This window comes from Lampetra planeri, chromosome 10 (genome assembly GCF_965212315.1).
Source record: "Lampetra planeri chromosome 10, kcLamPlan1.2.h2, whole genome shotgun sequence".
In the NCBI taxonomy this organism is placed as follows: Eukaryota; Metazoa; Chordata; class Hyperoartia; order Petromyzontiformes; family Petromyzontidae; genus Lampetra; species Lampetra planeri.
In genome coordinates this window covers 7919015-8062829 of record NC_136116.1, presented here as the reverse complement: position 1 = coordinate 8062829, position 143815 = coordinate 7919015, and the positions used below count along the sequence as shown (strand labels likewise).

Here is a 143815-nt window from a genome sequence, read left to right as displayed (position 1 = left end):
CACACGTTCAGATGTCGCTTGCCACTGATGGTAGCCGTGGCCAGGAATCGAACTCGGGTGACCAGATTCGTAGCATGTTGCGGAAAGCCACTAACACCGACGCTTGACTCGTTTATTTCTGTTGCCCTGTAATTGATGCTTGTTTAATCTTTCTGCTCTAACCTCCTCTCGTCTCTTGCAATCCTCTCTGCCTGCTCTGTTCACCCGCCCTGTCAAGGTCTCCTCTAAAGGCTCACCTGCTTCGCCTGGCCTACACTTCCTACGTATGACCAGTGGGCTCCGGACTTGGTAGTAAATCTATATTTACTAAATTCGTGCATGACGCACTGAGATCTCTGGATGAATTGCTGTCTTCCTCTTTGTTTTATTTTGTTTTATCAAAGACGCCTGTCATTCACGATGTGATTGATCCAGGGCTTGATGTCTCACCAGATGTCACCGCTTAGACTGGAGGAGGTAAGCGACTCGTAGCCACGGCCATAATTAGAGCTATACTGGATGTGGTGTGCTGGGTGTGAACATCGTTTTCCGATCAAGGGCGCAGACTGACCCGACTGAAGTTAAGCCCGGATCTGACTCTCACCCAATATCCACGCGACCGCTGCTGATAACAATGGTATTAGGGCGTGCATAGCAGAGCTAGCTGATGTGTTCCATCCCCTGAAATTAATAAAGTCATTCTCTGTTTCATCATCATCAGACATGATCAATCCACTGCTGGATGAATGCTTCTCCAAGCAGGTGCCATCCTCGCGCCTCCGATTAGCACGGTTGGCTACTTACTTTGCGAAAATACTGCAACGTACATACATCTCACACGGTCCTGCAATGTAACATTCCACCTCGCACCACCACAAGAGATGATTTCATCGCCCCATCTCCGCAGCGGCCGTGGAGTCAGCGCACGTTCCCTCTCTGGCCAACTCTCCGTCAAAATGCAGATATTTTCCTTTCCACCACGCGAGCTTTCTCCAGCGCATCCCTGCACACCGCCAGTGCACCCCTGCACACCGCGTTCGTGCCCCCCCCCCCCCTTATGCCCCAACACTAATCCTCTCGTGTCCCCCCTCGTGCCCCACCACAATTCCTCTCGTTCAGCCCCTGCCTATTGCTGTTGCCTGCGCCAGTAATTTCCGTTTCGTCCTCCTCTTCCCAAATAAAGAGGTGCCCTCGCCATTAAAAAGAGAAACGAGGAGACACGGCGCGTGGCGTAAGTGGTACCTGTGGATTACCTGACCTGAGAGCACCTATGGCAGTAATTGCTGGAGCGGCTCGTTAATTGTGACACTGATGGAGTGGGGGGGGAGGGGGGTGCTGGTGGCTACCTGCAGAAACGATAGCTGTGACCTCACTAACGGCGTAACCGCTGTGATTTAGGAGCCGGCAGTTTAGTGGATGCAATGAACGCGACGCTTATTTGCATAAACGGATGATTACAGTTCAGAGTTCAAAAACGACACCGCTTTATGTTCGGTGGAGGTGGTGGTGATGATGATGTGCCTTTCTCGCTCGTGACTTGCTTTGGAAGGTTTAGGTTTTTTTTTTGGGGGGGGTGGGTGGGGGGGGTGTCTTCGTGCTTTGACAACCTCTGGATAGAAAATAATTATCAGCAGCTTCAAAAGCAGCAGATGCAAGTGCGTATGAAAATCATGTCACGTGATATCCTTCGCGTCGTCGTGTCAGTTGAGATGCATTCAGTCATCGAGTTGGGCAGGAACATAATTTTAATTTGTTTAAATTGTTATTTTCAGCCTCAAATCGATTTTAAAACTAAAAAGCATATTCGCGGCGTTTACGGTTAAATGTTCCCACGTGTGTCACCGTTATTGGCCGATGTTCCCATTTTATTGCCACACGTTGCTTAAGTGATATCCATTAGCCACGTCGTAATTACAACGTTTGAGCACTGCCTTCCATTTGATGTTGGGTTATGAACGTTCCCAATCATCGCCAAATTAATGCATTTTTACGTCAAACGTGGAAGTGCAAAAGAGCATATGACGGGTTTACGGTGGGCGGCGGGGGGGGAGACTTAAAAGGAACGCAATCGATCTGCCACAAACTCATAAAGCGCGCAAGCACCCTATCGCGACACATTTTTTTTGTGTTTCGCAAACATCAAGAGCGGCGATGCGCATCCGCCGGGATTCTTCGGCGCGTGCTCCCACCACGGTGGAATTGATTAGAGCGAAAGCATTTCGAACGAGGTATAATAAACGTTGCGCGTTTGAAGCCACGCGCTAACGCGCCTTCTGCCGGAGAGCGTCCGTTGCTCGCACGGTTTTTTTTCTTCGCGCGAGATGCCTTGTGGGATAATTTGACAATGGGACATTAATTTGAGTGCTATTTTTTTTTTTGTACGAAATTACATGGAATAACAAAAATGTTTTGAAAACCAAAGGGGGACTCGTGCTGCAGAGTACACGCACGTCAAATTGTCACGCCGCGTGCTCCAAACTCGGGCAACCTTCGTTACATGTCGACCAACCAACCAACGGACTGATTCAAACGCTCGTTCTCTATTGTAGAGGCATGTGGACATCTGACGGTCCTGAAGCTCTCCGATATATTTTCTCTGACGCTTTCTGACACGTGGAGTGGAACATCGGACATCGTGCCAAGCAACGCGGAACAACCCGAAAACACATCAGAGAGCTGCAAATAAATCAGGTCAGAGCCCATTGAGACCGGAAGTCTGTTTTTCGAAGATACTGGAGTCGAACCGGGTCAAAATAAATTGATTAAAAAAAATTAGAAGCCAGACCAAAAATGCAAAGCGAAGCAGCTCAGCCACAGAAGGTGAAGCCAAGGACGGGACTTGGGTGGTCCAGGAGGCTTCTGGGCAGCAGCAGCGGCACCAAATAAACAACTGACGGGGGTCTACGACCGTTTCCCACGGAACTCGCGCGACAACAACGCACCACAGACCATGCGCACGCAGCGAAGGCCCACAAACAAGAAGCGTTTCTGTTGTTTTTTTATTATTTCAAATAAATGCAATGCTGCAAAAATCTCGGCTTGCCACATGGTCAAATACACCCCCTGAATGGCAATTTTATATATATATGCATGAATATAAATTGCAAAAATGTCTTCATTACTGGGATTTTTGCCCACAGCGTTGGTGTACGGTGTTTTTTCTGCAATATTTTGCTGTCTCTTCTTGGATTTTCTGTTCACTTTAAGATGTTTTTTGTTCATGTTTTTGTTTTTTGTTTGTTGCGGTTGCACCCGATTCAAGAGCCGAATGGCTCACAGGGCTATACCTAATAAATGAACTTGAACTTGAAAAGCCATGATCTATCCACTGTCGAATCAAGGCCTCCCCCAAGTGATCCCTCACGGTCACGCAGTGCAACGATCTCTCTCAGCTGCGGCACAGGAGGTTCTCGCCACTCCATCTCCGTTTGTAAATATTACACGCATTTAAAAATGTACAAGACCATCAGTCATAACCAATTAGCATTGCACGGCAGAGTGATATGCCTCATTATAAACCGTAGCTAGCACGATCAAATAAATAAAACATCAAAGCGTGGAAGAAAGGGGAGGGGGTGGATGAAGTGGCGTAAAATCTCATTAAAAGTTACTACATTGTTTCAAAATTGTTACAACCGAAAGACGTTACGCGGCACAACGGATACATTTCGAATCTTGTAATAACCGGATTGTTAAACCGCTCCTTGAAGGCTCGAGCGTGGGTCCCCCGGTGCCAGCTGCTGGCTCGCTCGCTCGCTCGCTCTCCCGTTCACGCAACATTCACGCGTGCGCGTGTGTGTGGTGCACGCGCGCGCGTGTGTCTGGTGCACGCGTGTGTGTGGTGCACGCGCGCCCGTGTGTGTGGTGCACGCGCGCGCGTGTGTCTGGTGCACGCGTGTGTGTGGTGCACGCGCGCGCGTGTGTGGTGCACGCGTGTGTGTGGTGCACGCGTGTGTGTGGTGCACGCGCGCGCGTGTGTGTGGTGCACGCGCGCCCGTGTGTGTGGTGCACGCGCGCGCGTGTGTCTGGTGCACGCGTGTGTGTGGTGCACGCGCGCGCGTGTGTGTGGTGCACGCGTGTGTGTGGTGCACGCGTGTGTGTGGTGCACGCGCGCGCGTGTGTGTGGTGCACGCGCGCCGTGCGGCAGAGGAGGAGGAATGTGGAGGCTCCCCCGTCCCTCCTCTTTATTTCCCCGCATCCGTAAATCTAACGCTGGCTTATTGTGCTCGTGGTTAAGAGAGCAGCGAGGCCTCGAGTGTACGTGAATAAATCAGGGGCTTGGGCTTCGTGGAAGAGAGGATTTTTTGTTGTTGTTGAAAGTTATTACCATTATCGCTACTGCTGTGTCTAGGGCCTTCCCCCACATCACAGCAGGGACAGATGCAGCGATTCGCAAACAGAGAGGGAGGCAGGAAGAAGGGAATAACAGAGAGTCAAGGTGCAGTGCATGCCACTGCCTCGATTCATCCCAAGTCGGCGTCTTGTCCGAAAAACTCTGGCGGGGGTGGGGGGGGGGTGGAGCAGTGAATAGCCCAATGACCTATGAACCTCGTGACCTGAGTTGAATTTCTGGCCTGGCCAGAGGCAATATAGTTGGCGAGCTATATCAGAAGTGGTCTCTGTGACCACCCTTACCTTCGCGAACCCACACAGTGGCCAGTGCAGCGTGGCAAAGTGTGATCGAAGCAACACCCGTGACTGACACGGCATGGAGAGGCTTTCATCCGATCGTGCATTGACAGAGGGTTGAAATTACTACGGTGTGAATGCTAATTTGAGATGACCTAACGAGGGGCTACTGACGTCTTACAATCAGGCGGCCATTATCAACGTTACTGTTTTGTGTCGTTTTATTGTGAGCGGTTTTTCACGCCGCGTTCAATCGGTCGCGCGGAACGGACGCACGCAGAGCTCACCTTTGTGAGCGATGTTGCAGGAAAGTGAACTCGGTTGTGAGTGACCCTCCCCACCCCGACCCCCTCCAGGTTAACTGGGCTCTTAAAACAGGCAATGGGGGTTTAGAGGGAAATTAATTCCAGAAAAGTGTCAAAGGTGTCTTGCAATTTTACTGTGCCCTCAGCAAATGCCTTTACAATTACATTTTATGTCACGTTACCGTTGCACTCCTAATGTTCTACAGCGTGTTTTATTTTCAATACGTTTAAGCGCCTTTGTTCACGCAATAAATTTATCATGCCATAATAATGTTTTTTGGGGGGGTTAGCTCGTGTAAAATATAAATTATAAATGTGTCGTTAAACCGGCCACCACCCGGCACAGCCAATTAGTAAGTTTTGCCACGTAAACAGAACATGACAATTCGTTTCTAGTACAGCACACCAGTGTTGTTGGAGAGTAAACCTACAACATTTACAATTCAAGTACGACGTTTCGCCGGTGATTACAACCAGCTTCATCAGGCGATTGTCCAGAATTGTGACGACGTCTTCCTGTTTCGGTCTTTAACAGAGTGAAGGTGATGTCATCACCGTGAGCCTTTGAGACGCGAATACCAGCGCGGGCGGGGGGTGGTTAATCTCGTCACGTAAATTACAATGGATCATGTTAATATGAGAATATGCAGGACCTATTATTGGTTGGGTTATTCACAGTTTATTACGTTGCCTTCTTCTGACCGATGACCGATTTAACACGACGTGGAGATAACCGGATTTCACCCACTGCGCGTGATCTCAAAGAGAAAGAGCGCTCGCTGATGTAACTCCGCGCGCCCGTCGTGCACACCGCTTCCCTTGCGCGGGCAGTCCCTTGGAGGTGGCCGTAATTCCTGCTCTCGTCTCTTTATGTTGCAGAGTAACATTCATGGGGGATCGGGGGGGTGGGGGGGGGGTCACTCCTTTGCCTTCTTACCGCCAGGGTCTTTCAAATCGGCATCGATCTCTGCCCCTAGCATTTCACTTAATTCTGAAGGTAAAAAAATTAAATGAATCAGAATAAAGGAAAATAGTTTCAGCGGAAAAATTAAAGATTTGTTTCAATACTACTGCCCCCGAATGCCAAGCGGCAACAAAAGGCGCCCTTTATATACTTTTTTTTAATCCAGCGCCACTGCTGAACCCGTCCGGCCTGGCGCGTGAATTATGTTATAATTTGGCCGGCATTAGCATTTTATCTCCAGTCGCACACCACAAATTGGCAGCCACCCAACGTGAGCAGTGAGAGCCGGTTTTGTAGCCCTCCCCATGTCCCCCCCCCCACCCTCTTCGCCCCCCCCCTCACAGCCCCCCACCAACCCCCGAGCTCCCCCCCCCACCACCAGCCTCCACCTCTCCCCGTCTCTGTTTGGAGGAGAGTAGAGCGCACACACAGCCGAGCTGGGGCGAGCAGCATAATGAATGGAGTTGTGGTTCAGCAGCATTCATTTAGCTGTAAATTCTGGGGGTCGGGCATTAATAACTAATGCACTGAGTGTGGCGGGCGAGGAGGTGAGGTGGGGGGGGGAGATGTGGGAAAGAGGGAGGGGGTGGAGAGATGAAAACGAACATGAAGGAATCCACAGAGGGGATGTGGAGGGTGGACCATGCCATTATGCCCCGTTAAACTGTATGGCAGATGTGGAACACTCGGTGATAAATTGAATAAATGCCAGTTTTTTTTTACTTTAATTTGTTCAAGTAAAAAGATATAAAATGTTTCATTTTGTTTTGGAAAGCTTCTGAACTGACAATACTGGCCTTGTTAAAGTGTATAATTTACTCACACGGCCAGGAGAAGAAAAGGAAAACATCCTTGAGCAAACCTCTTCAAAAGTCCCATAAGGTTACGAGGGAGGTTTATTTGGTGGATTTACAAGACCTCTACGGGGCCACGGTTTGGCGAAATTCAGTAGCTTTTAAAGCCTTTAAAGTGAGCGGTGAAAAATGATTTTACGTTCGAATATTGACAGGAAGCCTCGCAGACTTTCCGAGCTGCACAATTACACGCACCCACAGGTGCAACCCCCCCATAGGACTGATTGCTGGCTGTTGCGAATCTCTCTCGAGCGGGAGGAGACTCATTGCCGTCTTTTTGCCCAATTTCAGCCCGAGCTGTTACACGTCTCGGGCTCATTCTTGCGCGCTCACCATTGGCTTTCCACAACAAAACAAGAGAAAGAAAAAACACTTTAACGATTTCAGTTTGCCCGAACCTCCCGGCGATCCCAACTCATTGGGCTCGTGTTTCCGCCGACAGAAGATCGGTGTGTTTACTCGGCCTTCGCAGCTCGCTCCTAACGACGCTGACGCACCGGCGGCCGTTTCCGTCCGCTGCTTGTAGACGGAAGGCTGCACCCCCCCCGCCAGCCCCGGGCCCCCCACAACTCCACCCCGACGACGCCGCCGCCGCGTTTGCTCGGAGCGCGTGCGCGGGGCGACACCGCGGCTGTTGTGACAGCGGTGACCCCGTCCCTGACCCCTCCCCTCCACCGCATCCTGCGCTGCCGCCGCTGACGCGAGAGAGGTTGTGCCGGGCGCGTGCGTACGCGTGCGCGAGATAAAGGAGGGCCGATTGTTGTGCTGGGGCCCCTTTGCACGTTACACGCGTGACGGTGATCGTCGCCCTCATATTCACCGGCTTGGGTGGGTGCCTCTGGCGCTCTCTCGCCAGCGTGGCCGTGCCCACACTATCATCATCATCCGAATATGTATTTATACTGGAGCAAACCGATGAGATATAATGCTCGGTTCTATTTTTTTTTTACAGATGTCCGGTAGTATGGTGTTGGTCTGCTCGCCCCGAATGGATGGATGATGAACGGCGTGCCATCCCCCCCATTCACTCTCCTCTCGTCGCCTCGGCAAAACACGCCCTTGGACGCACGCGCTCTCTGGTAGCCGCGCAATATCTGTCGCTTTGAGAGTTTGCAGAAGGTGGTGAGGCGGTGGTGTGACAGGCTGCCAAACTGAGTTCTCGATTGACCAGCAGCTTACACGGTTTGAAATGTCACGTGCTCCCCTTACAGCGCGCATTGCACATTTCCGTCGAGCCGCTACACAAATGTAAATTGTGTCGGAGCTACACATGCCTGGAGACGTTCGTTTTCTCCGTTAAATGATTTTGTCCGCTATCCGGATCAGGTCGTGCCTTTTAAAAAGAACAGACTTCTTCCGGGACCTTCCACGATGCCTTTCTGTTTACGGTGAGGTGTTCTCGCCATTTAGCGTATAGAATGTAAATGGTTCTATTTTGTCCCATGGTACAGCTACTTGTATATCGCTCGCCTTCTGGTCCACCGAGTTGCAAAGGCAGCAGTCGACGGACACGCGAGCGAAAGGCCGCGTTGTTGATAAATCATCGAGCAGCGGGGATTTCCTCCACGCGTGCGCCTTCATTTACTTTTGAACGTTGCCGGCGAGGCGGCGACGCGGGGCAGCACGCGGCGAGCGCAGTGCATCACCGAAATTAAGGGCGCACGCTCGCGCGGCTTTGGAATAGCAACACATAACACGCAAATAAATAAATAGAATAGCTGCACAGGTACAATAAAGTGTAACACTGTGGGGCCGAGTGCACGATGGGGGGGAGGTAGATGCGTGCTGGGGAAAAAACCACACACACACAAGTGAGTCCTACTGGCAATAAATAAGGAGGAGAAATATTAGCGTGGCTGCCTGGATAGATAAAGCGTGGTTTTAACAGAAGGCAGGCACGGCCTTGAGAGGAGCGCTCGCTCTGTCTGGCCACGCCTGCTCGTTAAACCTGCAGGTATATGTGTGTCTGTGTGTGTCTGTGTGTGTGTTAACACAGAATTAGAAGGACAAAAAATGAACTCAACTTAGTCATCGCTAGAACAAATAATACAAGGCTGACGTTTTGGACGATTGGGCAATTGCTCACGACGCTAGCTAGCGGTTTTGGTCAAAGGCCTTTTGTATATACTGATAATGATCTGGTAATTTCCACTCACTGTGATATGGCGTTCGAGACTCGGATGCTAAATCTGGAGCGTGCCTCTTAAGGGATGGGGCCCTACCACCAGCCCCACTAAAGCTAAGCGCCTGCCTGGGTGTCATCAAATAGTCCGCCTGCTCAACTCCACACGAGTGATGGGGCAGTTGTGGAGAGAGTGGGAATGTTTCTACACCTGGGCACTGCACTTTTGACCAGCTCCCGTTTGGCAGCAGAGGTCTCACTTCGAATCAATCGGGCGGCTTTAGCTTTTAATCAGCTACGAAACGCTGTGTGGAACCATGGCCTAGCGCTCCACACGAAGCTTCGGGTCTTCTCAGTCACCGCTATGTCCTTTCTTCTCTATGCTTGCGAAACGTGGACCCCTTGAATGTAACACCTACGCCGGTTTGAAACATTTACGCTTGCCTGTCGATCCATCCTGGGTTTAACTCGGCTGCATTGTGTGAGGAGCTCACAGATCCTTGAAAGATGTGGATACAGTCCCATTGGTGAGCTCCTCTGTCAGTCAAGGCTGCGTTGGCTGGGTCATGTAGCCCGCATTCCCAGCCACCGCTTGCCCAAGCAGCGAATGTTTGGCCAGATAGACTGAGCTAAATGGGCGCGGAACGGGTTAGATAAGGGATGGGCTGACGTGGTACGGGAGGATGTGGAGCTGAGTGGACTTGCCGATGACCGTTACTAGCGGTGTCAAGATCGACCTCTACAGAGGAGGTTCGTAAAGGACGCTCCTGGGCAGTTGGAGGCAGTCGCCCTCCAGCGACAACGAGACGAGTGCCGGTCAGCTAAAACGCAACAAATTGGCATTGCCGAGAGCACAGGTCGTGCATCTGCCAGTCATCCCTGTCAGTCAACCCATGGCACCTGGGATTGTGCCGTGCCCTCCTCTGCCAGCGAGCATTCGACAAGAACAAGCGCCGTGGTGACGTTACTTCCACTTAGGAACGAGCGCACGTGCACGAGCGTGCACGTGTATGCAGCGTGTGTGTGTGTGGGGGGGGGGCGGCAGTGTCGTGGTTATCGCGCTGGACCACGAACCCAGTGACCCGAGCTCGATTCCCGCTCACAGTCAATGTCAGTGACAATTTTTCTAACCGGTCCTGGGCTTCCCCTATACGTCGACTCAGTCTCACATGAGCACCTCGTGCCGTATAGCAGTTGGCTACGTACGGTGCGAAAGCAGTTCAGCGCACATACTAGTGCGATGTGTAAGCATCGCCACCAAGGAGACAAAGACGGCCGGGCGTGGTGCTAGATACTCACTTTAAGATGTTTTCTTGTTCATGTTTTTGTCTTTTGTTTGTTGCGGTTGCACCCAATTCAAGAGCCGAATGGCTCACAGGGCTATACCTAATAAATTAAACTGAAAAAAAACTGAAAAACACCCCTCGTGTGCTATACTGGATTGTCATAGGTGCTCGCTAACAGCACTTGCCCCAACAGTCTATTAAGGCTATACGGGGAGGGGGGTCTTTGTATTTGGCATATGTTCGTAAAATACGCCTGCATGTCTTGTCTGTCTGTCCGTGTGCCTTCACGTGTGTACACACACACACGTGTGTATGTACACGACCTACTGCGAATGTGCCCTACACATGAATCCTCCGCCAAGGTCTCTCGGCACACACACACAGTTTGACCTCTGCCTTGGCCCATCTCAAAAAGCAAACACCGCCAGAAAGTTCTGCAAACTACGAATTGACGACATAAATTCACACAGGGGAGGATGCAGGGGCCTCCTGCCACCCCCCTCTTCCCCATTCCCCCCCACCTCCTCATTGATCAAAACACTCTTTACCATTCAAGAGTCTTTCGTCAAATGAATGTACCGCGTGCCGCAGCATGCTCTAAGATTTAACATTTTCGTGTGGACGTGACGCGTAAAGTTCGCACGTCATCTAACCGCCTCTTAGGCAGACACTGCTAATAATTATTTACGGTTTGCCTGTGGACGTTTTTGGTAGAAAGCATGCATTAGCAAAAAAAACTCTCTTCCACTTTCGTTACGTGTAACAAAAAGGAAAATATCTATGCCAGTACATGAGCCTCTTGGCTTCCCAAACCAATAGTATCGAGCGGCATTTGTTTAAGCGATCATTCTGGGTATCATCAGCAGAGCCACACTTGTTCAACAACCACCGCCGTGTTCCGAGTTGTTTTTGGAGAGAGCACTCCATGTAAAAAAGAACAATGAGTTTGTGCTGACAATATTGGCTCGTTATCATCATCATCAGTCGCCTATTCCTAGTATCAACAATTGATGTTATCGCCACTTTGTTAAAATTATCTTTGCTATTACTCGACCCACTATTACCATATCATTTTATTTTATCACAGTCTGCTGTTATGTCAGACACTGCGATTGGCAATTTGTACTCTGACCCTGGGGCGTAATGGCTTTACCCTTGCAAATGATGGCGTAGGAGGGCTTTAAAGTCCGCTCTGTAATGCGGAGGACGGCGCACTTTCAGCAATGCCCCGCAGAAATGACTTTCGGCGGCTGCGGAAATTTCAACGGCGAGCGCACTTCGAAACCGGTTCTGTGGTGAGCGCCGGGCTATTTCAGCCACTCCGCTCTTCAAAGCTCACACCAAATCGTTCTCCAGCCGCCCATTTGAATTTGCAGTAAATTATTATTTTTTGACTTTTGTTCCCCGTTACGGCGTTCGTCGTTAGAAGCGACGATGTGCTTCGGTGCGTCTCCTTCAACCGCGGAATTATTCCGGCGCACGCAGCCTATCGCGACCCCGGGCTTGCGTTCCTCTTCAAAGCGAAGTGTGCGCACGCAACGTTTCGTAGTTTAGAATGAAAATAGCAAAATAAACACGGCGCGAGTTGGGGAATGGCCCTAATGGGCAAGGGGCAGTCATGTGCAGAGGCGTTCCTGGCGCTTTCTACATTATGGCTAACTTGCAGTTACTCAATTTATTTGCGAAAGTAATTTTTAAAAAGCACCTTGGAAACTCTGCATTACGTTAAATAAGCGTTTTGTTGCGTGATTTTTTGTTTGCATTGCCTTATTTGCACCGTATTTAAATTTGTTTGATTCAATCAAGTTAGAACTTTCATTTTGGGGTAAAATACATATATGTGTCGGCGTATCGGTATCAATTTACGCCTGAAAAAATCCCCGACGTATTAGCGTGCAGGAGAGACGGCGCGCAGCGCAGAGCGAGTTGCATTTTACCGTTCCATTGTGATGCATACGCGCGCGCCGCTATTCCCAACGACTCGGTGCTTGCCGCCAGATCGTTAGCACACGTAGCGCGAGATCGAGTCGTCGTAACGAGACGAGAGAAGAGGACAGAGAGGCATCTCCGCCGACAGACAGGAGGCAGAACCGGCTCCGCTCCAAGCACGTGCTGTGAAAGGATCGCTCGATCACGTTCTTGCCGTGACACCGAGCCAAGGCCTGGCCATTGCAGGTGACCTACACGAACCGTCTCCCCCTCCTACGGAGTTTGTGAGTGAGCCAGTTGGTGAGTGAGCCAGCCTTTAGCAGTCGGCCTCGTGGTGGCGAGTATCTGAATTGCTGCCTAAGCGGGCGGGGGGGGTCTATCTGGTCCCATGCTTTGAGATATAGACTCACATGGAGATTCATAGACTTTGCATAGAGATCCATAGCCTTAAATAGGCGCCTATAATTTTGCATGGTGGGGAGTTGATCAGCAATGATTGTACGTGCGTGTTGAGGATGGTGAGCGAGTGAGCCAGTGGACGGCCTCAAAAGGAGCCTGGCGAATATCTGAAATTCTACTGACAAATGATTGAAGGGGTCGAGTGACGCGACTGTGAAGTCCACGGGTTGAGAATGGTGACCCCAGCCACACGTTGGGCTCAATGAGAGGTTGCACATTCTCCGCTACTGCCAACTCGCTGACCCTGTTCCTGTCAACTCTCAAGACTTATCTCCTTCTGACTAACCCCGATGACTGATGTATCGTCCGTGTGATTGCCCGTGATGCGCTTGTCCTGCTTTCTCGACGAGCGTCTTGAATTGTAGTTTCATTTGTATGTATGCATGTACGTTGAGCTTCTTTGGCGCCGTACGTATCCAACCGCGCTAATCGAAGGCGCGGGGAGAGGACAACAAACTAAACACAAAAATCAGTACTCAACCAATGAGGTTTCAATCTAGATGATTTAAACGTGCATAGCTCCAGTGGCTTCCTAATATCGGAAGGAAGAGCGTTCCAGTCGGCCACAGAAGCGCATCTGACATTCATGCGATGCAGTGACCACCGTGATTGTTCGAATCCAAATTGTATTCTAATCGTATTAGCGGGGGGCAGCTGTCGTGAAGCAGCCGCACTAGACCCCTCTTGTGGGAATTGTTCAGAATTACAGGCCCTTCTTATTGCTAAAATATATATAACTACTCGGCTACGCAAACTCACTTCCATGAACACTGAAGAACGAGCGGCATTGCCCCTGAAATAAGCGCAAGTCTGGACTTGCCAGCTGTCCTAGTTTTTCCAGTATCATCCTCGTTCTTGAGCGAGCAGCTGTCTGGGGCATTCTATAAGTCTTCCCGTGGCCTTAAAAAGTACGGGTTCTCGTCAGTTGCGTAGAAATGCACCACTCCAGACAATGCATTTACAAGTTGTTCTCCCCTCTTACGATAGTGTGATATATCGTCTCTCCAAGACGTATATCAAAATGCGTTTAGAGTATTTGGCTGCTATGAATTTCCACGTGATAATCCACTTCGTTGAGCTATCATTTGTGATCGCCAGCTCGCTCCTAAAATAAAAGCTATATCGCTCAGTGGGCCTTAACTGGTAAAATAAAAAAATATTTTTTGATCGTTTTTAGTTGTTTTTCCCCTCCACATTTAGAAACATGCGTTTTAAATATTTGGCTGCTTTAAATTTCCACGTAACAATAAGCCACTTCGTTGAGCTATCATTTGTCATAGCCACACCACTTCTAGAAGAAGACAAAAACCCGACATAGCTCAGCGGGCCTTTACCCGTGTAAAATAAAAAATAAATGTGTAGTCAGTTAGTGAGTATACAGCGGCGTTTTTGATGTTGTTGCATCTCGGCGGTGGCAACTCGAAGTGACTGACGCCTTACGAACGAACAATTTTTGTTGCGCGTAGCGCTGCGTGCTCCTGTGGCTTGGCGTGCTTGCAAAGTCCCCGTGTCGCAACAGAGCCACGGCTCGCCGGACGCTTTTGGTGACACCCTCTTAATATCAGTACGCCGTGCCGTGCGTGCCACCGACACGCTGTGTCTTACACGCAATTAAATTCCACGCCGTAACCTTCAACGGTGAGCGAAGCCACAGCGCGCGTGAGCGTGAAACTGTTCCCTGGTCACTGAACGTCATCAACGATGCACAAACTAAAACTAAACGTTTTTATTTTAGCAGATAACGCTCACTGAGCTCCATTGGAACCTCATTTGCCAGTAGCAAAATATGATAATTGGTGTTTTACCCTTTTATCTGGCAACAAAACTGACACCTTCTTACAAGGAGTCTTGTTTGCATTGACCACAATATCTGCAGTCGGAATGCAAACAAAAAACATAACTCTGATAATGTATGCATTGTCCTTGAAATTGATTGGTCCACACCCGAGACAGCTTTCATTAGACCCTAGTCTCACATGGTGTTGGACCAGATGACGCCAAAAGGCTCACTGAGCTATCTAGATTTTTTTTTAGAAGCGACTTGGCTATCACAAATGATAGCTCAACGAAGTGGCTTATCGTGTGGACATTTGTAGCAGCCAAATATACTCTAAACGCATGTTGATTCTAAATGTGGAGGCACTGGCAAGTGTGGTGAAGTATGGTCAAACATTCTGCGATGGCCAACATGGTGTGGCGATGTCTTCGTTCAGCAGTGGCTTGACACAGTACTCTCGACTGATTACAGTACGAACATTAATTTTAAGCAGCGAATGGCAATAACCTTAAACACGCGCATACGCCTCCAATGTACGTTCAAAGTATTAACATATACCGTGTACTCGTGCAACATAACGCCAGCGGCTTATGCAAACGACATAGATGAGGAATGCATACCATGTAGTACAATAGAATCGTTTTAAAATACCAACGTCTGAATTCCAGGTCGGTCTTGATTGTAATTGTCGGCGTTGCATCATCCCCAAGCGATCGCAAGAGCTCAGCGAAATTCCTCCTCGCATGCTTTTTGTTTTTTACCCATACACACATACACACCAGAAAGAAAGAATTAATTTCATTTCAGCCGGCATCACGGTGATAAATTCCGTGTATACCACCAAAAAAAAGTGCCGAAAAGGAGGCGATATTAAGGTTTTATTGCTGCAATCAATCACTCTTTCTCCCGTTGATAAATCATCACCCACATTGCTCTTTATTAATATTTATGCAGCCGCAGCAGCATTCCGTGGCTGTGAAGGAGCGGGAGGCTAGAAATGAGCGGCGGGGGGCGGGCGATGGGAAGGAATATAGCGCCCGGCCTTAATCGACGTTTAACGAAAGCGATGCACGCCGCGTGGCACGGGGCCCGGCTGAGTGCGTGTACCGTCCTGGCCTCCTCGCTGTGGTCCAACAAGCAAGGGGCTTCGCTTCAGTCGAGGATGTCGCTACCCGGCACACCACATTCAGTTCGCCCTGGCTGCGGCTGCGAGTCACCTACCCACGTGACTTTACCGGTTTTTTCCGGTAAAGTCACGTGGGTAAAAAAAATTGTAATTAATAAAAGTAAAATAAAAAATAAAATAAAAATCACGACGTTTCGGAGGCAACACCAGCTTCCGTCTTCAGGTGGAACCGTCACAGCACGATAGCTTACTCCCGTCTCGCAAGTGAGAAGCGAGGGCCAGGATTTTACGCGGAACGCACAGACTCGCGTAGAACCACGCAAGACTCAAAGTAGAGATCCCAAATGATCACATAGCATCTCGTAGGCCGGCGTAGGGCCCGAATGAGTTACATGGAAGAACACAGACTCACATAGATCCTCGTAGACTTACATAAGAGACTGATAGAGATACGTCGAGACACGCAGACTCACGAAGAATTTTACGAAACTTATATAATGACCGGTAGAGTTATATAATTACATAGAGGTCTTGAGAATTATCATAGATTATCATATACTTATATAGAGAACCATAGATTTGCAAAGGTCTTCAATCCACCGAGTCTGTGCAGGTCGGTGACCTGGATCATATTTCCGCACCCCGGCACACTACATCGAGTATACCCGTGGCTACTATTCACGTGTCAAGTATTCCAGTCTACCAGTGACTGAGGAAAATATATCGGGAGGAACACTTGAGCATGTGTTCAGCTTTCATGTCAGTCGTTCAATACACTCTAGAATCCATGAGTACGTCCGGCGATATTAAGCATAATCCGAATAGATTAAACATTTTTTAGCACTTATAAGTGGGCATACAACGATGCGACCCCCTAGTTATGATGAGGTTTCGCGATTAAGGGGGGCACAGTTCGCTTGGAGATTTGTTTCTGTTTTGCTCTTTGCAATTGTGGTGAATGTAGCACCTCTAGTGGCTACAGGATTTAGATTAATTAATTATAAAATATACTTCCAAACCTGCACTGACCAGCGTGGTGAAGTATATCTAATTTACCCCCCCCACCCCTCTCTCGACTAATACGGTATGGAGGAGGCCTTCGCACAATAAAGCCTTACTGATTGACAAAGAGCTGTATATTGTTATTATTCAAATGTAAAATATGACATTCTCAAGCATGGATGCATGCATTGTGAGCGATAGAATTAATTTAATTGATTCATTCATTGGTTTTCTGTTGCTTCGTCTGCATGTCTCATCGAAAACAAGAGCATCAGACCCACTAGGCTGGTTTAACAACTGGTGATTGCATGCATTTGAACCTAAGACTTCAGTGGTGCTGGCTCATTGCTCTGACATGGCCATTATGAGTCAATCCCATTTGCCTTCCTCCCAGCAAAGCAACCTCAAGGCAAATTTTAATTTAGAACTAGGAAAGAGCCCAATGATGCATCCTCGCTCCACTCCCCTCCCCCCCCCCCCCAAGGAACACATGGGTGATGTTAGACCCGAGGGATTTTTTTTTGTATTTAATTAAGCATTTTAATGAGCAAAGTGTCAAACTCATTAATAACGCTTCCACTCTATACACAACCTAGCCTGTGTTCTTCACGCAATGCAACTTTTCGTGAACATTATCTGAAGTATCGCGTCTCGGAGAGCAATACGCCGGTCGGGAGGTCTCGTGTTCAGTGTGGCTGGGGCAACTCGCGTTGCTGAAAGGGGCGATGATGACCGATGGTCGAGACTAACGATGGATTGGCAGCCAAAGTAGCCTTGTTTCTCGCTTATTTTGCTTTATTCGGCGTTTCAATTTTGAAACACGTTTCAATTTTGAAACACCGATTAACAAAGAATAAAAACACAAAACAAATAAAATCGAGCAAACCACAACCCCTTGAATCATCAATAGCAGCACGTAGCAAAGGTGGAATAAATAAATTATGGCGATGAACTAAAACTAATAACGATAATACAAAAGAGTCGCGTAAAAGGCACGCGACAATAAAATTAATTTAGGGGCCGTTACGCTCTGCCACCGGAGGGCACTCTCAACACACGGCCCCTCTCTCTCTCTTTTTTTCTTCTCATCGCCCAATGGGGGGGGGGGGGGAAGGCCACGCTGCATCGGTCTTTCCCTGCGAAATTCTCACCCCGGCGTTCATCAGATGCCCCGTTAAGTCCATTGCCTCCTCTGCCCAAAGGGCCAGAAACCTGCGAGATCCACCTCGGCCTCGGTGTCTGCACGTGATTGTTTTGTGTCTTTGGGGAAACGACGTCATCATCATCATCACCATTATAATAATTTGTCTTCGTATCTTCTCTTATTGCATTTGATAAAGATCTTCGCAGTGATGACTGTCACGTGATTCGATGTTCCTCAGCGTGGTCACCAATGATTGCACACAAAACAGCCCCATTGCAATAAAATGTTCTGATGCACTTAATGTTTCGATTTAAAGCTTTCGTGACTGCAGGGATTCATCTTCTTGGTTCTTTCGGTAAAGTTTACCGAAAGAACCAAGAATATGCACTTAATGTTGCTAAATTCCCACTATGAGTATTACAAATATGGGTTTGACTGTCATTTCCCGGTATCAGGGCGAGTTATTTTTACTGTGTGAATTCCAGAGAGCACTTGAAGAGATCCCCGAAGCAGTTCTGTGATATCTGCTTCCACGGGCCGTTTTCTTGCATGGAAGGATCCTAATGGGTATTTCGTCTCCTAACATGACACCGACAGCTCGGTTGGGATGAAAATGAGTAAAAGGACGTCACAAACATACGTATCCCCGATCTAGATGTTTTAAACACAGGTGATTGAAAGTGTTAGTACTCTGAGAAAAAGAAAATAGCATTGGCTATGAGTATAAGCTAGGAAGTAGCCAAACAGCATGATACCAACGAAACACTTATTGAACACGATAACACTATTTTTATTTTACCAGGTAAGGCCCACTGAGCTATATAGCTCTTCTTTCAGGAGCGACGTGGCCACAAATGATAGGTCAACGAAGTGGCTTATCCTGTAGAAATGTATAGCAGCCGAATTATTTAAAAACATTTTCTAATGTGGAGGAAAAAACCGGAGGACGCGGAGAAAAATCCACGCAACCACGGGGAGCACATGCAAGCTCCAAATATACAATCGTCAGGGTCGAGATCAAACCCACGACCTCCTGTATACCAGGCGAGGTAGTTAACATCTCGCCACCCTGCCCACCTCGCAACTCATTGAATTTGGTAAATTTACACATTTCTACGCAATATACCAAATCTTGAGTGGATCACAAGGTGTGCGCCAATGTTCCCGCCTGCTGAATAAAAAACAATCTCTTTAATTGCTATTTATTACTATTTTTAAATCCATGCCTCTAACGCGAGTGTGCTCTAATGTAGGTTGCTTTAAAAAAAAATCCCTGTCTGTTTTTTAAATATATTTAACTCTTTCATATTTTGTCCAGCTGTACATAACTCTTTTGAAGGTAGCGCGAAGTAAAGTCATTACCATGCTAATGGAGACTAGTGGGAGAATGGTGTGCGACATTCGCTGCCAAGCAGTACGACGGTTGTCTGAGTTTCAAGGAAACTAATTTGCAAGTGGAATCCGTTCCACACTTCTTCTGATTACGAAATTACTTTTGTGTGTGTGGCTCCCACGCTTCAACGGCGCAATGCACTCTGCAAAAAAAGTCTTTATATTTTTTTGCGTCTCTCTCCCCAACTTTCGTGACATTTAAAACGCGGTGGCCCACGTCTCTATCCCATTTTCATCCATCAGCCTCGCCTGTGCCCCGCATTTATTTGTGATTTTTTTTCTCTCTCTCTCCCCTTCTTTCCCTCCCAACCCCCTTCTTTTTCGCATGGCAAAGCGGGCAGCTATGCTCCGCACGCATTTCATTACGAGCGGCGTGATGGCCAATGCTTTTCATTGCCTGACACCTCATAAAACATTCAGTGGTGGTGGTGGGGGGGACAGGGAAATGAATGCAAATTCCGTATTAATAGTTAATTTCCATAAAAACCGGGATGGGACGAGAACTAAATTTTTTTTGTTATTTCCATTTCTTTTTCACACGAGACGCTTTAACGTGCGCCGAGTAGCTCCAGGTAATCTGGAGCATTGCAGGAGCCAATTCTCACTGTGTTATTTTACGACTGGTTCCCCCCGTATGAGATTCAATGTATGTATGTATATTAGACTGGGAGATATTGGGGTGGGGGTCGACAGAGGGGCGGCGAGGGTAGAAATTGTATTCGAGATAAGTATTGTAATGGCCTTTTTCGCCACTGAATATGTACAATAGGGAGGCAATTGGAAATGTGTTCTTGTACCTGGATATGTGATTGTAATAAAAATGTAAGTGATGAAACCAGGCCTTACTAAATGCAAAGGTGAGCTTGTAAAATGTGGCCTTCTGGTTAGCGATATTCTGAATATTTATTCCTTCATTTTATTTGCTGGGAAGTTGTAGAAATGTTTGTTACGGGGACATATAGCTGGGTCCACACAAAACGAACCTCTGTTTAGCCTCATAGACTGTTGGGGCAAGTGCTGCTAGCGAGCTCCTATGAAGGCCAGCACAGCACACGATAAGCACGGTTGGCTCCGTACGGTGCGAAATCAGTTCAACATACACTCACATATACGAGGAGTGGGTGGCCAGCACCACGCCTAGTGTCTTTGTCTCCCTAGTTGCGATGCTTACACACCGCAACATATACTCATTTGAGGCTGAGTCGACCTAGGGGAGGCCCAGGACCGCTTCAGATAATCGTCACTGGTGCCGATCGTGAGTGAAAATCGAACTCGGGTCGCCGGGTTGGTAGCGCAGCGTGCTGACCGCTGCACTACCGCTCCCCACACACACACACGCATGCATGGAAGCATAGAAACACATGTGCAAATCCATGCAAGGTTGTGATGGGTCCAGCCATCCCTTTCCTGGGGAGCCCGTGAGCGTGTGTGTCTCCCTCTCTGCTTGCTGAGTGTCTGGCTTGCATGGGACGTGCGTGGGAGCCTCGGGGTGTTTATGGCCCCCAAGTGTTTGTGCGCGTCTGTGGGTGAGTTATGGTGTTTGGCAGCAGGATCCAGCCACTCAGTTCCTCCCACATCCCAGCAACTCTCCCCCCCCCTCTTCAACACACACAGCATCTGACCTTCCCCCCCTCCACTCCCCTGCCGGCAAATCTGTGAGCTCCTATTTTCATGCTTCCCTGTGTTGCGTGTCTTCACGCAAAGGTACAGCAAAACGAAATGGGATGCAAGTAAGAGTCAATTCTTTGGCCCAGCGCGTGGTCCGCGTATAAGTTTCCTTGCGGCCGTTTTGTTACGAGAATCACTTTTGTGTTGGTTTCAAGAGGATGCGAATTAACAGTGTGCCTCATCCATTGCCATTACAGCGGAGAGGTCGGGCAGGGGTGGGGAGTGGCGGTCGAAATCGCACGGTATGTTGATTTGTATTAATACACCAAAAAGCGCCACTAAAAAAAAAACCAAGTATCATCTCAAGACGTCTTGGAAAGTGCTCTTCCCCGGGCCATTTCTTGTTTTCAAAGCATGCTGTGGTACAGCTTAAATAAAGCGCAAAAATAAATCTCTCGGGGTGCCTTAACACACTCGCCGCCGCCACCCCGCTCATGTAAATATTGCCTCCTTCTTCCCGCAGCTGTAGTTTAATTCTTATTTCTCTTGAAGGGGGGGGAGGGGTGCACAAAGAGGACAGCCAAGATCACCAGAGGCCTGTCAAAGCCACAGGCCGAAGCCAAACATGCGTCAGGAGTGGTCAGGAGGGCCCCCTGGGGGAGGGAGTGGAGGCGGTGATTTGTGCGCAGAACACAGGCGCGTGTTCGCTCTGCCGAGGTGACATCCCAGCTACTACCATAATGGACATTTCCATGACGACGACTTTACGACGTTGGTTGCCCGGGAGATGACTCTGGTGTCATCCTAACCGCCGTGGTCGTAAAAAATAAAAAGAAGAAGGGGAGGAGGAGGGTGCACAGGGGCTGATGTAACCCCGAGTTGCAGGCACGCCGACTTGAGAGTGCGAGCGGCGGTGTGCGGGAAGAGAGAAAAAAACGCACTCGTCAAGTTTCATTATTTTACTTTATTCTGATTGAGCCCCGTTCTGTGGAGAACGGGCTCTGACACTTGTTAATCTGGCGTTCGGCCTGTGACGCTTCGTCCTATGGCTGAGTGGAAGGGATTGCACGTTGAACTGTAATGTATCTATGTTGAACCTCTTTCGCACCGTACGTAGCCAACCGTGATAATCAGAGGTGCGGGGTTGGGGGGTTGTAAGGACAACAAACTAAGCACACACGCACACAAAACGACAGTAATTCTCAGAACGCCAAACATGCATGTCTACAGCCACTCTTTAGAACAATTCCGATTCCTACACCACGGTGTTTGCGCACTGACCATGGGGCTTCTGCATGCAGGATAGGTTGCATACCGGGGAAACGTCGACATTTCCCATTCAAGACCGCTGGCTATGGCTCGCAGGCGACTAAAACCAGTTTCTCGTCCGAGGAGAGTGCATTACGCCCAGCTTGGTCGCAGCGGCAATGGACGCAATCTGTATGGCCAAGGTTACGAGGGTCAGAGGTCACAGTGGACACAGCCCACCCTGTCTCACCCCTCTAACGACGCTGGCAATCACGCCCCCCCCCCACCCCTTCCCTCCACCACCCCTGAGATGGAGCTCACTGTCATCGCACGAGTCGCCCCAGGGCCCAGGTCATTCAGGGGCCCAAGGGGGTCGATTGAGAAGCCAGGGAGGGGGTTCAATATGATGGGTGGGGGGGCTGATAGTGGCCACATTTAGAATCCTATTTTCTCTCAGGACAGCGATGAGTTTAGGGTCATCAGCAGCCACGATCTATCGACTGCTGGAAGCAGGCCTCCTGTGTCGAGGATACACTAGGTAGGTAGATATGCCCCGACTGGACATGTGTGAAAAAGAGCTTTATAGCTCATCGGATTTCTCCAGTGCGAAAAAAAGATTATGATTATGAAAACGAAATGAGAGCGATTTGAGGCTCAAAGTCTCTATTATAATCGAGATCTGGGTCATAAAAGACACTGCAGCTCACTGCCGATTAAACAAAACAAAAACAGTATCAATTTCGCACATCATTGGAAATATTAAATACAGTATAGAGCAACATATCACATTTATATAACAGGAAATATTTACTGGCATTTACTCGTCACTAAAAATAGTTTACATGTTGACATCAAATTTCAGGTTATATAGGTTAGATACGGATGAGGTATAAAGTATGAATCAGAAAGCGCTTACATTCACATTTCCCAAACAATACGAGTGCGATCGCCCATGAAAAGCAGCCTCAGCCATGCCCGTCCCTCCGACGCAAAAAATTTAGAGCCCGCATTGGCAGCAGTGGCACGAGGCATTTTTCTACCCACGGCACCGGCGTTTTACAGCGGCGTGACGTGGGACGCGAGAAATATACAGCTCGGTGCGTGGCCTCATTCTCTGCCGAGCAAGAAGGCCTGTTGTGACCTCTAAGGCTCAACGTCAAGACCGCCTACATGAGGTCACGCATCTCCGGGCAGGATGCATGCGGTGATGAAGCGGCGGCGATGGCTAGAGAGCCATAATCTGACACGCTTGATATTAGAACATGACTTATGGGTTTGACGGAGCGGGCAATAAAGCTGCGCGGGCCATCTGTTTGCCGTCCCCTTGCATCTACGGGGCAGATATCCCGATGCTCCGTCTGCATCTTGCAGTTTTACCCATTTCTTTTTTTTTGCAGCGCAGCGTTTTAGGAACGCCTCCGCCCAACGACCGCGAGCGAAACAATTACGGTGCCGGGCAGATGCTCTCCCATTATTTTTTAGGGGATTTATTTGTTCAGGAAGCTACGTCGGGAAGAGGTAATCGCACGTGTTACTTGCGACGAGTGAATAAAATGAGTGACGTGCGAGTCAATTAATGCGGATTTTTTCCTTCATTCCCGTTACCCCTTGTGTCACACACAAGTAAGCCGATTCGTGAGGGTATCTGCAACTCAAGGCAGCGAGTGAATAATTGGGCCTTTCGTCGAAGAGCTATCGTCCATACGGTATTGCAGCTGGGTGGGCCATCGCTTCAGAACCAGCAGGTCCCCATGTCATCTTATTTTGCACAGCAGCGTAAAGCACAAGGCCGGCACTCAGAGCCTCAAGGCAGGCCCCGAGGTCGCCCACTGATTGGAGCTCCTCGGTGGTGCCAATCTGTCCAGGCCCTCACAAACATGATCCATCATCCCCCGCCCGCTCCACCACGGCGCTCTTAAAATATAACGACCAGCGCAGCACTGGCGGCAATCTCAGCAACAAGGTAAATTATGGACGGTCTGAGCCATTAACTTCTAATTCGGCGCGTGCCTGGAATAAGTCTGGGCTTACCGATGCTTTTTGCCGCAAGACCCGGCTCCGTGCGGCTCCGTGGGTGATTGTCGGAGCCAGTTTAGATTGCACTTCAAGCTGGAGCCGTCACAGTTGTCATCTCAACGCCCATTATGCTCACGGTTAACATTTGGCAATGACGGAAATGTTTTGCTATTAAATGACAGAATTGTATTTTTTACTGCTGGGTTATTGAATGCCTAAATATAGCTCTGCGGGCAAGTTTGTGTTAAGAGGGGAAAAAAAATCCCTCGACAGGCCTGATTATAAACAGAGGTAGTGATGATAGATGGGCACAGGGCAACTGAAATAGTGCTGCATACCAGAAATATTTATTAAACATTTCAAGCACCAACTTTGTCCCAGAATTTACAATGATCATACAAGCCGTACCAAAAAATGTTCACTTTTCACCAGCTGAAAATATTACTTTCAACACTGTATAAAGTAATACTGCACAGTATACGTATTGCACAGTTTGATCTAATTGCTGTCTTCGTAAACATGTCTGCATGTGGTTTAGGAAATGTTAATAAAATAAAAATCGTAATGACAGGATACAAACCAGTGCAACATTGAAATAATTTATACTCTTTATATTAGCTTTCTATTCTATGTAAAAAGATTTTTTTTCTAAAACATTGGAACATTTATAATTGCAAAGCTTATTATACCACAGTATCTTGAAATACGGGCAATGTTCCATCCATAATTATGAAGCTGATATTTTATATCGTGAACTGATTTTTTTTGTATGCTGAATTGTGATCTGTTTACACAATGCATGTTTTCAAACTCCAAAATGTACAAATGCGCACATTAAAGGAGGTAAAGGTGAAACATTAATGCATTTATATTCTTTATATTCTTGGTTCTTTCGGTAAAGAACCAATAATATGAATCCCTGCAGTCACGAAAGCTTTAAATAAAAAATGAATGCATTTATTCATAAAGTAATAAGCGACACCTTAAAATATATTACCAAGATGTTAAAGAAGCAATATTGCTCACAGTATAGCTTTGGTGGGGTTAAAGACCCATTTGTGAATGCAAGCACAACTGCCACCACTTCCAACATTTAAGACGCGCGCACACATACACACCCCTTTACAAGCTGTGTCGGACCCAAAACTTAGCCCCACACACGCACACGTGTATACATTAAATATCAAAATCATTACGGACTCCACGGTGATTTTCAAGAGGCTATAATGGTGCGGGGATTTAACAGGTCCCAATTTCACTGTGCATAAAACAGGTGTTGCAGCCTGTTCCTGGGCTACTTTGTGGGCAGCAGAGGGCAGTGCAGCACAATCCATTGCACTGCCATGCTCCTGTCGATGGCTCTGCGTCTTCACCAACCCAGACCGCACCAGCATACTGCGGTATAGCCATACAACCCACCACGACCTGCACTGCATGGGTGAGACCCTAATCCAGCAGTGGATTGGTTGTCGGGAATTTGCCAGATCCCAGTTGCCCAGCGTTTTGGTACATGCTGGTAGCTGGTCCATTTCAAAGCCAGGAGATGTCAGCTGCTGGGTTGGTTAAGCTGAATGCTTTCTGCGTTGGCTCCCTCTGCTGGCTCCTTGCAGTAACACTGCTCTGTGATGTTGCTCGAGGTTACTCCAAGCAATTGTTGTGTGAGCCCGACCCAGAGTCCTGTTCACTGCGAGTACAAACACAAAATGTGATATTAATGTAACGAACAACAAATTCGCCAAGCAAACAAGACAGGACTCTCCTTAAAAAATGTATATACTTTCCTGAATAAAGGGCATCATTCCTATTAAAAGTGTGTGCGCAATTACAACTGACCAGTGTGTGGTTCATGACACTTAGAACAAGCAGCATTAATTATATTCGCATATTCATGATCAAATCCACTTTTGATTTCAAAAAAGGTCAAGGGTTTTGAGACTGTCTCAGGCACGAGCATGTTGGTGGATAGCATAGAACTGCTCACAGTCCTTGCATCATTATCTGCTTCAGAGATCATCATCAGGTCTAGGCATGTAACGACACATCACGTACATGCAGGGCCCTTTTGTAAATCCACTGCTGAATGAGGGTCTCACCATGCCTTGAGGGTCTTGCGAGTTATTTATACAACCACGTTTTGCCATGCCGGTCATTGCAGTACACCTCGCAGAAATGTAACTTCCATTATCTGGAGTTGCAACGTGATAATCAATTCTAGTTTTTTACTGCTACATTTTGTATAAGTACTTTTGTACAGTTTAACTCGTTTAAAATAACCAGCAACTCTAGATCTTGCCAAATACATACAAATCCAAATTGTAAATAAACATTCTCACAAGTTTGATTCGACGCATGTATACCTTGAGCATAACAATTAATGTTACCGAACCAATACATCAGTCCAGGCAAGGAAACACTTCCGAGGAGATGCGGTGATGAAATCAGTTCGTGTGTGTGGTGGATTGTGAGATCGCAGAACCGTCAAGAGATGGTGATGGAAGCAAGTGAATTGACCATGGATTGATCACGGCCAATGTTGATGATGCACGGTAACATGTACACGTATGTCGAACTTCTTTCGCACCGTACGTAGCCAACCGTACTAATTGGATGTGCAGGAGACGGCCAACAAACTAAACACAAAAAGTAGTTCTAAAGAAATGAGATTTCAATCTAGATTTAAAAGTGCATAGCTCCAGTGGCGGCTCCCTAATATCGGCCTCATCGCGTCATGCGCTGAGCTGCACTTGCCTCTTTGTGTCATATTCCCCGCAGCAGGGTTTCTCTCCTTCGCCATCGTACGTGGACATGGCGAGTACATCTGGGTGGCTCTTGCGAGGGGGCGACGCTTCCCTAGCAGAAGCCACCTCATTCTCCTCCTCCTCCTCCTGCTGCTGCTGTCGCGGCTGCTGCGGTTGCGGCTCTTCCATCGGGAAGCGGCAACCGGCACGCTGCTGGCACATTATGGCGTCGTGAACGGAGAAGCTGGTGAGGCCAGAAACGCACGCGTCCATCTCGCTTACGCTCAGGCGGCTCTGCAGGAACAGGTGCAGGCGGCTGTCCGATAGCACGATGACCATCTTCACTATCCTGACGCATGCCGACATAAGACAACGGGGAAAATGCGCCAAGTTTAACTTTCATTGCTTCATTCCAGTGCCGAAAAATTACATATTAACTGCATCTTGTGTAATTTGTGTAATATTGTAAAAGTAGGAAGGTTTTTGTCGACCAACTGCTGAATGGAGGCTGTTGGCCATGACAATTGTTTAACCAGACTTCACTATGCTGGTTAATATGTGTAGGAGAAGCAGGAACACCCAGGTCGGGTTCAAATATTACTTGCCACTGTTGGTCTTGGCCGGGAGTCAGAGATGGTGACGGAAGCGAGTGTATTGACCAATGATTGATGACGGCCAATGTTGATGATGCATGGTTACATATATGTACACATTTTGAACTTCTTTCGCACCATTCGTAGCCAACTGTACTAATTGGAGGTGCGGGAGACGGACAACAAACTAAACACAAAAGTATGTCTAAAGAAATGTGTGGCCGGGAATCAGGTTCATGGTGCAGTATGCCACCAAGCCACCCCAAGTGACATTATACCACACAATATACAGCACACACAAGAGTTAAATATAACAAATACATTAGAGCATTAAGGTGAAAAACAGCATCATGCTTACATTGGGAAATAAACACACTACTTATAATCTCAAACTGCCGAGCGCCACTGTGGGTAGAGAGAAAGTGACTGTTGTTGTGGCCGATGTGGACATGCAGGCCAACCTGTGCAGGAAATTCTGAAGGCCCTGCCTCCTCATCTCCACGTCATTTTCGTTGTAGCAGCTGAAAAAGAGGTTCCTGGGTGGCAGGTCCGGTAGCTGCCTGTATCAACACAAAGCAATGATTGATCACAGCCAATGCAGTTTGATAGCAACAGTGAACAACAGATACGTGGTATATGCCTGCATGATGCTCCCCGGTGTCTGATAAATACCTTCACGCAAATTCCTCCGACACTCAAAAAAAACGCATACCTTTTCACCGTGATATTAATATACGATGCACACGAAATTCAATTAACAAATTTTGCGCGTGATAGTGTTGCTAATACTTAAAACGTAAGCTTGGTGAAGAGCTCCATCTAGCGGCTAAAAAGATGCAAAGCAATCAACAACTGGAAGAGTAAAACCGGGTCACAGACGACATGCATGGTTCACTATCGTGGGTGGCGCCCTTCTTTGCGGACGTCGTACTCGAGATTCGTGCTCTTCTCCAGGCACTTGCGCAGCCACACGAACTCCCGGAATCGACGACGGGTGCAAGACACCTTGCGCGTGAAACTTATGCTGTTAGTCTGAAAAAGAAAAATCGACACCGAGAGCCTGAAGCACAAATGTTGTGTACGTACAACAGTAACTAGAATTTATTTTCCGACAATATGTAAAAAGTTAATACTATTCCTCTTATTCCTGGAATATTTCCCACCAATGTGAGTTTTGACTTCCTGGTCTTCTCTCTCCATGTATTACTGTTGTGGGCCATCTCCATGTCCACTCCATAGTCCCTCTTATCATGGTTCACCACTTCCCACCTCTGTCCCGGCCTGCCTCCACCCTGGTGCTTCCATTTTCACAACCTTTCTTATTCAGATGTGGTTTTCCTCCTTTGTCCCCAAATTCAATATCAACTTAATTTCAGCTTGACTGATATGTGCACCGTTCTTGCTTTCTTCCACATCACGTCATGTCTGACCTCAATGTACAAGAGCTAATACTCTTGCAAAATATAAAAACTGTGTTACCACCAGGGCCAAGCGATGACAATTAAGACCAAATAATTTGTAAATTTCAGTTACGCTGCCCTCCCATCCACCCCCACACTCCTTTCATCAGAAGGTGGTGTGATATGCACTAATTATGACCAAAACTGCACCTGTTACACGTGACAGCTCTTTCAGATTGATGCAAAAATAAGACTTGGATTTTACTAAAGGCCACCCTTGATCGCGGCGCCCTATGCTGTCACACATGTCGCTCGATCCTAGGGAGGGCACTGGGTGCACCTCGACGGGGAAGTCTGATTAGCATCATACCTTTACTTTCAAGTATCAAGACAGAGATCAAGGCAGAGATAATATAATGGAGAAAAATGGGACTAAATAAATATATTTCGCAAAAGTTATTTCAATAAGTTGGCCATCACGCTGGCAAATGCCTGACTCTCTTAATAAGTAATTTGTTATCCTCAAGTGTGCAGACTGAACACAAGGTTTCATATCGCCATTGGTTGATGATTACTGGACCTATAAAAGTTATGTACAAGTACATATTTTGCATTGAGTTTACGAGGCTTTTTTTACACAGTTGCTAACCATGACAAAAACATGAGGCAGTTTCTATAGCTCAGCAAGTTGGCATTTATGATACTGCTAAAAAAAATGAGTTCTGTTTGACAGAGAAAATGAGAATATGCCATGAGCAAAATACTCAGCGGTGTGCCTTACTGAGAACAATTTCTTACGTGCAGGAATATCTCATAATCCACGTGAGGATGCCATGAATTCCTGTCCTGGATTTGGGGATCTCGGACGCGAACTTCCACAAAATCCTGGGGATATAACACACATACAATGACAATGATTCCGCTTTTAGCATCAACATATTGTTGGGGAAAGTGCTGTTAGTGAGCACCTATTAAGGAGGCAGGGCACACGAGGGGGTGGGTGGCCAGCATCATACCCGCCCACCCGCCTTTGTCTTCCCACTGCTGATGTTTACACACCACACCAGGTACTCGTCTAAGGCCGAGTCGACCTATGGAAGGTCCAGGACCGATTCAAATATTCACCACTGTTATTGGTCGTGTTCGGGAATCGAACTCAGGTCACTGGGTTCATAGCCCAGCGTGCTAACCGCTATACTACTGCAAACAACCTATTGGTCTACATGAGGACTAGGTTGTAAAATAATTTGTACACGATAATACATGGTCGTGACACCCATTGACTGTTATTGGTCGTGTTCGGGAATCGAACTCAGGTCACTGGGTTCATAGCCCAGCGTGCTAACCGCTATACTACTGCAAACGACCTATTGGTCTACATGAGGACTAGGTTGTAAAATAATTTGTACACGATAATAAATGGTCGTGACACCCATTGACACGTAAACAAATTAAGGTTCTGGAAAGCGCATGCTCGCCGCCAGCAGTAAACCCACTCACAGCATACAGTATTCGGTTTAGCACACTTGACACCAAAAAGCATCGTAAGCGGACGTAAACCGAAAACAAGCCAAATGTTAAACCAGCATCACGCACTAGCCTTGCGGTCCAGCCATAGCAGCGGGGAGCAGCTATAAAAGCATAAACTTGCGACATCACTCGATTTCCAGGAAGGGAGCCGAATAACTATGAAACTGGTTCAACGTTGCCCAACCCCGTGTCATCTGACATGAAAGAAAAGCCACTGCAGTATTGCACTGAACATTGCTTTCATTGAAACAATGAAAATCGTAAAACAAAGCTGACACAATGTACCTAACTTATAACCGTTTTACACTGTTAAAACGCATCGGATTACACAGTACTGCTATAAACATTTGTATTTTTTACAACCTAGACGCACAAAAAATACTTGGAAAGATGACATCTTCTTCCTTGGTGCGTCATTGTCAAAAAACACTGCCCTGGTTGAATGTATAATCTAAGGGCTTATTCAATTAAACTAAAAACTATTTATTTATTTTACCACGGAGCTATATACAGCTCGTTTTCAGAAGCGACCTGGCCACAAATGATAGCTCAACGAAGTGGTGGCTTATCACGTGGGCATTTATAGCAGCCAAATACTGTCAAACACATGTTTCTAAATGTGCAGGGAAAAACCGGAGGACCCGGAGAAAAATCCACGCGACCACGGGGAGAGAGACACGTAAACTCCAAATATACAGCAGCAGGCGTCATGATCGGGATCGAACCCACGCGCCCCTGCCTTGGTCAGTCTGATAATGACCACCCAATGCGTTCACCTCTTTTGCGTTCTCCATTGCTCGTGGCATCAACGTCTCGAGCTCAAAAAAAGGTGTCACTGCCACCGGCTGCACAAGAAAAGAGAAACAATGTTATACGAATAGCAAAACGTACACACCCGTCGTCAATCCCACCAACGGCTGGATAAAGGTGAATTGACGTGAATTACACAGTACTGTAAATGCCCACATAAACACAGTGTGTAACAAAGACAAAGATCCCCCCGTATAGCCTGAATAGACTGTAGGGGCAAGTACTGTTTTGGAGCACCTATGAAGACCGGCACAGCCCACGAGGAGGTGGGTGGCCAGCACCACGCCCGGCCGCCTTTGTCTTCCCAGTGGTGATGTTTAAACACCGCACCAGGTACTCATTGCAAGCTTTGTCGACCTAGGGGAGGCCCGTGACCGGTTCAGATAATCGTCACCGGTGGTGGCCACGAGGGGGAATCGAACTCGGGTCGCCGGGTTCGTAGCGCAGCGCACTAACCACTTTACCACCGCTCCCCAAAAACACACACACGCATCGGTCATGATGGATATTTCGCCATACTTCACCGCGCTTATCGACGAGGGTTGATAACGGTTATCGATCTCTCACACCAGGGATAGGCAACCAAAGTCACAAGAATAGACAATCCGCCCCCGCCTCCCCCACCGCGAATTCGGTGACAATAACAACAAAATGACCCCTCAATATTTAAAGAGCTGTGTTGGCCAATACGAGACGGCGTGGGCCCTAATGAATGAAGTCACAGAGCCGCAAGATGCGTCTTCGTGATCGAAGCCTCGACCTCTCGTTGTGTCCCTGAAGACGCAGCCAAGCACGAGGGAATGCGATGGTTAATTGGATCGGCATACCTGGTCAACCCCTTATCAGTGCCCTACCTTATTACAGACCAATTCAGACATTATTGGTCACCCCATGCCCAGTAAAACTCTCAACGTTCATCATACAAAGTCCCATCACAATGGAGAAACACAAACAAATAGATAAACATTTATATGTTACCCGTATTGAAACGGTTGTACGCCGTATGGACCTGAAAACTCGATTTCCCTGTACTAGAATACGGGGAATAAACCGTGTGGGTTGACACGAACTCAAATCAAGCACCACAATCAGCCCCTGTGTTTATACCGAGACGCGTTACGTAAGAGCACAGTGCAGATGACACGGATAGTTCATGTTAATTCGGTGTTTCACACGCAGTTCCATCAAAAGCTACCAAATGTCCTCACGCATTGTTACGAATCTCAGCCCCAGTCACACAGATCTGACAATGACTTCCATACTCTGAGTCATTGTCACGAGTAAGCAAGTGCCAAGTTAAGTGGTTAACGAGTTTCAGAATACACTCGAAGGTTTAAGTAGCGTGGTAAGCCAAAGGTTTACTGACCACCACATTAATCGCAACACATTTAAAAGCGAATAAAACTCACGACCACCAACCACCTTTGCCGATGAGAACCCCAACCACCTTACCGTCGTTCGTCTACAAGACACAAGCGGGGCCCACCGAGTACAGTAACCCCATTATAATTAATTATAAATCATTAAAAACTCATAAAGAGTCAGCGGAAGTGACGCCCTTACAAGATGTGCAAACGTTACCAGGCCAGGAGACGGTCGCTCACCACCACCGACCACTCATTGTAGATCCACTTTGCTGCACGAAAGGCCCTCCCCGTGTCCCCGACCCCACGACGCCGGCGATGAAACGAAACTGGGCCAGAAATCCTCCCCCCGCCGCCGCTTGTACTGACGATGAGTTTTCTCCTCAAGTCACCCGTCTAATTATTACCACGACTACGACTACACAGTTCAATGATCTCGCAAGCGAAGCAGAATTGTATTGAAGCCTAGCAGACGCAGTTGCTTGTTTGGGTGACAAGGCTGCCTACTAGACCCAGACTTGTGATCGGCTCTCAGCTGTTGATGGTGCCACGTAGTGACCAGCAGAGGGCGGTGCAGCAAAAACAACCAAGCAGGTTGCAGCCGTGGAGCTGCACTTCCAAGCGCTACCGGCTTCAAAAGCAAACTCCACGAACCCCCCTCAAAGCCCCTTCCCAGCACTGACCGGCGTGGCCAAGTGAAGGATTCAAGTGGAACGGTGAACGCGACTCTGTGGGCGCAGCGCGGCGTGGAAGAGGGCCTCCGTATCCAGCGGTGGATAGAGCTGCCAGTGCGAACGCCGTGAGCGCGACTGTCACCCGCTCGGGTGGTTTGCTGGGGGGGGAGCTGCGTGTCTCTGCCGAGTCGACGTGAACCCCGCGATTAGAATCTCTAGCGCGCTTCCGTCAAGCGAGGAATACCCCCCCCCCAAACCCTCCCAGCCCTCCCACACCCTCCCACCCTCCCAACCCCCTCCCACCCTCCCAACCCCCTCCCACCCTCCCAACCCCCCCTCCCAAACCACCCTCCCAAACCACCCCTCCCCACCCTCCCAACCCCCTCCCACCCTCCCAACCCCCTCCCACCCTCCCAAACCACCCCTCCCCACCCTCCCAAACCCCTCCCCCAGCCTCCCAACCCCCCACCCTCCCAACCCCCCCACCCTCCCAACCCCCCCACCCTCCCAAACCCCCCCCCAACCTCCCAAACCCCCCCCCCAACCTCCCAAACCCCTCCCCCAACCTCCCAAACCCCCCCCCCCAACCTCCCAAACCACCCCCCAACCTCCCAAACCCCTCCCCCACCCTCCCAAACCCCCACCCTCCCAAACCCCTCCCCCACCCAGTCTATCACCATTGGCGGAGCGCTCGCACGTGGCCCATTGGGGCGTCACGTTGTGGGGTGGAGGGGAGGGGGTACTCGCTCGTGCGTATGCGTGGTAGGGAATGTAAAACGCCGGATCGTGTCACGTGATACTCGGCAGGAGGGGGCACGTGGTCGCACCTTCGTGACTGCCCGCCACGTGCTTTTCTTGGACTATTGTCAATCATTCAATGTCTCAGTATTTACGGCTAAAAAATCATCATGTTCATCGTGATCGTCGTCATTATTATCAGCCGTGGTCTCTCCACTGCTGGATATTGGAAAATCGGTATTTTCGTCCCCGAGTTGAAAATGTCCTGGGGTCTTGAATACAGCAGCAAAATAGCGTAAATCCTACCAGGCAGCGATTTGCATCGGCAAAGAAAGTGCGTCATGCAAAAACCCGGAGCATATATATGTGCGTTGTTGAAATCACTTCGCAACGATGATTCCGATAAAGTGGTTGCTATGATTGACGTCTGCACTCAGGCTACACCAGCCAATCAGCTGCCAGTAAAGTGATCGTCATGCAAAGTGCACATTTGGCCGCCACGACGCGCATCGCTTCGTGAATTTCCTGGACATCTGTGAACAAACTGGACATCTGTAAATCGGATTCCTCCAGTATAAATACAGTATTCTGATTCTGAACTTAATTCAGCCAGGCTGTGGTTGTATTATTCATGTTTGTTTACTTTATATGATTTTGCGTGCATTTATTTGTGCGAGTGTAATTGTTCCAGTATTACATTGTGTGGGGACGTCATTATACACATGCCAACAGTCTGTTAAAAGGCAATACGGGAGATATTCTTCCATATGTAATTTGAGATATATCAATTCGGTACTCAGGCCCCTGGTCACATCTGGTTTTGTTTTCTTAAATGACTGAAAACAGGTAACAAGTACGAAAACAATAACACGCTGCTTTATTGTAAACAACACAACACAAGTCTCACGATAAAACAACACCACCATGTACTGGGACTAACATCCAAGCAGGCCCCCCCACCCTGCCCGCCCGCATATTTCTGATCTTAATGTGCAAGAAAAGTGTAGAAATATAATACAAGTTGAGCACCAAGAATCACATACAAGCGGTTGTCCCCTGCGTGTTCTTTGACGGCATGGCAATGCACTCGATGAACATCATGCACTGTGACAATGGGGCATTTCACACACACACGCACACGTGTTGCTGTCTGCAACGAGCGTGCCGACACGATTGACGACCAGTACCTGCCATGCGAAAAGACTTTTGTCGACACCCAATAAACACGCAACGTTGGGTCAATGTTGGCACGTGATTGGAACAGTTCGACTAACATAGCCTCAACGTTCCATGTTTACTGGGGTAGTGGTATAAGGGGCCGTCCATAAATGACGTCACGCGATTTTGGATGATTTTCGACCCCCCCCCTCGTCACACGGCGTCACAAAGTCAGACACCCACTCATATATGACGTCAAAGCTCTGCCCCCCCCACTCCAACAAAATCATATTTCAAATTTGAAAATTAAACATCCTTCAAATCGCTTTAAACTATTGTCATTGTAGTGCGTATTTAATATGCCGCTGCACTCTGATGCTGTAAGAGAAAACATTTATCAAAATGTCTATTTAACTAAGTAGAACGTGTTGTCTATATTTATTTAAAGTTGCACATTTTGATGTGACGTCACATTTCTCCCCCCCCGTCACACATCGTCACAAATGTCTGACCCCCCCCCCTCCCCTAGGTGCGTGACGTCATTTATGGACGGCCCCCAATCCCCTATGCCAACCACGCTGCGCCACTGACGACATAAAAATTCCCTCGAAGACAATGTGCAGATGATCGAGTCAACACAGCTGTGGACGTGGGTGCTCATGTCAACATCAGTGCTACAATATCAGCATCCGCGCCGAAATTATGAGAAAGTCTGGCGTAATTATTTAGAGCTACGGACAGCATATACAGAAGCATGTATAGATAGATGAACACAATATATACATCCAGAGTATGTAAACTGCACGCACGTACGACACATGAAGCGTATATACTGCATAAAATATACTGATTTGGGATTAATTTCTCACTGAACTTTTTCCAGGTCGCCGTTGGAATGGAACAGGCACCGCGACTCGTTGCCACAGCCACAACGGGATGTAAAGTGTAAATGATATTCCGTTTGTGAAATATATTCTGGGTTATTGATCACGACTCATAGCATATGAAATGTAGTTTTAATACATCGCAGTATATAAATGTTACGTGCTGTATATGCAAACACCATGTATTATCGTATGTATTATGCATTAGAAGACTAAATAAGGACATGTAAACGAACAAAAGTTTAGTTAAGCAATATCTATGTCCGCGTGATACTCGAGTGCGCCGTCAGCTGTATAAACCCTGGGAACACATCTTTCCCAACCCTATCCCCTACAGGACAGCTCCGTCTCGGTGATATCGTCCTAATGATGTCCACGCAGGACGGGAATCAAGTGGAGATGTGGGAGCCAATGGGAAGTGAGGTGTTGCCCTTTTTGTGTCATCTTAGCAACTTTGACATGACGTCGACTCGAGAAGCGCACGTGAAAAGTGCCACCACGTGGATGGAGTGCCACCACGTGGATAAATGCACGCATTTAATGTCAACATCTTAAAACTGAACATCGCCAATGCTTATTCAACATTCCAATTATCATTAGCTACAGGTTAACTAACATAATGGGGTATGTTAGGTTACCAAGCACAGTATAAAATGGACATGTAGAATATTCTAGATTTGAAGCTTTCGTGACTGCAAGGATTCATACTCATAGGTGTTTTTTTTTCGGTAAAGTCACGTACTTTTATTAATTTTATTTTTTACCTACGTGACTTTACCGAAAAAAAAATCTAACATGTAGAATAGTTTAACACCATGAGAAAACTATAAAGCATGAAATTCAAACAATACGAACCATCAAATAAAGCAGTAAGGCATATTACAACCATTTAGAAAGAAGTGCACATGATTTCAATAACATACGCAGGTTGAGGATATTCTGTTCAGAAATGTGGGTTTGGGCAGGACACTTCGCTCAAAGGGATGATGGGAGATCGTAAAGAATGACAGGAACAGCCAAGGGATTGAAACGCATTCATGAAAACGTCCAGAGGAAGGTAAAATCAGTTAATTACAAGATAGTTAGGGACGGCAACGGATTGGGGAGACCTTCACCTAGCAGTGGATTGAACATGGCTGATGGCTACCATTTATAAATAGATAAAAATGTTGCGGACAATCTGCATAATATAATGGAGATAAAATTCAACATTAAGGAGCTGACGAGTACAGTACTGTATATGACTAAATAAGCTTAATGAAAATAACGTAATGTATTTAACATATATGGCCAGATTCAAATGTTGATTAAATGACCCAAATACATTGCCTTGATAGAGACGTTCCTGTTGGAAATCAAGACATTGGCACATTTTCAATGTTCACCAAAAAAGTTATAGGCCAATAAATGAAACCGTGTTTCAAAGGCAATGTTCAGTATTACATATAATTTCCAGCTATCTGGCAGAACCACTTTACAACAATAATCCCTACATCAGGATAGTAATACCTATACTGTATTACAATACTGTATAACACGTATTTTTGTATCTCAAACACTAGTTAGAATATAATAGGGTTTTCCCCTTTTTTTCTGGCAAAACTGAAACCTTTTTACAAGGAATCATATATGCATTAACCACAATACTTGTGGTCAAAATGCAAACAAAAAACACACTGATAATATATGCATTGTCCTTGAAACTGATTGGTCCACACCAAAGACGGCTTTTTTTTGAGCCTCGTCTCAATTGGTGCTAGACCAGAGGACGCCAAAAGGGCGTACAGCTCAAAGACAATGCACTATCAAAGTAATGCTTACCCCGAGCCCTCATTACAGTGGTAATATCAAGCAAATGTTTGACTGTAATTAGTCAGTGACAACCATTAATACATTTACTGCAAATTGTAATGCATGTTTGACACTGTTACGTCAACATATACAAATTTCTAAAAGCATTAATGTACATTGCACAAAAAATTCTAAAGTATAATGTACATTGCACACATAAAACTTAGTATTTTTTTAAACACGTACTTTTGTGTATCTAAAGCTACCAGTGAGATTTGGATGCATTTATCGTGGGGTTAAATAGAACACTGCTAACCTTGATCAAGGATAACTAAACAGTAGCATAAAAATATATTTAGTAAATGCAACGCTGTGCATAGAAACAATACCTTTGGGGGGGATCTCAAGAGTCCAAGCCAAGAATTGTTTACTTCTGTACATATAACAGACGAAACTATAAAATAATACATACAAATGCGTGGCATCACGTTCTCCTCAAACCTACATCATGTTTACACAGAACGGGCTGGCATTGGATGCCTGTTCAATTCCATCATTCGTCCTTGGGCTTTTCATCCGTGTTTCCAACAGAGCTCCAGGTGAGCCGCTCTTCGTAGAAGGAAATTACCACCTGAGGGCATTTGAGATTGGCCTCTTTGGCTGGAACGAGGTCTGCCTCCTCGCAGCCCTTCCTGTGTAGCAAAACACAGCAATATCCGCTTGTAAGGAGTCAGTCGAAAGAAGACATACATCAAGCATCGTCAGCGAAGGAGCGTTGCGCCAAATGTGACTTCCTGCGACAGCATTCGCCTAAACTGCTTTCGCGGCCATGCCAGTTGTTCGAGTGATTTGTTTGACCCACGCATTGCGGGGGCGATCATGGGGGTGGTGCCATTCTTTATATGGTCGCAGTCCACTACGAAGAGGTTTGAGGTTAATTACAATACTTATCGAAATTTGGTGAAGTGTTCATTTTAACGAAGGAAATGTTACAGGAATAAAATTCCGAAACACAACCGTGTGTGTACACCTAGAGGGATTGTTAAAGGTGGACCGGAATGAAAATTATGAGAAAGAAAATGGTGAGCGAGAGCAAGAGGAAGTGCTGTAGGAAAACTTAATTTCTGAAAAGTAACATTAATGTCCATAAAGGCAAAAGTCGTCAGTCTTTACATTTTACCTGCTGTGACATGATCGGAAAACATGGAGATCGACAAAAAATATATTAATTTTTGTATAATCAACGTTTCCTTTATTCTTTCAATGTAGTTCAAAACATGCACCTCTCCATGCGCCTTGCTTACATTTCAGCTTTTGTTCTATCAGACTTACTGTGAATAAAAGTGGGCTTTGGCAGGACACATACCAATAAGGGATGCTGGCTGATAGGGGCGACTGGTGGCCGAATCACAACCAAACGAACGAATACACCCATGAAGATGACCATCATGGAGAAGAATGATATGAGCGCATGTAGGAATAAGATTGATTGTGGAATCACAAGATTGGCGGTGGTGACGGCATTGGCGATTGCAGAATGTGCAGCCCGATGACAATACAACCCCTTTTCATTTACAAATTCAACAAAAATCTTACCACTTCATTAAGAACATGAGCTCGCCACTGGAGTCTGTTGCACCAATAATTTTCTCTGGCTCCAGACCTCGAACAAAGCCCTTCGTCTTGTTATCCTAGATAGAGAAGCATATGATACACAAGATGACCTGGTCTACCCTGATCTAAACACAATGAGTGTCAATACTCTTTAATACTTGATGGCTATTGCACGTCCCATTTTTGTTTTGCTCCAGGGCAAACTTATGAGCACGGACAATGTTAACCGTGGGGCAACGCTCCTGCATTTTATAAACACGGCGCAACTTCGGGGGGCAGAAACTAACATCTGCCTGGTGTTTCTTGGCCTGGACATCGCCATCGTCCTCTCTACTGGCCGCTTTCCGCTTGCCGTTGTTGCCCTCGGCGGACACCTCGCACGCTTGCCGCTGCCTTTCCAGAAACTGGTTGATGAGCTCTGGACAGTCGAGGTTGTCTTCTGGCTCCCACGTATTCTCCTCACTGTGAAACAAGTGCTCAACAAGGTCATGGACATTTCGGGGAATGTTGCTTGTTGCAGCAATATGTCATGTTTAGAATAAAATATCTCCAATAAGGTTTATGACCAGGTAAAAGTTCACTATACGTAACAAATCATAACAGGATCATAAAAATATCATACAGTTGCGGCGCAAATAGAAAGCTGGCTTGATAATGAAAAGCAACTTACCAACGTGCCAAATATGAAAGCTTTTAATCAGTGTATATTACCTGCTATGACACATGGGTGAGAATCACGAAAATTAATCAAGAAAATTGGACAAAAATGCACAATGAAGCATGCTTGGAAATACACTGCGAGAGAAACAGGAACACATGGATAAGACAACAAGCAAAAGTTAGACACATTTGCGTGGATAGAATATGCTGCTCAAGGAATGATAGCAAATGGTCAAGACTGGCAATGGAGTAGCAAACAATAAAGAAAGTGCGCCTTAGAGTATGTCCACTGTGAAGAGCTATGAAATTGGCTCCTGCGCAGATACTGGGTGGATTGTTACATCGTAGGCCGTGAGAGATGGAGATAGCTTGGGAAAGCCTGCAGTGAATTGTCCATGGACGTTGATAGCCATTTGAAACTTCCATAATACATCTGAAACTTCAATTTCATCTGAAACTTAACAGTCATTACAGGGAGATCTTAATCTTGATGTCCACACGATAAAACACACTTAGAAAATGTTTCCTTGTGAGGAGATGGAGACTTTTGGGGTTCAGCTCCCCACCGATGATGAACTCACTCTGTGAACCCCTTCCACTTGAGTAGGTACTCCACCTTGCCTTTCATCACGCGTCTGTCCAGCACCTTCTCCACCACATACTCCTCCTCGGGCTTCTCCTCTTCCGCCACAGGCTTCTTCTTGTTCTGCTTCTTCCCCATCCTCCCTGTGGCTTTGAGTGAGTGCGAGTACACATGCGTGAAAACGTGCGCGTATGTGCATATATGCACATAGCTGTGTAGGAGTCAGCATATGCAGAAATTAATTTCAGCACTATCCGGACAATATACCCGCATACGATAGAAACTGCACTACAATCGGTAAACCTCACGCTACGCCTGTGGCTACTGGACACGTCCCTATACCTAGTGAACCAGGGAATTCGGGAAAAATTGAGTGAGCAATTAGGCCCTGGTTTTATATGATCGCAACAGAATTTGTGTCCTGCAACTTCAGTTGCTAATAGGTCTATGCTCGTTGTCTTTAGCAACTCGCACTAACCAGCATTACGAAGTATCATCCAAATAAATCAAGAAGACCCGCAGGGAAGGCCCTTATGCATCAGTAGATTGACAAGTGCCGTACATGTACATTAGTACAGTACCATTAATGTTGGTGCGCACTTGCCCTCTGCTGCCAGAAGTGTAACTCCGAACCAATTCATGCGACATCCCGGTTCATTCATGCTTTTCTTCCGAGATGGGAAAGCATTTGTGGGTTGATTTCCTCCCGAGGCAAATAAAAGTCACCGTGCGAAATTTTCATCTTAACTCTCATCATGTTGCTGGTGCACGCAGACGCATACACGTGCGGGGAAACTGCATTGTAACCGTGAATTATAGCACGCACTGAAATACAGTGTGGCACTGTGCATAACAAGCAATGCAGAGCTTTCTCACACTTAATGCACAGATGTGCACCACTGCAGTCCATAATCCGGTGTCCGACGCTGTAGCTGTTAAAATATAGGTACGTGCATAGAATCCACATGAACATTCATCGCTGCGTGGTCGCGAGAGCCACTATGTGACCACTTTGTGAAGTCAACAACAGATGGTGTGTGGTCGTTCGAGCCATGGGTTCAACATACGTACAGTAACACGTGTGCACGCTCCAGACCCTTTCGCACAATCCACTGCTGGAGGTATTCCCCACACGCCGTGCGGGTCGTGGGGGTTTATGATCATTATTTAAGCCATACTTCAAGTGCAGATTTGCTCAAGGTGGGAAGCGTGTTAAGTCACGGCGGAATCTGCACCAATGATCTCGGGACATTGCGGTAAACGAGCGCCTCTCCAAAATTGACTTTTTCACAAATCATTTTTACAATTATGCCGATGATTGTGTGTGTGTATGTGAAAACGAGACAGAAGCTGCCTCCAAAACTTGCCAACAGATGCCGATTCTGTCAGACGTGGCGGCGATTCGTCCCACACCCCCTTCTCATCACCCCCCCGGGCTCACCACAGACAAACACCGTTACAAGCAGCGGCAAATACCGCTCGCTACTGCTGCTACTACTGCTGCTGCTACTACTGAGCCTGCTGCTGCTGCTATTGCTACTACTGCTGCTGCTCAACCTGCTGTTGTAGCTGCTGCTACTACTGTTACTCAGCCTGCTGTTGTTGCTGCTACTACTGCTGTTGCTGCTGCTACTGCTACTACTGCTGCTCAGTCTGCTGCTGTTGCTGCTGGTCAGCCTGCTACTGCTCAGCCTGCTGTTGCTGCTGCTACTCAGCCTACTGCTGCTGCTACTGCTCAGCCTGCTGCTACTGCTGCTACTCAGCCTACTGCTGCTACTGCTGCTACTACTGCTGCTACTGTTGCTACTCAGCCTGCTGTTGTTGCTGCTGCTACTACTGCTGCTACTGCTCAGCCTGCTGTTGTTGCTGCTACTGCTGCTGATCAGTCTGCTGCTACTGCTGCTGATCAACCTGCTGCTACTGCTGCTGTTGCTACTCCGCCTACTGCTGCTACTACTGCTGCTGCTGATCAGCCTGCTGCTACTGCTTAGCCTGCTGTTGTTGCTGCTGCTGCTGCTACTGCTGCTGCTCAGCCTGCTGCTATTGCTGTTGCTGCTACTGCAGACATAACAAGGCACCGGCGGCACTAACTTCGCATCACAATTTGTCGTGACTGACGCTTGCGCGGCCCGAGGCAATACGGCTAAGCGTGAGAGAGAGAGAGCGAGCGAGTGTCTGTCGCGCCGCCGGTACCGTTGTGGTCTGGCCGTAGGAGTTTAACGTGGAGGGAGGCATCGTTACCGTGCACACGCGCCCAGCGGAGACGGATCGGCGCTGCAAAGTCTGAGGGTCGGGAGGGGGGGGGAGGGGGAAGGGGTGGAGGGAAACGCCGCTTCCGCCGGATGTGACGTTACAAAACGGAAACCCAACCCCCCTCTCTAGAATTTAAAACAAAAAATAAATATTTTTAAAAAAATTATTTCTGTGGATTTCACACCTGATGACGATTGCTTGTGTTGCAGTCGAAACGTCGTGAGAATTTTTATTGTTTTATATTAATATTATTTTATTATTTCCCTTCTACGTGACTTTACCGAAAGAACCAAGCATATAAAAATTGTTATATATTTAACGGCTGTTTCTTTTAGTTCATGCGTCACTGAGGCGAACAATTTTGAAAAGATCGCGATCACTTTAAAACGGAGGTTTTTAAAAAAAAGATTAGAGGTGGGGTGGGGGGGACCGGGGGGGGGGTTTGGGTGGAAATAAATAAATTAGTGGGCCGCGACCGGCGTGCACCGCGCGCTGCAAATATATAAGGACGGCGTCCATTTTAGCTCCACGCATTCGGAGGTGGAATTTCTCATTCGAAGGTCGTCGTTTCAGTGATGCCAATGGATGTGAGTACAAATATGTCGCCACGTCTTTCGCGGCCGCCTCGGTTATTTTTTCCGACGGTCGGCGAATCCCCCCCCTCCTTTCCGCGCGTGTACGTTGCGCAAAATGCGTCGGGGGTTTTTGTTTTGTGTTTTTTAGTCAATGCGTAGGGGCCGCGCGTCCAACATGGCGCCCGGGCTGCACAATGAGGGGGGGGTCCACCACGAGGGAAGGGAGCGTGGATGACGAAGCGATATTTAATTACACATTTTTAAGCTTAAAGACCTCCGTTAAAATGGTGTCGACTAATAGGTTGCGTGTAGTGGTTAGCGTTTTGGGGGGGAAACTGCTTTTATTTTTTTATAAACAAAGATTGAAGCGATGAAAGGGCGCGCGCGTGTTGAGGCCTCGCACGTAATGGCGGGAGTGGAGCCTGCGGTGTCGGAGCGATGGGGCCGAGCGGTTTCGTTTGGCGCGCGTTTTTTTCTCTACAAAATTGTTAACGCGGTCGTCTTTTGTATCGAAATTAGCGCCACGCGCAGTGATATTTTGTATATGTTGTGCCTGTTCGGATATTTGTGTGCAGATTTTTTTTTCAAGTCTTTTCGCGAATATTTTCGTATCGGCTGCGTGGTTTTTTTTGCAATGAAAGGATTGTGGTCGGCACTTGTAATTTAATTTGCACGTTTAAAAAATTATAGGTAAAAACAATTTCATTCATTACTACTTAAAAAATGTACTGTTAACAATATTAGTCTTGTATACCGTTTTGTGGTTGCGCATTTTTTTTATTTTACCCGCATCGCTTGCCGCAAAAAATAAATCGTGAGCACGGAGCAGGAAATGAGCATTAGAAGGGACATTTAGGAAGTCAAAACAGCGGACGCCATTGTCCTGCTTGTAAAACTATATATACCTAACGAGCCTCTGTAAATAACAATAGATGTGTTAGTGCTGTATGGGTTATTTTGTAAACTATCTAAAATAGTTACCGGATTTACGCCCTTGTCTTCCACAGCACAACGGAGATGAACAACAGCGCAAGCTGTTTATCGGTGGCCTCAGCTTCGAGACCACGGAGGACAGCATGCGGAAGCATTTCGAACAATGGGGCACCCTCACAGACTGCGTGGTGCGTATGATGTTTTACACGCATACAACACCGAGCCGCGCAATGATAATAGTGTGCACACCCTAATCTGAGAACGTTTGTTTAACGAGTAGGTGTCACGTTTGCCCCCTCCCCCCCCGGTATACAGGTGATGAGGGATCCGCACACAAAGCGGTCACGTGGCTTTGGGTTCGTCACCTACACGTGTCCCGAGGAGGTGGACGCCGCCATGGACGCAAGACCCCACCACCTGGACAACCGCGTGGTGGAAGCCAAACGTGCCATCTCTCGCGAGGTTTGTCCCTGAGACCTCGGTGGTCCCACGATTGTCTTGAGTACCGGATGATCGTGAACATGACTCTCAAAAATGGGTGTCTGTGAACATGGGCGTCTGTGAAAAGGTGCTTCATAGCTCATCGGATTTCTTCGGGATGGAAATTTTCAGATTCTGAACATTTCTCCTACCATGCTATACCACCACCACCATTGGCTGCTAAGAAAAAAGTAAAGTGATCGTAAGATATCCTTGGCATATCCATATATGTATCACACTGGAATATCTTTTTAGTGGAATTCCCCACGTATTTTGTTTACCACGTAAACCGTGCGTGCGATTTGCCTGGCTTGGGAGGGGGGGGGGCTTTGTTGGGGACTCGTCGAGGTGGCTGCCCATTCGGATGTTTGCCAGTCACCTCTGTGCTGTGCACAGGACTCCCTAAAGCCGGGAGCACACCTCAAGGTTAAGAAGATCTTTGTTGGAGGAATTCGCGACGACACGGACGAGCAGCACCTGCGCGAGTACTTCCAGGTGTACGGTGATGTGGAGGCAGCGGAGGTGATGGAGGATCGTTCGACCGGCAAGAAGAGGGGATTTGGCTTCGTTACGTTTTCTGATCACGACACTGTGGACAAGGTCATCGGTGAGTGGCTCTAACTTCACAAAGCTCCAGGCGTACACAATTGTCGCGTTATGGTAACATTTTACACGTTGGCTAGGTGCATTATGAAGATTGGTATGTAATCTAAACTGGTTTTGTAAAGGCACCCGTTGTGGAATTTAACGTTCATTAAATACTAATTACATGTTGAAGCCCTCCTTGAATGTTCTATCGAATGTTCTATCGTCTCCCACAGTGCAAAAGTACCACACCATCAATGGTCACAAGGCAGAAGTGCGGAAGGCACTTTCAAAGCAAGAGATGAACTCCAGTGGAGGCCCCAGAGGTACGGCATTTGCACTCGCAAACATTCTAAATTATTGGAACATCGATTTAGGACAGTGCTTTGTGTGGTCATAGATTAACTGTTCACCTTACATTTGCAGGTGGAAGCCGTGGAGGGAGAGGAAGCTATGGAAGCCGGGGTGGTGGCGGTGGCGGTTATGGAGGTGGGTATTTTGTGGAATGCATTTTCATATTTAGGCCAATGGTATTTTTGTAAAATGAATAGTTTTTTTAACTTGAGCAACTTTCGTTTTAGGTGGCTATGGCGGTGGTGGATACGGGGGCGATGGCTACAATGGATATGGTGGTGGTGGAGGTAAGTGATCCATAAGTGTTTGCATCATGTTAAGTTGAGGTTGCAAATCTACCATGTTTTTGTATGATATTCTTTGGGTCTTTCGAAAATGACAAACTACGTCATCCTCCTGCAATCACGAAAGCTGTCTAGATTTTTTTGTTATGGTGTTTATACAGGTTTTTGAATATTTAATAGGCATGTAAAGAATCTACCATGTTTTTTCGATCGTGGCTGTGATGACTTGAGAATGTAGCACTTTGGGTTTGCAGGGTTTACATAACCTATTGCACCCCATGCAATGAAAATAATTATTGCTTGATTTGAAGTGAGAAAATATTGATGCAATTTACATGCCTAATATTTGAATATGCAGGTGGGTATGGTGGTGGTGGAGGAGGGTACAGTGACCGTGGAGGCTCCTATGGAGGCTATGGCAATCAGGGAGGTGGATACGGAGGTGGTGGCGGAGGAGGGTACGACAACTATGGAGGTGGCTCTAGCTACGGTGGTGGTGGTGGTAAGTGCTGCTCATAGAGCAAGTTGGGTCATTTGTGTTATTCCTTAAAAATGTTTGCTTCTAATACATCTTTCATTCGTTTGATTTATGCAATGCCTTCACTTTGTTAAACACATTCTAATTTGGGCTTTGTTTTACTTTAGCAGGTAATTACGGCGGTAGCAGTGGGGGGGGTTATGGTGGTGGAGGCGGTGGGGACTTTGGCAATTACAATCAGCAGCAATCAAGCTATGGTCCCATGAAGTCGGGTGGTGGCAGCTATGGAGGAAGGAACTCGAGTGGACCATATGGTGGTAAGTTTTAAGGCTTTGCTTTAGTTCTGTTTCATGAAAGTCTTGCAATCCACTGATTGTCTACACTTTAAAAATGTAATGCTTGGTACACTTACATTTTTACCCTTGCCCTCAAAATTGGCACGACTATTGGTTTTGTGACAGTAATTGATTGTACTGACCCCCGTGAAGGTGGATACGGTTCAGGTGGTGGCAGCAGTGGTGGAAGCGGTGGCGGCGGTTATGGTGGTGGTGGTGGTGGCAGCGGTGGTGGAGGAGGACGGGGCCGATACTAAGTGATCATGGCCATGAAGGAAATCCAAAGGTGAGGGTGGCTTTATAATGCTATTCGCACACAATTGACAATTCACACAATTGATTATTTGATAACATTCAAAAATATTTTATATTATGGCTTTTACAATAAGGTATTTAATGTATTGGCTTGCTACAGTTTTTAAAGATCTTTAGATTAATTTCATGTGCTGCAGGCACAACTTGAATCATTTTGCTTAATTTATAAAGTATTAGTACAATTATTTCAAACTGTTTACATAAGTTTCCTTTTGACGCAATATTTAGTGCACAGCTCTGCAAGCAATACATAGCCTGGTATAATGTTATTCACTTGTTATTCTTCATAGTGTTTTTGACAGCTGTACGTATGTCTACTGTTCTATTCCCACATCCAACAGGCCAGTGTTTTAGCCAGGAAGAGCCGAGGTTGACAGGACAGCCTCAGATATGTGGGCTCAGCAGAATCAGCACAGTGCCCCAGAGACTGCTGAGTGCAGGCGGGCGCAAGCCCTGTAGCCTGTCCCCTTAGCACCTGTACATTGAGTGAACCTGTATGTGACCTGAGTATCTGTGCCTTTGTGATTTTATGGCTATGTAGATGTGACGTGCGTTGTAGAAGCTGTTTGATTAAAGGAAAACTGTACTTTTTTTTGAGCATTCCACATTTATGAATAGTGGTCAAACTTTGTGTATTATTTCTCTTTTTAAGCATTTTGTACCTTTTTAATACTGTACATTGACTGTGCTTATTTAATTTAGTCTGGCAGTAATCACGATTTAGATATTTGCACTTTGTGCAGCGGTCATTAAATTTTTTTTGCTTTGAAGTGTTTTAGGTTTCTGAATCTTATTTGGAAAATATGAACGTTTGTGTCCTGGTGAACTGTATACATCGAAAAGTGCATCCAAATTTAAACGTATTTGCAAAACTTTGTTATCTTGGACTAAGTTATGGAGTTATTTTGTAAACATTACATAAAGTCTGTTGGGCCTACACATGGTGTACATTGTTTTTAAATACATTGTCTAACGTCTTCAATGGTTATGGCTACAATACAGCAGCCTTGCTTTAATGGCAATAAGGTTACCATGTCAATCATGACATTTTAAGTGTTAAGTGGTGCAAGGCTTTTTAATAAGCTTTATTATCACTTGCTGAAGCGAGTTGAAGCCACTGTACATCTGCAATCTTACCACATGGCCACAATCTGTAGAAGCCTTTCAAGCAGCCCCCCATGCAGCGAAGGTGGATAAGAGCATCGATCAACTTAAAAGCAGCAGCTTTTGCCCAAGCCCTCAGCTTCAGCCAAGACTTACCAAGCCATCAGCTTCAGCTTCCCAAGCATCGAATTACTTTCCAGCGTTTTTGCATTAAAGGTGATTTTTTTCTATATGAACATGCCAACATCCAAGGAGTTACAAAGGAGAAAGCACCAGCTAGGAGAACGTGTAAAGGAGAGGCTTGCTGAGAAGACCCTTTACCGCTACCTTGGCTAGCTACCAGCTGCTAACTGCTAGCTACATGGGGCCAGCTCAGGTAGCGGTGTGGACCAAACATTATCTGGATGTAGAAGCCTGACGCACCCTGTAGGACAGATACCAAGCGGTATGTAGGTAAGACCATTTACTCGGTATTGTGCAATCCTACAATTTACAATATTCTAGTATATTAGCTTTTGATGTTTTATATTTGTTAAGAATTGGGTGATTCCCAGTTTATTGCGGCAAGATTTTCACTTAAGTGCGTTTTTTAAAGCCTTATGGGGTAGGGTAGTTAATTGTGTAAAGTTTACACATTGGTTTTTACATGCACCTGGAACATTTATGATAGACATTTATGGAAAGTGTATTTTTTTGTTTTTTACAAATGTAATATCTTTGCAGGTGTGGAGGGTGGTGACTGGGTTTGACATGCAGGTAAGTATTGACTGACCTGGGAGTGGCGGTGAAAGGTATGGTATGTAGTATTAAAAAGAGTCGAGCTTGTTTTTTTGTGGCGCCTGGCCTGCAGTTTGTCAATTCCTTTTGAGGTCAAACCGGTTTAGCGAGGCTGTAAGGTGTGGTAGGCTTGGTATGGTGCAGAAGCTAGGTTCGGTTGTGCAAGAATTGCACTTTAGAACTTGGTGTACAGTAGGTCATTGAAGCGGGCAGTGACATCGTGTGGAGAGGAAGGTATCACTAGCTGTATTAGCTCTGCCGAACAAGCTATCTGGTTTTCCATTTTGTGCAATTGACTGGGTATGCAGATTTCAAGTCCTGTATTAAACTAAGGACCGGCACCATTGGAACCTAATTTTCAAGTAAAAATATGATAATTGGTTTTTTACCCCTCTGGCAACAAAACTGACAGCTTTTTTACAAGGAGACATGTTTACATAGACCACAATACTTGCAGTCATAATGCAAACAAAAAACACTTATGGTGCATTGTCTTTGAGTTGTGGCCCTTTTGTGTCATCTGGTCCAACCCATGTGAGACTAGGCTCTAAGGAAAGCTGTCTCGGGTGTGGACCAATCAACTTCAAGGACTGCACATCAGAGTTATGTGTTTTGTTTGCATTGTGACTGCAGGTATTGTGGTATATGTAAACATGACTCCTTGTAAAAAAGGTGTCCGTTTTGTTGCCAGAGAGAAAGGTAAAAAACCAATTATAAGGACTGGCAGTTTGAAGATATGGGTGTAAACTTCCATTGATGGATATTGAGTGCAGTAGCTAGTTTTACATGGATGTTGAAGTGTGGTTTCTGCAGAGGTGTAAGATTGCAGGATCAATGAAGTCTTAAGGTTGTGTGGTTTAGGTAAATATAAGGATGTCTGAATTGGTCAAAATGGACCATAGTGTAGTGCAGGGGTCGGCAACCTACGGCTCCGGAGCCGCATGCGGCTCTTTACGGGCTGCTTCTTGACGATATGTATGTACATAGATGCATTGCGGCTCTTGAAATACTGAATTTTGTACCGAATTGGAAAGAAATGGCTCTTGTTATTTTGGTTGCCGACCCCTGGTGTAGTGCAACGTTCTGGGTAATTTCTTTTTAGAACGAGTTAAATTTCCAGTTCTATACCAGGTGTTTGCCACTTAGTAAAGTTTATATTGGGATAACATTGCTTAAGTGTAGAAATGCAGCCAATCACTGCTCCATTGGTGATTTCAAATGGTTGTGGCCTAATGTTTTATAAATGCCAGCTGTGCTGGAGTTAAGAAATCACAAGCCGGTTTTGGTGCAAACGGTTTCGCCCCTTGGCAGCTAAGATGGCTTCTAACTTGAAACTTGCATAACTGACCAATGGTATGGCAAGTGGGAAAACTGGGTCGTGACTTTTTGCAGTGTCATGTTGCTGTTTTAGGAAAGACGTTTGAAAACTTTCTCCCATCAGGATTTCTAACTTCAAGATTGTACATTTTGGTGGCCATTTTGCCAAGTGAGTTACATTTTCTGAGTTGGCATGCAATCTTAGTCGAGCTATTTCATTTGAGTTGAACCTTTTGTACATTGTAAGAATAACGTTATTTTAGGATCAATTTGGCTACCAAATGGCATTTTACTGATGTATAAAGCTATTTTGCACGTTCTGGCCTTTATGTTTACAGATACCATGTATCCACAAATGGAGTGGTTTATCGTGAGTGCTGGCTGCGATTTTTAGATTTCAGGTGGTCATCTATTGGCTGCCATAGTTGTCATTCAGACTATTGGCAATGTACTTTTCCCCCAATACAGGTCGAATGTAAAGCAATGGTTGTGGTAAATGAATGCACTTGAGGCCCATGCCAAAATCAAAGATGGTCACAATTGAAAATGGCTGCCAGAAATTAACCTTTTTGATATAAAGTTAATTGGCAATATATCCTTATCGAGGATGCTTATAAACAGTTTGGAATGTTAGGGGACTTTCATTGTTGGACAGCTCATTGCCGTTGGATTCTAAGTTTTCTAGGGCAGGGACAAGTTTTCGGTTTGGGGTATTGTGTAGTGTTTACTAACGTTTAAGGCAGCTTTCCATGATAAAGCAGCTTAACTTCTTCCAAGCGTTAAGGTTTCAAAGCATTCAGAATCTACATTTTTGGGATTTCAAGTCTTGTATTTATTTTGAAATAAACTTAAACCTTCAAAATGGTGTTGCTTGTTTATTGACCCAAACATTCACAGCTGTCAATCTCAAGTATTAATTTAATGCAACATGTCAAGGGTTAAGTTTTTGTACCAAACCACACTGGCCTTGTGGCCTGTGCATAGGCACCTGTGAAGAGTGTGGTAACCAGGTGTGCCTTGTTCAAATTAACTATCCAGCGTCCAGCCCCATAGCAGCACAGCTCTCCCATTGGCAGCTTTACCCTCTTTTCTGGGTTGGTGCTGCACTTAAGTATGTCCAGCAGGTCCACACCAGTCTGCACCGGCTCAACACCTGGGGCACACCCCAGTGAGATGTGTGCCCTGCTGCCCCTGGGCAGATTGGGAACTGTGCAGTCGGTTGGACATGGAGGTTGGGTTTGCATGGTAGCGTCGATGTGGTTGGCCAAGTGGCTGCTGCAGTCGTTAGGATCCCACAGTGCCATCTGCGCAGCACTGAGTTGCACACGTGCCCCAACGGTACGTGGTGTCACGAGCAAGGCAGTCACTTGTAGCATGAAGGCGTGACCACATGATTCTTGAACGGCCTGCAGTGAAGGACAGTATTTTAGTGAATGTTCTGAGACATTAGCTTAAGATTTTTGTTTTAGTATTTTCAAATGCATGTTTAATCCACTGGTTTAAATCTATTTTATGGTTGAGATATGGGCCTGATTTCCATGTTCCTCCCCCTGTTCTGCATGGCTTCAACCAGAGCCTGCCCAGCCACTAAGCGACCCTTGCAATTGCAAAGGGCCCCGTGGCCAGCAGAGTGCCCCCTAGTCACTGCTAGCTAGTGGGTGAAAAAAATCAAACATCAAACATCAAAGGGACCTCCAACCAAATTTTGCTTAGGTCCCCCAAAGGTCTAGGGCTGGCTCTGGCTTCAACTAAAAATATCTTAAACTCTACTGCAAAACCTGCAACTTATAGCGATATTACCCCTAATGCAAAAACTTGGCAGGGCCTTTGTGAAAATGACAGGCTCTCCTGGATGAATGTAATTTACCTATTCGAATTGTACTGTCCTGCAACCGCACGGTTGCACATTAGCTGGTTGAACATTAATGGTAAGGGATTGAGGTACAATTCAATGTTTTTCCTTCTGATGACAATCGCTTGTTGTGATTGGTTATTTTCTATGAACCTATACACGACTTTACCGAAAAACCCAAAGAATCATTAATTGTCCTGAAATTAATTGGGTAGCACCTGCCTGGCTTGAAGTAGATGTACCACCACTCAGAAGTGACCATAACACTAATGAGCTTAACGTTGCCCCTGGTTGAAGTGAGGCTCTCACCTGTGATGTGGCATATTCCTCGGACCCTGGCACCTCGCCGTTGGCACAGAACATGGCTGTGCAGTGAAGCACGTTGGGGCCTCCGACAAACATGGAACGACTGAAGTAAGAGCCAAGGTCCATCCCCTGGTCTGCAATATGTAATGTTTCCCACAAGGGGCAGTTAATATGTTGTAACGTGCTATTCATGCAGTGTGAACAAAAGGCTTGCATTTTGAGTGCCCGGAAGATTGTAGCACTACTGCAATGTATTATGGAATATGTGCAGAGCTTTGTAAATTCCTCGAGTCATGCATGTAATTGGTCAACATCCCATTGCAGGACATGTCACAATAGGTGAAGCTTCCCTGGGTAAATGGTATTGCATTTCATACTAAAGATGTAACATTTTCAAAGAATTTCCAACCCGTGTGCGTTGTGACTTACCCCATGTTATGTACAAGACAATATAAACCCATTGAGGTGTTGTCACCTCTACCGCACACTTGCAACGTTATCTGGTTTAACACTTAAATTACGTTAAACTACAAGTAGGCTTGGGTTTTCAGGAAAGCAGGGAAAATGCAGTCATAAGAATTCGTATTTTAAACAAGTGTAAAAAGTAGATTTTAAGCTTTCGTGACTGCAGGAATGACTGGTTCTTTCAGTAAAGTCGCGTAAAAAGAAAAATGAAATAATAGAAGATTAATTTATTTTCTACGTGACGTTACTGAAAGAACCATAGCGTATGTAAAAAGGTTCAAATAGTTTGAAGACGAACACAGGAAAGTGGTGGTGATGCAAAGCCATAATTAGAACATCCAATTTACTAGAACTGAAAAACCATAACTGCGTTGGTGTGTCTCAAACCTTGCTCATCCTGCCACTTCATGTACGGCTGGAATTCGGACACAAACTCTGAAATGGTTGCGATCTTCAGCAGAAAGGCGTCCGAAATTTGGCACATCATCTGCACACTGCCCTTGGTGAGGAACCAACCGAAATACAGCGGCACCAGCGCTTCCTGTCTCCACAAGGGCGACAACGGCAGAGATGGGTTGGAGTTGTTTACAATTGTATTGAGCGTGCGTGCAGTGGCTGAGTGAATTCAGTGCGTGACAATACGCAAGCATCTCGGCGAGAGCGTTTACACGACTTGTACCACCCTCCCTTGCCCCACGCCACCCGAGGCCGAGAAGGCCTCTTTGCTCACCTGCAAACTGTGCCGCAGGGCCTCGATGGCCTGCACTCCCCAGCCCCAATGCGTCTTGCTCGCCAGGGTGCAGCAGTCGTCCCTCCACGGTGTGGTGGGACACACGATGAGGGTCAGGTAGCCGAAGGAGCGGGCGGTAGCGCCCAGTCGCAGCACGCTCCTCGCCACGTGGTTCGTGCCGTCCACAATCACCGCGTCCACGCCGGCCGCGCACTTCTTTCGAATCTTTTGACGCAGTCTGCACGTGGGCATTGATGGCGAGTGCAAGTATGAATTAATTAAACAACAACCCGCCCACATTCGTCATTCGCGCTGCCTTTGAATACAAATAAAGTCCCTTCTAAAATGTGTGAATGTAGCACTTCCAGTAACAGCATGGATAACATTAAACAAACGCATGAATAGTAAGATCTCTTCCTGGGGGGGGTTCACGACACGATACCGTGAACACGAGAATCAAGTTCCAATGCTTCATGCCCGAGTGCTTGTCAAAGCCAGCTACCACCCACACACCTCCTCACCTCTTCTGCGGATCCTTCGCCTCGTCCTCATCCGTCTCCTCTATCACGTCGCCCTCGTCGTCGTGCTGGCGCGCGGCCTGAGCAGCAGTCAGGGCCGTCTCGTCGGCCAATACCACGGCCACCGAGGTCGCGCCGCCGTCCCCCGCGTCCAACGCCGCGGCTATGCGGGTGCACAGAGTTGACTTGCCGCTGCCCGGCAAGCCGCGCAGCACCACGAGCAACCGGCAGTCCCGCGCCGCGGCCAGGGAGGGCCCCGCCAGCAGCAGCGGACTTGGCGCTGGGCCCTCTCCTGGGTGGTTCGGATCTTCTGGGTCGCCGCACGGGATTCCAGGAGGCGGATGGACTTCTCCGCTGGCCATGGATGCGTTCGTCCGCGACGCGGGGCTGAGGACTGAGGAGCAGAAACGATCGGGCCGGGTATTAAAGCAGGGGCTAATTTCTCACTGAATATTCCACGAATAATTTGTGATTGAGATCAATTCTTGCTTGAGTTGCCACCTCCCCCCCCCCCACACAGACTACATCTGGACATGTTTCTCAGTCTCGGTTTAAGGAAAGATAACCGGGGGGGAGAAAAAAAAACTCACAAAGTGGGTGAACAAAAATCCTCAGATAAATTCTGCAATCTACAGCCGCTCTTGTCCGCCTCGCAGACCAAACCTACAGCACCTGGTATTCCCAGGCAGCCACCCTTGCGAAGGATGAACCAGGCTCACAACTTGCTTAGCTTCTATACTCCAGTTTTAGAGATCGGATGCAGCTGACTTGTATGCGTTACATACGGATACTACGTGCAGGATACAGCAACATCGCACAACCGATTTTCATGCACTCCCCTATGCTGCCCAAAACCCACTTGCTGTACTGCATTCTTATAGACGTCTCAAAAGTACCGAGATGGACATGAAAATGCATTTACCTAAGAGGGGTTTAAAGCACGCCTGTATAATGCTGGGTAATTTGTGGCGCATGGTAATTGCAGTTAACTTGCCCACACAACCCAATAGGAAGCTCTTTGGATCAACTTGCGATGTCATTTAACCTGTCAGGAACCCATCAGGATTGAACACATCCCTTGCAAGGAAGTGGAACGAGGGTTGACTATCGTTTTGACAGCAATAGTTATTGATGGGGATAGTGGCTTGAGGCTAAAGAAACAGCATATGTTAATATTTCGGCAATGCCACCACATTCACGCAATCACATGTTAAATTAGACGGTGGCTATAACTCAACCTCCAACACTCAACCAGCAAAGCATTTGACAATACCGTATCGATAACAATCACACCAGGCTAATTCAGCAGATGGTAGGTGTCGCATTTCACATTATCGGTAAGCAGAGGACGGCTTGCCATTTCACACCCATTCGAGTTGAATGGAACACTTCCAACAACAAACAACGACCATTAGCACCACCAATTCACCCGCCCACCCTATCACCACTTGGCCCAATTCAGCAGCATAACGGCAATTTTCGGCCATTCAAAATAAGAAAAACTAAAACAGATCCGAGAGTGCGTGAGCAGTCTTAAACTTTTAATGTAGCTTAAGAACACAGATCTAGCTGGTTTGCTGGCGAATTCGAGTTTAACAGTTGGAACATTAATGACTAACATGACCAATATGCCCCCCATGCGCCCCCCCAACTCACAGCGATTATGAACAGGGGACGGAGTCAAGCACCCAACGTGGACGCGAACTTGCGGTGGGTTTCTGACTATGAGGCGGAATGCCCCGGAAACTGCCACTACGCCCATAAAAGCGCCGAATGCTGCCCCGGAAGTCCCAAACCTCACGCCCTGCCCCCTGCTGCTGCTGCTGCCACCGCCCCCGGAACGTCGCCTCCGCTCTCGAGGCACGGCAAGTCGCGTCGGCGTCGTGTACTTCCCGTGCCCTCTCATTGGCCGTTCGCTTTCACGTGTCCGCCGTCTAAGCCAATCGGGACCGCGAGGGAGAAACCCCCACCTAAGATGGCCTCTCGTCGGAGACCCACCCAAGATGGCCGCCCGTCTCACGTGGCCACACGAACAAGAAAAGTGGAACACATTCCTGCGGAGGGAGCTGGTAGGAACGTTGGGTTGCTCGGTCAATGGCCAGGGTCAATGGCGGTGTGGTGTATTCCGCAAATATGCCCGACTGTGAGGGCAGGCACAAGCCGGCGTGAGTGGGTTAAACGTTGAGTTTTATAAGGGCACCACGGGGTGACCAGCCCCTCCCCACCAAACCCCATCCCCCCCACCCTCTCCACCCAGCCCCTCCCCACCCTCCCCTCTCCACCCAGCCCCACCCCTCCCATTTTTGGCGACACAACGGACGGACGGACACAATAATCCCCTGTGGGCTTGTGGAACCAGGAGGTTCCTACCAGTAAAATCAGTTCCTATCCCATAACTGTCAACCCATACGGTTTACCTGTATTCTTGTACAGGAAAATAGCGTTTTCAGGTACGATACGGCGAACAGCCGTTTCAGTAGGGACATACGTTTTTTTGGTAATGTTTGTTTCTCGTTTGCGATGGGAAATTGTAGGATAAACGTTGAGACACAAGGACACGGGGTGACCAATACTGTCTGAATTGGTCTGTAATAAGGTAGGGCACTGATAATGGGTTGACAGGTATTGGGCCGTCCATAAATGACGTCACGCGATTTTGGACGATTTTTGACCCCCCCCCCTCGTCACACGGCGTCGCAAAAAGTCAGACCCCCCCTCAAATATGACGTCACAAAGCTCTGCACCCTCCCCCCCCCCAAAATAAACATGATTCAAATCGCTTTAAAGTATTGTCATTGTAGTGCGTATTTAATGTGGCGTTGCACTCCGATGCTGTAGAAGAAAACATTTATTAAAAAGTAGATTGAATTAAGTAGAACGTGTTTATATTTATTTAAAGTTGCGCATTTTGATGTGACGTCACATTTCTTAACCCCCCCCCCCCTCGTCACACATCGTCACAAATGTCTGACCCCCCCCCCTTAGGTGCGTGACGTAATTTATGGACGGCCCCGATCTAAACCAGAGTTGATTAAAAAATATCTATCCACTGCCAGTTCCTACCCCGCCCTCACTTTAAAGTGCCAAACATGGCATTCACTTACGAGGGTAGGCTGCTATCAGTGGGAGAGCTGTGATGCTCTGGGGAGGGATGCTGGCTCGTTAACGTGGCGTTCACTTTCCGTGTTGTGTGCATCGTGTTTAGATCGTCGAATAGAAATGTTAAACAAATGCATTGGATGAGACTTGATAACATCAGCTCAAATCTCAATAGAAAATGGCCCACAGAGGCGAATCTCAGCTATAACCACTTCAAGTACTGTTAAAGTGTAAATGATTCTGAAACCTCTGGTTACACAGCAGAGGGCAGCATTTTACCACACACTCTCCCACTGCAGATTTTGTTTTACTTTCACAAAGTATGTACAGTATATATTTTTTGGTCAAAAAGCAACATGGCATTTTTGTTTGTCGCCAACAATCCTGTGCAGTTCGCCCACACTTGTTCATCACGCTGTAATACGAGTTTGGATTGGTTCCCGTTTTCATGCTGTGTGTAACCCAAACCGGGTAATGTGCAGTTGATGTTTCAGCATGAGGAGGGTTTGGCCAATACCAGTTGCATTGCATGTTCTTCTCCCCGACCCCCAAATTGTATGCCGATTATGCTAGTGGTGGCATGCAATAGGCATCATTTTCCTACCTCCCTGCTCATTCCATTTGAGTAAAGCTGATATTTTAAATTCTCAGAGCACGAATTCATTCTGATTTAAGCACAGAACCACATTTAATGTGATGTTTTCGCCCCCTCAAGTCATTGACGAGCAGGGCTGGGACGATCAACTCTCTTCGCTTGAAAAAATGAAACCATTGATAAACAGTTTAAATTATAGGCGGTTGCCTGGATTTGAAATAAAGACCTGCAACATTCCACCAGCCACCTTCCAACTTGTGTCTTTTACAAAATGTTCACTCACTAAAAAAACTGAACACCACACCACAAAGCTGTACGCACAGTCAAATTTATTCTGTTCAAATTGGTCCGCCTTTGCCGACTCGAGGAGACGCAGTACAAACAGTTAGCAAAGTGTACAAAAGCAGGCGGGGTCGTGGAAGCTCCGGCCGAAGGAAATCCGCGTGTGCGCGACGGACGCCGTGAAGCTCCAACAGCAGCGGCACGCTGGCGCCACATGAAGGGCGTGCGTTGCGATGCAACCGGGGCTCAAATCCAGCTGGGATCGGTGACCCAGAAAATGCTTCCCGCACCCGGCATGCCACATCCAGTATACCTTTCAATATGGCTGTTGGCTACTCATCACTTGCAACCAACTTCAGTCTTACCAGCAACCCGGGAAATATTTCCAGGCCTGGTAGACCACATCCATAATACCTCTCACTATGGCTGTGGCTATTAGTCACGTGCCACCTACTTGTCTTTTCCGTGACCCGGAACATATTTCCGCATCTGGCACACCACATCCAGTATACCACTCACAAAATCTGTGATTGCGAGTCACGTGCCACTTACTCGAGTCTTACCGGTGACCCAGGCAATATTCAGTGCAATATTAAGCCCTGGATACGTCCGAGCTCCACTCGGCTCCGACCGACTTAGTGGCAGCTAAAGAACGAGCGATGCCTTCCCGTGAGCGCAGAGACCCCGTGGTGGTGGTGGCGGCGCCCCAACATAGACACGCTGTACACACATGGGGGGGTGTGATTTCAAGCCAGCGACACATCAGCAACGGATATTTTAGCACTTACAAAAATAAAAATATCTGCTTTATACCTGATTGCAGCATCTCCAAAAGGCATCTGCAGACGCTGTATTCCAGGCGAATAATGCATTATGATGAGAAAATTAAAAAGGTTCAATATAAGCGTCTTAACCTGTACAGGAATTTAATGCGGATTGCGTTGTAGCTTAATATGATTTTGTTTGATATAACAAAAATATACTGCCAGTAAAAATTTACTTTCTCAACGAATGACTTTCTCGTAAACCCACGTGTGAAGTGATTAGGTCACGAAAACCTAAAACCGTTGGTCGAATAATCTTGTCTGGTAAGTTTGACCGGTTGGATTTTTTATACTGCAAACTGAATGCTTGAAGGCTGCAATGAAAACCATTTTAAAATATTACATAAATATCATACAAATTCATAAATGGACACAATTACAGTTGCGTACATTCCATTTCATTAGAACACAAAAAAGAGAAATTGAGAAAAAAATACAAAAGAGACAACCGTCAATGTTTCCTGACAAACATTTTCATGCAGTCTGCTGTTCCAAACGATGTCCTTGTAGTGGACACTCATGGAATTAAGGAGCTCGTGGCGTGTGTGCTGAGCTGGTTCAGTTCAGCTTCACTATCCAGTCATTCTCTTCAAGCACATTTCTCCACAATTTTCTCCGTAAGTGCACTGTCTCCAGTCGCCGGTCCTCAATTCATGTCCAAGGTCTTGCTTGAGAGACCGCTAAGCTAAAACTTTCCACATCATTAAAATCCCTTTTGCACCAAGGGTGAAATTCGCCTCAGTACGTTCCTACTTAAAAACAAATCAACCTTTCCTTCTCGCCAAGTGAAAACCCTGTATTTACTTTCATACGATTGTAACAGCCTGGCTGATGGTCAGCCTCTTCCGAGCATTCCTGTGCAATTTACAACTTTTTCAACCCTGTACGTTATTTGGCCAATTTTTATTTATGAATAACTCAACTTTTCTCTCCTTTTTTTTCTTTGCACCAGCCCATTTCGAGACAAACAGAACATGCCGATAATGTCCGCCGTCGAGCAATCGTGCTCGTCCTCCGGAACCGTCCGGTGAAACCCACGTTCTTTTATTCAAGATTTGCCGTTTCAAGAAATCTGAACGTTCCAGCCGCAGAGTCACAGCGGCCAGACGAGGCCCGGGGGGGGGGGGCTACCCCCCACTCCCCGTTCTTCATCAAAACGGTGGCGCAAGCGACGTCTGTCCCACGGGCACAGCCAAGCAAGGCGGAGACTCCAGACCGTCCAGGGCCCTCTTGCCGGGCTTCACGTCCTCGGCATCGCCGTCACCGGTATCCTCGCTTGCGGTCGTGATGCGCGTGTCCGACAGGTCGGCCGAGCCGCTGCCCTTGCAGACCACGGGCGCGGGCGACAGCTCCTCCGCGTTGTCCATGTTCTCGAGCATCTCTTGGATGAGCGGCGGCATGGAGCCTGGGATCTCCATCTTCAGCGTGATCACGCGTTCCGAACCTGCGAAAGGTGACAGCAGTGGTGAGGTGGGTGCTCACGTTTTCTATCATTGTGCTGCGTAATAATAGGTGAGAGGGTAAAATGCAGCGCTGAGATTTCTTGCTCAGGTCACTGCTGGCGGAAGGGCCTCCATTAGAGGCCTACTCTTCCACGGTGGCCGGTATTTGGCTGCTATATATTTCCACACAATAAGCCACTTCATTGGGCTATCATCTGTGGCCAGGTCACTATTGAAAAAGAGCTATATAGCTGAGTGGACCTTACCTAGTAAAATACAAATAGTTTAGTTTAGGTGAGAGAACCCACACTTAACCCCACTATACACAACCTGTCGATCGACTAACTGGCTGGACAAAGACAGGGAGAGGCTTGAAGAAACTTGCAGCATTGTTTCAACTGCCACACTGGGAGATGTAACCGGTGACCTCTGGACTGCGCTAATAATTACACAATGGCAGCATCCCCCTGGGGGGATTCGGCCAATATTTCCCCAGGGTTGCAATACAAATATACACAGGTATAACAAATCATACTTGTACTTGGAGGAGCAATCGCTCGGGGTAGGGGGGGGGGGGGACCAACATACACATGGTGACAGGCACAAGCCACAAACACTCTTGCCCGTGAAACCACACAAGAGCAGGTAGAGTGGCACTTGGAGTGCCCCTGGTGGCCACGAACCTTTGGCGCTGATGCCACGGAGGTCGGTGATCTTCATGAGCATCTTGGGGAACATGTGCGGCTTGGTGGGCCGGCGTCGCCTCACGTACAACTTCAGCGTCTCCACCAGCGGCTCCTGCAGCCGCTCCACCTTGTGTGGGTCCTCCAGGTCCTGCCGGTCTGCGGAGCCACCCGACGAGCCACATTCTTGTTAGCGATCATACTACGGTACTGTTAAAAATAATCGATGCTTCGAGTTTCCCGGCTGGCTGCTGGCTGGGCTACCCTCTCCACCCCAACAATAACAATTATATTATTAGTGGCTGCGGGCCGTTGCCTTCGAAGCTAGCTGGGTGGCTGCCTTAAACGGGATTTTACGTGTGGCAAATAAACTTTGGATTGGATTGAAACGGTGGAAGAAGTTCGGAAGACATTGAATAGGTCGCGACACTGAATAGGTGAGTCATGAATATAGAAGACTGACTCGGTTAATTTAAAATTGCTTGTACTTTTACATTTATGATCCTATTAATGTAATAACTTTGCCAGAATATACCTTAAACCCTCGAGAATTTAAATGAAATCCTCACTATACATTATCTTGACGTTTTATTACAACATAAAAAAGTAGATTACAGTACTTTTAGTGCTCCGAGTACAGGATTGTGAGAAGGGTATGAAAATGACAACTGTACGTAATTTTTCATTGCAGATCAACGGGTTCTCTCCTAACAATATTCATATTAATAAGTAGAAAGGTGCAGCCCAGGAATGGCCTTGCTTATGCCACTCCTGGCAGAACGGTATTTTTGGCCTACTATTCCACGCTGGCTAGATTTCTCCGAATAGATGGGGAGGACTCACCCTTAAACCCCCCACTTGCGACCTCCGGTAGACTGTGGTGAACCCATTTACATTGCTGGGTGGACAGAAGTGGGGGAGGTCGAATCGGTGACATTTTGATAAAAGGTCAAACGTGGTGGCGTGGTGGTTAGCACACTGCACAATGAACCCGGCAAACCGAGTTTTGTTCTCATCCAGTGCTAACATCAGTGTCGACCGAACTCATTGGAGACCTTCTTTAGGTTTACTCAGCATTAAACGGCCACCTGGTGTGGTGTGTAAACACCAGCACTGAGAAGACAAAGGTGGCTGGGCTAGGAATAGGCCACACGAACCTTACCCCCCCCCACTCGTAAATGCCGCAACAATCTGTAGAAGCGACATGGGGGATCTACAGCATCGTCTTTTGTGTCTGTGTACAGCGCTTTGTAAAACAACGGCTGGATGGGGACCTCCCCACGCGGCGCTTGACTTGGCATTCCCTGCCGCCATCTCTTTCCCCAACTTCTTAGAATAACCTCGCTCGATTCACGAAACGTGTCCGGCTCTTATCGACCGCAACTCAAGTCATGCCGTTACTCGGCTTGGCGCACGGCACATTGGGCCTTGGGGCCTGCGCTCAACAAGCGCGATTAAAAACAAACAGTCGTCTCCCTCCCCCTGTCCCTTTCTTTTCCCCCGGTATGTTAGTTATCTTCTCCCCTTACCCGTTTCCCCTCCCCATATAAACCTTCATGTTCCCCGCACGTGGACCCCACCTGGGTGGGGCCTTTCATTGGACACCTGTTGCGTCGAAATCGGGCTGCTGTTCGCGGAGTTTCTATTTTGCATCAAGCTATCGTTGAGTGGTAACAACATTTTTATAAAGAGTCGTGTTTAACAGTGACCGACAACGGAGCCGCCACGGCGAACACGACCGACCGACCTCCACAGATGAGGCAGATGGCGCTGAGCAGCCCGGCCTCCGCATCGTCCATCTCCAGCGGCAGCAGCTGGGCCGCGAAGGCGAACACGTAGTCGGTGAGCGGCCCGAAGCCCGCGTTGTGCATCTGCGTGCGGTTGAGCGTCAGCCCGTCCGAGAACGTCATCGTGTCCTGCTCCGGCGTGTAGCGACTGCAGATCCTCAAGATCTGGTGCGACAATCGGTGGGGAGAGAGGCAGCAGCGACGTCTCGTGAGCGTGTTGTTATTGCCGTGATCTATCGACTGCTGGATGAAGGCATCCTCCACCCCCCCCTCCCTTCCTCAGAACAATGTTGCCACCGCCATCCTTCACGCGACTGTGATGCCAAGATCCACCTGGTTCAGCAGTGGGGAACATCCTTGCCGAGGGATGACTAGGACTTCCAAATACCTTTGGCGGGCCACACAATAACAGATCAATCATTATCATCATCAGCCATGATCAACCCACTGCTGAATGAGGGTCTTGGCCAGCCGTCACCAACTCTCTCTCATAATCCTGCAAAGTAATCATCCTCTTACAACCTGCAAATGAGCTGATTTCATCACTCCATCTCTGCGGTAGACGTCCGTACAGACGTGTTTCCTTCCTTTGGCTCCCACACCGTCATAAGTCTCGACCATCAACGATCATCCATTCTAACAAGGCGTCCTGCGTGAGCCCACTTACTTTCTTAACAGTCAATTATGATTCATCTCGGCGGTGGAGTGGTGCACAGTCGTCCGTGCACTGCATTATGAACCTGGCCACCTGGGCTCGATTCAAAGGTCCCAATCGAGCTGAACCTAGCCACCCGAGTGAAATCAGAACCAGTCTCGGCTCCTCGCCTTGCCAACCCGCATGGCCAAGCACGGTCAAACAACCCCCGTGACCTACCCGGCGTGGGGATGAACTCTTGCAGCAGTGGATTGACAAAAAGGGCTGAAAACGATCGTTTGTTACATTAGTGTTCTTATTATGACGCCTCCAACATGCATACATGTTCTGATCTTCGCATGCAGCTCTTACTGTCTGGTTACAAGTGTAATTCTATGCACATATCGCTGCACATACAGTGGCATAATCGTCAAAACGCCCTTGGGCTGGATTTGGCCTCGCGCCCAGACGGAGTCACGGGGTGCAGCCGTGACTCGCCCTTAAATCTAAATCCCCCGAGTTTGTTTGGCACGGCACTTGAGTCTGTTTCAGCCTCGAAGACAGATAGACATTTGAGGATCATTTGTGAATGCCCACACCCTCCGAAACGCGGCACTCCATCAGCCCTTATTGATATGTGTCTCGCACAGTCCCAAAATGATACAGTGTTACTGCCAGCACGGCAGACCTTGTGTTTGTGATAAGCTTCAAGAGGCACTGCAGAGGCAAGATAAGGTTAATGGAATTCAATTCCAAGGGTGCATATAATCAATCAGTTATAATGATTTTTTTTTTTTGCAAAATTGGGGAACCGATATTGTTGAATCGATTGTGTATATTTAAAGAACGTGAAAATTGTTATTCAGATAATTTAGAGCGTAACTGAACACTCATGCAACGATGTAAAAAACAAAAACACCACGATGACAAAAACAAAAGCACAATGTGCCCTAACTCTCTCGCAACAGCCCGGACACCCCATTATAAAGCAACTTTTCCAGGCTATCGCACAACTCATCTCACCGAGTGAGCCATCATGGAGCAGCTAAGCTCATCACTCCACACGCAGAGAATGGGCGACATCTCCCCAAATGAAGGTCGCGGGTAATCGATGGTGAGTGTAGGGGGTGGGGGTCAGTCGGTGGTGGTGGTGGTGGTGGGGGGGTACTACTTGCGCACCCCCACCTTGCCTTCGGGCTTACGACTGGTCGCACACGGAACGACAATCGGCGCAAAGGGGGCGACATTATTCCAGGAGCAGGACGTAAAGGTCAAGCGGCGCGGAGTTGCGACGGAGTCACTCCCGCCACGCACACTACGTACGACCGAGCGACGGACAGCAAAGAAGAACAAAGCAATCCGCACGGAGAGATGAAGCGGATACCGCCACTGCAAATGCCGGGCAGTTTGGTCACAAGCGATTAACCAAACAGAGGAGGGCGACGGGCAGTAGCAAACGACGCAGCGTGAAAAGTGCAACACCAGAGGAGGTGCGTGCCAATCGGCGCGAGCTGCCGCGAGCCGCGCGACGCCTCACTTCGTGCGGGAATGGAATCAATCGCGTGACGAGCAAAACAGCTACTTGACGCGCCTCACTCCCAGCGCTTGACAAAACAGCGGCAAATAACACACGCAGCCATGCAGGACAACAGCCAGCTGGCTTCTCCTATTAAGAAGGCCTCAGTCTTAACAGTCTCTGTCAGCACGCATTATAGCACGGTCTTACCTACCCAATTAATTTGAGTTTTATGTTGGAATTTCCACAGTGCTGACTTGCAGACAGGGTGCTTTTGGAAATGACTAGCCGGCAGTGTTTGTTTAACAAGCCTGAGCCCTCCGGATAAATAAAATACAGTACAGTACTGCGCAGATGATTTGCCGCGCGCCGAGGTACATGCGGATATGTTAAAATTGTTGGATGAATCCAAAAATCTTGCACCGGGTGTGGGCGGTTAAACGATCGGGGTGGATATTTGATGGTCGAATATGTGACGATATTGGTCTGGAAAGTACCATGGGCTGATGAACTAACAATTTTATATATATTTATGTAGAGACAACCAGGTCTGTTTATTTATTCCATGATCGATCAAATTTATTTTTGTAAATTCTCAACAATCGCACGTTTCAACACACATTGTGAGAACAGCTTTCTCTACAAGGAGGAACGCGGGAGAGAGAGGTTAACGTGCATAACAATCGCGAAAAAAAAATTCGTAAACCAAAAATGCTCTCCGCATCATGGTCCGTGGCCTTAACGGTGGCATGAACGCAGAAAAAAAACAATATCGCGCTTTTCTTTTGTTCTGTAGAGCCCGTGATGCATTGTTAGGCTGGTCAGAGAAAGCACACGAGGTTAAATCATCCCCACAGGGACTGAAATATGACTTCGAGTATCGGTCAATTGCGGTCACTTAATCTGTCTTTCTGGCAGGGGCTGACAGTTTAAAGGACAATCTTTTTCAACAAGCTGGCAAAAAAAATATTGCTCAAAAACATATGACCGTAAAAAAAGAACAGATACAGACTCATACACAACATTCTGTTCGCGGCATGGGCTGATGGAAATCTGACATTCAGTGAAGGTGGGGAAATAGAATACACGGACAAGAGATTGGAGTCGACGGCACCCAATTGTACGTTAAGAAATGTGGCCTTTACGTGCGTCTGTTTACAATAAATAGAGACAACATGGTGCCACGATATAATTACGCACGTCTAAACGCGGCGTGCGTAGAAACGCAACCATTTGTCATGCGACTTGGGTTGTACTGCCACGGAATTAATTACGTACATCGGCGAAATATTACATTTCCTGGCAATGGAAATATTCAGCAGTGGTCGCAGCGTAATATATCAGCGAATGTGCTGCAAGTGTAAAAGAGACGACATTTACAACAAAAAAGTTAACCCTGTGGAATTGCATTTCACAATAAACCAGGCGCATACAATACAATCACATCTTTTTTTTCCCTCAGTTTTTTTTAATCTTTTCCCCTCATGTTATCCAGATTGTGCTATGTCAGCGTCACATCACGAGGTGGAAGAATCCGTTCGGGGGCAAGCAACCTTTCCACATCCTCTGCGCATGAGAGTAATGTTCATCGCGCGACAATCATTAGTGATCGCGCTGAGACCATTAAACAAGTCGCTACACTTGAGGGCCCAGGTTAATCACAGGCGGCTGGCCTGGATCCGTGAGAAGTGGCGACGGCCTTCATCCCGCAGTGGACTGCTGATGATGATGATGCCGAGTGTTCCACAACAATTCACGAGTGCAAAACGAGTGATTTTATTAAGCAGGTAAGCGAGTGACCGTTAACTTGAGAAGTGAGCGATCGTTGCGCCAGACATGGCGACGGCTCGGGGAGGCCTTCATCCAGCAGTGGATAGAGATCTCAGGGCTCCTGACGATAACTCAGCAAGTGCGCTAACGCAAAGAGTCGTTGAGCGAGTGAACGAGCGAGGGGCACCGGGGGCTCACCAGAATCTCCAGGCAGGCTGCCTTGAGCAGCGTGATCTGGTCGGCGATGGTCAGGCTGGGAAACCCCGGCAAGCGCTTGGCGAACTCCACGATCTTGACGATGCACTTGGTGGAGAGCTCGCTGAACTTGTCCCACAGGCCCAGGTCCAGCTGCACGCGGTGGTCCGCGCACGAGTTCTGCAGGGAGCGCGAGCGGGGAGCGCACACACAGACACACATCCGTTGAGACGATTCGTCGAGTCGGAATCGCTTCTCGCGCTCGCGACACTACACGCGCGTGCGATGGAAACGCGTCGGAATCGATCTCCGATGATTTACACGTACGTGTGCAAGTTGTGTGAAATTATTACGTTTAATTGGGAAAATTACCCGCGACAGTGCGAATAAGAGGAAACGAGAAGCTATTCTTAAATTATTCGTGCTAGGGAAGTTACATTAACTTCATCAGCATAGACCCATTGGATTTGAGCGTGTAAAAATGTACGCAAAAATTAGCGCAAATGAAATGACAACATTGTACAAATTATCTGACAATGTTGCATTTTGGTTCCTGGAGTGAACAAAACTGTACAATTTAGACAGAACAAGTGAGAAAAAACAAGAAGCAGTGTAAAAAATGTATACAAGATAAAATAATTAAATCTTGCCTTGAATTATGACCCCAAACCATGACAAGTCATTGAATGGAATGGGAAGGTGAACCATTATCCAGTCACTCTGTACTATGGTATACCCAGATGTGCGAGCACGTTTTTTCAAGGCCATGTTGTTGTCCAATTAATTCCACGAGTACAACACAAGTACAATCTGGTCGCCTTTTCCAATATGCGTCACGGCCCGCTGCTTCAAGTGATATCAAAATACGTAGCGATAAGAACAAAGGTGGCAGGGACCTTTTTTTGTTGTGATTACAGTAGCAGGAAAAAAATATCCGAATGCCTGCAATGCACTGCTGAAATCGCCACGCTTGGCCGCCAAGAGGCAGTAGAGCACGCAAAGGAATCAAGATAATTAATGGGCGCAGTCTTTTAAAGCTTAAGCAACCTGACACCCCCCCCCCTTTCTCCATGTTCCTCCCACCTCGCCCCACACGAGTGGGAATTTTTGGGTTTTGTTTTCGTCTTCAAATTTTTTTTTTAAACCTCAAGCGCGAGTGCAGAGCCCAATTCTCAAGGGGGAGCGCGGCGGGGTCTGAAACGACGGCGTCACAAAGCCTTCAAAGTGCGGCTCTAAAAAGGAGGACTTCCGAGAATCCGACATTCGCCAAAACCCCAATCCAACACTCGCTAACCCCAAACAACCCCGCAGAGTGACCTTGTTTAACGAGGCGCGGGGGGGGGGGATCTACAACAACTCAGGAGGGGGCAGCGGCGACAGAGCCCAATGTCTTGACTCTAAGAATTTAGAAAGGGAGGCTGAACCTTCAGTAGAGAGAGAGAGGAGGATGGTTGGAGGGGGGGGCAGCCCCAACCAGACCCTACGGGGCTGTACCGTAAACCCATTACGTCGCTGCTCACAAGGCCCCACAACCCTGGCCCTGTTTCTGGTGCCTGTTGGAGGACAATCTATTTTCCGTCTTCGTTAACAAAGCCCTTATTTTTCAGCGTGTGACTCTAACGGTTATTAACACGGCGGCGGCTGCGGCCACGCGGCCCCGCTCGCCCGTGGGCAGGCTAAAAGGGCCTTCCTCTCCGATGATGGATTGAGTGTTTCCTTGATGGATGACAGGGCCCATGTGTGCCCTTGGGCTGCCTGACCTCTGAACCGGCAGATCGCAGCTTATTTTCTACGCCGTACGGACACCCGGCAGCCGGCCCCATATGCGTTTCCCCACCATAATTTTTTTGAAATGACTTATTATTATTTTTCCAGAGAGGGCAAGAGAGAGAGAGCAGGGGGAAGGGGGGGGGGTGCGCTTCAATCACTATCGTGCTCCCCCCCCCCCCACCACCCCCATTCGGTCCAAGTTGAGAAAACGATGGTGACCGCTCGAATGGTCGCATCAGTCATTTCGTGAAAGCGTCTTAACGGTACCGTCGGGCGGGCATAAACAACGGCGACGCTAAGGTGGAACGAATGAGAAGGAAGAAATCTCAGAATGAGGGTCATCCATTTCTAGATACCCCACTAAAATTATAGGGAGAAATTACACAAGATTTTATTTCAAAGCCTCTGTCTACATATCTCTCACCAAACGCAATAATACACTTGGATCTTTTAACTACACTTAAATCTTTTAGCTCTCTCAACCATACACTTTGGCCAACATAGCTGATTAGATTGACTTCAACATTTAGTGGCAAGAAAGCGAAGGGGCATTGATATTTAATAGGAGTGTCTATAAATGGATCATCCTGTTTCAAGCGAGAAGTTCTGACTTGGTTATTCTGCATTTCACAAATTTAATAAGCAGACTTCATCCGCGGCCGATGATTGTGTTTAATAATATGTACATCACTTCTGTCCCATGGAAAAATTACATTTATAATTTCTCACTTAAGAAAACAAATCCAACAAACAATGGACCCTTTACTGGAACCATAAATTTAATCCGATTGTTGGTGAAAATACACCCAACATGTTCTTCGTCACCAGTAACGGGGCAAAATCGCCATGGCGATGCGCCTTCAGCCAATTTTGTCAGTGCACGAATCTGGATCGCAGCATTCAACAAACCCGGCTGACCCTCTTCCCTTGTTCTAAAAATACGGTGCGGATCTTAATGTGCAAGTCAACACGAGACGTTAATATATGTATCATTGTGCCGTGCCTTCCTGCAGAAATCCGCTCGCTTGTGTTGACGTTCTGTCGCCAGGGAGCTACATCCTGTTCTGTGTCTACTTTGCCTACTGCTGGTCGGTAACCTCGGCGCGTTCCGGTCAAGAGACGTTCAATTCAATTTCGCTCTCGTTCTGTGGGGATGCACTGCTGTGCGACTGTGGTGATCCAGAACAGATCATATAACATATTAACTATTTTTTATTTCACCAGGTAAGGCCCACTGAACTAGATATATATTTTTCAGAAGCAACCTGGCTGCCACAAATGATAGCTCAATGAAGCGGCTGATCATGTGGAAATTCACAGCAGCCAAATAATCTAAACGCGCGATGTTGATTCTAAATGTAAAGGAAAAAACCGGAGGACCCGGAGAAAAATCCACGCGACCGCGAGGAGCACACGCAAACTCCAAATATACAGCAGGCGTCAGGGTTGGGATTGAACCCACGACCTCCTGTAAACCAGGCGAGGTAGTTAACATCTAGCAATCCAAAAATACGAAGGAGACATTACAGCGACACACTCCGCTGCTCCTGACATGGTTATCTGGCTTGACCATCTGAATGTGAAATTGTAGTTGTCGTCCCTCTGCATCTCCATCAGTCATACGAAAGAAGAAGACCAAGGTTGTCTGCTGCCGTGTGGCCATTTCGGTCACACGGCAGCAGACATTTTCATGAAACCTCAAACAAAGGGATGATGGCGAAAAACAAACAAAGAGATGATGGCCGGTGGTCGAGACTAACAGCGGAGCGTCAGCGATGGAAGGCAACGTACCCGAGAGGACTTCAGTAGGGGTATGGATTGACGAAATCAGCTAACGTGCAAGGTGCTTGATGGGATTGCTATTTCGCAGCATCGCGACAGACGGTGACAACTTGGCAAGATCGTCACCATGGCTGATGTTAATGCAGCGAGAAGGAGGGCATCGCACTGCAGACTACAAGGGAGAGACCGCGTCTGCTGCCATGTAGCCCTCTGTTACATATTCACTGCTGGCCCAACGGGGTTCTTAGTTCGTGCACCAGCATCCCCTGGCCCTTCTTTTTCTTCTTTTGTATGGCAGGATGGAAAAGCAACAGTTTTGAAACACACTGCAATGGAATGCTACGTTTTTATCCCAGCCAATCCAAGGGGGCAGCAGTAGACGCTGAACGAATGGAAGCGACATCAGCAGTTCGGCAATTCTTTGATCTTTCCACATTTGTGGAAGTATGGGTGCGCGCATCTCCCATGGTGTGCATGCCTTGCCCAGGGACGCTGGCACAGCTGCTCAAAAAGCATTCCCCGTAGTGCACGACGGCGGCGGTGAGCCCTCCCCTCCAGAGGCCGCGGCGGTCGCAGCGGACACACGCTCGTGCCAGGTCTAATGATTCAGATAACCGCACCCACACTCAGCCGTGCCCAAAGGGTACCTATGACCTACAGGGGACCGTTACACTTTTAACAAGCGATTTATTTTTTTACATGTGCGCATGACATTCTGGGGCTGCTAATTATTGCAATAACATTACAGGAGTTACACGCTCAACAAGGATCATTTTAGACACCGTCGCGAACGGCCAAGGCTAAAATAAGCTTCCTTTGGCGAGAGCCTCCTAAACGTGCGGTCGGCACGGTGCTGTTAGCATTTTGTTGGACCGTATGTCCACGGGCGTACGTGCGTATGTGTGTACGTATGTACGGGTGGCGAATTCTGAATCAGGAATGCGCATGATCCAACTTAAAAATCATTCTTCACGTTACTTTTTAAGGGTGAGTTTGAATGGGCGCGAGGCATCGACTGCGTGTGAACATTTTTACGATTTTCACAAAACGGGTGCCACATGGCTCAGGGATTTTCTGAGCTCATACCTGCAGCTCCAATGTGGTCACAAAGTCATCGACGCAAAGTAGACAAAGAAATGACAGTTATTATCAATCCACCAATGGATGAAAGCCTCTCCATATCATGTCAGTCACGGGTAGTTGTTAAGCATACTTCACCAAACTGGTTAGTGTGGACTGCATGGAAGGGCAGGACTGGTTCTCATGTAATTTGTCACGGATGTTAGCTGTGGTGGAGAATCGAACTTTAGTTGCCAGATTCAGAGCTACGACTATACCACCACTCCAATACAGGGAGACAAAGAGCGTCAAATGTCCTACTCGCTCGCCTGCCTCCATGCCAAAAAAACCCTCACATCTTCTCATTATTCTGCCAATCAAAATAATGCTCACGCGTAGAGCCCCATTATCACACGACGCAGAATCCACTGGACTGCAACGTCCTGGAAATGGTCCCTCGTGTGGGGCATTGTTTTCATTCTTGTATTAATCCTCTGTGCACAGAGGTGGCCTGGTGGCTCAGGAGGTCACAGCCATGGAGCCAGCACCGCTGAGAACCTGGATTAGAATATAGATTTCAACCACCTGTGATTAAAGCTGGCTTCTCGAGTGGAGTGAGTTGATGGACTCAAGCTGGTGTTGCCAAAAAAACCCACACCAAGCACAATGTTATACTTGACGTTTCAAGTATAAATTCCTTCCCCGACCTGTTTAAATTCATTCCTTGATTTTGAGATATATCCATTTTCGGCACATGTGGTCATCGAGCCCCACGTGAGTTGGTGTTTTTTATTTCTGTGTTACCTGCTGCCAGTGCTACTTGAATGCCGTTTTCCTCAAGCGTCTTTGCTACTCATCGTCGGCAATGTTACGAGTTATGTGCGGGAACTTTTTTTCACCAGGGTTCCTCCGAGGGTCATTCATGTCAAACAGCTTAAAGGATGTTTCTTTCCCCACGTAAATAATACAATCTATCCAATCGCCTAATTTGTCTAAATTGCAGCTCTGAGATTGAAAAATTGCGGTTTCATTACCAAGCAATAAACATGTCTAGGAAGCAATGCGTGCATAACAGTGCTGAAGGGATTTCAGAAATAGTTTTCCGAAAGCAACTTCCGCGGGACCATTGTTCTCAAACACACGGAGTGATTGCAATGCTCTGTGATAGTTACGAATTGATGCTTCATCTCATGATACCGACAACACAATAGGAATATATACTTTTTAACTCTGCGTGCTGAATGCATGTCATGTTTCAAGGTGGGCTGGCGACCACAAGCCCACAGGCCCACATGGCTATATCACGTTTAGCATTACATTCAGACTATTTCAGAATCAGAATATTTATTGATAATGGAGGAATCTGATGAGCCACAAAGCTCTTGGTCACGGATGTCCAGCAGGGTGTGGGTCAGAACGTGAACTCAAATCAAGTGACGCTGAAGAAGTTTCGCCTTCAAATGTCGTTTCTGTCGTATGTTGCATATTCGGTGACATGATGCGCCTCCCAAGTAGTACATCTGGAAGCACCAGATCTAAGGGATGATTTGATATAATTACTCATGAAGGAAATGACCAAAAAACAATACAATAGACATAATAATAATAACCTTGGCATTTATGTGTTGCCCAAATGCCTCTGGACATCTCCTTTCAAACATTTAAAGGGCAACCCAAGTGGCAGCTGTCCCTTTCTGGCACAAAGCGACTCAGCCACTGGCCTGCAAGTGGGCATGAGTCTGCCAGTAGGGGGGGGTGATGGTTGCCACGTGTATCGAGAAATTTGAGGGTAATCTTTCAAGTTTGAAACGTGGTGCCGGCACGCAATCCATTCCTTGAGAATGAATTCCCTGGAACTTTAATATCCACTGTGAAGCACGGAAGCTTGTGTTGCCTCCGAAACGTCGTGATTTTTATTTTATTTTCATTTTACTTTTATTAATTTAAATTTTTTACCTACGTGACTTTACTGAAAAAGTCACGAAAGCTTCAAATCTAGAAGCAGGTGGGTGTTTATTTTCCAGTCACTACACCCGCGGTGTTAACCAAGGGCAGCCTTTTTGAGCCGCGAAAGTGCAAGTGCTCTGGGCCACGTCACCGCATACGCAAAAAGAGCAGAATGACATTTCAAAGCTGAACCTCTTTCGTGTCACTTTGCTCGAGTTCGACATGTGTGCCCACATACCCTGCGCCCACCCGCCCGGCCGGCCCCCAACTCACCGTGGTGTACTTGCCAAGCTGGCACAGCGACGGGAAAGTCTCCTGGTGAGATTTGCGGATCTTGTCGACCAGCTGCTCCTGCTCGCAGCTCAGCTCGTATCGCTCAGGCGGCACCTCGGGGCCACGCACTGCCGCCACCACCACCGGCGCCTCCTTCCGCTTCTTGTTGCGGTCGTTCCGCACCGCTGCGTCATGCACGCGACGCAGCAGGGGCGGGGGCGAGGGCGGACGGCAACGAGAGCAAGATTCAGCGCTAACAACCTTCGACCTCTACTTTAACGAGAGGCGAACGCTGTCTCACGTGTGCACGTGCGGAGCGGAGGGACGGTTGGTTGGCACAACCGCACTACAAACCCGGCGACCTGAAATCGATTCATTTTTCACGGCCAGCATCAGTAGCGAGGAATGGCCGAAGCGGTCGCGGGGCCTCCCCTCGGTCAACTGGGCCTCAAGCGAGCACCTGGCGCGGCTTGTAAACGTCAGCAATGGAGAGACAAAGGCGGTCGGGCGTGGTGCCAACCACCCAGCAACTCATGTGCTCGCGAACAGCTCTTGCCCCAACGGTCTACTTAAGGCGATACGGGGGGGGGGGGGGGGGGGGAAACCTTTGTCTCGGTGTGTGCTGGTGGCTCCTTGTCGATCTGTGTTCCTCACTCACCCTCCTTGGACATGCCGACCTCGAAGCACTTCTGCAGGCGGCAGTACTGGCAGCGGTTGCGTGTGTTCTTGTTGATGACGCAGTTCTTGTCCCGGTGGCATGTGTACACCATGTTCTTCTGGATGCTCCGGCGGAAAAAGCCCTGAACAACAATAAATTGTTATTGTTGTATTGCGCTCGTTCACCCAATAAAGCGTCACCGAGTATCGCGATTCTCATTCAGGGAGAGCCCTGCCAGGATTTCACAGTGCGGGAGGGCATGGTTGCCACATATCAACCCAATGGAGTAAATTGCAGATACCTGTCAAATTTGAAACGTGATTCGCACCTCCGTTTCGTATCGCAGTAATAACCAGGGCAGCTTGCCGGATTCGAACCGTGGAACCTCCGCGATAAGCGGCAAATGAGCTACCGCTAGGCCATGTCATCGCCCAATTACAACCACGACGACAACAACAAAGACGGTTTTGATTTCTGAAGCGTCTAAGCCAGATTACCAGGAAGGTGCCTAATCTTGTCAGATCTTGCAAGTTAAGCGGGGCTGAGCCCGTTTAAGTACCCGGATGGGCGACCGCCGTGCATAACAGGTCTCTCATAGGCTGTGGCCGTATACAATATGGGCTGCAGAGCTCAGTGCACAAACAACCGCGGTTGTGCTGTACCTCTACGCTCCCAGGTCTACATTCCCCGACGTCATCAAACGGCACTGGCCAAAGTGGTGAAATATGGTTAAATAATCCTCACAACCTGGCACTGCGTGGGGGAGGCCCACAACCAGCAGTGGATCGAGCAAGGGATGTGTGTGTGTGTACAGAGCATGCAAATGAGGGTCCCTGCACTGGGACATTTGAGCACTGGTTAATTTATAAAGAGTGATTTGCATTTGGAAGGAAACCAGGAGTGCCCAGAATAAACCGAAACGGATAGCCACCACTCCTGAACAGCAGCATAATTCACACATTTAACATATTAGTGGTGATCCTTCGTTTAACTGGGCAGTTGCGTTCTTGAAAAGTTCCACGTGAAGCAATAACCGCATTAAGCGAGGAATTACTGAGTTACTGAATCACAACTGTACAATAAACTCAGCCTGCAGTCTTCCCAAGAACCGAAATGAGGGTACGCCGCCGCTTTACCGTATCATTCTGCAAAGAGTATTGTACCGCTCAGCCGCGCAGCTCAAGAAACTCAGAAGCTGCGTTGTAACGGTGCGCGTTCCGAGTTATAAAGGGCATGTTCTGCATGATGTGAAAAGTATTCCCTAATAGAACAACCGCGTTCTCGCGAAAGCGCGTTAAGCGATGACTCACCGTACAAAAGCACTTCGTAAATCATATCGATGCATTTATTTTTTACGAACATTTATGGCAGCGCATAAGGTGAGGTTCAAAATAAGCTTCGGTGTGACATGTTCCTACCCTGTATATAAACACAAACACGTGCTCATGCATAACATAAGGGTGCATCTAATGGCTAGGGACGATGGTGACTGGCTGTGTGACTCATGCCAATTCTAATGACGTTCTGGAAGTGTCGAGCAGGTGAAACCTGGCACAAATACAGTTAAAGCGATGCTTATAAATCAGAAAATCCCCACCAAAAAATTATTTTCTCAACTGTTACCCCAGGTAATGAATCAAGTTCAAGTTGATTTCGTCTAACCAAGTGATATAATTCAAGAGACGAGGGATAGAAAAGGATGTATTCTGATTTGCAAGGAGCGACCTGGGTCACCAACGATGGCTTGGATATCAATCACTTTCACTCGCAGAGCAGGTCCAGCCGAGAGTTCCAAATTTGCTTTAAAGTGTCGTGCCTACCACCGTCATCCCCACACGACCCCAGTTAACTGTGAATCCGTGAAGCACGACGCCCAAGCTGGAATTGCAGGTGAAGCTTTGCAACTCGCTGGTAACTAAAATAACACTTTGTCAAACCACTCCTGGATTGTGTGTCCCCCCCCCCCCCACACCGTGTCAGTCATGGGGGTTATTTGATCATACTTCACCGTGCTGGCCAGAGCTAGGGAGACAGGCAAAGACCCAGGACTTGTTTCAGATACCACTGGATGTTAGCCATGGCAGGGGGGGGGCGGATCAAACTTGAATTGCTGCATTCATGGTGCAGTGCGCTAACCGCCACATCGCCGGTTACGAGTACAGTCCATGCTAAATATACAGGGCGATCCATCTACAGACACCCCATTGCAATACCGGGAATGGGTTTCAAAGAAATCAACATTTCATCTCGACGACTCAATTGCACACGTCTCCCACCAATCTCAATACACCTCTTAAAATATGTAATGCTCCACCGTAAGAAATGGAGCAGTTGCTGTTAAAATATTCAGTCACCTGTTGAGAATAAAGTAAAAGGGGCATATTCGAAATCGGCGGGGCCGTGCCTTTGAATGAATCGCGCCGTTCATCTTTGTGCATTAACCTATGAAGGGCAACTATGAGAGAAGTGATTTAGCCGTTGAGTTGCTGCGTTTAAGAGTTGGTGATTTCAGATACAACCCACCCACTCGCCACCTTCATTCTTTATATTTTGGTCAGTGCAAAGTTACACGCTCACGTTGCTTGACAGTTCGCAGCCACGGTCACACACACACACACAGGGAGAGAATCTTTGATATCGCCACTTGCGGATTACATACAGAACGTGCGTGAACAATTTGTAGAGATGGGAGAGCGCTCTCTCCCCCTGGTTCCCTGCACGTGCGGATGGGACACACGACACAGCCCCCGGGGCTTCGCTGACCTGGTCACGCATATTAAGCCGAGGCCGCTGCACGGCTAATCGCTCTCACGTGAAACAAACACGACCGCAAGTCAGAAGCGACTGCGGCTGGACAAGGTCTGGGGCACGTGGGGAGTGAGCGTCAAGAGTTTCACTTATTGACAGGTCGCCCAGCTGCATGCAATTTGGCATTCGGAGCTTCAACGTGCACATCAGTTTTAAATACCCATCCCATATTTATGGTCTGGGCAGAATGGGAAAAGTATAAGCAGACACAAGTAAAAACAAATTAAACAAACAATAAAAACGCCATACAATATATACACATCCCCTTTGTCAATCCGTTTTATGAACGCCTTTCCATGACATGCAGGCCGTAGGGTTTATTTGACCATACTTCACCACACTGGTCGGTGCGGGGTGTGGGTTATGTGCTGCGCTACGAACCCGACAACCAGAGTTTAATTCCCGGCCACATGCAATGTATTAGAACTGCAATAGGCAAAGTCATGAGGTGACAGACGCATTGCTTTTTGGAAGTTAGCATTGCTGTGTCATGGAACAAACAACGTCTGGGTTATCGGGAGAAAACATCTTGAATTTCTGGAGTCATCCCCACGATTTTTCCAACTCGGCATTAAAAATGCAACGAGGCCTTGAAGGCGCAATTGAAAAGCTCCCCAGCCACATTTGCCACTGACGGGCCCACACTGCAGCGGTGATAGCGGCGCTACGCTAAGTGTCATGACAGTTTGCCAGCATGGACCCCATCAGTGAATCTCGCTGGGCGCCAAACAAACTAACTCTGCAATTGCCCGTGGCTCCTAAACTCTTGGCTCTAAGTAAAAAAAAACATTCTCTGCTGATATTTTTATACAACTCAAAAATTCAATAGAGTAGAAGGTATTTTGATTTAAAGCTTTCGTGACTGCAGGGATTCATATTCTTGGTTCTTTTGGTAAAGTCACGTAGAAGGGAAATAATAAAATAATATAAATATAAAACAATAACAATTCTCACGACGTTTCGACTGCAACACAAGCAATCATCACCGAAAGAACCAAGAATAAGAGTAGAAGACAATTCGAATAATAAAAGCTTGCGTGCAGGTGGCTCGGTGGATTATTAGATTGCAGGATGGTGATATGTGGTGGTACCTTGAGGAGGCCTTCATTCAACAGTGGATTAACCCTGGCTGATGAGTGACCAATTAAGATTGATCAACTTTTGCTCGAGGGACCTGGAATCCTGTAGTTACAAAAGAGACATTTTTTTTTTCCCAGGTTCAGCTTCATAATTATTTTGTAATTTTTCGAACTTGCCCGATGACCTAGGCCAGGGGTCTGCAACCTTTAAGACATAAAGAGCCACTTGGACCCGTTTCCGAAGGAAAAAATAAACTGGGAGCCGCAAAACCATTGCAACTATTCAAACAAATATAACACTACATATATTGTTTCTTACCTTATTGCTATATACAGGATCGTGCAGTCAGCTGTCAATCTGAATAAAAAAAGGACTTTTTCACTTAACCATGTAAAATATATTTTTGCAAATTAATAGCTAAATTACCTGGTTAATGGGATTTTTGCTCCTGAACCTCAGTGCACAGTGTCTGCACATCAGGGCTGTAAGACGTCACCTTCATTTTCACACAGGCTTGCAAGCTGTCATCTGTGAGGCGTGATCGATGTTTGTTTTTAATATAGTTCATGTTGGAGAAGACCTGCTCACATACATATGTGGAGCCGAAGATCGACAGGACTCCAAATGCATACTTTTTCATGTTTATATAAGTGTTGGGGATGGCATTCCATGTTTCGAATACAAGTTTGTCCTGTTTGGGAAGGTTTTCAATATCACTCCATTTATGATTCTGAGCCAGAATGGCCTTCTGACGGGCAACATCCTCAAGAGTAGCGGTCAAGCATTTGAACTTGGACACCCATATATCTTTGTCGGCTATATCGGCCAGTTCCATCTCAAGATCAGGTTGACTTACACCTGCAAATGCAGTCATATTCAATAGGGATGGATCGATCGCCAGGGGAGTGACAGGGAAGGATAATGTCGTTTTTTCCTCTCTGAACTCACAGAATCGTTTCCCAAACGAACTTTGCATTGTGGTGATTGCAGACTTGAAATATTCCAAATTTATCGTATCATGACTTTGTTTGAACTCTCTCAAAGAGGGAAAGTGAGACAGTGTACCTCTCTGTAAATCTTTGACAAACACTGTCAACTTGCGCTCGAATGCCAAAACCTCCTCCAGCATGTGCAGGGCTGTGCCTCCTTTCCCCTGAAGGGTTGTATTTAGCGTGTTTAGATGTGCTGTCATGTCTACCATAAAATGTAATTTTTCCAGCCACTCTGGCTGTTCCAGCTCAGCAAAGGTGAGCTCTTTGCTGCCCAGGAAGGTTTTTACTTCTTCCAAACATGTGACAAAGCAACGGCAACGTTATTGCCTGTCACCGGGCGGGCAGTGTAGAGCGGAGCGGCGACCTGTCAGCAGCGGCAACGCCAGAGCAGGTGTCACAGTGCGCCTCCTCCCCTCGCTAGCATCCGCCCCGGAGCCGCGGTCAAGGTTCAAAAGAGCCGCATGCGGCTCCGGAGCCGCAGGTTGCCGACCCCTGACCTAGGCACACAATCGCCAGCGCTTCTAACAGGTGCAGGGACTCGACAGCACGAATGGCTGGAGGAAGGAAGTTCCTAAATACGGTGGGGGAGACAGCAGAGCGGAGAACGGCATCCAAGAGACGACGAATGCCTCTCTCCCCACCCAGCAACCCTGCCTCTCTAACGCACACAAGTTCACGGCGGCTTCGCATCGCAGCGGCCGACGAGCCGCTGAGCACGCAGCCGCGCTGCCTTTACCTCTCCCGCACCAAGGAATATTGCCGCAATATGTTTTAATAACCATAGTCTTTGCGCAGGGGTGCAAAGGACCCGCTGAAATATTAGCCGGTTAACCCCTTTAATTCCATGCTCAGCTCTAACTTGGCGGTTCATTAAAAATTCCGAGGGAGGTTTAAAAGGTTTAATCACGACTGCCGTGCCCATTAGCCAGGCACGAGCATTAACAGAGCGCAAGCTCGCAGCCATAATCATTAGCGTAATGTTGTTACGGGCCAAATGGGTGTTCGTCGCTCATTCCGTTTCCATTTAATATGATAATCGGAAAGTGCACCATCTGCTGGCAAACGGCAAAGCCACCAACTTGTGTGCGCGAGGAGAAGCGGGGAGGGATAGATGCAGCGTCAGGATCTGAAAAGGTTGAAAAACAGAAATAGTTTGCCATTTATCATCATCACCATCCATTAACGGAGCAAACGATAAACAGTTAATGATCACCTAAATATGTATACAGTGTTTCAGATTCCATTTAGGTTAAGGGGTTCTATTTAACTTTTGATAAGACGGATTCCCGTATTAAAGTCCCGGGTCGTTGCCATAAAATGTAATTGCTCGACGCTTCCATATTGGGCCACGGGAATGAAGCCTTAATGTATCTTAATCGCCTGTCTCGGGGCCAAATGGTGCACCTAATATAAACGTATCGCGACGCGGACGATGATCGTACGGAGAACAAATTCCACAATATTTCTTCAACGCATCTCACCGTGAAAGCGGGAGACTCGAGGACGATTAACACCTCCGCGGAGCGTCGTTACGCCACACGGCGACTTAAAAAAAAATACGTTCCACGTGATTTTCGGCAGCACAAAAATTTCCGCGCCGTCGGCGGGACTGGCTCGGGGTGGGCACTATCTTTTTTCCCCGCTCGGACGCTGCTGCGGCTGCTGCTGCCGCTCGCTGCCAATGCTGCATCAGCAATGTCGGTCCCCGCGGACCTCAAAACTCCCCGGCGAGATTGAATACGAGCAGCTGTGCATTTCGCAGCAGGCCATGGTCTCAATTGGCCTCAGTTGGCCTCGGTGACCCGGCAGGAAGGGCTTCGTAATTCCCCAGCGCTCGTTTGGAACGGCGCTTCTCGTTTCCGACGCTCAACCGGATTGCGAGCACGCAGAGAGACGCTGAGCCACGCGAGGCTGCACAGACGATCGTATTTGGGTTACGGACATGGCCTGGACCTTCGCTAGGTCAGCTCGGCCTGAAATGAGCACCCAATAGGTGCGGCACAATCAGTGTGTGACGAAAGCGACTCGGACTCGGCTAAATGCTCACTCGTTCGGTGTGCTGGCCTTAATAGGTGCTCACCGACTGCTCTCGCATGCGCAGTCTCGACAGCATGCGCATTCACCAAACAATGCTCCGTTGAATGCGCAAAAAATCTACTTGTTCCACTTCAGTGTTCTCAGAGGTTTCCCGGAGTTGACACATCGACTATAAATGGATAAAACAGCCGCTTTACTTTGTCATTGCCAAAGCCCAGTGATGTCTTTCCTTCCCCCCAGCCCCCACACTTTTTATATTGCACAAACGCACGAATTTTAAGACATAAACTTCATTTTTTTTTTATCGGGCCTCTACTGACGTGCATTTGCGGAAACCTACGGCCACGGATTCACCTCGCATTCGCTACGCCCTGGTTTACCGTACACAATCGCCCGCGACCAAAATGGAAATTTTTTTTGCGGAATCGCAAAAAATGAGCACACGGGTGGCAGAGAAGACCATCGGGCATCCCGTCAGGAAACCCGCCCGCAGCTCGCCCAATTGCACTTGCACGAAGCGTTCTGCGCACGGAGAGCTCTTTTAATTAATGAACACGTGAGCCACACACGCAGTTTAGTTGTGAATTTATTAAACCGCACACTCTTAATACTCATGGCGCCGATAAAAAAAAATATTTATTGTTATTGCGTCTTATATTGTTTATTGTCATTGATATTGCTATAGATATTGCCCTCCGTTATTACTATTGCCGTTATTTATGAATTGTTATCGCCGTTTATACGCCACTTTTTGTTTATCATTGCGGCTGTCCGCGGCAATGCGTACGTGATTATCTTCGCCGGGTGAATGGGTTTCCCGGCATTTGTTGTGCGCCAACACCGAGCCAATTTGTACAGAGTCAATGATTCAATTCCGGCTGCCCACCCCACCTAATTTCTGCAGGGAATTACCAAAGTTTGACAGCTGCTGTTAAAAAGGCACTTTAAAGACCGTGTGGGGAGAGGTCACTCATTCTCTGATGCTTTTCTTGCCCGTATTGTCTGGAACTCCCTTTCCCCAGCCATCTGTGCTGTCGGCTACCTGTCATGCTCAATACCTTACTAGTTTTGCCGCCGTCTTTGACTCCTCTCTATAAAATAAACACTCGCTGTTTTTATACGCAGCATCTCGTCACATTTCCATGCTGTGTGTATATACATGCATATATTCCGAATTGTGCTGTATTTTATGGTGGCATCATTCACAAGAGTTGACCATTGTGCTTTCGGGTGTCAGAGGTCACATGACACATTTTTAAAATGTACCCTGCAATATGTCTCTGCAGGGACCTCTGTATATTATTTGCAAACAAAACATCTGTCCCCGTTGGCAACTCCGAATGCTCTGGCATATCCAATGCTAAATAGATAATGAATCTTGTAGATGCAAAACTAGGCCATGTGTCCCAGTATGTCTGACACCAGTCTGAATCTATGTCAATGGGTGAAAGGGACTTAAAATGTACAATTAGGCACAATATAAATCGAAATAAGATAAGATAGAGCTCTGGTGACATCGCTGTGACGACGTCGCGACCATACAACAGGCACTATCCGGAATGCCTCTAAAGTGTTATTTAGTCACGTTAACAAACCTTTAAAACAATGTTGGACATTGTGGGAGACACAGCCTTAGCGCATATTTACGAGATAAAGATCATTTCACTTTTTTTCCCCTCTCTCTTCCTCTCCCCAGATGGTGTCTTGCTAAATCGTGCACATTAAATTGGCTAGAGCCATTGGGCACAACGTGACCCTGGAAAAAGGGGGGGGGGGGGGGAGATGATCCGGATTGCCAGGGGAATGCCACGATGGCTTTCGGCACCAACACAGCTGCACCGCGGCTCACCAGAGACAGACAGCAGCCCCACAAATACCCGGCACACACAGGGCGATATCGCCTCGTGACCAAATCACCCTGAACACGTGCCCGATCTCGTCGCGTCTCACAAGCCGAGGAGACATGAGCCAGGGTCGTGCTCGTGATGGGTGACTGCCAGTGCTTGCCAGGGGTCGTAGGTTTCGAGTATTTGGCTGCTAGAAATTTGCACGTGATAAACCATTTCGTTGAGCTATCATTTGTGGCCAGGTAGCTTCTGAAAGAGAGCTATATAGCTCAGTGGGCCTTACATGGTAGAATCGTTTTTTTGTTTAAGTTTATACGACTGCGATGGCTGCGTCATTGCGTTTTTAAAAGGACAGAGGCCTGCGGTGGAGCTTATGGCCACTTTCGCAACAGTGCACTTGACTGCAGTGGGATTGTTAAATTCCATTGTTATTTAACGGGAACGTATTCAAATGGAACAACAGCAGCGGAAGCAGCAGCTGTAGGCTGCGTAACACGCCTTTGCAAAGCGCAATAAATATCCATCGAATGTACCCGGTGTCGTCAGATGTCAGAGACTAAGCAAAGCTGAGCCTGGGCGGTACTTGAATGGGTGTTATAAGCCTGGGCTGTGACATGGCCATGAGACAGCAGAAGAGAAATTGATTCTTGAATCCATCTGTGAGGAGCTGTAATTGGCCAAACATCCCAAAGCGGGACCCTCCTGAAAAAGAGATCCTTGAGTCATTACGGTTTTCCCAGCTAAATTGAGGGTATTATTGTTATTAAAGACAACGCATATATATATATTAACTTGTGGCTGCAGCATTTGCTAGGGTTCTGGTGACACACCATGTGTATGTGTGTGATGTGCCACTCTAACCAACAGCCTGTGCAGTCGCTACCGCATTGCACACGTACAGCAGCCTCTTGACCATACTTCACCACACTGGTCAGTAATGCTTGCTGAAGACGGGCAGCAGCGTAGAACGCTGGCGCATAGAAGTACGGTACAACGATGAATTTTGCTGCTGCAGTACTATCTGCTACCAACGGGAACACCGCAGCAGCCTGTAACGCACCCGTTGTATGCATTGCCACCGCCCATCCAAGCACTATTCGGGCTCACAATCTACTTTGCTGAAATGTGTGTAGGTTGGGGTGCACTGCGAGTGATTTTGTCACAAATGTTGTCACATTTACCACATTTACTACATCAACGCGACCACTACCGCTTCAGGAGTTTACGTTAAAGCTGCACTCTGCTTGCACAGCGGAAACCGAACAACCCTACAACTGGATGTTTTCTTTTCTCTTTTTTTCCTGTTAAACGCCCTGCAGGGAAGCTCTGTTTATTTTTAGACAATGTCCATTTTCGGTGGGTGGTCAATTTGGTCCGGCGAATGAATACTGTTCCAAAAACACGACGTTTTCCTGCCCTTGCCCAACACCAGAAACAATGGGCCGAGTCCCTTCAACAAAATTCTTACAAAATAAGAGGCTTCAAAATAAAAGGCCCTTCAGTTCTCTCAATGTGCAGTATCCTTACTCAAAGGTGTTGGCGATGGTGACCTTCTTCCACTTAGCTCTCTCCACGATATCACTCAAAAACGTTGCATTCGATACTCCGAGTTGTATCCAATCGTTCAAATCGCTGGCGTACTTGATTCGCCACCTTCCCAGGCTTGTTGTGCCTGTCGTTTTCCCCCACTCAAAACATTACAATCAGTCTCTGGTTTTCTCATTACATGTCCAGAAAAATCTCAATCGCCTTTCTCTGATTATTCTCAAGAAAGATCTTCTCGTGCTATCCTGCTAATCATCTCCGATTAGCACGGTTGTCAAAGCACGATGTGAAATTAGTTCAACATAATATATTAATAATACTCGTCTTGTCTGGGGCTTCACATTATTGCAGTAAAAACAAATAAAAACAACAAATAAAAACAATGGTGCATTTAACCACGTAGAAATAAAATACAAGTGTAGTCCCCCGCACCTCCGACTAGCCAACCAATTAGCACGGTTGGCTACGTACGGTGCGAAAGAAGTTCAACATACAAACATACATCAGCCCATTGCTTACCCCTTTTTGTTTCAGCATTCGATACCAGCAAGTTTCTGTTCATGACGAGAAACCCCATCACAACAGGAAGATGCGCGCGGGCTGGGATGTAAATAGAAAAACAGGCGGACCCTGGGAGCAGGTTCAAGTTTCCGTGCCTTCTTAGCCGCCGCGCTTCATGTCGACGGCCAAAGCAAAGAAATGAAATGAACGAGAGAGCACAGTCCCAAGTGGCATATCTGACCCGTCGCATGTGCGCCATTGACCGCTTCACTGCTCGCTCCCAGTGCGGTGTCTGTGCACGGTGAGACGGATGACCTCATGCGCAGCAGTCACGCGTTCGTAATCTCGCGTGCAGTTGGGCACCATGGTGGCTAGGAGATGTTAACTCCCTCGCCTGGTATACCGGAGGTCGTGGGTTCCGATCCCGACCCTGACGCCTGTGTATTTGGAGTTTGCTAGTTCTCCCCATGGTCGCGTGGATTTTCCTCCAGGTCCTCCGGTTTCTCCCTCCACATTCATAAACATGTGCTTAAGAGTATTTGGCTGCTAGAAATTTCCACGTGATAAGCCACTTCGTTGAGCTATAATTTGTGGGCAGGTTGCTTCTGAAAAAGAGCTATGTAGCTCAGTGGACCTTACCTGATAAAATAAAATAGTTTTAGTTTAGTAGTTCAGTTGCTAACTGCTAAAGCATGGTGAAGCATTTCCCCCGCGCTCAAAGCAGTGTGCGCTTCATTTTTGTCCAATTCACCAATGTGTGGACACATGGACCTAACCGCCGTATGTTACAGACGTTCACGCAGCCGTCCTTTTTCACGTATGCACTCGTACAGCTCGATGCCCTGGCGAGGAGGATATGCGGGGGAGGATATACCGCATTCAATAAAAAAAAGAATGCAAGATCAACCTCGAGGGTTTGAGCTTTCAAATCGCGGCTTCTGGCCGAGGCAACAATTGACAAGGTAAGCAGAGCAAGGCGGCTACGTGCCAGGGAAGTAGTTGTGGGGGAGGGGCTATCAAAGGCGTCTGGAGGGATGGCCCTGCTACACAGTGGTCATGCATTCGGTGAAAATGCGCATAGAGAGAAGAGAAAAAAAAACACTTTGTAGTGCACTATAAGCTGCCACGAGAGATGAAAAGAAAGATTGCGCAGACCCCCGCTTAAAATGTGCCCGAGAGCTGCAATCTGATACAATGTGACATTATAAGCTGCAGCTGTGAAGTGATGGGGGCAGGGGGGCGGTGGGGCATGGGGTAGGCAGCCCAGGGGCTCCTGCATTGAATCATCAGCTATGCAGGTTTCACTGCAGTCCCTGTGGACTCTCGTGCCCTGCGATGTGAACACTGGGCAGGGCCCTTCCCTCACAGGGTCAGCATGATCTCAGAGTCAGGGGTTTCGCATCCGAAAAGACCATTCTCTCTGCTGCCCACCCCCCTGAAGCGAGCATGTGGCGAGGGCATCTCCCCGGTGAGCGGGGTCTGGAATTGGCACCCCAGAAAGAGCCATCCCCTGTGCGCACTCACTCAGGGATTAAAAGGCCCGGAGAGATGCACTCTGAACTGGGGTTTGCGCACAGCAGGGACGCGAATAAGAGCTGCAAATCCACTGGAAAAACTCCTGTTCCTTCCACCCCCATCCCCCCCCTGCCGCCACCCCGGACCCCCCCGACTCCTAGCACAAAGAGAAGATTCTGGGTTGCAGTGTTCACTTTTGAATAATCCCCCTTTATTTACCCAGCAAAGCCTCACCGAGATTCTTTTTCTTCTCCGAGGGTCCCACCCTCCCTCCCCCCACCTCCCTCCCCCCACCCACATTGGGATGTTTGGCCAATTCCATTAGCGAGTTGTTTGGCTTAATGTGAGAGGAAACCAGAGAACAGAACCTGGGAGAAAAAAACCCCCACCCAATATGAGGAGGCAACACGTGAAGCTCTGCACACACTGACACCGATCCAAGAATCCATTGCCGTACTTAATTACTTAATTGGGTAAAGCCACATAGGCAACATCGCCACCCGACTGGCAGACTATAACTGTCTATAAAAACACACTGCCTTTGTGATAGCCTCGCACTATGAGGATGGTGCTTATACCGAATGTACTAAATTAATATAATTAGTTACCATAATCTCCTGCCAACCAAGCATGTGACCTGCCCATCTTCAACTCCCTACCGAGTGCTTTCAGTGAAATATAATTATCTTGGCCGAGTCTCTTAACCACTACACAGACTCATTGTGGAGTGGGGTATACATCAAAGACATCCCTCTTAGTCGACGAGGCACTGCTGGATGTTATTGAACGCTGCTGGAGGAGGAACAGAGATATTATTCAGCACTGGCTATCCCTCCGTGTTTCTTACGTTGCCTGGGCCAGCCAACGTAATTAACTAAACAGAACATTAAACTTTTTTTAAATAAAACATATCAACGTGACTATGCGGGTCGTGATTCGGAAAAAATCATCGTTGCAGCTGTAATAACCGAGAATGCAACAATAGCAACACAATGATACAATTGTAGACTTGCATGAGCATAATTCCACAAAAACGTTATGTCAGTTATAACATAAACAAGTTGCCAGATTGTCATCTTGTCAGAGCATTGACAAGAGTTTGTGTTCACTACCAATCTATCCACATGATTATTCATTTTTATTTTCAAAATTCATCTTTGTACTGCAATTGTTTTTCATGTGATGGCTCTTTTTTTGTACACACAGTTGCTGAGCACAGGGAACAAAGGCCCAAGATTTCAAACGGCCAGCAACAAACAGCACTTTCAAGGTTGAAATTGATAAGAGTGAACATTTCTTGAAATGTGAAAGGTCATCGTAAGAGCTGGGGAAGAGATACTGTGGAGGAAATTAAAATAAATAAAATATTTATGACATAAAAATAACATGTTGTAGAATTGCTCCATAATAATCAGTCCTTCGTCGATCTACTGCTGGATGAATGCATCACAATGCTGCGTCAGTCGTGGCAAGTTCTTTGACCATCATACTTCACCACGCTTGCCAGTCAGCGTGGGTTGGTGGAAGGCTGGGACCCAGGACTGGATAAGATACGACTCGCCGCTGATGTGAGCCGTGGCCACGAATCAAAGTCAGGTCGCAGGGTTCAAGGCACAGTGCTTTATCCGCTGCATCACTGCTACACTGGTGCAAATAATGATCGCTTCGATGAACACAATTGTCACGAGTAATAATGAGCGGTGTTTAAGGCGGTGTTTAGAGGCATGCTTGATATGGGCTCACCAAGCTCAACTCTGGCCCCAGCGGAGTAGCCGACTCGTGAAACCCGACACGTCCACTCAAACGGGAGGGGAAACACTCCAAACACTCCGCCACTCCGAAATGCGCCGCACAACAAAGTCTCTTTTGAGAGTGGGGCAGGGACGGGAGAAACAAAGGCATCCCATAGCGGGCGTTTAGAGCCCGGCGGTCCCACAGCCACACAAGACTCCAAAAGGTCAATGCGTTACATCAATTGGTTAATATAGAGGCTGTAAGATTGGAGCGGTGGCACGGTGGTTAGCGCCGCTGTACCATGAACCGGGTGATCCGGGTTCGATTCCCGGCCACGGCTGTGGCGAGAGTCAGATCTGGACCGGGCCCAGGCTCCCGCACCCTTTACCGACCCGAGTTGACCAGCACGGTGAAATGTGGCTGCTGAACAACCACCCCCCACAACTGCCGGCATGGCGTGAGGAAGCCTACATCCGGCAGTGGATTGACAAGGGGCTGTAAAAGAAACAGAGAGGCTGCATGGTGTAAAGTCAAAAAAGAAAGCAACGCCACTTTCGATCATTTATCATTAAAATGACGCCTGGAGATTAATGCATTTTCTGACAAGTAATGCGCAATACTGGATTAGTGGAAAAAAACACCACGTGGGCACGAACATTTCCCTACGTTATAATTCACAACAAATGCTTCTTGCAGCAGCCGCTAGCTCCGTTACGCAGGGGGTAGTGGGGGGGGTGCAGGCGGGGGCCGAGATGAGGTTGGAAGGAAAGAAAGGATCTTTCTTCCTTTATGCGGGGATCTCCTTCAGCGGTCAGCAATAACATGACCCTATCAATCACGGGCAGAGCCCCGCAAGAGGCAATCTGTCACTCAGCTCCCTGTCCCACCTGACGGTGTGAGGAATCTAGCGGAGAGGTCACCGGCGGGCGGCCCAGAGGAGACGCCCCATGGAGCCTCTGGCACCTCGCTGGAGCCCCCAATGCCCAGCGTCGGGGCGCCCGGCCAAATCAAACGAGAGACGCTTGGACGTGTCCGTCGGAGATCATCGGGGGCACTGGCCCGACCGCTGGGAGAGAACGCCGCCGCTTCCCTAAGTGAGTTTAAAGACCCGCGCCGGGCGCGCAAATTACGACACCAGGGGACCGGGGGAGGTGGCGTCGAAGATCAATTATAGAATAGGAATAAGGCAAAGGGTGTTCTGCGTGGAGGAGCTGTAGCCCAGGAAATAGGACACGAATTTGTTCAGTTTACCAAGTGGACAACGAGGGTTGTTGAAATCCCTGCCTTAGATGACGTGTTTTATGTCTTGCCAAACCCCCTCGGCCCGAGTCTCTCTCCAGAGTAATGCTGTTTAAACATAAGCAGCAATCTATTGTAAATTACACTGCTAGTGTACAAAGGGGGTTTTATGTTAACAGTTAAAAAAATTAATTGGGAATAACAATCATTCTTACTTTTTCCTCCTAAAATTAAGTCAACTCTCTTTGGTCGGGGCACTACAAGTCTCCTGTTTGCCCCCCCCCAAACCCCCGCCACACCCCACACCAGTCTGCCAAGAAGAGGGGGGCAGGCGAGCACATTGGGGGGCTAAAGCACCCTCCGAAGACCCACGCAGCACCCCAAGCTAAAATGTACAGTTTCTACTCGGGAATTTAATGTCATTAAGTTGCAGATAAAACAACAACAACAACAACAACACCGCCACCAGAGTGAATGTCTACCAGAAGCACTGACAGGACGGGAGAGAGGGAGAGCTCTTACGCAAACATTAACCCACCCACTGGCGCCTAATGCATGCCTGGAGAGTGCACTTGCCTGGAAGCACAATCCTGCCAAAAACAGAATGGATTCGTAGCACACTGACATTTCCTTATCAGACAAATGATACCCCTGGCCTACTGCCTTATCCCTTATTTCCAGCTTAGCTACTTATAGCTAATTAACTTTCCTTATCGGGTCCGGCCGGTCTCATCCAATGACAGACAAAGCGGTTGGAGGAACCAAAAAATATATTTATATATATGTATAATAAGTCACTCCATCACGGGTGGACAAAACAATCATGCTGAGACAAACAGATGACAATCTTCTGGGCAGCCTGGGGTAGTGTCACCGCGATTTACCGCGAGACATAAGAGCGCGTGTGAATCAAAATGCGACATCCTAAAATTGTGTTTACATGCCGTGGGTTAGGACTGCTGCGATGCAAAATAAAAGGTGGCAATGTTCGAAGTATATATTCGTTCATTGTAAATTGTGGCCAACGCCCCATAGCGTAGCAGGAAGAGACAGAGTGAGAGATCTAAAGCTGATGGCAGCTGCCTTGCCCTGACCATGTGTTCCGATCACACAAAGAGAGATAAGAGTTTAAGTAAATCCTTGGCATTTCCCCAGGTGAGCTTCTAATACCCATCATTCAGCGAGCAGTGAGCCAACGCGCCAGCCATCGTCTTGTCAAACTGGTCATGGTTGTGGTTCCTCCTCAGGAAGGGGGAAAGAAATTAAACATTTGCACAAAACTGCCAGGCGCTGCATCAACGCCGAGGCTCTTGTGAAAACTACCGCCTGCCTATTTATATCGCCCTGCTCATTCAAGCACACCATATGACTCGCAGACTTTAAGAGACGAGGTAAGAGAAATGAGCAGAGCTGGCAGTCCAGTCCACTTTGCGAGCAGCAGGAGTCTAGCGCCGAGTCGATGCATCGATCGTTATCGATCCCAAAACTCGCGAGTTGAATCGCGAGCATAAGGTTTTTCGTTTTTTCTATATGATTTGTCCACATCGTCCCTGCAGCCGCTAGTGGCTGCTTGAATGGAGTCGCGACCCTCGATCACGACGATTCATTGAATGGCAGGAGGAGGTGGTGACTCGTTACAATGCTAGGGAGCTTGCTCTTTGCACTTCAGAGCAGTGTTCAAAGTGAGCGGGGAGCACAGGCGAACTGGTTCCCCCGTGCCCCTTCACGGTACGCGTTAGAGGGGAGATTAGGGGGCGACACACATATGCCGTGAGCATCACTTAAAACCTTGTACGCCGACGTTCGACGGTGAAATGGAGAATTCAGCGAACCTCCCATCTTGGCTTCTCTCCGCCTAGAGTACCCCCAGTAGCCTCGCTACAGAACGTGTGCAGGCAGTGCAACTGCCCTGGGTCCCACGGGGAGGTGGGGCCCAGGCTCCAGGCTACAAAGAGGGGGGGGAATAATTGCACAGCCCGTCCCATTTAATCCCTCACGCTAGGGCCAATGCTAGCCACGATACGCCGCTTAGTTGCCCCCTCTTACGAACGCCAGCTTCGTCCGCTGCTCTGCCGCCCTTCAAAAACCAAGGCGGTTTCGTACAGGTCACTGAGCGGCGACGGAGCTTCCAACTGGCGGCCAAACGAGATTGGGGGTGGTGGGAGGATGGGGGTCACCTTGCATCCCTCGCAGGAGCTGACGCCATAGTGGTAGCCGGAGGACTTGTCCTGGCACACGAAGCATGGCTTGTAGGTGCGCGGTGGAGGCGGAGGCGAGGGAGGGCTGGGTAGCAACTCCTCCGAGCCGCTGCTGCTGCTCTGTGTGTCGATGGCTGCGCGACACAACGAGGAGGAGACACGGCACGGTTGTTATTGAATTTAGGGGGTGGATTTTTTTCATCCCCCCGACCACCACCACCACCACCACCACGTTATCCCGATCGTGCTATCGACGTCACATCACGAGGCGAGAGAACCCATTCGGAGCTCTCGCACGGCACCGCAACCCATCGTGTTAGAAGGAGCGGCACACTGCATCGGACAATGCAGAGCTACCTCTGAGATTGATTCAAGTGCTCTCTGTTCTGCAAAGTAAGGTGCATCACTTTTCTATCCACACTGCTACAGGGTCATGTTTGTCGCATTACAGGCAAACCAACATTTTTAATTCTCAGAGATGGAGTTTAGCCCAGTTAAGTGTCAGGATAACACATTGTGTGACCGTGGTTTTTGTTCAGTTATTGATGACTCCCAGAATTAATGTGATGGGTTTTCTGCAGAGCTTTTTAAGAGACGGGGCAGAGACTATCAACCACCGACACTTGAAAACATAGTTTAAACACCTGCAACGAACTGCAGGCTATCACGAGGTTCCAGCTCAGCACTCTGGCCTCCTAACCAATGTACAACTATTCGTATTACTTTGCCTTTAATTTATATACCTCTCGGTACTTCAGTTGATTCGTAAAAAATATATATATATTACACACATGGCGGAAAAACAATCTCGGCAGTGCGGTGCTGTGATTTTATCACGATAACTAATTGATGACGCTTAGGAGTGAACGAGTGCCATGGAAGTCGACGTAGGTGAGTCTGAGAAGAGCAGCGAGACGCCGTGTGTGGATTTCACTGTCCGTATCGTGTTTCCACGCTCGCACTTGCAGCACGGGGAGACACCGGCAGCCCCTTGCCGTGATGTCGCACGGTTTTTGCAAATGAGATTGATGGCCCCATTGATCCAAGTCGCAATGTCAGCGAGAGGCCCAGCTTTAGCGGTGGGGGGGGGGGTGGGGGATGGGTGCTTTGCGCAAGTTAACGGCGGAGCTGCGCATACAGGAAAAGCTAAACCAGCGGGAAGAGTGGGTCGGCTAAACAAGTGTTAAACGAGAGCCGTAACTCACCGGCGTGGTGAAGTATGGGGAAAACAAATCCCCTCGTACCCCAAGAATGACACGGCACAGGAAGGCCTTCGTCCAGCAGTTGGACAGTGTTAACAAGCATTCCGTAAGTGGTACACACACTGCACAAAGGGGCATATGAAACGAGGAATTAAATGTTTCTTGGGAATACATTATAACGTAACACGAGATCACACACAACAGTCATAACCAACGTGGTGTGGGAAGGCCTTCTTTCAGCGGTGGAATGACATAGGCCTGTATATTAATTGTTATTATTATTGGCTTTTAACGTGGCTATGCTGGAAATTGATATTTTCGGAGCATACCACGTGCTTCCTACATAACATTTGAAAAGTGTTCCACTTACATCCCCATTCTGGTTTTACCAGGAATGGGCTCTTTTTGAGGACCTCGAAAATCGATAAGTCTTCCCATGATGTTGAAAGTCCAATTGTTTTTGTTGTCAGTTGCACAGCAATAACACAACTAAATATTGTGACTTTCCATATAGGTCTCCTCCGCTCTTCTGGTACTGTGAGATATTCTTCTTCACTGGATACGCCTGGCCTTTTGCATGTCAGAGGTGGCAACCTCTACCCATAATAAAGTGAAGCAGAGATTGAGAACCTGGGCTACTGCTGTGGCACACACCGGCTAATGAGAAACGTCAACATGAAAAATAAATGGCCATTCCACGTCGGGTTTCTGTGTTAGCCGTCTCACTTACTGCAACGGTTAACGCAGCCAGGCCCGCACGGTCATTTGTATACTACATAAGGCACGAAAGCGCAGCGGCGAACGAATGCGGTTCACCACAAAGACGGTCACTGCATCGCACGCTTTCAGATGTGCTTCTGCGGCCGTCTGGAACGCTCGTCCTTCTGATATTAGGAAGCCACTGAAGCTATGCACTTTTAAATGCAAATTGAGAACTCTTTTATTAAGAAATGCTTTGTGTTTAGTTTGTTGTCCTACCCCCCCCCGCACCTCCGATTAGCATGGTTGGCTACGTACGGTGCAAAAGAAGTTCAACATAAATACATACTCTATAAGAGGTTTTTTGGGTTATATCGCATACATATAAAAAAGTGTCATTAAAACCCACCACCACCCAACACAGCAAACTAGTAAGGGTGGTTACGTAAACGGAACAGCACACCGGTGTGTTGGAGAGCCAAGCCACAACATTTACAATCCGAGTACGACGTTTCGCCAGTAATTACAACTAGCTTGATCAGGCGACAGCCAGGTTTGGTTGTCGCCTGATATGTATCTACGTAATCTAACCCAAAAACCCTCTATTATGGATGATATTGGTCGCGAAAGCCTACGTGATAAATACATACTACTTTCATCATCATCATGATCTTTACGATCATTAACCGCGAGCATAAGTCACGATCAATCAACCGCTGGATGAAGGTCTCCCCCCTCCCCCCCACCCCTCAAGGAGTCGCCATCTCTCACAATCGCGAGATGCAATAGTGCACCCAGCAGAGGTGGGACAAAGTTATTGTTATGCAAGTCCAAGTCGAGTCGCAAGTCATCAAATTCATGACTCGAGTCTGACTCGAGTCCAAGTCACATGACTCGAGTCCACATCTCATAGGTGGGACAAAGTCATTGTTATGCAAGTCCAAGTCGAGTCGCAAGTCATCAAATTCATGACTCGAGTCTGACTCGAGTCCAAGTCACATGACTCGAGTCCACATCTCATAGGTGGGACAAAGTCATTGTTATGCAAGTCCAAGTCGAGTCGCAAGTCATCAAATTCATGACTCGAGTCTGACTCGAGTCCAAGTCACATGACTCGAGTCCACACCTATGGCACCCAGCACCTGCACGTGGGCCGGTTCTTCGTGACGTTGACGCGTTTAATTTGTCTGTGACTCGCTAGCCGGCGCATTGCAAGAAAAAAAACGCGTGGCACGTACGATGTAAAAACACCATTTGGAGCGCTGGGAACAAGTCAATAAGCCTAGCCACACCGCTGACAGATTGAATCGAGGCAAACACATTTTTGTATAGGCCCTGTAGTAGTAAATCAATAGAACCGTTAGAAAAAAAATGTTCAGACTGGCGGGAGGGGGGGGGGTGTCGGGGGGGGAGCTGAAGAAAAAAACATTTTCCCGGCGGCAAGAGAAGGAATTTGTGCCAAAAAACAAAGAAATATTTTTTGTAATGCCCCTGTCGCACAATTAGCAGGCAGTCCCATGGCAAACTAATCCAAATCACCTGACCTCACTCGCCAAGAGGCCAGGCCCGCAGAGCTGGAGACAGATTACCGGGACACCGCACACTTTCCAAGGGAGTTACTTATGTTGAAACAGCTGAGGGGGGAGGGGGTGGTTGAGATCTGGAGGTTTATGGTTTGGGGCGGGGGAAGATTTGTGGTGGTGAACTTTAGGGAAAGCGCTCAATTAACGAGTGCCAGCAATTACCAATAACATACGACGTTGTTTTTTGTACAAATGTTGTTTTTTTGCTTTAAAAATAATGCACATGACCCTACTCGCCAGGTGCATCCGTGACGCGTGAATGGTTCATGCACGCATCAATAATTGTCGTGATTCCGAATACCAGAGTGTGGGTAAATAGAGGCAGAAGAGATTGACCAATTTGTCAATTAACGTGGATTCTTGAGCTCACGAATAGACGTCCTCGTATGGACATGCCTAACAATCGCCGTTTTTAACATTCGTACGCGTTGACGTGCAACGGATTTACGTCAGCCACTGCAGCTGCTGGAGGCCGCTACATTCACCGCAATGTTATGAAAAAAAAAGATGCTTGACTCAAACCGCTACCCTACATCCCAACAAATCGTCGAACTGCGGGGTCAAGTGCGGGGTTGGGGGAAGCGGTGAATCTGCACAGCCTTTTTCATTATTGCAATATTTATTTTCTATAAACGTTAGCTACAAAACTGACATAAGCAACAGTTTTATTGCAAAGTGTCAAGTGAACAAAGAGACAAGGTCACCAACTTTATGGATCTCCTCAACATCTTTTGGAGGGAGGGAGGGGATTTGAGTTCCTGACCATATTTCAATTCTCAGCTCGAGTTTTATTTTCTGAAAATGACCCACAGACCTACAACTGGCTTGACTGGAGGTGGTTACAGTCTTGGCAGCAACATCCTCTCAGCTGACACGAGAATTTATTTCCACCAGTCTCCACCTGCCCCCCCCATCATCCGCCCACCACCCCCCCCCTTCTTCTCACAATACGCCCGCTCACCCCCACATCCCACCGCACCTCCGCTCTCTGGACTTACAGTAATTGCACCCAAATGTGACGGAACTTTCAGAAATTCTAACCGCGGTGCTGCCGTCCCAGAGGTAATGTTATATATCCACTCGAGGCGTGGGGGCGCGACTGCATTGTTTAATTGTCTGCATTCCTTTCTTTTCATGTCTCCTTTTAAAAGAGATGTTATTTGCGCAACGTTTGCGGTTAAGCGTGTCGCCACCCTCTCCCAACAAACGACTCGACATGTTTTATATATTTTAAAAAAGGTGTAACAGAAGAGAGACCCGTGTGTTGCATTCTTCGGAAAAATATTTGGCTAAAATAAGGAGGGCTTGAGCCAAAGAACTGCATACAGGCCTGTGTGCACGAATGCAGATTGAGAGGAGACTCTGCACCAGCTGTTTTGCGACTGTGCAAATTCACAAGCAATTATGGTTGTGTCACGTGACATGAAGGGAAGGACCGGTCCTACATTTTTTTGTAAGTTGCAGAGCACAGGCCGGTAAAGACCTACAAAGGTCAGGTGGCCAGCACCAAACATCGCATTCAAGGGAGTAAGGCGAGTAAAATTTGGAAAGAAACAACGAGAGAGAATTCCCGCAGTTGAGCAGCATGATGGTTGAATCCAGTGTTGGTGAGAACAGCCACAGCCGCACCTTTGGATATCAAACATATTTTGTAGGTATTACTATTTTAACTCTCACATGTATTTGATTCCAGGATGTAAACACAGACCTCTGTCCGATGAGTGTCTCGGTGAAATGTAATCAAAGTACATGTTTTTTCATGACAGAAATTGTTACAATTGGTACCGAGACAAAGCAATTAACATCCTTTGGGAATTGCTAAGTTCAGTGGCTCTACCACACGTCCCCTGCACTAGGCCTGCTTCTGAGTAATTTTGTCGCGTTAATGTGGGTCGTGTGCGCCCGAAATTAGGACAAGCGCTCATAAAACGCGGCACAGCAGCCCAGAAGCCTACAAACGTGTCGAAATGTGATTTCTAGTTCAGAATTGCAATTTCCCTAATAAAGTAACCCTAATAGGAAAGAGCGTCCCCTATTACGCGGTGTGGCAAAAGTAAACAGTTTAAGTGACGAAGTGCATACCGGTAATTACATTTGAATATTTTAGGTAATTATGTTAGAGTGTTAGCCGGTAGGGTTCAGGACTTTGCTCTTGGCACAAGTGGCTTTTCCGTCGCTGTTGTCTTCCAAGCCTCGCATTTTGCGCTAATGAACGCCCATCTCTCACGTACTCCCTGCTCGCGAGAGCACTCATTACAAAGTGCTTGCCACAATTGAACCACAATATACCTTGCTGACCTCGTCAAGGAACATAAACCATCACACAAACTCCGGTCATCCTCACAACGGCATTTGGCTAGCCGTCCAACAAAGACGGCCACTGCCTCGCACGCTTTCAGATGCGCTTCTGCGGCCGTCTGGAATGCTCTTCCATCCGATATGAGGAAGCCAGTGGAGCTATGCACTTTCAAATCTAGATTGAAAGCTAATTTCTTTAAACTGATTTATGTTTTGTTTGTTGTCCTTCCCCCGCACCTCCGATTAGCACAGTTGGCTATGTAAAGTGCAAAATACGTTATATACAAATACATATTCACAAACACCTGCCCCGCTTTTATAATTGAATCGTCCGTTAACACCATCATAACAACAATCATCTGAAAATTACATGAGCACTTTATTGCGGTAATTTTGCGCGCAATTTAAATTGTCCCAAAGTCTGTACGCCCCCAGGTACGATTTGCCATGCAGCCGTGACCCACGTCAACTTAAGGAAAATGTACTCCGCTTAATTTCGGCGTGCACAAAATAAAACTTTAACATGCGTATTAATTATGCAGCAGCCACTGTGGGGCGAAGAACACCCTCGCGCAAGACAACGATCCACCGTGTAGCCTTAACAGACTTTTGGGGCAAGTGCTGTTAGCAACCAACTACGAAGGCTGGAATGGCACATGAGGTGAAGTGGTCAGCATCACGCCCGACCACCTTTGTCTGCCTTGTAGAGATATTTACACATCACACCAGGTTGAGGCCCATGACCGGGTCAGATAATCATCATCAGTGGTGTCGACGGCCGTGAGTGGGAATCAAACTCAGGTTTCCAGGTTCGTAGCGCAGCACCGTTGACCCCCTGCAACACCGCTTCCCATGACACACACAAACACGCGCACATGCCCACTCACATTTGGAACGTTTAAAAAATAAAAGGAGAGTGCAGCAATAGCCCACGGCAAGCGACACGTTTTACCCCACGTTTACATTAGAAGAGCATTGTTAATACCTCACTGAGTTATGCGCGGAGAAATTAATGCTCCGGAAAAACTGCACGTAATCAATCACTTAAAAAATGTTGCAGGACTTGCGGCTTGGGATTTTAAAAAGTGAAAAGCTATTTTTTTTTTGCTCGTTTGAGTCGCTGCAGCCTTAAACCAAAACAAACAACGACATAATAAAAACACGCACACCTGGCGACAGAGTCACGAGTGAGAGAGCGAGCGGCGGGGAGACAGGGACCGGTGGGGCCGCACGATAAAGCGTGTAACGTCCGATCGCACCACCACCAGAGTCAGCTTCCTCAACGACGTTGGCTATAACAAACATATTTATGGACGACGTGTGTTGTGGGGTTTTTTTCCCTTTTTCTTCAAATTAACATTTTGTAATTTTCACACATTTTTTTTCCGCAGTTGTGCTCCGGGCTTCACGTCAGGAGACGTGAGTATCCATTCGGATCTCGGGTATAGCGGGGCACGGACCCCGGCTCGGAGAACGGCCCGCGGGGCAGCGGGCACCGCCACGTGGCGTCAACGATGAGCTAGTGGATGGAAATCATTGAGCATGACGGCCACGACTTTCCACTAGATACCAAAGCAGGACCGGCTGTGACGAGACGAAATCAACTGGTCCGAGTGAAAACGCCGACGAAGATAATTTTGGTCACGTTATTCGAGACAGCAGTGCACCGAGGAAGACCACAAATATTAACTGGCTACATATGTACGCATGAAGAGATACGCTGCGTTCACGGATCGGCCGACCTGATAATATTTTGTGTGGTGGGGATTTGCATGCCATTCACATCAACATTAAATCACAAGGAGGGAATGGTTACTCTTTGATTCTTTAAGTAAAGTCACGTAGGTAGAAAAATAAAATAAAATAGAGAGCTGTAACAGCTCTCTCACTGGTTCAGCAGTTCCACTGCTGGATTATTTTTATCCGCCTGAGGACGACCGCTTGTGTTGCGATCGAAACGTCGTGATATTATTTTTATTACATTTTTCTACCTACGTGACTTTACCGAAAGAACCAAAGGGTATGGATTCCTGCAGTCACGAAAGCTTCAAATCAAGATTGGAGGGAATGCTTGATGTTTTCCTCGACTAGACTAAGAAGAATGACTAAACGAAATCCACAGATAAAAGGTTTGACTCACTCCACGGGTTGATGCCAACTAGACTGAGCCGATGACTAAATAAAAAAATGCTCACTAAATTAACACTGAGTTCACCCGACTAAGACTGAATAAGCAATACAGCACTCATTCATTTAACAGAGTCTTCTCGACTGAGCCGATGGCTAAATAAGAAATGCTCACTAAATTAACACCCGAGCCCCCCCCTCTCCTCCAGGATCAGTGCTGGACAGAACTTCCCGTCAACCCGGGCCGGTTACAGGGTCAGGCCTGTCAATCAGCGTTAGCGGAGGTGACAACACTCACGGAGGGGGGTCGCCGGGGTAATCCAACACCAGGGACCTCTCCAGTGACCACCGACATGACCCGCTTTTGCAAAATCAAAATACATACCGTGAAGAGGTCAGCGGGGGTGGTGGCGGGGGGAGCAGCGGTTTGAAATGTCTGTGCGACGCAATAAAAACCGTGGCAACACGAGTTCGATTCCTGTCCGTGATGCACAACCACGGGATCACTTTGCAATGTGAAGCGAGCATGGGCCTCAACTCGGTTGACTCGGTGTAAAATGAGTAACCGGTGTGTGTGTGTGTGTGTTTCTCTGTGGCGTGTCAACTGCAGCACTGGAGGCGCAAAGGTGTAGTTTTGCAAATTAGGTCACCTTGTAGGAATAATGGCAGGATACACAGTGTTGGTAAAATATGGCTTGTTCATGCACAAAGGTAATGGTTGAAAAAGGACCATTGCCCGAAGCATCAGCTGTTATACAATGAATGTGTCGAGTATTTTGTTACTTGTCCTTGTGCGCCACTGTCAATGAAGAATCACAGAATAATCAGTTGAATTCGTCACTATACCAATGATTACCCACGTTTTTTACTTTTCAAGTGCCTGCAACGTACATCCAAAATCGTGGAGCTGCCCAAAAAACGATCACGCGTGCCAATGCGGCCCTGGCCTAACCTCTCCCTTGCGTGTCATCCTGGCCTGAAAAAGGTGCTTGCGAAAAGAAACTCGCTTGTAAGAGGCTAATGTGGGATCTCAGTCCTCAGTCTTTGTGCCCGTGTCCGGCCTCTATTGTTGGTTGAGTCACGCACAGTGAGTGTTGGAATGTCTGCGTGGTTTTAGTGTTATTATTTTTGTGTGTGTGTAGTTTTTCTTTATTGCAGAACTCTTTACTCTGCGTAGGAGCGTTGACGTTTTTCGCTTAGGTTTCTCCATGCAGACGAATATGCGGTTGCAAAAAAAAAAATCTGGAACCCTTCCTAAAAAAACACCTAAGCTGGCACGAACATGATACATCCGTCGAGCCCAAGCATGGTTCTCATTTGTTTAGGCATGCATAGAAAAATCCCACGAGGTGAAATATTGCCAATGATTATGAAAGAATCCTACACCATGAAAAGTGCTTAAAATTTTCCAAATGTACACTCTCTCTATACACGTACGATGTAATATGGTATAACTCCTAACTCCACAAATTCGTGTATTGAGTCCAACATAAGTTGATTTTAATACAGGTAATTCTATATTATGTCAGCTGCTTAAGAATTCATACATCACAATCTATTGTGATCTAAATGATCACAATTGAGAAGTTGATTTAGAAATAAAACACTGGAGTGAAAGCCAAATAAAAGTAATATAAAACTAAAAATATACTGTACAAGATAACTATTTTTATCCGCAGTGATATGGGGACCGAAATCGCAGATTCTATTATCCGCAGGATTATCCACAATTTAACTCTTTTAGGGGTATAAAATGCGAATAGGATGCATCTTGCATGTGACTCCTGTTATCCACAAAACCAAATCACGAGTTTTAATAAAGCAGCGTCGCTATGCATTGTGGGTAGAAATGTGGATAACCACGGATAATAAGAAGAAATAGGGTGACGGAAAACAGGAGTTTTCCAAGACCCTACAGCTGCCACGGATAACAGGAGTTTTCCAAGACCCTACAGCTGCCACGGATAACAGGAGTTTTCCAAGACCCTACAGCTGCCACGGATAGCAGGAGTTTTCCAAGACCCTACAGCTGCCACGGATAGCAGGAGTTTTCCAAGACCCTACAGCTGCCACGGATAGCAGGAGTTTTCCAAGACCCTACAGCTGCCACGGATAGCAGGAGTTTTCCAAGACCCTACAGCTGCCACGGATAACAGGAGTTTTCCAAGACCCTACAGCTGCCACGGATAACAGGAGTTTTCCAAGACCCTACAGCTGCCACGGATAGCAGGAGTTTTCCAAGACCCTACAGCTGCCACGGATAGCAGGAGTTTTCCAAGACCCTACAGCTGCCACGGATAGCAGGAGTTTTCCAAGACCCTACAGCTGCCACGGATAACAGGAGTTTTCCAAGACCCTACAGCTGCCACGGATAACAGGAGTTTTCCAAGACCCTACAGCTGCCACGGATAGCAGGAGTTTTCCAAGACCCTACAGCTGCCACGGATAGCAGGAGTTTTCCAAGACCCTACAGCTGCCACGGATAACAGGAGTTTTCCAAGACCCTACAGCTGCCACGGATAGCAGGCGTTGATGGTAATAGGGGCCGTAGGACAAAAAAGTTATCCTGTACATGGAGAAATCATAATTGACGGGGTTTCTTTGTTTAAATAAAGTCTATGTTGGCAACATCTGCCTCACCACCAATGGCATAGCGGTGGTTGGCATGAGCCCTGATGTCAGGAATGAAAAGAGGGCCCCCGTCCAATTTACCGCCCTCTTTGTAGCCTGGTGCCTGTGCCCCTTCGGCCGGTAGGACCCCACTGCAGCTGCACAATCTGCATTCGATAGTAACGAAGCCACTGCTCTAAACCCAGACTTCTCCATTGCAGCTCCAGCCTACGGCACAAGCACCCATCCGAAAACGCCGCACTCTCCACGCATCATCTCTCCCCAACGTAAACGTTTGTTAGATCAGAATGCGTGTAGATGGCATTGACATCTGCAGTCGGCGCACCGGTGTGTGTGAGACACGAATATCCCGGTGCCATGGCCAAGCGGTAGCGCATTTGCCACTTGTTGCAGAGGTTCACGGTTTGAATACAGCAACCACTTAGCCTTCTATGTATGTTCAAACTTCGAGATTTGAAGCTTTCGTGACTGCAAAGAGTATGTTAAAACTTCTTTCGCACTGTACATAGCCAACCGTGCTAATCGGAGGCGCGGGGGAAGCCCAACTAAATAAAAAAAGCAGTTCTGAACAAATCAGTTTTCAATCGAGATTTCAAAGTGCATAGCACCATTGGCTTCCTAATATCGGATGGAAGAGCTTTTCAGACGGCTGCAGAAGCACATTTGAAAGTGCACGATGCAGTGGCCGTCTTTGTTCGATGGCTAGCCAAAAGCCATTGCAAGGATGACCGAAGTTCATGTGATGGTTTATGCTCCTTGACAAGATCAGCAAGGTATTGTGGTTCATTTGTGACAAGCACTTTGTAATGAGTGCTATCGCGAGCAGGGAGTACGTGAGAGATGGGCGTTAATTAGCGCTAAATGCGGGGCTTGGAAGACAAAACTCCCCTGCCATTAACTATATGCCATCTGCTTCACGGTGGACTTTAAAGATCCCAAGACGGTGTCATTGTGTGCCTGTGTGGCATGGTCCATATTTTGCTAAATTTGAAAAATTACCTGCATAATTACTCAATTAAAATCAACAGTATTGTACATAGCAATCATCGCCCCCTGCTGTGGAAAACTCATCAAGTCATGCGACTCGGTGAGACTTCCCTGGGTAAACACGTGTAAATATATAAACGCATCAATAATAATAATGCCAGAAAACCGACGCGATTTCCCTGTTGCAGTGAAGAGCGAGAACAATAAACAAGAAAAGCAAATAGCATCGGCACGACTCGAAAACTAAACCAGTTTTTATTTTACCAGGTTAACACCCACTGAGCTATATAGCTATTTTTCAGAAGCAACCTGGCCACAAATGATAACTCAACGAAGTGGCTGATCATGGGGGAAGTTACTATTTTTCAGAAGCGACCTGGCCACAAATGATAACCAGTCTACACCAGTCTACACAACAAAGGCCCATTCGTAGCGGCGGCCTCAGCCGCACCAACCTCACATTTAATAATAATACAAAGCTCCGATCTAGGTGCCTGCCTTGGCTCCTCCCACCCTCAACCAGTATATATGTAGGGACGGGTCTCTTGGAGTTTCTCTTGCTTGATACAGCAATCGTGCTGTTACGGTTCCACCTGAAGACGGAAGCTTGTGTTGCCTCCGAAACGTCGTGATTTTTATTTTACTTTTATTAATTTCAACTTTCATTTTTACCTACGTGACTTTACCGGAAAAAAAACCTAAGAATATGAATCCTTGCAGTCACGAATGCTTCAAATCTAGAATTAACACGAATGATAACTCAACGAAGTGGCTGATAATGGGGGAACTTATAGTAGCAGCTCTGGCAAGGACACGCACGGGCTCTCGTGACTCATCACTACTCGACTGGGCGCTGGTTGAATTTTATTCCCTTTTTTTTTCCCAATTGCAAACGAGTGCAGTTTCATCTTCTTGGTTCTTTCGGTAAAGTCACGTAGAATGGAAATAATAAAATAATAAAAATAAAACATAATAAAATTATTCTCACGACGTTTCGGCCACAACGCAAGCAGCCGTCCTCAGGTGGAGAGCATGTCTGTCGAGTAGACAGACCTGCTCTCCACCTGAGGACGGCTCTGTCTACTCGACAGACCTGCTCTCCACCTGAGGACGGCTGCTTGCGTTGTGGCCGAAACGTCGTGAGAATTATTTTATTATGTTTTATTTTTATTATTTTATTATTTCCATTCTACGTGACTTTACCGAAAGAACCAAGAAGATAAATCCCTGCAGTCACGAAAGCTTTAAATCGAAAATTAAATCGAAATTTAGAGTGCAGCTTCATTATTCAATCAGTGACTCCTATCTGAGCAATCTTTACACGCAGCACCAACAGCGAAGTTGTGCACATTTAGAAGACGATAATATTCACCATGGAAGTATTTTTTTTTATATATGTATATTCATCCACAAGTTAAACAATTCAGATGAGATTAATATTGAAACTAGATGTTGGTAAGTGGTAAATAAAAGTTTTCGTACAATCGCAATTTGACTTTCAGAGATCGACTCGCGTATCAATTAATACGCCCATCCACGTACAATCTCATTCATCTGCCCTGCCCATATATATCCTTCTATCCATCTCTTCCCCCACTGTAACCAGTAAAAATATGCATTAAAGCCTTTTCTCCAAGATGTACAAGTGAGATTCAGATCGCCACACAGGCTGTGGTCTTGGTCTCAGCGCCTAAAACAACACATGCCTACACAGTACAGGCCTTTGAGAAACACTAGATGTAAAAGTCACATCATCTTACAAAACAGATGCCTTAAAAAGATGGAAATTCACGATGATAACCAGCTGGATAAACACCAGTTTCTGCAGAGAGCAATTCTTTTCTCACGCCCTCGTGTTCATTGAAATGCCCGCACTTTTCTTAAAACCAGGATTCAAAATGCATCCATTTGGGAACGCTTTGGGTTGCAGTTGTTATTATCAAACTCGGAAGTTTTGGATAATTTCAGCACGGTAAATGTATTTTTTTGTGCCATATGGATGCAAGCAAAACGCATCAAACAACGTATTCATCGTAAAGACTGCAAAAGGGCGAAGAGGAACAAAAGGTACAGTGTATAAATAAATATGTAAAGGATGCATGGTTGGGACAGAAGGGGGGGGGAGACACATGAACCAGGGACCAAATTAAAATCAGAAACGTCATCATACTGACTTACGAACATCTAAATGGGCTTGAGCAGGGCACATCATGAGGGTGAGAAGAAATTATAGCCAATGGATGAGACTGGTGGTAGAATTGCAACCAAAGGACGGAATGTGCCCCAGCGGATGACCACCACAGACATGGAGCGATGAGATCAGTTAATTTGCAGTCTAAGTGAGATGGATTGTGGCAGCGCAAAGCCTTCCGCGAGATAGCGAATGGCATGAGGCCTTCATGAAGCAGCGTAGAGATAATGGCTGATGATCATACGGACACTGCCTGATAATCCAGCGTCACTGAATACTGTGCACAGGTGCAGCTCTCCAATGACTTGTTCAAGACACTGCTAGTGGCGGCTGCTTAGAAGGAACTCAAAAGAGCCGCTCTAAACGTCCCAAATGGAGGCGGTAGTACCCACACTTTACCGCACCACACAAGACCTGCCACTCGAACGCGGCGTTCGCATTTATAATGCTGGCTGGAAAGAGGTGGGATTGAATAAACTTGCATCACTGTTTTAAGTGCCGTGCCGGGAGATCAAATGGATCTGACGATATGTTGATCGCAAGTCCAGTGTGTTAACCATAACAATGCGGCAGCATCCCCGATGATGAAGAGGCTTGCTTTGGTGGAAATCAGCATGTGGACATGCTCACAAAATCCATTCCGCGGAAGGGCGACGTAAAGCAGACACCAGTAAGAGCACGTGCAAGCGTCTGTTTCAGAACCTAGGCAATCTGAGAACGGGGGTGGAAGTAAATATGTACAAGACAGAAGCGCAGCAAGGGTTTGTATAAAATTCAGCCTCGCTTGTAGAGGTTGCTTACAATACCATCATGTCCGTGTTTATGTGCACACAGTGTGCTTTGGGTGTCCCGGTCAACACTGGTCTGGCCAAAAATAAATAAAGTTCCACAGTTATTACGACAAAGGCATTTATATTTCATTTCTTTCTTTCCCACAACCGAAGGCTTTGGGTGGGTGTTTTTTTTTCTTTCTTTAGGCCATTCCATAACCAAGGAGATGATGTTTTAACAGATGTGTTGTCCGCGCTTAATTCTGGACAACGTTACCGTACTCACTGCGTAGCTTTTTCACAGTTGTGCTGCAAAGCTCTCGGATGTATTTTCGGGTCGTTACCGCATTTATTATGTCCGACGTTTTTGCTCCACGTGCTAAGAGCTTCATCAGCAACCGAGGCAATTGAGGGTATGTGTGTGTCTTTGTGGTTGTGTGTGTGGGGCAATGGCATAATGGCTGCTATCACATCGCGCTACTCACCCCCGGTAACCTGAGATTGATTCCCGGTCATGGCTAACGTAGTCAGTTCAGTTACTGAAGCTTCCAGCACGTAAGGGAAAACATCGGACTCCACGCGGAGTATCACGCGGTGCAACCCTGGGAGGATGTAAGCTCGAACCCAACCAGCCTAACAGCACGCCTTTTTCAAAAGGCCAATGATATGAATGGCAGCTTTTGGCCAAGCAATGAATCGCAAAATCTATTGCTAAAGAACACTTACAATGTGTAGCTCTTAACTGTTTGACCGGAGTGAATTGTAAAGCACGATGTTGCGCAATGCATTCGAGTGGCTTTGTTGTTCTCGCTTTGTGCCCGGCTGGTTCTGCAGGCTCCTGGCGCGTGTGTGGGTGTCGGTGTGGGGAGCGGTGGTGCAGCGGTTAGCGCGCTGCGCTGCGAACCTGGCGACCAGAGTTCGATTCCCGCTCACGGTCAACACCGGCAACGATTATCTGAACCGGTCCTGGGCCTCCCCTAGGTCGACTCAGCCTCAAATGAGCACCTGGTGCGGTGCGTAAACATCGTCACGAGGGACAAAGGCGGCCGGGCGTGTGCCGTGCCAGCCTTCAGAGGTGATCGCTAACAGCACTTGCCCCAACAGTCTGTTAAGGCTACATGGGGGATCTTTGTCTGTGTACGCATGCATGTGTAAATATATTCCTCAGCAGGTGCATACAGGAAATGTAAAGTCATACAGTTCACATACAAAGTCCATAATACTATATTGCAAGTCCATAATACAACATAAACTGTGTGAATGTGTGAGATTACCGCTTACACAATTACAACTTATCAGGACTATACATTAACTCCACAAAAGCCGCTCAATAATGCATTTAGTCTGTTGGTGCATACCGATCCCAGTGTTGTCAGATCTGAAGATACAACCCCCTCTAGGACAAATGTACACACACGCACAACTAAACATTTGCTCGCAAAGGCATCTCCCCCTCTGGATAATCAGATTGTAAAATATAGATTAAGCAACGTCTAACAATCAGCCAGACGAACAAGGCACGTCGTATATATTTTGTTTACGGGTGCGTTCTAAAATATTTTCCAGTGCGTTTTCAGGTTGATACCGCGTGTTGTTCAAGTTCCTGAAGAAGCACGTGGAGCGAATCGTCGGCCAACGTCGCTTCAGTGACAAACACATGGGAGAGCTGCTGCGCGAGATTGTTGCAAACCCCCTTCTCCTCTTTCCAGCTGGATGGAAACCAAAACTGTTACATAAAAATGGGCCTCTTTAGAAGCAAAGTTCACTTCTGACAGCCGCGCACTGTGTGCACTGCTTCACCACTACATTTTCATTAAATGCAAAACAATAACCCGCACGGTCGCCCGGTAAAAAGGAAAAACAACAAGTCTGCGATCCATCAACATTGCAAATTATTATGCAAACGAAGCCGTCTCTGTTACACCCTTCCCCGAACAGCAAAAATCACATTTATTCATCCCACAGTTGTCCTGGCCGCCTGCCTAAGAGGTGGGTGGCTCGCGAATTGCATCTTGCCAATGTGCGCACATAAAGACAAAGATCCCCCGTACGGCCTTGATGGACTTATGGGGGCAAGTGTTGTGGGGGGGGGGGCAACACCTATGAAAGCCAGCACGGTACACGAGATGGGGATGAGATGGGGATGTGCGGGGTGGTAGGGCACAACGCCCGACCGCCTTTGTCTCACCCCACCGGCGATGGAGGGGGGGTTGTTCGTTTGTTTGTTTGATTGAAACGCCGCTCCAGGTGCTCGTTTGAGACCGAGTGGAGGAGGAGGTTCGGGGGGGCCCCCGATTCACGGACAATCGTCGCGTTGGTATTTGGTGGCCGTGAGCCGGAATCGAACTCGAATGTGCTCCCCCACGGTGCCTGTAACCGTGCGTTCGCACCCACACAGACCCCACACCACCACCACCACGTACAGCCAACACACAATGTATAAAGCAGGCGAGTGCTTGGTTTGCAAGCGCCCTAAGTTAAGGCCGGGCACGAGGATGCGCAAGGCGTCGGGGTGGTGGTGTGGACACGACAATTCCCCGGACACCTTTGTCTTTCCAGAACTCAAGAGGCACACACAATCGTCGTATGCCCGAATACTGTAAACAACTAAGCAGCCCGCAGTAGTCCATCAACCCGCACCGGGTCGCGTGAAGCATGGTGAACGTGGCACGCAGAGCCATTCATCCAGCAGTGGAGTGGCAAACAGCGGCAATTGTTTGTTGTTACTGCGGCTAATGAGAGCCCCCCCCCCCCACCAAGTTATCAGCTATCGCTCGCCAATGATGTTTAGCAGCCGTGGCTGGGAATCGAACTCGGGCCGTGGCTGGGAATCGAACTCGGGCCGGGTTCATCGAGCGGTGCGATAACCACAGCACCACCGCTCCCCGCACAACAACTGACGCCATTAGCCACTCGACGTCGCCACAGTGTCTGTGCCAGGCTAGGTGCACAGGACATAGATGTCCCCCACCCCCCCCCTCCCCGTACACCCTGAACAGACTATTGGGACAAGCGCTGCCAGCGAGTAGCAAACCCTACGAAGGCCGGCACCGCCACACCACTCCCGGCCACCTTTGTCTCCGTTTTTACGCACCGCCACCGGTGGGATACAACACATTTGTGGCCGAGTCGACCTAGGGGAGGCCCACGGACCGATTGAGACAATCGTCACCGGTTTTTGTCCGCTACAAACACACACACACACACACCAAAGCAACTCACAGTGAGCTCTGTCGTGCGAGCCGGGGCCCCAGTCTGGGTAAGGCAGCGGGCTGAAGAACGCCGGGTGCGAGCGCGCCTGCATCATGCACGACGCACGCGGCACGGGGCCGCACGGCTCCCGCAGGTGCTGCTGCCGGGACCCCGACAGCCCCGGGAACGTCTCCATGCAGTCGTACATGGCCCTTGTCCCTTCTCCTCCTTCTCCTCCTTCTTCGTCTTCGCCCGCTCACTTCACTTCCTACGCTTCACTGCTGCGGCGGCGGCGGCTGCGGCCACCACTCCCCACCCACCCCACCCCACACCGGCACAAGTTGGGGTCGTGGGTCCTCCTCCCGGAGTTGTTTTCACGAAAACTTGCAGCGCCGCCTTTTCTTGAAAGTTTCTTGAGCTGACCTCGACGGATTGACGACGGGCTGGGTTGGTGGGGAGAGGAGGACGAGGAGGAGGGGTTTTTTTCCTCTTTTCTCTTTTTTTTTAATCAAAGGCGAAATGTAGACTTTGTTGAGGTCGGTTTGAATGGGAATCGCGAGGACTTTTGTCATGCGTTTGCATTCACCGCTGATTGTCCCACATTGGTCATTGTCTTGGGTCCTTTTTAGAAGAACGATGAGCTAGCTAGCTAGCTCGCTGTGTCTTACCGCCCTTTGTAAAACAAAAACCCCCACTAAGTTCTCCGCTGTGATTGAGTTGCAGAATTTGGAGCCGCTAAAGATGAGTTACGGCTGCGCGCAGAGCGGTCGCCCACCAGCTCAATCAGTAACTCGCGGGGCAAAGAAAAAAACTGCGAGTTTATACGATGCCCTCTCAAAATAGATTATCATTAAACAACATAGGCTAAGAATGAATTTGCCGCCCAGAAATTAAACCCAAAAAAACTCCCACGTTCTGGCGAGATAAAAACGCGGGCAAAAATTTCACAGTGGAATACAAACTTACAAAGACAAAAAAAAACAGAGAGGTGGGGGGCGAAATCCCGAGTCTAAATTCGTTCACTCAGCCGCAGATGGCAGACGAAGCGGGCAACACAAAATCACGGCCAAGAGCCACACTCGTGCAGCCTTGGGTCTGTCTGAGCCGAGCTGCATGCAACACCCACACCCACCCCCACCTCCTTCCGCACGACAGAGTCATGAGTTATGGCTCACAACAAACCTAAGAGCTTGTAATTGATCTGAGTAACCATTCCCCAGCTGCTTCAGAACCCCACCTCCGAAGGGGGGTTGAAAGTAATAGAAAATCTTACCAGACATTTAATCCCTGCCGATATCAAACAGAGTGCCACACACGGCTAGTAGACAAATACTACTCCCCCCGCTGCGATTAATTTGCACGAAATATTAACGATAGGCTTATATTTACCGTTAACAATTTGCGCCGTCACCCCCCTGCTTTGGGAGCGGAGTGGACTATCCCGGTGTTGTATAGGCCACCACCCACTGCCCCAGAGCTGAGCCATGAATGGCTGCAGCCCCTTAATGCATGCGCCTGAACTCTGAGTGAACCACCCTGAGCTGCCAACCTTCATGTGACCTCTGCAGTTGTGACGTCACCCGACTCCACGTGCTAGCGTCTTGACCGGCAGTGCCATCAGAAAATGCTCCCCCGTCTCTTATTTTTAAATCCCAAAATGTGTTTTGATTTTTTCTTCTTCTTCCTTCCCCGTTCCCCTTGCATCCACCAAAAAAAGGCCACGAATGCAATGCCCGGTTGGCTGTAGTCGCGGACGACGGTAGTTTTTTTTATTGTACTGCGATTCGGCGGAATCGTAAGATGTAAAAAAAGTGAGCCCTCGAATGAAGCTGGGCTAGATTGAAATGGAATCGATTGCTCTCAAGCAAATTCTGTTCTCCACACAAACCCATTCGTCAATACGGCTCGAATCAAATGACAATTTTAGTCTTATCTGTGATAGGTACAGCTCGATCTCTTTAACATCAATCAGCCAGCTCATATGGGAGCCGTGTTGTCTGGGAAACGCATCATAAATCATTTTCGCCAGGACTGCGGCAACAAAGGGTGGAAGTGAGAGTCTATTCAGGCAGGGCGCCTTCGTCACAAAAATGCGTCGCGTTTGAGAGCCATGCCGCGGTCAGACCGCCCACCCCCCGCGTGGATGGACCACGCAAAAAACTAAATATGAGACCACATTTATTTTTTCTCTCTCGCGAATCTCCCACGTTCTTGCTTTAAAAAAAAAATTTGCGATCTCATCAGCAGGGCCACGAGGCTGACAAGCTGCATCAATTTGGGGTGGAGGGGCCGTAATGCAATTACAGCGCGGCCGAGTCGGCCAGATGAGACTGCTCGAGTCGTACGTCATCATTACCAGGCGCAAGACGCCCCCGTCAGCGCGCCTGTTTGGGTCAGCGGCGTTTCAAAATTGCCGTCTCAGAACGCCCGATTTGTTTGTGAACTGGGGAGAGACACCTGCTTCTCCGATCACGCCGCGCCAAACCCACGCTGCAGACCCGTAGCACTCTCACACCCCCCCCCCCTTTCCTCGTTCCCCAGCCACCATTATCACCAGCAGCCCTATTAAAGGAGAAATAGTGAAATGCATGATTCATAAAATCCAGATTTAGGGACGAGCCTCTGGTACGGCTGAGCAATCGAGCTTGGTTAGCATGAAGAAAAGAAATGCTTCATTCCTAACAAGGCACGCTGCCACAGCCGTGACTGCGGAATAGTCTATGCATATAGCCAGATGAGCAATTAAGGTAAAAGAAAAGGGGGTGAGGGGGCAAACTCCAGAAAAATCGCACACGGTCTCCGTTCCCTTCTGGGGCTAATTGTTTCGGCTTTAGTCAAAGTTTAGCCAGAGATACATACATAAAGTGCGACGTTGAGTTAATATGACCGACTGCATGTACAGCCCAAGGCGAAGTGCCCAAGATCTTCCTCTTGGCCCCGCATAAGAATCCAATTATGGGGGGGGGACATTAAAATGTTACGTGAAAAATTAAGCCTTTGTTGCCGTGCAAGCCTAGGGGTCTCGGCACCACCTGGAGGCCATACATCAGCCAGCATTGACACAATGCAGGGCCGCACATTCACAGCCGAGACCTTTGTAATAATGGTGCTGCACACAAAGGGTCGCGAGCGCGGGGCTCAGGGACCTCACACCCACGGGGAGACCGCTACAGCCGTAGTGCCAGTGGCGTCAAATCCGCGGGGGGGGGAAGGGGTTAGCAAGGAACGGACCCCCCCCCCCAACCTTCCCCAGAGTTTCCCAAATGCCTGGAACCGGCGGGACGTGATGGCGGGGGGAGGAGGAGGAGGGGGGGGGGAGGTGAGACACCAGACAAATTATCTAACCGTTACCAAAAGGTTTTGTTAGGGTTTGCCACCACCACCGCCCCCCCCCCCCTGCTCCACGACCCTTCTCCCCCCCCCCTCTCGACCGAATGTCGAGGTGAATCGACGCCGTGGCGGTGGAGTAGCATGATGGAGCCGAGCGGCTGAGCTAAATCGCGTGATTGTTGGTGAGCATCTGTGTGCGATTGAGATTGTGTGAGCGGATATGCGTGCGATTGCGGGCATCGTCATTTTTTGTGCGACCGTGAGTTATCATGAAATTGCGAGTGTGATCGTGTGTTACAGGGATTGTGTGTCTGATCATGAATGTGTGAGCGAGCATGTCCGTGTGTGATTTTGACTTGTGCGATCATGATTGTGTGTGTGTGATTGAGTATGGGTGTGAGCACATCCGTGTTGCGATCGTGAGTTCACAAGACACCCCCCGACGTACCCACCAAATCACACAGACAAGTGACCTGTATGTATGTATATTGAACTTCTTTCGACCTCACAAAACGGCAACACCTTCTGAATAAGCTCCCAGCACGTGGAGCCAAACATTGGACATGCTGCCGTACAACACACGGTACAAGCCAAAAACATCTCGTAGAGGCTGTACACAGCACAACCGCCAAAACCTACGCAGTGATGAAGCTGTCTGTCAGATCGGTGGTGATCCTGTCTGTAGGATCGGTGGGGGAGGGGGGGTGTCCCCCCCATGTCAGCCTCTGAACGCGGCGGTGCACCCACATCAAGATTTCGGATAGGGAAAATAATTTCGATAAACAATCCTGCTGGCATATACATTCAGACTTCTTAATATTATACTTGAGGTTTTTGTAATGATGTTTACGTCAATAATGTGCAGTTGTGCAATTTTACGTAATTGTTTTAATGGTATATGCCATACAAGAAAGAAAATAACATTTTAGATGAGATGCCGCTCTTGCCTCCTCTGTGGGCAAGTGCATATGCGTGTGCCTTCGCTTGTATGTGTGTGTGTATGCAGTGAGCGGTGGTGTAGTGGTTTGCGCACTGCGCTACGAACCCAACAAACCGAGTTCGTTTCCTTCTCATGGCCAACACCAGTGATGATTATCTGAACCGGTTCTGGGCCTCCCCTAGGTCGACTCAGCCTCAAATGAGTACCTGGTGCAGTGTGTAAACGTCACCACTAGGGAGACAAAGCCGGCCTTCATAGGTGCTCGCGAACAGCACTTGCCCCAACAGTCTGTAAGTCTATGCGGGGTTCTTTGTATTTACAGTGGCATAACGTTGTTGACATGGGCCCTGGTGTAAGGAATAAAATGGAGCTCCATATCCGATTCTCCCAATCCTTCATATACCAGCACCTGGGACCGTCAAGTCCATGATACCTGGTGCAGTTGCACCACTGATACACTTCATAAATAACCCCCACCCCCTCCCCCCAGTGTGTATACATGATCCTGTGTTGCAAAATCAACGTGTAGTCGCCAATGTTTTTTGTATATGCTGTGTAAATATCTACTTAAATACATGTCTGTAATTCAAATGACTCACCCTAGGTTTACAATGAGAAAAAAATGCTAAATTATCGAAATACTGTTTATATAATTGATATAGGGGTCACAAAGGAGAAGCAGTGGTTTGTGGATTGTGCGATGTACGATGGATTCATCCACGGCTGACATCGGTGGTGAATGACACCTGTACCAATCCTGAGGGCCTCCTTCACCAACCCACACCACTAACCAGTGTGTTGAAATCTGGCCAAACAGCTCCCATGGCATTGGGAGGGTGGTGGCCTTAATCTGTTAGCGGACTGACAAAGAGCCCAGACATTTATTGTAAAAATTCATACCAGTTTCTTTTTTTCCTTTCTAAACGCACATTCACGACAGGCGCACGCTAAATTCCATCTGCCAACGAGCCGCGATTGTGCACGTTTGTGTTAAAGATGAAGACAATAGGTGGAGACAGCAAGCCAAGGGCCATGCGGCGGCGTGATGGCGAGGCGAGCTCAAGCACCGCACCATCGGTCACGAGGGACACATTGAGTGAACCGCAGGATCATCGCGCATGAGTGCCGTGCGTAACTTCTCAGCAAGTATTGATTCTGGTTCGATATTTTAAAATGTCACAACGTGAATGCAACAAAGCTGCTTTTTTTTTTTAAATAGAGCGATTGCCCCCGGTATGTTTTGGTTTATTTTTTATTCTACGACTACGGTTATTTTTAAGGACAGTAAATACTAACGCAAATTGCAGAACCTCTGTCAATCCACTGCTGGACGAAGGACTCTACATGCCAAAGTCAGCTGTGGTGCAGGTGAGTGAAAATGGAAGGGGAGGGATGGTGGTCGACGCGGGAGTTTGGACCGCTTCAGATATCACTCAACATCACCGATGTTTGGCATGTTCAAGAATCAAACTGAGGTTACCAAGTTCATAGTAGAGGTGTGCTCGCCACTATGCCACCACTCCACCTTATTTAATACGTTTATAAAAAAAATAATGTTACGCTAGTTAAACTACTGTAACAGATAAATATAAGTGACAATCATGAGCTGCGGCGGTGTCTTGCCACCAGAGTTTGATTCCTGGTTCCGGCGAATGTCACCAGTGAGTGATCTCTCATTATTGTCTCTTGTTTTATTGCTGCTGTGCTCCCCTTTCTAAAATATCCGGGCAACTGGCTAAACATCATCATGCGTGTAACAAATCTAAATCAACTAATCTGATTCAATCCTGACCCCTACCCTTTTCCACAACCCGCAATGAACAGTGTGGTGAAGTTTGGCCAAACAAACCCCCTAATTGACACAAGATGGATCATGGCATCGCAAGGATTTCATCAAGCAGTGGATGGGAAATAAATGAAAACATGTTAATGTCAGCTATAATATAGGGGAAGTAAACGTTTGTCAAATGTCTTTAAAATCACAAGCAAGGGTGCAAATTAACATGTTGTTTGTGCATCGGACTTATTGCACGGAACTTTAAAAAAAGAAGCCTTATCGGCCTGATGCTGCATTTTTACAAATGCTCCCTTCCTTTGTGCTCGACGTGTCTCAGTAAACAAAAACGCTACAGTGCGGTCTGACCACAAGGATGTCCGCTTGTTGAACAAGTCTTTAACGCTGCTCCAGTCCTCTTTTAACGGGGCTCCTCTCTTCATGTGAAATCACTGCTGTTCTGTTTTACACCTTCTCGCAAAGAAAGAGTACAATGGTGACGTAGCCGGGTCACACTACGGTGACGATTGCCAGCAAGCACGAAACCAGTGTGCCATAAAAGAGCTGCTTGTTACAAGCCACCACTGCCGGATGAAGACCGTGTCAGGTCTGGCGGTTGCTTGCTCATTCATACTTCACCACGCTGGTCGGCGTGGATCGGTGAAATGTGGGGGCACAGGACTGGTTCAGATCTCACTCATTGCTGATGTCAGCCGTGGCCAGGAATCGAAGTGGGTTGATCCGATTCATGGTGCGGCGTGCGAGCCCATTCGCCGCCACTCTGGAGGGTACTTGGCCTACTCTTCCATGCTGGCTAGACATCTTGGCTAGAGGTGGGAGTACCCACACTTTACCCCACTACATGCGAACTGCCGATCGACTGTGGTGCACCCATTTACACTGCCGGAAGAGGACGTTTAAGAAACGTGTGCACTGTTTCAAGTGCTACGCCGGGAGATCGAATCCAAACGGCGACCTCTGGATTAAAAGTCCACAGTGCGAACCATTACAGCACGGTAGCAGCATCCCTACCGCCCATATTAGCCCATATTATTTGACACGGAGCCTCCCCCATCCAGTTCATGCCCAACTCTCCTTCCTTTAACCTCCTTTGCAGAATTACCCCACAGATTAACCTTGCCGCAGTGGAAGCCAGTCTTAAGGACAACTAATGGCCATTTGCTCTGAACGCTTCCCAACAATCGCCCTTGCAAAGCCCGGCCTGACGCTCCCTATTACATTAATTAGCTCGAGGGGCTGACCAGAGTGGAACACTTTGAGCGTACAGAGGAATCTTTCCAAACGGCCACCCCCAGGGAAGGAATGATTCAAATTCTTCAGAAAACTCAATTAACTGAGCAAGACAGCCTTATTAGAGCAGAATACAGACAAAAAGGACAATGCACAGTGCGGTTGGGCAAACTGCATAAAATTAAACGCCGGCGCATTAGCATTTGTAACGAGCGGTCAGACGCGCATCCGATTTTCATGCTGCATGAATTCGGTGCCAGTTAAACAGGTGTGTGGGATAGACGAGCCTTAACATAGGCTTGTTTTATTTGACTTCTGCAAAAAATTGTGCCAGGTATTTTTTGGAAGAAAAAAAAAGTGAAACTAATACAAAAACATTAAATGTTATTGTGCCTTAGGATGACTCGATGAGGCACAATAAAATGTGAGTACTATCTTCGATGAGACATAATACATAAATACAAAATATTTGTCATGCCTGAAACATACTTATTATACACATCTCGTACAGATGCATGCACACCACTGAAAATGCGTCCACAGAAGAAGCAATGGAATATTTTATTTTTACAAATGTTTCGTATGTTGTATGTATGTATGCTGAACGTCTTTCGCACGGTACATAGCCAACCATGCTGATCGGAGATGCGAGCAAATGACAACAAACTAAACACAAAAAGCAGTTTTACTGAAATGGTTTTTCAATCTCGATTTAAAAGTGCATGGCTCCAGTGGCTTCCAAATATCAGAAGGAAGAGCGTTCCAGATGGCCGCAGAAGCACATCTGAAAGCACCGCGCGATGTGCAGTGACCGTCTTCCTGCGAGTACCAACGTGGAAACGGAAGGCTACTTTCCACCACCACTTTCTGTTCATGTGGAACGCGTGTACGTGTGTCGTCTGGTCTCAATTCAGGATTTCCTGTTGGCCTCAACGAGCAGAACGACACAAGATGCGTGCCGCACTTACCGGTCCGTTGACTGGAAATGTTTTGTGGGACGAAAAAAGGAAACTTCCAACTCTTGGTTCACCTTCAGGAAACTCTAAGGTTGTGTGCAAAAGATTTAGAAACTTAGTAGTGAAAAAAAATGTAATGCATGAATAAACTTTTGAAAGGAAGGGTCAATACTACACGGTGGTTAAGCTTGCAGTTCGTGTATCTTGCCGTGCGTGCGTGTGTGTACGTGTGCGTGCTCTTAAAAGCCAGAACAATAGCGGACAGAGCCAACGGCTGCAAAGAGGCCCTGAGCTGGAATCCCTTGCCATTTCACAAAAGCGGCCATGCTCCATGACACTGAAAAGCAAACATATCCCCACGATGATATACAAGTGAGATGTTTTGATACACTGTGCACGCACGCGCTAAAAGTGCTGCGTGTCTCTCTCAGATGAAGGCCGGGATTTTTTGTTATCCTGATACCAGATTCTTCTTACTTTTGTATTTTTTATTTACTGCAGGGTTTTTTTTTTCTTTCAATTTAATTGGCCACGAGCAAAAAAGTGCCGTGACTTTCTCTGGTGCCAAAAAAAGGAAGAAGGCTGCTGCTACTACTACTACTGCCAGCATCACCGGCTTGTAAATGCTTCATAGCGCTATTGTTTCCCCCGCGATAAATCCTGCCCAACTAGCATTCCTTGTCACCGCAGACAACTCGGTGACAAATGCCCCGCGAGCTCTCAATACACCCATGGAGCAACGGGCCCACACAACCCATCGCTCATTGTCCACCCGCTTCCACTGCCCCCCCCTCGCCAAATCGGTGAAACTGTTTAGCAAATTTACAGCCGCCCGCGCCTGATTTAAAAGCAGGTGAAATGAAAGAGCCACATTGGGGAAGGGCGCAACAATGCGAGCACGCGTGTCGACAGGGCGCGCTCGTCCTTTGTGCGTGGATTTGTTTTTATTGCCGTTTTATTAACTTCACGCGAGGCCATCACGAGCCCAATGGCAGATGCGTCGCACTCTGGCGCCGTCCAAGTCGGCAGGAGCGCTCCGCGAATACGACGAGGTGGCTAAGAGGTTTGCCGGCGTTTCCGCTACAATCTGGTGCGCATACGGCTGCCTCTCATCAGCTTCCGCCATTTACCTGGCTTCCGTCTACGCTCGACGGAGTTTCAGTCTCGTAGTGGGCGGAATCCGCCGGTATTCACCATCGCCGAGGACAGATGCACCGCGTCTCATTTGTTTCCCCCGCTCTCATTTCGCGCACACTCATTACGGGCTTGCCTGGATGACGGCATGATAATCTGGAATGGTGTTTTAAGAGCCGTGTTAAAAATTTTGTTTGTGTTTTTTTATTTGTTCAGATAATTACTTTTAAAGCGAACCGATAGCCAACGCAGAATAATTATTCATGAACACGTGTCGTTGTATTATGTTCTGTGCTCATGATTTTGGAGACGCAAACGAACAATATAATAATAGTAATGTTTTGTATACTGCCTTTCATATAAATATCGCAAAGTTCTGTAAATGTCAACATTTGAACGCAGCAGATTTTGCTATACGATATTTTACACAGCGGGGAGTTACACAGTTTTCAGAGCCCTGCGCTGTGAACCCATCAGTTGGAATTCAATTCCCGTCCACAGCTAATGTCAGTGTCGAGTGATATCAGAATCGGAATTGTCCTCCCCTGCCATTCACCAATCTGCATTGACCGCAGTGGGGAAGTATGGTCCAAAAAAACACCATGACTGACATGGCATGAGGCCACCATCATCAACTGGTGGATTAAGAATGGTTGGAAAAATTATTTTACACTTAAATCTGTCCTATTACCAACTCAAAAGGTAAAACTATTTTAAACTAAATTATTTGTATTTAACAAGGTAAGGCCCACTGAGCTATATAGCTCTTTTTCAGACCTGGTCACAAATGATAGCTCAACGAAGCGGCTTATCCCGTGGAAATGTATAGCAGCCAAATAATATAAATGCATGTTGATTTCAATTTTGGAGGGAAAAACCGGAGGACCCGGGGAAAAATTCACGTGACCACGGGGAGAACACGCAAACTCCAAATATACAAGCGTCAGGGTCGGGATCGGACCCACGACCTCCTGTATACCCGGCGAGGTGGTTAACATCTCGCCACCGTGGGTAAGAGGCCAGGATAGATGATGATGACGAAGGTGACTATTGACTGTTAAGGAAAGTAAGGGCTTGGGCAGGATGCACCATGGTGGAAAAAAAAGGTTGAAGGCCAATGGATGAGTCTGGTAAGGCAATGGAAGCCAAAGGAGGGAACACAAGATGACGATTACCGTGGAGATGGAGCAATTACATCGAGCTCATCTGCAGGAGCGACACAGATTGTGGGAGGCCTTCATCAAACAGTGGAGGGAACACGGCTGATGATCACAATGTGAATCTCAAGTGACTGCAGAGAACATCTTGAGATGAGGCTGAATGTGTATGCTGGATACATCCAAGTTGCGTTGTGTTGTACCCAGGGCTCATTGGAATGGGGCACTACCTCTAGAGCAGCGGTCCCCAACCTTTTTGGCACCAGGGACCGGTTTCGTGGAAGACAATTTTTTCACGGACCAGGGGGGGGGGTCATCATTGGGTCTTTCCCCCTTTTCAAAGAAGCTCTCCAGCGACGTTTGTTTTTTACTCATTTTGGCTACTAGGGGTTAGAGCTTGTGGGCTTACCAACACTGTGACTGAGACAAATGCGCAATGCGGGAAAGAGGCGCGGATGGAAGTGGTCAATAAAATAATGGGGGCGGGCCACGTGCGGACTCACCGCTCTCACCTCCTGCTGCTGTGCGGCCCGGTTCCTAACAGGCCACGGACCGGTACCGGTCTGTGGCCCTGGGGTTGGGGGACCCCTGCTCAAGAGTACAACACAGGCCCATCCATAATAATGTACGTATTTTGAACTTCTTTTGCACCTTATGTAGCCAACCGAGCTAATTGATCATACATAATTACATCAAATATTTCAAAATCCTATAAACAGGTTTCAAGAAAAGTGTGATGCATGGATTCACCGTTATTGTTGTATCTAGTGTGATTTATCATGGACGAAAACGAGATGGATGTGGCTGGCCTGCCGAATTAATTCTCGGAACGATGTTTGGGGCTGTTGTCTGAAAATAAGCACTGATTGTATCCAAATAAAAAAAACCTACCTCGAAAACAACATCGATAATCAAGTAATTTCATTGCACGATAATGGGAAAGCGCAACTGATTTGGTAGAAAGTAGAATTACATTTGTGGCCCAGGCTCAGAGGGTCCTGCATAGGGACTGACAAAAAAAACACTCGACTACATTCAGATCACTTTGCTCCCAGCGGGAAAAAAAACTAAATAAAAATAAAGTTGGGTCCAGCACTTAATTCTGTTTATTCCGCTGGACAGCACCTACGCTGCCACCCACGAGTGATGCTTCACCTGTGCCCTTTTAATAAGTTATAATCAAAACGAGGATAAAAAAGTCACTTTTACGCATCGGCTTTCGTGACTAATATTGATGAGGTTTGGTTGTAATTACCGGCGAAACGTCGTACTCGCATTGTAAATGCTGTGGGTTTACCCTCCAGCAGTGTTCTGAACTAGTAACGAATCCGCACATTTTGTTTACACGGAAAACCTTTCTAATTGGTGGCGGGTTTAACAACACATTTATATTTAAGCAATCTAACGCAAGCAAAATCTCTTTTATGGAGGATAAAAGTGCACGAACAAGCCACCAAGGCTCAATAACCACCAGATTTTTTTTTTAATCATAACGTAGCGGCAGGTAAACATAACAAGACAAACCTAACAAGGCCGAAAATAATTAATGCTATTTAAAATGGGGGGAAAACTGCTGTGTCCTCAAAAGATAACAATATTAATAAGGAAGAAAAGTAATGAATATGCATGGATTCTGTAGCGCTTTCCAACCATCCATTTGTCCTCGTAAGGATAAATTTAACAAAACAACTGGTAAGAGAACCGATTGCTATGCAACGGAAAATTAGAGACAGATGTCGTGTTCACTCTTCTCATATTTCTGTACTTGGAGCACAAAAAACTATCTGCTATTTTATGTAGTAATACAATGGCAAGATCATCATTATTTAAAGCATTTCTATATTTATTCTCCGGGATTTAAAGACTATTCTGGTGAAATAATTACATTAATAGGAACATAAATTGAAAAGGTTTGCCAATTCAAATGAACCGTGGTCAGGCTTCTGTGTCCGTTAATCCCGCCTCGGTAACGCTATCCGTGATGCGTTTTCCGAACATCTTCCACATTTCAATTCAATGCAATGTTTATCTGTAACATGGAAAATTCCGTTTAGCCAGTTACCCAGCTAGTTTCAGTGGCCAACGGCCCACAGCCATAAATAGAGTTATTGTTGGGATGGAAAGTACCTCAGCCAGCAGTCAGCCTGGACACTCGAGGCATATATTACACTGGTCAACAAAAAAAAAAATTCTGGCCTGGACTTTTGCAGCTGGTTTAGACTAATTTCAGGGTGCTGATTCCAAATCTGAGCTCATATTTGCTCTATCACATCTCATTTTTATGCTATCGACATACCCCATTTTCATTGATTTTACCCGAAATTAACTCTGTCACTTATGATTGCAAGTTGTTGCGAGTCAGTGACTGCTTTAGTGTTAAAATATGGTGCTGTATTTTTAGGATAGTGTGTTTATAATATAATTTTATGTAGATACCCACATTTATTTAATACTTTTCTTCTGAAGTTTTTATTTAAAATGCAATATTTGATATCTCAAAAACCTGATGCGAGATTTGGAATCAGCACCCCAAAATTACCTTAAAACCGTTGGAATACCTTATGCCAGAAAAAGTGTGTTGACCAGTGTTATTTTAGGAGTAGCATGATAATGAATCCATATTACCTGCTACGACATCGATCAAAACACGATGAATAGCAAAACAAATGGTACAAAAACTGATAAGTGTACAAGGAAGCAAAGAGAGGGGGGGATGATTGCTTGGAATTACACTGCGAGGGAGCATGAGGAACCCGTAGATTAGAGAACACGTGCAAGGATAGAGACATCATTAAAACAGTAAGAAGAAGTAGTAGTGGCCTTCATCCAGCAGTGGATTAACCATGGCTAATGACGGTGACCACCTTTCCTTATGAACATTGTCTGATAACATAAAACTACTTCAGCTCAGGGTTTGGGCAACAGCAACAAAGTATAAATGGGCCGTTGTCCAAAAAGTGAGATTATTTTATATATATACGTGTAAACAAAATGTGAGACGGCCGTATTGGGGCTACATTAAGGGCAGCAGAGGGCTGTGTAACAAAACCCATTGGTGTACTGCACCCCTATGTAACACAATCTATGCTACGCGGCTTCACAAACCCACGCAGACCAGCATGGTGAAGTAAGGTCAAATAACCACGAGGACCCGTACGGCATGGTGAGGCCATCATCCAGCAGTGGATTGACACAGGGCTATGCGTGCACGTGGACAAGGCAGTGTTCGTCACGACTAGAGTGGTCCGACTGTTTTCTTTATTTATGAGTTTTTGTGTGCAACGGCTGTGTCCAATGTTGTCTCGTTTTCATCCAGGATCCCATTGCAAATGAGGAATTAAAATTGTAAATCCCAGTTGTATTGAATTACAATGTATATACATAACTGTCGTACCTTGGAAAAACAACAAAACATAAATAAAAACCTTTTCGGGTTTCACTGCATGGTGACGGGAAGCGCGCTGCTTTGGCAGGACGTCGAGTTACGTTCATCTCCAGAGTGCGACTGCGACGATGAGAGTGAAAAACGGAACGCTCGTCTAACCGGCGCTCACTCGGCTAACCGGGCAAAGCAAATTTGCGGCACATGCACGTGCTTCTGTTGTGTGCGCGACAAAGCCGGAGAAACAGGAATGAGCGACACTTCACGTGTGTCCTTAAAATCAGCACGGTCTCGTACGGTATAATAATAATAATATTGTACGGTATAAACACGGTCTAACACGGTGAGGAGAGAACTGACCTTGATCATTCCATATCAATGTGCCCGAAGTAGAACGTCGATATTCATGGATTCTATAAAGCTTTCCAACAGGAGTTTTTTAAAAAATATACATATACAGTATATCATGAATGTGTATTACTTGCTATAACGTACAGATCATAAACATCACCGTTAAGGATGAAAATGGAACAAAAACTGAAAAGTGGTCAAAGAAGTGTGGAGCGGTGGACGCTTGGAATTAACGATGCACGTGGATCGGAGGACAAAGGGCGGTTCGACGCGGCATCTTGGCTTGGGCGGCACGCTCGGAGAAAAACTGGATAATGGTCGAGGGCGATGATGGAACACAAGCCTAAAGATGGAACACATCTAAGAGAGAGATCACATCAATCCGGGGAGAGATGCAGTGTGCAGAGGCAGTGGATTGTTACTACATCGCAGGAACGTGGGAGGTGGTCCGCTCGGAGGAGGCCGTCATCCAGCAGCGGCTAGTTGATCATGGCTGACGACGATAACAACGAATCCAAAGAGGAGATTAAAGTAAACAAGCCGCAAGGTAATCCTCACCGCCAGTTAAAAAAAATGCATTTCACGGATTTAATTCTCCTCATTACTAACAACCATAGAGAGCAAAGCGAGGCCACCAAGGGCTTGTTATTTTACTCACTCGGTGGCGTGCTGGGAAATGAGAATTACTCATTGTCAAGACCGGCTCGTGTAATGACGCATTTGTTATATTCGTATGTTAAATTGCCCGCGTTGATGATGTAAAAAAATAAAATGAAAAGTGAAACCTTTAATGAACTAAAAAAAAATATCGCCGGTTATTTTGATGGCAAAATTATCTCGTCTCTGCGACGTTCAAATGACGCCCGTTGCTGCGGAAAGTGCAATTCTGCAACAAAAAAATACAAATTAAGCGTTTAGCGTGTTAATTTTTTCCACCGTAAAACTCCGCAACGACGCGGCGGGTGAATTACTCCACTCATCCCGTAATTGGCGAGCGCGGCGAGAGATTACAGAACGAAGGGCAAGCAGTGACCCTCCGTGCTGGCGCCACACGCTTCGTTACGCGTGCCGGAAAAAAGTAGCGAGGGATAAATGCTGCGTGCTACGTTGTTGCAATGAAAACTACTCGCAAGACGGGTGTTATGAACGCCACCAACCGAGGGCCCACAATGCTGTGTTTACGAGCCGTGTGTGGCAAGGCATTGTTCCGCGCCGTCTGTAATGCTGATCCGCTCACAAAACCAACCGACCGACCGAAAGAAATTCAACAAAAACAAGCGATGATGATGGAGATACTGGGCAATTTGAGTTGTTCGCACGCACATGCAAAGTTTATCATGGGTTTCGTTTTTTTTTTATTTACAACTCTTTGCCAATCCCGCTGATAAATGTTGGTCATGGGGGTTAGTTGGAACATCCTTCGCCACGCTAGTCAGTGTGGGTTGAAGGGGGTTGGATGTCGGTAATGGGGGTGAGTTTATTTGACCCATACTTCACCACGCTAGTCAGTGTGGTTTGGTGAAAGGGGTTGCGGGGGGTTCCCAGGACCGGTTCAGATATCACTCATCACCTGATGTTAGCCGTGGCCAGGATTCGAAGTCAGGTTCATAGTGCGGTAGCGCAGTGGTTAGGATGCCACCCTAAAGGGCATTATTGTTGTGTAATAATGCCCTTTATTTAACCAAATAAGTGTCACTGAATCTCAAGGCTCTCTTGCTGGAGGTTCTTGCATGAGGATGGTTGGACAATTTCATGAGAGTTACGAGTTTTTTTCATGTGGGATGAAATCTGGAGTACCCGGAGAAAAACCACGCACACTCAAAGCTCCACACAGATAGATTCAATAATTCCTTGCTCTACTGTCACCTCATATCCACATCGCAACTCAACCCTATTCTGGTATTCCCAGAGAAGGCTTAAGTACAGTACTCATCGGGCTCAACCTTACTTAGCTTCCGAGATTCGACGAGATGAAACACACGAAAAGTGATTTCATCATGCTACGTTCGCGTGTGGGGAGCGGTGGTGCAGCGGTTAGCGCGCTGCGCTAGGAACCTGGCGACCAGAGTTCGATTCCCACTCACGGCCACCAACACCAGTGACGATTATCTGCACTGGTACTGGGCCTCCCCAGCCTCAAATGAGTACCTGGTGCAATGTTGACATCGCCACTCGGAAGACAAAGGCGGCCGGGCGTGGTGCTGGCCACCCATCCCTTTGTGTACCGTTCTGGCACACAACAGTCTGTTAAGGCTATGGGGGGGGGGGCTATTTGTATTTGTCTTCCTGTGCAAGCGAAAGCTGGCATGGGCAGCGGCGTCTTTCTGCTGCAGGCACTTGTTTGTGGGAGCGAGCGAGCGAGCGAGCAAAAGGATGTTTCGATGCACTTGAGCAATTGTGCACAGGTGCGTGCTCACGCACACGCGCATGCGAGTGTTTGGTGGAGAACTTGTGCACAAACATGATCACAATGGGACCAGTGCTTCACTCTATTATTTGGTAAATTCACCACGTCCACGTCCAAGAGATCAAGGTACATTCTACACAAGTCACGTTTTACCCCTTCCAGCAATTTGGCGATTTGTCACTATTCAAGGTGTGCAATTTTGATTCCAGAATCGATCGTGAGTTTTATCGTCTGACATTTACCGTCTCGTTTGTATTGTTTTTCTTTTTGTTCCGTCTCTTTTGTGCGGTTTCATTTGTCCCATGAGCTTTAAATGTAAAACATAATTTGCGTATCATTTGCACGAGCTGTAAATGATTAGTTTTCGCAAGCTTGATCCGACACTCGTATCGCGAGCGACAGAATCATTATAATCTCTGAATCTATGCATCGTCGCCAGCCTAATGAATACAATCTCACCACCAGCTCAGGCGTGGGATGAGCTAACTATTCCGCAGACCAAAATTGTGGCTTGTAAAAAAAAAGCTATTCATTATCTTGATTAATTTTCTTTCATTATTGACAACAAAAACACAAGTCAATATATAATATTTTCTCGGACAAAATATTGAATCGGGCTGAACAGGTATATTATATATATCGTAATAAATGGGACATTCACTAATTGTGCAATGACATGCAGTCTGCTGCACATATTACAATGAAATATGACTCGACGCCTGTGGTATGACTAACACAATTTACGCTCGCCTCTAAGTGGCACGTATTTAAATCGGAAAAAACAAAAAAACCGGAACAAAACAAAGCATCCAAAATAATTAAGAGTGTCCCTCCACAAGAACCCTCTCTCCTGAGCGCAACTTAACCTCGCGACACCTGCGTAAGAGCTTCCTCCATAAATTTACGTCCGTTAGTGTTTGCAATGGGGATAATCGCTAATGGGCAGTTTTCAAGCTACACGCCACAAAATCAATATCCCACCACCACACTCTCACGACACGGACTCCTGGGTACCATTGCCGGCCATGGTGGGGAAATTCCCTCCCCGAAAACGTCCAATCCATGGGATTTACAGCCCCTCGCTCGGGCCAGGGCTGGCTGATGTATTACTCCTCGCTCTTTGATTAAGACAAATGAATTGTCACGCCATGAATCTGGTGGGATATACACGCGGCATGTAAGGCCATCCGTTCAAAGCATTTGCAGAAGCTTTATAAATCAACGGCAAACATGAATTATGAAACACTGCAGATTGCAAAAATAAATAAACAAATAAAGAAAGAAAGCCCTTGCCGTATATCATATGTCGACTGCACAAATATACATTTATTTTCATTTTTCGCCCCCTTTTTGGCAGAACGCGCGGTTGGCTGTACTGCAGGTCGGAGCTATTGGTTTCCGGGAGTTTGCTCATATTTACCGTGAATCATTTATTTCCGCAGCACTTTATTAGGAGAGGGATGTTGTAGTCCGTGTGCCCATCTCTCCCGCGCGCTCATCACTAATTCACGCAGCCTCCGAGTGTCCGTGCGAGCTCGCGGCCGTTGTTTAAGCGAGCCCATGGGCTACTTATTGCTACACCCGCGAAATATTACGCCCGTTAGTCTGGCCATTCGAGGATGCTTGACATGTTTTCACGAGAACAACAAAACGGTTATCGTGCCAATCGCTGTGTAAAACTCGCCAATGGCCAGGCTCGTGTATGCATTTTTTCGTGAAAATGCCACTGATCTACTTTGAAAAAAAGCACCCCTTGCAAGTATTTTAACAAACGTGGGCTCTCGTTGGTTATTGGTGATAACCTTTTGGTGTCTCTGCCCTGACCTCCTACTCCACGGACTCCATTTTCACCCTAATGCAGTTCTCAATCTTATATAAAGCGTACTAAGATGCGGTTGCGTTTAGACGCCATGAATGCATCGTTGTATTGTTGTCGCTGCGGCGTAAATTTTTGCAGTTGCACCGCACGGCTCTCAAGCGCACTTTTCGGGGGTTACGTTCCGTGCCGTTCGGCATGATGTTCGATGTTTCGCCCCGCATGCTCGGAAGCTAAAGACGCTCCCAGAACATGGAGCAAAAAAGTTGAACGTCTTGCCAAACGACACAAAAAACACTAAACTAACGACTTAACAATTACTTTACCAGGTAAGGCCCACTGAGCTATGTAGCTCTTTTTCAGAAGCAACCTGGCCACAAATGATAGCTAAACGAAGCGGCTTATCTCATGTGAAAATGTATAACAGCCAAATATTCTAAACGCATCTTGATTCTAAATGTGGAGGGAAAAACAAGTGGACATGGAGAAAAATCCACGCGACCACGGGGAGAGAGACATGCAAACTCCAAATATACAGCCATCAGGGTCAGGATCGAACCGACGACCCACTGTATACCAAGTGAAGTAGTTAACATCTCACCACCGTGGCGCCCCACATCAGAGGGCTCAAATGATTGTTGCTGCCATTTAAAAAATATAACGTTACACGACGTGGCGGCAACAATCAGTGCGTGCGTGTTCGCTTTGTTAATGTGTGCACATTTCTCCTTGCAGTCGGATGCAATGAATGGGGGGCTCCTCTAACAGACTGGTTTACCAGCTTGTCTCAGATTTGCAAGTGGCTCCCCTCGCTGCTTATAAACTCCAAGACCGAGTTACGAAACTGAAGTAAAAGAATATCATATCGAGTTCACCTATTAGAGCCCCAACCCCACCACCCATTTATACATCCTGCGGGATGAGAGAGCTTCCCCACACAGTACGGATCATGGGGATTATCTGACCATGCTTCACAATGCCGGTGAGTGTGTGTTGGTGAAGGCGGGCAAGCACGAATGTTGGAGCGTAGCACGACAATGGACTTGACTTTCTTAGCCCTCTACTGACAGTGGAGTCTTGCTGTCTATAACAGCTGCTGTTAAGCACTACCAACATTGGAACCTGTGACACACCGCAGGAAGTGGAGTAGAGTCAAGGATGTAATGGACGGGCACAGAGAAAGAAACGAGAGAGGATAAATTATGGGAAACAAGTCGGTAAGAGGATGGAAAGGGAATAGAAAAATGGGAGCAATGGGTCAGGAAAGAAGAGGATAGGGGAGAACGAGGCTACATCAGGGCCTCGAATCTGCACGGAGCAGTGTCTGTTTTCACAGTGGGTGGGGGAGAGGGGAGGGATTCAGAGTGGGGGTGGCCACACAGAAAGCACGTGCATTACGGGAGGCCTGAGTTCATTTAGATATATATCGATGGGGGGGGGGGGGGTCACCAATCCAGTGGCAAGGTTCAAAATCCTGCTTAGCATTTGAGATCCGATGAGATCCGGGTGCATTCTGGGAGAGTTGGTCACAGGCAATGGTCGGAGTTACAGTGTGTCAACACATTCCGGCCTCATCCGTGCAAGAGTGTTCAAAAATCAGCACCCATCTCCACATTGCTCCAATTCAGTGTCTCGTTCAGGAAACCAATGCGAGATCCCACGTTGATTTACATCACCGTTTTTGTAAAGGGAGACCTGCAACACCACACTTACACAGCGAACAGAAATGTAAGGGGCCATCCATTTAGTAGGTACGCAAAAATCTGTCAAATCTTGACCCCCTCCCCCCCGAATCCTATAGAATGGCCGATATTCAATCCACGCAGAAACGCTCAAGGATTAATACTATTAATGTGTTTAAGCAAACAGATAGTCCACCGCTGGCTGCATTAAATAATTAAGTTGCGTACCTTTAAAAGGTTTGTCTGGTGTCCGCTAGGTTCAAACGCCGACTGAACGCAGTCGAACAGGTGACGTATTATAGGAATTTCATCCCACTTTATTTTCTCCCATAACCGATTAGTTTCTATCTTGACTTAAAGCTTTTGTGACTGCAGGAATTCATATTATTTGGGTCTTTCGGTAAAGTCACGTAGAACAAAAAATATATTAACAAAAAACTACGACGCTTCGATCGCAACACAAGCAATCGTCATCAGGAGAAAAAAGGGGGGAGGATATGATCCCTGACATGCAATTCCCCGGTGAATACAAACTAAGCTGTGTCTGCAGCAGTAGTTACATTGGGGAAACTAAGCGATATGTCTCGGACCATGTTCGTGAACATAAGGCAGATCTGAAACACGATAGGACCAATACCTCGGCCGTGGATGATCATTGTTTTAACGCTGTGGGCTCACACGAAATAGATTTCTCCAAGACGAAGGTACTCTGCAAACCCACTGGTTATCAACAAAGATTCGTTCATGAAGCCATCCAGATATATAGACAGAGACACAATTTCAACCGAGAAGATGGGTACAAACTGAGCAATCATTGGAAGGACGTTATTAACCAGTTTAAGTCATAACTGGCTGTGATGTTTCCATCCTACCTTATGATGTTAGTGGTTATGTTCGACTCTGATTAATTTTACATTAAAACAGGTTAAATGTATCACACTAACACAGCCACCGTCGCTCATATCCTCCATGTGGCGGCGGCGCTGCGATCTTACATTGACATGCTAATCTCTTACATTGACATGCTAATCTCTTACATTGACATGCTAATCTCTCCCAATACAATGGCCATCTCCGTGCCCTCGTCGTGGAGGTAGCTCTCCGATCTTACATTGACATGCAAATTTATCACTTTAACATCACTAGCCCCGCCCACTTCGCTTATGACCCATGGGCTACACCAGGGGTCCTCAAACTACGGCCCGCGGGCCACATGCGGCCCGCCGAGGACATTTATCCGGCCCATGGTCACTAATTGGGCTGCGCTTGTGAGCACTAATTGGGCTGCGCTTGTGAGCACTAATTGGGCTGCGCTGGTGAGCACTAATTGGGCTGTGCTGGTGAGCACTAATTGGGCTGTGGTGGTGGGGACTGATTGGGCTGCGGTGGTGAGCACTGGGCTACACCCATTGAAAACCTTTCAAACAGCCTGCCTCAGCAGCTTCCCGTCTCTTTTTTCTCCTGATGACGATTGCTTGTGTTGCGATCGAAAAGTCATAGTTTTTTGTTAATATTTTTTTGTTCTACGTGACTTTAGCAAAAGACCCAAAGAATACGATTAGTTTATTTTTGTTGTTCTTGTTTACTAGCTTGCGGCCTAGCTTTACACACAGCTTTGTACAAACGGTTATACTTGACCGTGTTATCCATCCTGACTGGTTATTAAAAAACACGTCTATTACGATCTTAAAAACACGATAAAAACTCGGTGAACTAGTCCCTACATAAAGTGTGTCGACTGAACATCTGCTGTAACAGTAGACCGATGTACAGACGAGTGTTAGTACTGAAGTCCGGGCAGCAGTAGCACGAACAGAGAGCACTGCGGCAGCTAAAATCTTGAGTCAGCGGCAGTCTGCAGTGAGGCCAGATTGAAGGATGTGTAATTCATGGGGCAGGCCGCCAGATTATGTCAGACTCAATGCTGAGCTGCGTGATAGCTAGCAGTGAGGGGTACGGTGGCATACAAGTGACACCTCTCCCACAGTCCCACTTCTCCCGGTAGTACTTGTCTGACAGCTGAAGAAACTGAACTGTGGCTCATTTGAAGGCCAATGTAGACAAATTATTACTGAGGTTTCACCCCCCCCCCCATTTCCTATGGGTACATACATTGTCAGTAGACCCCCCAATCGCAAGCGTACGCATTTGGGTTACCCCCCCCCCCCCTCCATGCGTACGTACTAAATGGATGGCCCCTAACCAAATTTTAGGAAATTTTATCTTCTCACACCATGGCACAATCGACACAACTTTTAAAGGGGGAGGGGGGAGGGGTGGGGGGCAGGTGGGGGCAGAAGGAAGGGGGCTTTTACCCTCCCCGCCTCTTAGCGGGGGGGGGGGGGGACGAAACGTTACATTAGCCCCCCACTAAAATTCCCTGTGGGCTGAAGCAGAAGCCAAGCGACATAATTTTAAAAAAACGAAAAAGTTTGTATTCACACGATACACCGTTAAAACAAACACATACGGTACATTAATAATGCAATATACTTGCATTAATATTGCATTAATAATGCAATGGTTTGTACATTACTTAAGTTAAAAATAGTTGCTTAGGGGACAGACGCTGTAGCCAGGGGAAGGTGGGTGGGGGAAATAAAGTAATGAGAGGCTGGGATTGACGGCCACGCCGCTTGAATCTTATACCAATCCTAAAAACAAAAACTAAACTATTTTTTTTATTTTACCAGGTAAGGCCCACTGAGTTACATAGCTCTTTTTCAGAAGCAACCTGGTCACAAATGAAAGCTTAACGAAGTGGGGAGAACATAGGAGAGAACATGCAAAGTCCAAATATACAAGCGTCAGTGTCGGGATCGAACAAACCTCCTGTATACCAGACGAACTAGTTAACATCTCACCACCATGGCACAACCAATATTCGCCCCATGTCCTCGTCCCCCCGGCTACAGCTCCTCCATGCAAGAGATACTACCTTGTCCTCCATATTAACATCTGCAGTGTCACAAATCTCCCCCAAAAAGACACACAAGGCAGATCGTTCCCTACCCTTCCATTTATACAATGGTAGAAACCGTTTGGTGATGCTGCAATTGACAGCGAGGCAGAAGCTCACTTATCCAACAACAAAAAAATCAACACGTTCGTAAACACTACTGTGGCCTTCAAAGGAAAAACATGATAGATGACGTTTCAGGCAATGGCCCTTCTCCACAGCACACGAAGCCACTTCATGCTCGTCACTAACACTGCCATAAAATAAAAAATACGAGAGACGGCTTTTTCGGACAATGATCCTACTTCATAGCACGAGGTGTCATGTGCTATGACGAATACAACGTTTCCTGATAGATATCTTTTCCTTTTCAAGCCACACAGTTGCATTGAGCAATTTGTTGTGGGTTTTCTTTTTAAATATACAATGACAGCATTGCATGTGCACCACAGTTTTTTTTTTACATCCATTGTATGGCAGATGAAATAAACTTCAGGAAATGGTGGTTCACGATTGAGATCACGCCGAGAGGCTCTAGGGGAGGACCTTCGTCCAGTTGGTGGCAGACCATGGCTGATGCTTTAGTAACAACACCCCACAAAGGTTTAACTACAGTAGCGGTTCTCAGAGTGTGGTTCCCGGTACCACCGGGTGGTCTACGATGGTCCTCCAGGTGGTCTGCGAGGCTGTGATGCAAATGCTGGTTGATTTTACTCATGATTTTTTTTTATTGAAAACAAATTAAGTTAGGTAAACTACCCTAATTAAATGCCACCACCTACCTAAAAGGAAACCCATTATAGCTGCGTTTAAGAAGAAAAAAAAAAATGTTCCGGTAATATGAATAATTTTTTATGACTGGTATTTATAGTGAATGCGTTTTGCCACACCAAGGGTGGGCAGGCTGTCTGGTGTTCGCGGGACAAACAAGTTTGAGAAACACTGAAGTACAGGAATCAAAGCAGACCCTCATTAACAACAACAACAACAATAATACTACGACGGCTTAAATGCCGCTGTGCGAATGCCGTGTGTTACTCACTGCTGGGCGAAGAGCTCCCACCACATCCCATGGGCAGCGGAGGAGGCGGCAGCAGCACGGGGGCAAGGCTCGCGGGCGGATGCGGACTGCGCAGGTGGTGCTGTTGGAGTCGCTGCTGCTGCTGGAGTCGCTGCTGCTGGTGCTGCAGCTGCTGCTGCTGGTGCTGCTGCTGGTGTTGCTGGTACTGCTGGTGCTGCTGCTGCCGGTAGTGTCCCGCGAGCGATCCGGGGAAACTCGCCGGGAAAAGGAAGGGGTACGGCACGGGCATGGGAAACCCTCCGCTGGCGCCATTCGGCCCGACGTAGCCTCCTCCTCCGCCGGCGCCGCCACCGCCGTTGCTAAGGCTGCTGCTGCTGGCCATGGTCACCGTGGCCGGCGACCGGGTCGGGTCCGCTTCACGCGCGCGAGCGTCCTCACGCGCGTGCCCGCATGTCCCCACGGCGTCGAACACGCTCCCTCAGCGAAATTCGCAGCCCCGTCGCGCCTCCGATGTGGTCATTGATGGTCCGTAACGCTGTGCGACGCTAGCACGGGGAAGCACGTGGGGCGCTGCCCCCCGCTTGCCTCCGCGGAACTTCTGGACTCGGCGTCAGCGGCGCAGGTCGCATCGTCGGAGGAAGACGACGGACGGCGGTTGCGAGTCCCATGCACTGTCTGCCGGGACGGTTCACCGCGCACTGCGGCGCGAACGCTGCGTGCCCCGTCGCTTGGTTTGTATCATTGCGGCGCGACGTTTCCGAGCGGGGGGGGGGGGGGGGCTGCAGCGGCGACCGCGTGCCAGCGGCCACCGTCCTAAGCCACGACCGTGGCCACGGAAGAGTCGAGCGAAGCAAAGTGAAGGTTCAACGAAGTAGGGCGCAGTAATGCTGCCGGATTCGGTTTGCTCAGCTATGCTTCACAGCCAAACAGTCGTTGGCACTCCCACCACAAGTGGGAAAAAAACATTGAACCCACTGAGCCTTAGCACAAGTCAAACCAAAGAACAATATCCCGGTTTTTATGTTCAGCTTCAAGTCAGGGTCTTCTGACACGGTAGATTCGCATTCCTGATCACGAGCACGCGCAAAAAGATCTGCGATGATCACGGCAGTCGTTCCGGTTTCCCGAGTTTGCGAGATTCAAGCCAAAACAAATCCACCCTTCATCTTCCACGGTAGCGTTGCCTCCGCGGGCTCCAGGAGAGTGAGAGGGGCTCTCTCGCTCTCTCCCCAGGGTCTCGGTGCTTTCACCCCTGGCGTCAGCGAGCGAGGCCACGGATCTGCTGGCGAGTGGCGTCCATGCGATGCCCAGAGGAGGAGTAGGAGAGCTGCCGCGCACCCCAAGCTGACCTCCGACCCCCAAAAAGGCACTCTTCAGTCACGGTCCAGCCCTGCCACCCGCACAGCAGAAAGGAATGGGTTAAAAGTGCCCAAGTCTTGCGATTAATAATTAAACCTTCAATTTGCATTTTCCCCTCCACCTTCATCATAAAGACAAATTTCCTTGAAACACTGATTAATGTGCTTCCTCGTTTGATACTAAATGCCCGTGCAAAATCGCTTTTAACCAATACTGATGTATATGATTTATATTTATTGTGCCTGTGTGTATCTAAGTGGATTAAATACATAAATGTATGTATACATGTACACAGTGCTTGCAAAGTGAATGTACATGTAGGATCAGGCTGCTGTTGAGAAGACCCAATTCCTGAAATGTCAGCTGATAGTACACTTTTTCTGTGTTTGTGATAAATGTGGCTAGTTCTTTTTTTTAAATATTACATTCATCTACCACTGGTGCCTTGACGGTCACACAAGCCCCACAAATTACACGAGCGTGGTGAAAGGGCTCTCATCCAGCAGTGGATTGACGACAACATGACCGTACACGTATGGTATACGACTGCCACTGCAGTTCCTTCATTGTTGTTCCCCCACAAGTAAAGCCGCGTTGCTGGCAGAACAGTGTCTTTAAATAATTAGATCATCCCATTAGTATATTTTACCCTCAACTGTTAAAAAAACCAAGAAGATATATCTGCTCCTTATCAATTTAGTTCGACCAAATGTAATTAATTTTTTACTTCATGTTGGAATTGAGGCAACCCCCGCCCCTCCCCCAAGCCTCCGTGTGCCTCGTGGGCTCATTTTAATCAACGCGGTGTCGTCCTCTCGGGCTCCGGCCCGGGGGCTAAGAATGACGAGCGGCGAGAGAACGTAGACGGGACGACTGCGGGCTCGCGATCACGGCCGACAGACAGCGAGGCTAGCCAGGTTCCTCGGCTAATGCGTCCCTGCTTAACGAGCAAGAGCGCGGTGGCGCTAAACCGTTTCATTTCTCCGCACAGAATAAAACGGCTCTCAAGCGAGCGTCCGCCAAAGCACACACACACTTTTTTTTTTGCTTGTTCTAAATGGATTTCCCCCCGGCCTTTTAAAAGGCGATGTTGTATCCCCTTTAAAAGAGCACCAACCCATGCAGGAGCATTAAACATGGCAGAGCCGTAATTAGATGAGTTAACGCGAACTTAAGAATTGACAAATTAATATGCGGCAAGAGCCTTAGACAATCAGGCACTGGCAAGTGACACGCTTAAATTCACTTTAAGTGGGGGATCATATTTGGCCTCTTGCCTCCGTTTTGACTCTTTAGTGAACATGGCACAATGTTTTTTTATCATTGCGAATCTCTAATTATTTGATGATGAGGACTGCAGACTTGGATGGATGACCAATGGCAGTGCTTGCACACGGAGTTCCTTTCTTATCCGTACTGAATTATCCATATTGCGCGCATTGTCTCACGTGATACGATTCTCCCGTATGTGGTGCAACTTTAATCATTTACCATGCGGCTTTAGGTACTCGTTAAGGCTCGCTACTAACGACAAGAAGTCGTTAAGCGGGTTGCTTCTATCTCTGGGGCAGTTCATACTCCATCGTAACTGCAGTGAACATCCTACACCCACCATCATCATCCCGATGATGGTTGAAGTGTGATTCGCATGGCACATTGGAAAGTATAATAACGTGGGTTATTCCTGCAGGCAAGGCTCACTAAGCCTCAAGACTCGTATTCAGGAAAGACATGCATTCGCAAGTTTTAGCCAGGAGTACTCAAAGAAAATCCCGATGCATTAAGAGGGTATAACGATAATTGGTTGGCAGAGATGCGTGCGTACCAAATTCAAAGTGATGTCCCACTTCAGACGAGAATATCAAGGCTGTGCTCGTCTCCTCTTCACAACCCAGAGCCAGTGGTGGGAAATTCGCGTTCCCATGACGGGGGCAAGGCCATCCATAGGAGAACCACTGTTGACTTCCCCACAAAGTGGTACCTATTTTATAGACGCCTGTATGGATGATGGGCTGAGTCTATCCCCAATCAGGATTGCGGCAGGCTGCCAATTTTCAAACCCTTTTACCGCATATCGATTTTCAGAGCTAATCACACCACTTCATACATTTTTCTGAAAAAGAAAAAAAATGTGGATGTCATTTTTTGTTGCTTTGAAAATCGGTTTGCAGTTAAAGGGTTTACAAACCGGGAGCCTGCCGCCTACATCAGTGGGGTGGGCGAGTTGGTAAGTATGCAGACGTGTCCGTGGGCTGGCAAATATTCGGATGCCTTCATCAACCCATTTGTTGTGACCCTGATCTCCTGGCCTCCTCGCGAATCTCTACGTGATCCACCAACCCTTTTGCCTCCCCCAAAGGGCTGGAATTACGGGCAAGTGCCACGACACATGGCTGATCTATGGGCGTGTGCAATGTTTATTTTGCAAAGAGGTAAGGACCACACAGGCTGAAGCTATGCCCGTACCTCTATGTATATTGATACCGGCCAGCGGCGCGTGAATGTAAAAGCATTGCACAGCACTTCGCCCATGACCAAACCGCCTGGAATGCGCCAGGTCTCGTCAGATGGCGGAAGCTAGCCGGGCGGGGTTCAGCTGGATATGGATAGCGCCAACCACGCAACACAGGTTGCTATAGACTTTGGGGCTACGCGGTGGGCAGCAAGTCAAGTGAGCAGTACAGCAAAATCGGTTGTTCTACTGCACTAATATGCTCCCACGACCACGTTTCCCGATTTCAACGACCCGCACCGATCGGCACGGTTGAAGTATGGCCGGTGACGTCATGGCGGTAGCGGGTTCGCCGCTCGTCGCAAAGGTTCGCGGTTCAATTCCAGTGGCCGCCCTGGTTACTACTGCCGGTGTGCATTCACCGTAATAATACCACGCGCCAGTCATTTTAGCTGTGACGGTCCCACCTGATTGCGGAGACTTGTGTTGCCTCCGAAACGTCGTTATTTATTATTTTATTTCTATTATTACTTCTATAAATTTTATTTTTATTTTTTTACCTACGTGATTTTACCGAAAAAGCCTAAGAGACTGTACTGGTCTCTTGAGTTCTCAACTGGTTAAACTAAAATAAACTTGATGGTAAAATAACCCCCATGAATGACACGGTGTGTATGGGGAGGCCTTCATCCAACAATGGATTCCCAAAGGCCTGTTTTTATGGATCTTCGTGTTAAACCCAGTGATATATTTGTCATCAACGCCTTATTAAACCCTGTAGACTGCTGGGCATACTTAATACATTTTGATCGTGGGTACTGAATAAGTACAATGACACAGTGGGGGTCGTGTGGTCAGCTCTGTGCCTGACTAACTTTGTCTCTCCATCTCTGACGAACCATGATCTATTCGTTTTAGGCTGAGTAGATCAGGAGATGAGCCGTGGCACAGTGGTTAGCGTACTGCACAATGAAGCCTGTATCCCGAATTCGATTCCCGCCCATGGCTGATGTCAGTGATAAGTGATATTAGAACCGGTTTTACAATCTCTACCTACACCAACTGGCACTGACCACCATGGTAAAGTATAGAAAACAAGACTCATGACCGGCATGACATGGAGAGGAGACCTTCATCCATTGGTGAATTTGAGGATGGCTGGAATTTTTTTTAAACTTTAATCTCAATTAGACAGATGCCAATTTACATGTGTATTCTGCGTGGCCAGGAATTGATTGAAAGCAGCGTTCTCACCATCCCAGCACAGTTCTATAGTCGTACACGCGTGAGAATTGTATGTAGTGTGAAAGCCGAAAAAGGCTTCCTGAACAGACAGGGCCTCGCTTAATCAAATCCATTTACGCAAACTAATTTGAGTTTGGCATTTGTAAGATAATTTATCCCGGAACATTAAGCTAAAGCGTTAAACAGCCCGCTTGCAAGTAAGGCTTTAGTGTGCACATTTGCAATTTGGAAGAAAAACATTATGAGAACAATGTATTTTCTGAATTGCAGTCTCTCAAGCAGACCAATGCGTTCTCTTTTGGGAAAACATCAGCTGATCAGAATACTTTGGGCAGTCACAGGGTCCACGTCTGACAATATGTCACGGGCAGCATCAGCAGCAGCATTAGAATCAGCAGCAGTAGCCATTCTCACTCCACTGCTGGATAATGAGTTATCCATGAGGCCCAGGCACGTGTGTGCTTTTACTCCTGGGGCGATGGCAGCATCCCCTACGTCCACCCAACTACCACAAGCAGATGCAAATGCACCACGTGCACACACACCCACACAAGCAATGTTTACTACGCAAGACCCTCCATTGTTTCCTTCTTGTTGTTGTTTTGAGCTGCATATTGCGCTATTTTGCGCGAAATGCTGCAAGCCAAAAAAAACTCAGGTCGCCGGGTTCAGGCACAAATGCGCGACACAAATACACGTGTGTGCGTGTATGTGCGTGTGTGTGTGCGCGCGCCCACACACTGTGTTGTGCGCAAGGCCCTCTAGTGCTCTTGTTGCCAGGCTGCATATTGGGTTATTTAGTGCGACGTGCTGTGCTAACAGCAGCGATGCACTCAGGTGCCCAAGGCGGAAAGGGAATCTCTGCTGCTGCTGCTGCGAGCTCATCGCGCTCGGACCTGCGCGGTGGCGGCAGCGGCGGCGGTGCCAGGTTTTCTCGGAGCAGATCGGAACGAATCGTCCCTAATTGCAAGGGACACGAGGGGAGGGGGGGCACACAACCCCCAGTTCAGAGTTGGTAGATAAATACCAGATGGCGCCCAATCTAGCCGAGGCTCAGGAGTAGATCATCCCACCAAAGCCACACTGATCAATTAACAATTCATTCCACACGGCGTACGCGGGGTGTGTGGGGGGGGTGGGGGTCAAGCCGGGCCTCACGTTCTGTCGTTCTCCATAGCGAGTGTCATTTGTGGGGTCGCGCGCGCACGTGCACGAGCTCAGACGCGCACACGCAGCGGCGGTAACGACTCCTCTAATTCCACGTGACATGAGACACGTATCACAATAAGGCGATGTTGCTCCACGGTGGCACAATGCACGTTAAAACAACACCTCCGTGTATCAAGCCACTGTTCTCACACAGTCTGCACCGTTGTGCCTGGGTACTTGCCCCCTACCCCTCCCCCCCGCCAACAGGGAGCCAGGGGGTGGTGTGAGTGAGCGGCAAGGCTAACCAGACAGACCAGAAAACCGTGCCAAGCCTGCAGGTACACTAATTGAGACCCCTCATAAAGGGCATGAGGTTCATGCGCGTTTCACTGTGCATGCTGCATAGTTACACACCACACACACACACGCGCGCGTGCTTTCACAGCAAGAACCTGCTTTGTTACACACAGTAACGAGCAGTCTTAAGGTGCCGGAGGTATTTTGAAAACAATGGAGAGAAGAAAAAAGGAAGTACAGTAATAATTTGAAGGGTTTTGCACGGTTTTAGTCAGGAAGATAAAGCCAGGTAAGGTCAAGATTATTCGGACCATGCCACCTTCTGGTGTCTCTCGTTCCATGGAACATCTGACTCTCACCGAAGAACTGCTTTCACAGAAGAGCTGCTGCTGCTTGAACACTCGGAAGACTAAACGACGATGCCAAACTCGGTTTGTCGGCCTCCACCGACACGGAGCGACCACGAATAGTTCAAATGTAGCGCATTCGTTTTGGAGGGATCGCATTCGTATAGCAACACGGCGCTGCAACAAGAAGAAAACGCGACGGATTCTTTCGCGCAGCGCTCTCCGTGAGAAACAACACCAATCAAGCGCGCTACACTATTTTTGCGAACGCACACCACCAACAAACAACAACAAAAACCCACCATGGGAAACGGGCAGGGCCCTCGGCACCGCGTTGCCATGCGCTTGGGTGGGCACACTCGGCACTTTCACTTCTCTCTCCTGGGCCCCCACCACTCCCCGATACGGCACAGCAACTGGCACGGCTTTTAGCGGCATAGCGTTGCCACCTGTCCTGGCATTCCCAGCATCATCCTCTTTTTAAAGCAGCCGTTGTCCTGGGAATTCTGTGAAGTCTTCCGAGGACATTAAAAGTACCTGGATTCTGTCCGCCGTGCGATGACACACCAACTAGAGCGAGCAATGCACGTGCCGTTATTCCCTCCTTCCAGCAGTACTGTGAGGATATTCTTCGTCTATCTTCCCACGCGTGGTTACGTTCCGGCCCTTTTCTTTTAATACCTCGGGAGATGGCAGCCGTGGAGCTACGAGCGGCGAGACGCAACGCGTGCACACCCCGAGAGAGCGAGGCCAGGGGGGGGGCGGGGGGCGGCCAGGAGGAGGGGTGGCTTCTCTCCCCCCCCCCGTTTCCCGTCCTCATCCGAGCGGACAATTTGATTCTCCTGCGCCGTCGCCGCCGCCGCTACCAACCACAGGCCCTCCTCTCGTCCTGGGAAGGGGCTTTTATCACTCCTTCTTCCCCAATTACGTTAACAAGCATGACGTGATTGTCGTGCGCGCTCCGTGAAAGGGGAAACAAGCTGTAAAATTGTACTGATGAGTCGCTCGGCTGTATTTACGCACTCACACAGAATTAACCCCGAACAAGTTGTACGTGCTAATTTGGCAAGTTGTTGGCAACGGCGTTTTTGGCGGACGTTGTTTATGCGAGTAAAAAACAACCAGCACAAATTTCGTGCGAATTCTGGGGATAAATCCGCCGGCTGTTAGGAACTTACAAAAAATCCACCCGAGGCGCACACACAACAAGCACGCACGGGCTCACTCACTCACTCACTCCGCTCGCCCTCACCTTGAATTAAGCCGTCAAAGTGACGGCCAGGTCAGTTCTGGGCAGTAATGGCAACAAGCCGTGCGGCTCGCGTCGCTACACGCGCGGCTCGACGACTCCGCCGGTTGCCGACAGGACCTCGGCTCGCGCCGCGGGCCCCTGGCCCTTGCCCCGTTCCAACCCGGGCGCGCTTGACCTGTCCCTGCCGGGAAGACGTTCTGACACGGGCTGGCTGGATGGCTGGCAGGATCTCCCCTCCTGCCGCTCTCCCACCACCACCGCCGCCGCTCGTGCACGCACACCAAGTGACATCGCGGAACGAGAGGCCTGACGAACCACTTTTGCTTGCGGTTGAGACATCCCCCCGCCCCGCCACCCCCACCATCCTCCCACCATCCAAACCAGCCCCAAACCGCCCCCAACCCTCCACCACATGGCGCACGCACGCACGCACACACGCACGCACGGAGGCCCCGCGAATGAGCACGGAATGAACCCAGCCGACCTCACCCCCCCTATGTCGTCGTGCCCCTTGTCTGGCTCGCGCGGGGTCACGCGGGGCAGTTTTTAACCAACAAAAAAAACCGACACGCAAAACAATGGGAAATAAATAAAAGGCATGTTTCAAATCCGTTTCCTTTCCATATAAATAATCGGCATACCGGCTGTGCATATACTCTACTGTACGTGGAATACGGTTGCTGCCTTTTCCTCACTGTAAACCAAAGAGCCGGACTGACGTCTCGGCACGGGCTCTGTTATCAAACCTGCGGGTTAAACTGGGAGAAAGTTCAACGCGGAAAAGCCGGTACCACACCTCGGTGCGAATCGATCCATGCTGCCACCCGGAACACAGGTGCCATTTGCCAGACTGTCCGGGTCAGATCCAGACACGAGGCAAGCCTCAAGTGGCACCAGACTGCAAGAATGAAATGTGGCAAAATGTGAAACATTATTTGTTTTCTTATTAAAAATCATGCATCCAAAATGCATAAAATGAAAGATTCGTCATGCTTTGCTTTCCAAGAAAACCCTTACACTAATTTTTACAAGTAAACAATTTGTCATCACCTTATGAGATGATAGTTTCAGTTTTGTGTTGTTGTTAAGCAATTAAACACAAATATGCCTCAAGATGCCAGAAAACAAGATTGAGAGACCAGCTTGAGGAAATGGTCAGAGGGACCTCCGTCAGATCTCACAAGTTGTACTCTACTATGGGAACCTCATTTGCCAGTAAAAATATGATAATTGGTTTTTTACCCTTCTATCTGGCAACAAAACAAAAAAAAGGTGTCAGTTTTGTTGCCAGATAGAAGGGTAAAAAACCAATTATCAAGTTGTACTCTACTTCTATGTTGTACTCTAATTCTATGCCCCACATCTACCCCCCCCCACACCCAACTTTACTTTCTCCCGCACCTCCACGTATGGTACAATAGAAGTGTAACATGCATCCAACCCGCACTGCACAGCGCGGTGAAGTATGATAGAATAGCACCCACGACCCACAACAGTGCCGTGAAGCCCTCATACAGAAGTAGCTTGACTCTGGGGCTGTACATGTACATTGTGATTGCGTCACGACACACGTGACACTATTTGTAAGCACACCATCGACACCAAGGTTAAAAAAAGTTTGCGTTATCTATTAATCCCCAAGAGGACCACATCCCCACTGCCCGTGTCACGCCATGAATGTGAGCTCAAACACAAGGCAACGGCACAAGAAGCATTGCGACAAACGGTGCGATCGACCAAGACCCGCACACCCGGCGCAGATAAATGCGCGTCCCTGCAATTGCGAACTCACGCCACTGCTGGTGGATGGGCCTCCACCAGAGGTCGCAACCGGGTACCCGATACCCGTACCCTACCCGATACCCGGCTACCCGTACCCGGCCAGGTACGGGTACGGGTACCCGTTTGCGACCCTGGTGCGGACGGGTACGGGTACGGGTAGGCCGTGAGTCACTGGTGAGTAACCGTTTGTCACTCATTTCGGGTAGGGTATGGGTACAGGTAGGGAACGGGTACTCGGCCGG

At 47.6% G+C, this 143815-nt stretch overlaps 5 protein-coding genes across 21 annotated transcripts; 1 reads left to right on the top strand and 4 right to left on the bottom strand.

The window, feature by feature from the left end:
• Nucleotides 1-24165: 24165 nt before the first annotated feature.
• Nucleotides 24166-33163, bottom strand: LOC144720962 (sorting nexin-10-like). 4 transcript variants are annotated; one of them, XM_078598182.1, is made up of 7 exons: nucleotides 32959-33163; nucleotides 30878-30946; nucleotides 29370-29456; nucleotides 28103-28203; nucleotides 27633-27731; nucleotides 26589-26927; nucleotides 24166-25524 (listed from the first exon to the last, which is right to left on the bottom strand). In XM_078598182.1, exons 2-7 carry the CDS (start codon nucleotides 30905-30907, stop codon nucleotides 25479-25481), a joined length of 702 nt encoding a protein of 233 aa, XP_078454308.1. In that variant the 5' UTR covers nucleotides 30908-30946; nucleotides 32959-33163; the 3' UTR covers nucleotides 24166-25478. The 4 variants fall into 4 exon arrangements, with proteins under 4 accessions (XP_078454308.1, XP_078454307.1, XP_078454309.1 ...); XM_078598181.1 differs by lacking the exon at nucleotides 32959-33163 and adding an exon at nucleotides 32493-32947; XM_078598183.1 differs by lacking the exon at nucleotides 32959-33163 and adding an exon at nucleotides 32526-32947.
• A 1378-nt stretch (nucleotides 33164-34541) lies between these two features.
• On the bottom strand, nucleotides 34542-42687 carry LOC144720961 (chromobox protein homolog 1-like). Of its 5 annotated transcripts, none has more exons than XM_078598177.1 (5): nucleotides 42619-42687; nucleotides 40376-40520; nucleotides 39422-39596; nucleotides 39117-39211; nucleotides 34542-38212 (listed from the first exon to the last, which is right to left on the bottom strand). In XM_078598177.1, exons 2-5 carry the CDS (start codon nucleotides 40513-40515, stop codon nucleotides 38074-38076), a joined length of 549 nt encoding a protein of 182 aa, XP_078454303.1. In that variant the 5' UTR covers nucleotides 40516-40520; nucleotides 42619-42687; the 3' UTR covers nucleotides 34542-38073. The 5 variants fall into 5 exon arrangements, with proteins under 5 accessions (XP_078454303.1, XP_078454302.1, XP_078454306.1 ...); XM_078598176.1 differs by having other exon boundaries at nucleotides 40376-40526; nucleotides 42619-42676; XM_078598180.1 differs by having other exon boundaries at nucleotides 40376-40588; nucleotides 42619-42663.
• Nucleotides 42688-43124: 437 nt separating this feature from the next.
• LOC144720960 (heterogeneous nuclear ribonucleoprotein A1-like 2) lies at nucleotides 43125-48872 on the top strand. Of its 9 annotated transcripts, none has more exons than XM_078598167.1 (11): nucleotides 43125-43217; nucleotides 44213-44326; nucleotides 44454-44600; nucleotides 45015-45225; nucleotides 45440-45529; nucleotides 45630-45692; nucleotides 45785-45844; nucleotides 46200-46343; nucleotides 46487-46636; nucleotides 46808-46940; nucleotides 48797-48872. In XM_078598167.1, the coding sequence occupies exons 1-10, from the start codon at nucleotides 43206-43208 to the stop codon at nucleotides 46909-46911; spliced, it is 1095 nt and encodes a 364-aa protein (XP_078454293.1). In that variant the 5' UTR covers nucleotides 43125-43205; the 3' UTR covers nucleotides 46912-46940; nucleotides 48797-48872. The 9 variants fall into 9 exon arrangements, with proteins under 9 accessions (XP_078454293.1, XP_078454300.1, XP_078454298.1 ...); XM_078598174.1 differs by lacking the exon at nucleotides 48797-48872 and adding an exon at nucleotides 47311-47908 and having other exon boundaries at nucleotides 45027-45225; nucleotides 46200-46340; nucleotides 46490-46636; XM_078598172.1 differs by lacking the exon at nucleotides 48797-48872 and adding an exon at nucleotides 47311-47908 and having other exon boundaries at nucleotides 45027-45225; nucleotides 46200-46340.
• A 2103-nt stretch (nucleotides 48873-50975) lies between these two features.
• Nucleotides 50976-55965, bottom strand: LOC144720959 (2',3'-cyclic-nucleotide 3'-phosphodiesterase-like). The gene is made up of 6 exons (XM_078598164.1): nucleotides 55695-55965; nucleotides 54042-54432; nucleotides 53521-53758; nucleotides 53178-53331; nucleotides 52329-52459; nucleotides 50976-51573 (listed from the first exon to the last, which is right to left on the bottom strand). Exons 1-6 carry the CDS (start codon nucleotides 55942-55944, stop codon nucleotides 51106-51108), a joined length of 1632 nt encoding a protein of 543 aa, XP_078454290.1. The 5' UTR covers nucleotides 55945-55965; the 3' UTR covers nucleotides 50976-51105.
• A 2079-nt stretch (nucleotides 55966-58044) lies between these two features.
• On the bottom strand, nucleotides 58045-142091 carry LOC144720958 (retinoic acid receptor alpha-A-like). Of its 2 annotated transcripts, XM_078598162.1 has the most exons (9): nucleotides 141792-142091; nucleotides 133712-135080; nucleotides 91830-91984; nucleotides 74355-74496; nucleotides 73697-73881; nucleotides 66869-67045; nucleotides 62711-62915; nucleotides 60964-61122; nucleotides 58045-60282 (listed from the first exon to the last, which is right to left on the bottom strand). In XM_078598162.1, the coding sequence occupies exons 2-9, from the start codon at nucleotides 134070-134072 to the stop codon at nucleotides 59990-59992; spliced, it is 1677 nt and encodes a 558-aa protein (XP_078454288.1). In that variant the 5' UTR covers nucleotides 134073-135080; nucleotides 141792-142091; the 3' UTR covers nucleotides 58045-59989. The 2 variants fall into 2 exon arrangements, with proteins under 2 accessions (XP_078454288.1, XP_078454289.1); XM_078598163.1 differs by lacking the exons at nucleotides 133712-135080; nucleotides 141792-142091 and adding an exon at nucleotides 109561-109812.
• Nucleotides 142092-143815: the final 1724 nt, after the last annotated feature.

What these genes read in the sequence shown, in the direction of transcription:
- LOC144720962 (XM_078598182.1), bottom strand. Translation starts at nt 30,907, where the DNA reads ATGCCACGAGCAATGGAGAACGCAAAAGAG. An exon ending in CAATGGAGAACGCAAAAGAG is followed by an intron (nt 29,457 to 30,877) that starts GTGAACGCATTG and finishes TTATATCCCCAG; the next exon opens with GATTTTGTGGAAGTTCGCGT. An exon ending in GGGGAATATGACACAAAGAG is followed by an intron (nt 25,525 to 26,588) that starts GCAAGTGCAGCT and finishes TTGTACTCGCAG; the next exon opens with TGAACAGGACTCTGGGTCGG.
- LOC144720961 (XM_078598177.1), bottom strand. Translation starts at nt 40,515, where the DNA reads ATGGGGAAGAAGCAGAACAAGAAGAAGCCTGTGGCGGAAGAGGAGAAG. An exon ending in AAGTGGAAGGGGTTCACAGA is followed by an intron (nt 39,597 to 40,375) that starts GTGAGTTCATCA and finishes CTTGTTTCACAG; the next exon opens with TGAGGAGAATACGTGGGAGC. An exon ending in CTCATGTTCTTAATGAAGTG is followed by an intron (nt 38,213 to 39,116) that starts GTAAGATTTTTG and finishes TTTGCTACACAG; the next exon opens with GAAGGGCTGCGAGGAGGCAG.
- LOC144720960 (XM_078598167.1), top strand. An exon ending in CTCCAGTGGAGGCCCCAGAG is followed by an intron (nt 45,530 to 45,629) that starts GTACGGCATTTG and finishes TTACATTTGCAG; the next exon opens with GTGGAAGCCGTGGAGGGAGA. An exon ending in TGGCGGTGGCGGTTATGGAG is followed by an intron (nt 45,693 to 45,784) that starts GTGGGTATTTTG and finishes CTTTCGTTTTAG; the next exon opens with GTGGCTATGGCGGTGGTGGA.
- LOC144720959 (XM_078598164.1), bottom strand. Translation starts at nt 55,944, where the DNA reads ATGAGAGGGCACGGGAAGTACACGACGCCGACGCGACTTGCCGTGCCT. An exon ending in GCGAAGGATCCGCAGAAGAG is followed by an intron (nt 53,759 to 54,041) that starts GTGAGGAGGTGT and finishes GCCCACGTGCAG; the next exon opens with ACTGCGTCAAAAGATTCGAA. An exon ending in AGGAATATGCCACATCACAG is followed by an intron (nt 51,574 to 52,328) that starts GTGAGAGCCTCA and finishes CCTTCACTGCAG; the next exon opens with GCCGTTCAAGAATCATGTGG.
- LOC144720958 (XM_078598162.1), bottom strand. Translation starts at nt 134,072, where the DNA reads ATGGCCAGCAGCAGCAGCCTTAGCAACGGCGGTGGCGGCGCCGGCGGA. An exon ending in CATCTGCCTCATCTGTGGAG is followed by an intron (nt 61,123 to 62,710) that starts GTCGGTCGGTCG and finishes GTGGCTCCGCAG; the next exon opens with ACCGGCAGGACCTGGAGGAC. An exon ending in CCGTGGCATCAGCGCCAAAG is followed by an intron (nt 60,283 to 60,963) that starts GTTCGTGGCCAC and finishes CACCTTTCGCAG; the next exon opens with GTTCGGAACGCGTGATCACG.